We start from the raw sequence: 111,355 nt of genomic DNA, 5'->3' as shown, positions 1-111,355 counted from the left end.
TATTTTTTTTTAATGAAAAGAACATTTTTTATGAAAAGAACTTAAGATAAATAATGCGGCATCTTTTTTCTTTTTTTTTGCGGAGTGAAAAGAATAATGGAGAATGAAACGCAACGGATGCAAAATGCACAGGACAGGATGGTTCTTCTGGAGCAAGCCTTGCCTCAAAACACCACCTAGAAAAATAGAGGTACTGAAAGGAAATCAGCTTACAGAACTGAAGACTGCAAGTTACTTCATTACACCAGAATTGATTTTGGCACTGACACAGAAACATAATCCAACAGTGCAGTACCAAATTCTGTAAGTTCTGTATCAGGTAATTAAGTGAGAATTCATCTTCTGTACAAGAATACAGACGAACAGTTTAAACCTGTCTCTAGCGGCCACCCAAAGGAGATGGAAGAAGTGGTCATTGTACGTAAACAGGTGGCCACTACAGACAGGGTCGTCTACATGGCTTTTCTCTTGGGGGGGGGGGGGGTGTTTAGTGGCCGTATACGGCAGGTGGCCGCTATAGACAGGTGGTTGCTATGGCAGGTTTGACTGTCTGTAGTATGGAGATTCAAGGAACAGATTAGGGTTGATCAGGGAGGTTCTCTCTCAAGCTCTCACATTGCACCTCCCTTGCCTTTCGGCTTTGTGTTGTGGTTGATCAACTAGACCTATAACGGTTAGTCTTTTGATTCTACTCCAGTCACCGTAACATTAAATTAGTCTCTCTTCTTACTCAGGATAGGATTTAGGACTCAGTTTCCCTACCCTTGAAGGGCCTTGATCATCGAGATGTTTTTCTAGGTCACGTTAGACATTATCTAGATCTAATTTACTCACATTTTCTTTAATTCTTATCCAGAACTCATTGTAAATTTAAATTACAGCATGCACTGATGCAGCATACATTGTATTGTGTGTCACTGGTATATCAAATAACGTGCTAGTAAATGTGAATACATCACTCACTGGACTCGGTAAAACAGTAATCAGGAGTAGGCACTATCGACTGTTCGTTCGTTCGTGTGATTTCAGATCCGTTTGCCTTGCTACGACTGATTTAAAGGCCCGGTCCCACTGGCCGACGGACACAAAGCGTATGCAGAAAGGACACAGCGGACGAGCAAAATTTCGGGGATGGCTTCATCCGCTTTCATCCGCTCCAGAAATTGACAAAATTGGCGAAAATTGGCGGTAACAGAACGGAAATAGAACGGACGTGGGTAGTATGTAGTGGGGATGTCAAACGGATGTTCATCGGAAGCCTAGCGGATGAAAGCGGATGGAAGGGGATGACAGCTCCGAATTGGTTACCGAAGATAATTGCGAAACGGACGCATAGCAGAAAAAGCGGATGCAGAGTGGATGCAGAGCGGATGCAGAGCGGATGCACAGGGGATGCTTTCGAAATGCTTTAGATACGAGATGCATACGCTTACATCCTTTCTATTAACGTGCTATTAACGATGTAAAGACGTTCCACGTACCATATCTTTCCTCCCTCTTTCCGTTTTTAGCTGCAGCGGATGTGAGTTGCGAGGATGCCCAGAGGATGCAGAAAGGATGCAGCGGACGTTTAAGGGATGCCGCACGGACATACAACGTTTGTTGCTCGTATGTCGCGGATTTACATCGTACACAGCGGAAAGTTCATCCGTTCTAAAAGTTTTAAGCAGCTTAAAACTTTTTGCGCGGATGAAATCACAGTGGACGGATGCTCGATGGATAGAGCGGATGAAACACGTATGCGATGGGTACACAGCGGATTCGTAGCGTTTTCCAACGGATGGCAAGATTTTTTGTACGCTTTACATCCTCTTTGCATCCGTAAGTGCAGTGGGACCGGGCCTTAACGTGAGTGTGATGTTGTGGTACAGTATTTACTTACTGCTGCTGAGAACGCGGTGAACAGCCGCACAATTTCAGTGGACCGATATCCAGTCGGCCAAACAATGCGCTAAATGTCGACAGAAAAGCAGCAACTTGCTAGCAGGAGAGTTCGAGACAGTAAACAACAAACATTTCATTCATTCTTCGCAGTTTTACAGGCGTGTCTGTCCTGCCAAACCAGGGAGGCCGGATCGACAGCACACCGCAGCAACGTGAGAAGATGCTGGCCCCGTAGATGTAGCCTGCTGGTTTGGTTGCTTGCTGATGAATGAATGAACTCTCGATCGAGCGAGGCGGCCCTCTACTGATCGCGATTGCATGGTTGCGCTGTGCATGCATGCAGCTAGATACGGTGGGATTGTAGAACACAACAAACGCACGTTCACATGCATGTACGCGGATGTACTGCATGCAGTGTACTCGCAAGGCGTTCATCACTGGGAAAAAAAAAATGTACAAACAAATATACTAAATCTTTAGTTTACATCAATTTCGTAATCGATTTCATCAATGGAAACAAATTGTACAAACAAATTTTTGCAGTCTATATATCAATTTCGTAATCCTTACACTATGATGGCTTCTTTTCACGAAACATAAAACACAATCCATGTCCCGCAATACCTCTTTTTTTTTTACTACTTTTTTGACTTCTAATCTAAACACACATTCTCTTTTTTAATTATCATTACTTTACAAATCATATGTATCTAAATCAATACACAAAAACATTTCTTCTCAATATTCATTCTATCCGCCTTTAGATATCAATATCAGTTGATTGAAGTTTATTCCTACATTAAAAAAAAAGAACACCCATGCAGACCACCTTATAGACTAAACTACAGTATCCCTGTCAATGCTTCCTCCCCTACCCCATGCATCCACCTTCAAAATCGCCCAAGACAACAAAACCTCAGGGGCAACTAGGAAATGTATGTCCTGACATTCATTATAATACATAATTCAGTTTGACTGCGTCGAAATGCATTTCCTGGTGGATTGCATGCACTGTAGGCCCTACTTTAGAAAACAAAAGCATTGAACATATTTTCCAATCTTTTTCCAGTTTTCCAACTTTTGCAAATGTATTGAAAACGTATTGCGTATTGCTAACTTTTCTTCTTCTACTTATCTTGTTCTATATACGCAATTTTTATTGAAAATCCATTGGCGGTGTGTTATTCTTCCTTCCAAAAAAAAAAGATAAAAATAAAATAAAGTAAAAAAAAAAATCTTCACCAAAATTATAACGTGATTAACTACGTGGATGTAATTGAGCTTTTCCTTTGTCTGGTAAATGAATATCAAAACAAATTTCTTCCCAACTCAGCTGTTGCAAATCAACATAATTGAAAAAAGTACTACATTTTCCCGAACCTTCCTAGAGAATTCTGTATAAGATAACTGTTTATACGTCTCTTCCTCTTTATGACAAAAGGAACATTAATTATCATTTACAAACTTAAATTGTTAAAGGGACATTCCAGACGATTTTCATAATTTCACATCATGTAGTACATAAATCAACAACTCCACGTATAGATTTGTGGAATTTATTGTGGTGCTTGAGCAGAGAAACAATACTTTTAAAAACCTTACACAAATTACACTGAACAAGGATGATGACATAGGAGGTTCACATATTTCAGAAATGTAGCAGTGTAATTCCATTACAATACTGCTTCCTTACGAGTTCACCTGTGTATAATCTATGCATGCCTTCTTTGTTCTGCTTCCTTGAGCCCCAACTCATGCATTCTAATGGTAACTCTGCCATGTCATCATCCTTGTTCATTGCCATTTGTTCTAAATTTTGAAAATATTCATATTCTTCATCCCAATTATCATGAATTCTGAAAATCTACGCTCAGTATAACTAATTTATAGTTGTTCAAATGTAAAAATCTGAAAATCATCCGGAGGTCTCCTTTAATGATGATTTGTGTACATTACTCCATGCAATAATCTAAATTGAAAATATCTGAAAACGGAGCTCAAAGTGCTACTTCTTATTTTATATCTTTATTAGCAAAAACTCCTGTGTTGAAGATCGATGGGGAGGGGGCGGTGACCCTTAGTAACCCTAACCCAAATTCTAACCCGTAAAACCTACCCTTAGGCCTAATCTTTGCTCTAAATCTTTCACTACTTCACTACCCAAACCCGGGATTTAGCCGGGGGGGGGGGGGGGATATTGTCCGGTTGGGGTTGAGGGCAACTGTCCTGCACACGCCCATCCATGTAGATTACTAATGCGGCTTGGTCTACTTTCTCCAACACAAGTGTCTGAAACTCCTGCTTAATTGAAACTGAATAAAATCATACCGTATTCTTAATAAAATCCTTAACCCTAACTCAAACGCTAATCCATCACCCTGCATTACGGCGTGTATAATCCTGATCACCAGAAGGTAAGTTCGACGCGCAGCTGTTTAAGTTAATTGAAAATCATGGGAGGGCATTCGGAGGGCATTACAATAATTCAGACCATCGTCTTTCGTGGGCCCCGGCAAGACATGTGAATACAGGTGTTAGGTGGAACACATTCCTTGGTAAAAAAGAAAAAAGAAAGGAAAAAATGATTGTAGGGCCTATCCTGGTGGTGCACAATAATGAAATGCGCAGACCAAGTGATATGTTATACAACAACAGAAAAATTACCCTCCATATATACAGGCGCGGTGGAGAACCCCAATTTGCATCTCATTATCGCCCCGTTCTATTTGAATTTCCAACGGGCATCCACGGCTGCCCGAAACTGTGTGCATGAAAAAGTCAAATCTTTACCTTCTCCTTGTGCCGCTATGCGTGCCGCTAGTAAACTCAAACTTCCCACACTATCTAAGTTTTTAAAAACCTTCCTTTTGATGGAAAAAATTATGAAATTTGCTGCACTAGAACTTGAGATATTAAAGCGTTTTGAAAATCACCTCTCGCAAAACATGCTCTCTGTTTTTTTCCGACTGGACTATGGCCGGGCTCCAATGTGTCCGAAACTGGCAACATAAGTTCATCAGGCCTCAATCCATATATGGTGAAAGTTTTCGCTTTGTACCACCTGTACTTTTTGAGAAATCAACTTGTTTCTACAGGGTTTGGAATAGAAAATTGTAGTCGGCGAAACAATTGAAAATGACGTCATTTCTTTTCCCGTAATATTGGGCATGCGTGGTACGTGAGATTCAGGATTTCGTGCTCATTGTTGGTTTGCATGTGACGCAGTCAATTTTGCTGAGTGTCGCACGGCGGTGATTGCTGAGCTGCTGCCGCGCACGCTGCATGCAGCAATGCGTTGTGTGTGCTGTGACATGCAACGCCACAGTGACGCGATTAATTATACATGGGACCGACCTGTACGCTTTGCGTTCGTGTCATTTTTGACATCACCTTCTGTTTTTTTCCGACACAACCATGGCCGGGAATATTATGGTATGAAATTTAAAATGCAAGCAGATAAATAAATTTCGGTGTACTTTGTTTGAATGGCGCTTTTGTTCTGCAATCACACTTCGTGAATTTTAGGATGATTTTCGAGGCATATTTTTGGTAATTTTGCTCGCCAGGTTTTCGCTAAAATTTCACATTTTATCATTGTCAAATCCTTTAATATGTTATATGTGCATATTCGGACATGTTTTCAAATTCAAACTAACTCAATTTTAATCCGAAAATAGGTTTCCTGAAATTGTTATTAGCTTGAGAAGTTGTTTACTTTTTCTCAACTACGCGAGTACATGTTGTTTACTTTATGCAAATGAGGCTCGGCTGCCGATGGATTTCTGCGAGATAATTGGGGTGCTCCACCGCGCCTGTATAGGTTCTATCCGACATTAGTATGGGATTGCAGTGCAATATTACAGAATACTGCAGACGCAAACATGCGCCGACATTAGGCCCTACATTTTTTTAAACATTAAACATTTAAAGTGGATATTCAAGTCCGCATCTATCCATTCGTGGTTGATAGAAGCGAACACAAAATTAAAAATAGATATCACAGATTACGGGAAATATGAAGTATAATGGGTGTTTCGCATGTATTTCTATGGGTTGATACCAGCGCTCACAAAAAAATAATTAACATTTCATAGAACCAGCCCCTCCCCCTCCCCCTCCCCCAACTCTATACAGGCGCTCGCACGCGCAAGCACAAGAAAGAAAATATTGCCGAAGATTACTACAGATAATATGCCATTGATAAGGAAAAAATGTTGCGTTTGTTTTTTCAGCCTGTGCGTTCTTCTCTTCGCCATGAAACGAAAAGTAGATAAAAGTATGCCCTCTGTCGCTCGAAGGATTGAAGTTTGAAAGGTGAAGGGGGAGGGAATTAAGTTACTCCTTGTGTCTTCAGGATAGAAAACATAACTTTTCTTGCATTGGTCATGCTGTGACAAACTGGGCTAGCGTCACGTGTTAAAAAGTGGGGGGGGGGCAGTAATCAATTTCTGGTGCCACTTCCGGGTTTCATAAGCAACTGACAATTCAGCCAAAGAGAGAGAGAGAGAAAAAAAAGACCCTATAATATTTACTGGTGTCACTTCTGGGTTTCTTCAGCTGACAAGAAAACAAAAATCGGCTTCTGTATTCCGATGTATTTTGAAAAAAAAAAAGTGGGGCAAGAAGATACACAATTTGTCGTTTGAAGATATCCAAAAAAAAAAAAAAAAAAAAAGAGGAGCTTATGACGATTTTCCGCCACCGACGGCTTATGAATTACTCAACCCTCAAAGTGTGGAACTCTCGAATCTTGCACACAGGCATATACATGACCTCATCAATTTACAAATGAATAAACACAGAGTACAAGCGCCAGCATGTTGAAGTTTCATAAAAATCGAACACGGTCATAGCAATGACAAACAAATCGCTGATTGCATAACTACTGGTGATCTTCGAATCTTGAGTAATGAAGGAGAATCAGTATTAGTCTTTTCACGTGTAATAATCTCGACTTAACTATTTAATGACAGTTTTATCCTTGCTCAAGGAGCTTATGTTGTATACTAGGGCGCATACAACAACGATCAGGTAATGTCAGATCTGAGACGAACATTTTGCATTTTATTAGACATATTTAATTTCATATTGCACCGATCTATTTGTCTTCCTGTATTCTTTATATTTTTTCTGTTGCTCTTATTTCTAACTCGTGTGTCTATGAAGAATATAGGCCTATTCACATCATGTATTTTACATAGTGAGACCGGCATTGTAGACCTGATAGAGTTGCGACCAGAGAGGCTTCCCACCTCGGCCCTATGGGGGCGACGCGTCGCCGCCGTCGCGACGGCCCATTCTCAGCTAGCTGACAGGTACTGGTATAAATAATTGGCATCGTCAATAGAGGGAGCTGTGTAGATCACCTGCATCTGCGGCAAGAGCAAACAATCACCGCTGTAGCCTTTAAACAAGGCGACTCGCTCTGCGTGCCCCCGTATTGACCGATTCTGTGACGCGCTATGTGTATTTTTAGCATGGGCGCAGCCATAGTGGGTGTATCAGCCGACCCCCCCTCCGCACTCCCCCACCCCTCTCCCTACACTAGCACGCGCGCAGAATGAAAAACTGCTTTAGCCAATAGGCGTCTCGTACTGAGTGCGCGAATGCTTGCTTAGTGCGCGAACCTTTGTTACAAGTGCGTGTAAACATGTTGCCCCTGGGTGGGGGAGAGCAGGGGGGGTCGGCTGATACACCCACTATGGCTGCGCCCTGTGCCGTAAAATGTCTGCTGCCCTCAACGAACCCGAATCGGTCAATAGCGCGTTTACCCCACAAACCTGTTGGCCGGCGAGTGGAGCGAGCAGCTGTCGGTCGCATCAGCCTCTTCGAGTACAGTATGTTGTAATAAATTTGCAATGAGTTACATTAATCTTCTTTTTACCTTCTCAGTCTTCTCTGTCTTTCTTTTCTTCCTTTTCATCCCTTTCCTCTCTATTTTCTAGCAACTGTTAAGTATCCATATCAAAATCTCAATTATCTAAAATCACGGTTAAACTCGACATTGGCCGTTACCATGGTAATACCTGATTTCTCATCGAATAAGTTACGTATGGGACAGGGTAACTGACCAGATGCCGTTGCTGCGACGATCATTTTTAATAATAGTATTTGGAATCGTTCCGTGTATAGGCATTTAATGTGGCACTTCTCAATCACATTTACCCCCAAAATGAAATGAAAAACCCAATTAAAAGGCACTAAAATTCATGGATCTCGACAGTTTTACCCGTCTAACGACCTGATTGATGTGCAAAGTTTAATGACAACATAAGCATGATATGACATTCAATGTGTTACGCGCTAAATTTGATTTCTTTCTTCTTGTTGGTGGTGCCAGGTGGCGGTGGTTTGTTTGGGTTTGTTGTTGTTGTGTTTTTTTTTGGGGGGGGGGTGAAATTTGGATTCGGCTTTTAACTTCTTGAAAGATAATGAGAAATTTCTCATGAAATATGAAAAAGCATAAAATTATTTTAAGATTCAAAGATATTATTGATGAAAATCGGGTTTGAAATGGCTGAGATATCAACAACAACAACAACAAAAAAGGTATACAAAGCAATCCTAATTACTGGATAAGTCACATCCACCTGTATAGGATCGCTTTGTTTTCCGAATATCTCACAATTAAAACCATTTTTCATCAAATAAACTTTGAATTCCTCTTAGAATAATATTGTATGCTCTTTCATATTTCATAACAGGTTTCTCACGATCTCACAAAAATTTGGAAACCTAACGCCCCATCGGAACCAAAACTACTTCATTAATACCATCCCTTTTTATCAAAGTTGTCATGCAGTCTTCGTTGTTTGAGCTGACTTTTTTTTTTTTTTGACTGGTTTCTGTATAGCTCCGAGTTTCTCATTCTCATGGAGTATAGGCCCTCCACTAAAAGTAGCGCCGTCCTTAACTTCGTGTGTATTCCTAGTGCCCAATCACCTGAACTGATAGTCGCTTTGTCAGGTTCAGAAATGTCTTGATAAACGTAAACGCTGCAACAAAATTGATATAAGACCCGGCCATGGCAGCTGCTGTGAACAGGTTGATGAAGTTTTAGATCTTGTCAATTACAATTACATTTTAATATCACATGTAATCTTCATTGATTTATAGGCCTAAGCCAAGCACTACGATACCTATAATAATGTTGCTATAGCGATTGTGTAATATCAGGCACGCCTTTAACCATATAAACAATGTATACAAACACGTACGATCTACATTAAGCGTCTGACGTACAAACTGACGTACGTCTTCTAAATTTAGTCACTAAATTTGTATCATTCTGATATTGTATAATCGGAAATGTATGTTTTTGATAATTCCTTACCGTGGCAACAGAAGACGTCAGAATTCTAACATACTGAAAACTTTCGGTCATCTGCGAAACCGCTCTTCCGCGAGAACGCTGCAACACGTAAAACTGGTCAAAATCGATGCATCTTCCCACAGAATCAGCCATAACTTTTAAACCATTAAAGTGACAAACTTGGGGTGCCCGGATTCTGATAGTGTACACTTCTACAGTGATTATTCATGTGTATTATTATAATCCATCGTTATTGTAAGATCATTGTAGCCGTGACGCACTTTTGATCAGAAAAGTAAATTAAGAGTCGATTTGTCTATAGAGAGGATTCTCAATATCTGAATCTACGTATCAGTCTGCGCGTGTGCCAGATTTAGTGCTCATAGAAAAACAAAATATTGGTCCGATATACTGCCACTGGACTATGAAACAAGATTCACCAAAAAAGTCTTCATTTCTGTTCGTAAGGCCTATACCCGTTCTGTCGTTCCACTCCTCCATCGCTGCCTCATAGGATTAAGAACACAGACAAACAAACAATACTTCGCGAATTTAAAGCTTTGTGAAAAAAAAAATAAATTACTAAGACGGAACGATAAAAGAAGAAATCACTTTCGAGCACCTCAGCTGTCTTTTTCCTACAGACAAAACCTCTTCGGCCACATTGCAAACTCCAATTACGTAACTTTTCGTTTTACGTCAAAGATACCAGAATCCTATTCAGCTTAGATACGTCACCATGACCACTAAGTCCAGAGGATCCGGCTCGCTTTATACAAAAGGTCCTCCTTCATTTGGCTGTTGTTGTTGTTGTTGTTGTTGTTGTTGTTGTTTTGTTTTTGTTTTTTTTGTTTAGGATCTATGGCAATTACTAGTAGTCATTATGATATACACAGGGGCGGATCCAGGAATTCCGTAAAGAGGAGGCACCTTTGCATTTCTTTTAAAATATTAAAGAGGGGCGCGCGCCTGGTGCACCCCTCCCCCCCCCCACCCCCTCGGGATCACTCTCGGGATCACAGAAGAGAGTTCTGTGCTCTGGATCCGCCGCTGGACATGACAATTTTTTGCCACATTTACTTCATTTGGGTTATTATAGACGCTATTTTTATGATAATTATTATGGTAAACCCAAAGTGGGATAGCGCCATCTGCGGAAAGTCATGATCAAGTCCATGCACTGACTTCACTCACCGAACTAAAACATGCGAGGGATCGGGATCAGCGATGTCCTCCATTAGTGTGGTACACGAACGAATGCGTGCCCACTGCCCACTGTACGTAGCTAGCATCCTCTCTGGATCCTTTCGTCGCCCCCGCCGCTGGTTAGGCCCCGTACGCCAAACCATTGCACATATTTAGCAGGTGTCGTTCACTTGTTTGGCCGCCGACGTGAGAAAAACAGAAAAACATTGCGGTCCCGATCCCTATTACTGACCAAAGAAGGTGAGTTGACGATAGCGCTATACGATAAAAATTTCACTTAGGGCCTACCAAATGAAAGAAATCTCTGTGTTAGACAAGTGAGAGTGATTTTGTAATGAGGCTCCTACATACTTCGTCAATTCGCAGCAGCTTATCATGCTGCGACAGAAATGGTCTGAGTTAAAGCCGATAGATGTTTATAGACTAAAGTTAGAATCCAGAGAGAGCTAGATTGTCATATCGTGCCTATCTAGCTTTGGTTACTTTCCGGGAATGCTTTTGGAGGTAGGGCCTATGGCGTCAAATTACTAGTCGAGTAAGAAAGTGAGTTATATAAATTGCCGGTAAGGGCGGTATATTCCTCATCATTTGCGCGATGTCAGCAGCGTGCCAGCGCCAGCCCACGGGGCCGGATCGGGCAAACCGGAAGGCAGACACTCGCTAAGTTGGCTGTTTTCACGCTGGCGCTGATCTCATGACCTGATGACCTGTCGTGAATCGTGTACACCATATTAGTATGATGTGATGCTCTGCACGCTGTCTAATACCTTTAGATGCAATTACGCATTAGATAGCCCTAGATATTAAAGGTGTATGAATAAGGGTCAGTTGTCTAAACCTCTGTTGAGTCTGGATGTCTGCGGATCACCAAATGCAATAATTCTAATGGGCAATGGTTCAATGCATTTTGTCTGTGTAATTTCGTTTATAAATCTAGAATCCCGTCTAATGATATGTGTTCATCACTTCCCTCTGTGTCTGATTATCTGTGATGGTGGTTTTTTTTATTACCTCCGCCAAGGGAGGAGGTTATGTTTTCGTTACCGTTGGTTTGTTTGTTTGTTAGTTAGTTAGTTTGTCTGTGTGCAAAATAACTCAAAAAGTAGTTAAAGGATCGGGATGAAACTTGCAGGAAAGTTTGAAAATGACACAAGTAACAAACGATTAACTTTTGGTAGTGATCCAAAAAATTTTGGGGGAATCTATGAAGGATTTTTGATATTTTGGCAGGTAGGGTCAATGAACTTGGGAGTTAGGCTGCGTGTATTTGAGGTTTGCATGCGCGCACTAAAGTGCATGCTCTAGCTTCTGCTAGGGCAAGGCGCGCCATGCAGCTGAGGGTTTGTGACGTAACAAAGGCCTACTACATGGGGAAATCGGGCAACTTGCAGCACACAATGCTATATTAGGTCAGTACGTATGGTGGAAATCACTGATATCTCTATGGATGAACAAGATCAGTGGTGGAAATGAGCTGCATACTTGGCGGAGGTCTGCGCTCTACTCAGAGTGCTTTTCTAGTTTTTAATTTATTTGAGTATAGAGCCTTGAAGAGGTTCTAGATCTATATTTATCTTTTAAGTCGTAACATCTGGCTCCTGACCTTTGTAATTAAATAGAATACCTGGTTCCACACTGGACCACTCATACAGATCACATACAGATTGGTATTGTAGTGTAAAACTAGGGCATCCGCTCTAGCTAGGCCTCCATGGCTACCATATGGGAGAGATACAGAGGAAGATAGCAACATGTTCACTTTCTGTTTCTTAATTCATTGAATTTTTGCTGCAATCAGTTGTAGGGTCTACAATAATTATGTTACAGGTGTACATTTTATGGCAATGCATGGGGTACCAGGGAATATTGGCCCTAACAAGAGTAATATTCCCTGGTATCCCATGTATAAAAGCCATCCAGTATAATTCTTTGTCATTAATTATACCTATCTCAAGAAGGCATGAACAAAGTATATTGTATGATGTATTCTGATTTGAAATACAATATCATATTTGTATATTTTCCTTTGAATTTCCAGTGTGGCTTCTGCAAGGATTGTGTATTAAAATGTCGAGGCAAGTGTAGTTGCTCGTACCTTCGTTTTCACTGACTTTCAGAGCTGGAAATAGATACAGTGGTATGGGTCATCTGCAATATGAAGTTTGTTGAATACATGATGATTCTGAACAAATACCTCATAACTGACCCATGCAAACCAAATTTGCATGATAGGTGGTTGCATGAGATCTACAGATTATTCTGAGGATTGCTTTTCTAGTGCCAAGTTGTGAAGCCGTTAATCCCCTGTGCAATGCCCCCCATAATAAAACAAGATGAAAACTGTGCACTTTTTTACTCTGCTTGCTATCAACAGACTGCCATTACATTAGGAAGGAGTTAGAGGTGCGATAGTGATAGAGCACCCATCTCCACCATGCTGCTGCTTCTGGCATCTTATGTCCTTCTGGGCCTGCTGGCCTGCGGTCAATCACAGACTGAGGAGACATATCAAGGGTAAGTTCCTCATCTATAGAAGAAAGTTTAAGCCCTGCCAGCCTATAGATGGCTATTTCTGGTCAAAGTGCATATTGATAAATGCAAAATGTGTAGGATTATGTAATTGTGTATTGTAACGGTATATTTTTGTTTTGTAAAAAGCATGTGAGCAAAACAAATGTATCCATATGGACAATAAAAGACTGAAATGAAATGAATTATGTACTACAGCCAGATTTACATGATGTCATACAAAAAGATAATCAAATGCTATTCCTTCTCTTGGGAATGAAAGTTTATTTCTCCTTGGCTAGACTCCTTTGTGGTTCTTTTGAGAACAGTGTGTAGGTTTGCTGTTTGTTTGTTTGTTTGTTTGTTTATCTATTTTAATTTGGTTTGAATCATTTGGTATCTACAGTGTATGTGCCTTTGAATTATCAATCAGATGTTGCATCTTGACTGATGCAGCTGAGTTGAATCTTTCTTTCCTTCCTGTGCTACGTCTTTTGTTTTTTGCCTTCTCATTGACCCCACTGTTTTTAGTCTTGACATCAACTGTGCACTTTCCAGACCAAACCATTATCAAATGCTAACAAATTTGCAATGTGCAAAGCATACTGTGGAAAAAAATTACAGAACTGTTGTTATCATTTCAGTTTTCCAGTTTATACATCAAAAAGTTTAGGTCTGGAGTGTATAGCACATTGAAACTATAATGGAAATGGGTTCTTAACTCACGTTCAGCAAACAATGATATAAAGAGAGGTCCAAGGAACACACCATATCCTTCTATACCCTTCGTTACCCCCTCCTGTAACAAGCGAAATAAACTAATTCCTTCACAATCCCCTCCCATAAAAGAAATAGTGACAGTACATGTACAGAGTTCTCTTGAATTAATGCTGAAGAAGTATAAACATATCATGTTTTCATTCCGTCCTTGCAAATATTCCTTCAGTTTCTATACAAGGAATAAAAATAAGTTGTTGTTGGCAGAGTCATCCTCTGTAGAATCTAATCAGCCTTGATGTAATGCTCATTAAAATTCAGTAGTCTCACTCGTACGTGGGTAACGCTTAATGATAAAACATAATTTTTCTTTTGTAGTTTTAGTTTGTGTTTGTAGAGTTCCCTTGTGAAATATTTTTAGTGTCAGGTGAATCTGAAAATTATTATTATCATTTTTTTTTTCTTTCTGACAGACTTTAATCTTATTTCAATAGCAACAGGAGCATTATATTCCAGAGCTCTAGACTAAAAGCCGCTTGTCTTGTTCTGAAACCGATGATCATTTTTGTCCCTTCAGGATTTCATCCCCTAAAATCAAAGGACTGCCATTCATGCACAAAGTCCCTGTATGTAATCCTGCAAGCCCCATTTGACTTGCATTATCTTGAAATCTTACACTTTCACTTGCAATTACATGTAGCGCAAATGCCATGTTGTACAATGTACCATGCATTTGCCCACCTGTCTCAATGTCATTTGCTATAAAGATACAATTGTATAATTGTGTTCCCCCCCCCTCCCAAAGTTTATAATTATTCATTTTTTTTGTCACTGTAGGAAATGCACTGTTTTGTTTCTGTTTTCTGGATTGATACAGTGTGAAATTGTAACATTTTAAGGTTTGACCACAGAGGAGGTTACAACCTCCTTGGTTTGACAAAGAGGCAGTGTGTATTTTGTAGATCACAACAAAAAACAAAGAATACTATTAAGACATAGTGCATTTAACCATTTCTACTCGTGCAACAAAACAGTATGCGCACCACTTTGCAGTGTGATTAATCTCCAGACCCTGAAGGATACTCTACAAATGGAAAAGGAAGAAGAAGAAGTAGTAGTAGAAGAAGAAAAAGAAGAAGAAGAAGAAGAAGAAGAAGAAGAAGAAGAAGAAGAAGAAGAAGAAGAAGACAAAGAAGAAGAAGAAGAAGAAGAAGAAAAAGAAGAAGAAGAAGAAGACAAAGAAGAAGAAGAAGAAGAAGAAATATCTCATTGTAAGATGGCAGGCACAGCTGTACTTTCTTTCAAACGGCAAATCTGTGCTTGTAAGATTGATTATGATTCAGGTTTTCCAGTTAACTTCACAGATTGCCACCAACTCATGTACATTCGCCAGAAGCATGGCATTAAATGCTGTAATTACCACTACCCCCATTGAATTATGATGTTATATCTAATATAAAGAGCTGTCATTGAATAGTAAATGACAGTGTCATGATCCGACTACCATCACAGAGCAGATGTGATGTACACATGATTTACTGACATTACATACCGTACTAGAGTTGCCATGTAGTTGTGATGTTAACATGTTCCGTTCACCAGTTACAGAGCAACTGACATCCTTTGTTTGTTTGTTTGTTTTTTATTTAAAACAAAGTTATGATTTTATGTATCTTATAAATATTCTACATGTACATAGGATGTTAGTCTTTCTTCTGGTGTATTCTGTGTTATGTTTTGTTATTCCTGTCAGAGGAGAAGAACTGTTTGTTTTTTAAGCCTGCCATTGTGTGCAGTCAGGATTCTGTTCTGCAAACGGCAGCATTCTGTTCCCTGGATCCCTTTTCTTATGCATTAGACCGTATCACGAAACGTTAGAGCTGTGATGTCGTAGTGCGGTATTGATTAGGCAGCGAGAACTGAAACTGGGTCAACTTGGCCTGCATGTTGGTACTGCAAACTTTGTCAACTGCAAAGAAAAAAAAAGACAAAAAACAAAAACAGAAAATATGCAGAGGCCCTACATTTCAAATAGGGTGTTTCTCCTTGTTGTGCTGCTCGGAGTAGGACCAGTTTTGAGCTGTGCGACACATCGCTGATTGGACCATGGATGCATCTATTTGCAAGTGTACAAAATAGTCATTTGTATGATTTCAGAATATAGTGTGCAGAACAGCTTCAGCACGAACAGCAACACAAAATAAGCACTTACTTAAATTGTAAAACAAAGAAATATGCAGGATATCTCTTCATCAATACTTCTTCTGTGAAATCAATGGTCAAACTGTCTGTTTCTCTCCTGAAAAGCTGAGCATTGCTTTCTTAGACCAAGTAACTGTGACAATGATGGTAATGGGCATTTTTGTAACCTTGCAAGCAACAAAACTGGTTAATTGAGAGACATATCACTATTTTGTTGTTGTTTGTTTGTTTGTTTGTTTGTTTTTATTTTTTTTGGGGGGGGGGGACATGCATGGAAGGAGGGGGAGTGAACTGTTGCAAAAAGTCTGTCAGGAACAAACTTGTTGCTCCTTTGTGATACAAGGATTGTGTTTTGTTTGACATGTGCCATTGCCTAGATCATCACAGTAGTGGGCGAGATGCAAGGTCCTTGTTCCCCTCACAAACTTTCCATTTTTAACTCTCTCTTTTTATAAGACAAAATATAGATTCAATGCAGCTACTAGTAACTCATTGTAGACAAGAACGACATACTGTAACGCCCTGGAGTTAGTGATGTGTCCTTGAAAGATGTTTTTGTAACACAGTTGGCACACACATTAGAAAGAAGAAATGGGAGCGACTATCAATATGCATGAAAATGCAGCCAAAAGTGTCATTCTTTGCATTGTATTTCACCTACTTTTTTTGTTCAACAAAAACAACACAGTTTGTTTCCATAACAATTGGAACCAAGTGCACCACCTACAATTGTAATTTCCTTTGTTGTAGTCCCAAGGTGTGCATTTCTCATGCAATTATATGCCAAGTAGCCAGTAATTGGGTATTCTCAATGTTATTACAAGCACGGCATCAATTCATTAAGAAATGTGGGGTGTGCTATAAACCTACTTGCCCACAACTGTAAGGTCTTCTTTGTCCACAGTATCCTTTTCAGTGTTGCCACTGCTCTACCAGATTGCCGTATGCCACTATTATTACCCGTAGTAGCATTGCCGTGTACCCATTTGTACACTTGGGTCGAGAAGGACATGATAGATAAAAACATCTTGTCAACTGATGTAGGCTTTGATGGGATTCAAACTTGGGACAGTCTCCAGTTGAAAGTCAAGAGTCTCATATTCCCCTATGCCACAGTGCCCCAACATCTTTGGTATTTGCTTAAATGAAATGTCTTTCTGAGGCAGCCTATTTTATTCTCATTCTTTGGCAGGACACATCTTCTGTTACTTGCTTTTAAATGTGAAGGGCACTTTTAGATGCACAAATGCCCTTATGGGCAAGTGGAAAAACTATACAGAATCATTGTTGGGCATTACATGTTAAAGATAATAAAAAGTTTTGGTACCTCAAAAATTTCCTTGTCTTAGTTTGTGTTTCAGGTTAAAGTACCTTTCATATAACTAACACTGTGAGACTTACTTGCCCCAAAGTGCTCTCATGTCTTAGTAATCATGCAATTAACTGCGACCAGCAGCCCCATACGCATAGCGACCAGCAGTCCCATACGCATAGCGTAATCGGGCTTTGCATTGTAGCATTCAGGATCATGACTGATGTAGTATCGCGGGATAAATGTTAACTTAAAATCCCAAAAATTCTTCAATTTGAAGACTTACCAATTAAGGTGAAGTATTGAAAACAGGCTTCGGGCAACGTTTGGTTCTGCCTATAGTCCCTTTCTGTTCGAATTGTTGACTGAATGTGACTCGGCCGAGAGGACCTTGGGAGAGCTACATACACCATGTACACTGAATACTACAGCCAGTGCATGCGAACACATCACATGCGCACAAATTTCAAATCCCATATCAACGGATAAGATGTTTGTGTGCGCATGCGCTGGCCGTAGTAGTCAGTGTATGCATCGGTCCATGGTGTATGTAGCTCTCCCAAGGTCCTCTCGACCGAGTCACATTCAGTCATCAATTCGAAAAGAAAGGGACTATTGGCAGAACCGAACAACTGGCAGAACCAAACGTTGTTCGAAGCCTGTTTTCAATACTTCAACTTAATTGGTAAGTCTTCAAAGCGAAGAAATTTTGGGATTTTAAGTTGACATTTACCCGCGATACTAATTCTGTCATGATCCTGAATGTTACAATGCGAAGCCCCATTACGCTATGCGTATGGGGCTGCTGGTCGCAGTTTGCTATGCGTACAATGGGCTGCACGCTGCTGGTCGCAGTCAGTGGTTTCGTACAATATTTATCGACGCTGTACGGCGACGGCTCTGGTACGAAACCATTATTGCATGATTACTAAGACATGAGAGCACTTTGGGGCGAGTAATTCTCACAGACAACGTACTTTAACGTGAAACACAAACCAAGACAAGGAAATTCAGGGAAACTTTTGAGGTACCAAAACTTTTTATTATCTTTAAATGTTTTGGTACCTCATCACTTTTCCAAATGCTCTGTTGGGAAAGTGGGAAAAATGTGAATCACACACATATTTTTGTTTTGTCCATTTGTTTGCTTGTTTGTTTGTTTGTTTTTAGTGCCCCGCTTGTGGTAGATAGTGCTCTCACTCTGTCTCTAAGTGCGTCAGTGGTGACATCAAAGCCTCCATTGTTGAGCAATCTGTTCATTTATTCAAGGTGAAAGTGATTGTGGTACATGTTTGGCACAACTCGTCAAGTGCCTGTACTGTGGAGGGTGTGGTCTTTGCAGTGCCTGTCCTGGGAGATTGCCTTATGAAGAAGACATTTTCTCTTCTGTTTTTTTTTTTTTTTCACCTTTGTTGAATCAGCAGCTTTCACAGATAGCGCAATAGCATCAAATGACAGAGGATGAATAAACCTAGATGACAGAAAGGATTACCAAAATCAATAGAATATAAAAAGGTAACAGCAGTTTCCACAGAAGAAACCTGGATTAGTGGAATATGAATGTGTATTTACAGTGTACTTTCAAGAATTTAAAATGAGATGAAATACATTTGATGATCTAATGTCTAAGGTTTGGTAGTCAGCAAGAAAACTGTGCAGGTGAGATCCCCATTAGCCTGGAGTAGAAGAAAATGAACAGGTCTCATATGAGAATGCAGCTGAATAGTTTGTCAGGGCAAGTGAAATCTTAACTATCAGGGAATATAACTTTATGTGATGTCGTTAATTGTGCCAAAACTACATGTATGTTGGCTCATGCATTGCTAAACTTCCAATATTTGTAACATTCTCTTACACAGACAGTCTTGCAGATTGCATGGAAAAACAGAAATGTAGGCATTTTTCCCCAGTCAGAATGACTTATGCTTGAGCAACTATTATTCAAAGAATTGATAATCCTTGTCCAGTGTTTCCCCAGTTTATTCATTTGTCAAAACATCTTCCATTCCTCTCGGAAGCTGATGACATCACCTTCCGACTTGGATTTCCTGTGCGTGTGTTGTTTTTGGGCTGATTCAGATGAAGTGCATGAATCATCAATTAACGTTGCAATCTGTTGGAAACCCTCTCCTCTCTTGGCAGACTGTCTTGTTTAGTCCTTTTCCGTTCAGTGTTTCATAAGGGTTAACATATACAGACATTCACACTCCTATAACACAGGGCAGTTTCGACTGTTAACCTGTTGAAGATTAGTCCGGAATATACTCAAGACGGGTGTCTATGGGACACGTGTGTTATAGCAAAATCACCTCGTCCTCAGTGGGTTGAAAAGGAGCTAGCAGGATGAGCCCTTCCTTCACATTCAAACAGATTGAACAAAGAAACTAACGATATAGTCTTGGCCAAAGCTGGCTCCATTGATGCTGTGAATATAAGAACATGCAGACTCTTAACCTGTTCCTCCTGCAATTATCAGAGAGCCCTAAATGCCCCCAAACGAGATTCTTTTTGCAATCCCGTCGACAGACAATGGACAAGTAGATTGGTAATCTGCCTGTTGGAAAGCAGTCAAGCGATACATGTATCCTCTTTCCGCGTTCATTCAACTGCATGTGCCTTCGAACAATGCAATCAATCGGACATGAGGTATGAATAGGGTGTGTGCTGAAGATGTTACAGATTCTTTTGTTATACACTATAATTCATTCATTCATTTCCATATCAAAACATAACATTTACAAAAATCAAAACAATTGCCTTGGTACAATTCAAACATTTTGAATGGAGGGATCATAGAAAGCACACAAGAGGGCACCCAAGGGCACCCAAATGGGGTCGGCAAAAATCAAAATCTATATACATGTGAGCTCAGCCTAGATTGCAATGCATGTCTTCATACAAAAATAGCAAAAGAAGTACACTACTTAGTTGGAAAAAATGGTAAAATATGGTATGCAGTTTTGACACAGCAAAAAGAAGAGATACTGATAGAAGAAAATCTAATCTGTTGATCAAAGTCAGTTTTCTGGTTAGCATAACACAAATAAACATGAATTTATGCAACATTTATAATGTAAACACCCTTGTCTGCATTTTTGGAACCTGGTATACCAGGTTCCTGTATACATGTGTGAGTTGACGCCATGGGAACCTGGTATACCAGGTTCCCATAAGGAATGGGTTAATTTGTGGATAGGAATAGGGCCTCGAAGTTCAGCTGTGCCAGATCTGTTAATCCCCGGCTTTAGAGGCTAAGGAAGAATAATGACTGTATTACAAAGCTCTTGGCCAAGACATGACTCGATAGAAAAGCCTGCCACCAGTGGAAAGTTTCCTGTCACTGTGACACAAAGTCAAGCTGTCAATACAAGCTTCTCAATTCCACGAAAATTAGTCAGTGCTTAAAGGCATTACTGGGAATGATAAAGTACCATTGACCGTATATGAACCCTTAAATGTGTGCCCTCAAAAGGATTTGATCTTGATCATGTACTAGATCATAGTTTAATGTCATCATGAGCTGAATCATTGTTTACTATGAATTACAAATTCTCATATTACGAAGGCAAAAGCCACATTAAGACCAGATTTTATGGTATATTCCAACAAACCGTAATTTTTCAGCAGATCCAAGTATCATTCACGGTGTGCTACCTAATTGGCCAAAGTCTATCAATAGGTGCGTTCACATTTATGGTGAAATACTGCACATTACAGCTGTACATTTGTATTTCACACAGTGATTCATAAATTATTGTGAATGCAAGTACACCACAAAATACCGTGGTATTTAGGATGGTATATTTCAAAGTTCCCATGAAATGTACAGGCGAGATTTGATTGGGATTTTTATATATCCACACAGGCTTTAGTCTCAAGATTTTTTTTTTTTTTTTTTTTTTTTTGGGGGGGGGGGTTGTTTCATGATTTTTTTTTTTCCTCCATTCTTCAATCCTTCGCTATCCATGCAGATAACGGTAGTGATGATTTTGAATATTTTTTATTTTGACCAGTCCTCGGTCTTTGAGGGTGAAATCTTTAGAGACAGCTGTATGCTAGACTTTATCATAGTTGATATGTAATCAAAATTTGCATTAATTGGATACACATTTTCACATGAGAAGTAGATGAATGTGAATGGAATTCATACAAAGGGGTTACATTACATCAGAGCAACCATGAAAAGGATAGAGTGATCTAATAAGACATGTACTGAAGAATGAAATTTGAAGAGATCTGGGCCCCATTTCATAAAAGATGTTTATAGGAGAGCAGCTTATGCTGGAGTGTCAACGTTCCATGTAGCAACAGCCAATTGGCAAGCTGGGCTCTTGTTGTTGCCATGACAATTGCCATTCTAGCAAGAGTTGTTATCATATCAACTTTTATAAAATGGAGCCCTGATGACTAACAGATAAATGTTGTCTTCTTTTATGGATATTCATTCATTTTATAATGAGCTCATATTTTGACCCCTATGCCCAGTCATCTGTGTGAATAGCATTAGCAAGTCTCTTAAATCGTGCAAACGATATAAATTGCATTTGACAAAAAGCCTTTAATTAAAGGCATTATGTACCATTTGCAGATGAAACAACCAATGTAAAAATGTTAATCAGTGTAATCAATGTAAAATATACATAATGTGAACAATAGTTATAATAGAATTATTTCTAGAATACACCATTTACAGCTATGGTTTATTCGGAAAAATGGTCATATCTCTTTATACTTTAGGCTTTATTGATGACCTTTTATATGGGAGGGTGTTTTTTGATACAACTGACTTACAAATATGCATCAAATGTGATAATCAAACATTTTGTAATCACTGCTCCTAATGGTAAACAATACCTGTAATGTTTTCTTCTGTCCAGACGATATGTGATTCTGGCCCCGAATACCATACGGCCTGGATTGCCGTACTCTCTCAGCGTGACCATCTACGAGACGGAGGCCGCTAGTCCGGTGTCTGTGGAAGCTTCGATCACCAAGGACGGCAGAGTAGTGACCTCAGGAGAGCTGTCGCAAGGAGTTGGGACCGAAAGACTTACTCTACAGGTTGGTCTCTCATTGTGGTCTTTCGATTGCCATCTTAGAATTCCTTGGCATTTATCACCAATCGGCAACTTCATTAGATATTTGGTACCATAGATGTATCACCTAATGTATGACAACTGCCACATCCTTCATTGTCAAAATAAAAACGTGCAAGACAAGAAAAGTAAGTCTCTTCACTGTATTTAAAGACCTTTTCTTCATCTTCATGTTGTTGAGAGCTTCTATGTATATAAATACAATGCATATCATCTATGCTTATCAGTCAAATCACTTACGATTGTGCTTTTATTTAAAGAGGAAAATGCACCCCAAAACTAGATAAACTCTAAAAGAAAGAGAAAAAACTCCTACAGAATGTTCAAAAAATGACAAAAATCAGATAAGAAATAAAAGGAACATACTATGACATTTTGAAATTACCCTTTTTTTTCGGAAACCATTTCTTGACCTGTCCATGAATATTCAAGTGAGCAGGTTGATGATGTCATGCACTCACAATTTTTAAAGTATCATACATGTATAAAACAAAATTCAGAAAAAAAGAATGTTATTTCTTGCTGATAGAGGTATTCCCATACCAAAATATATGAGATTTAACAATTGTTCCTTTCTATTTTGGGTAATTTTAAGGCAAGTTTTATATTTATACTGCTAGAATATGAGATTGTTGGTTTTTTTTTTCATTTCTGTATGTGAAATCAACAAGAAATTGTGACAGCATGACATCATCAATTTGCTGATTTGATTCAAAGTTCTTGGTCAAGAAGTGTTTTCTGAAAAGTTTTGAAATTTTAGAATGCCACAAGTTCTTATTTCTTATCTGATTTTGATTCTGCAAAGAATGTTTTGTCTTTCTTATGAAATTGATAAAGTTGTGTTTGGAGTGGATTTCTTCTTTAGAGCAATAACTGTGATTATTCTGTTGTTAAGAGTTGGAAGGTACCGGTATTCTGATGTGTGTACATAGTTGTATCTGTTAATTCCCCCCAATCGATGATTCCAGCTTTGACAAAATTTTGTGTTAGTGTTTCATATCAAGGCTCAATATCTACATTTCCATACAGCTTACATTCTCATTGATTATCAAATATGCTGGCATCAAAGACTACTACAAGAGTGTAAAGCTTTGCAATGATCCCATTAACAGGTGGGGTTAACGTTGAGGATGGGTTTGATAATAAATAATTCAAGTGCCACCCAGTTTTCCAAGAATCAATTATTGTCCATCTGCCCACTCTGTGCCGAGTATTTGATGAGTTCGCACCTTGCTTGCTTTGAACTGTCCACTTACACATGTAGGTCTGCTGTGAAACAGACCACATCATTTGTATGCCTGTCAGAGATTTGGGTGTTGCATGTGCAGCTTGGTTGACATGTAGATGCATAAAATGGTATCAGACATATCGTGTCCTGTTTTTGTTCTCCTGATACTGTAAAAGTGGTTTCTTTCGCGGTGGTTTTATTTTCGCGTTTTGAGGTTGAACCGCGAATTTAACATCACGCGAAAATGTTTTGAAAAGTCGCTGTTGCACACACACGAAAATTCCGCGCATTGCAGGTATTGATGGTATTGATGGTCAACACACACACACAGATTTTGCTGACCGCGAATTTAAACACACGCGAAAAAGTCGGCACCAATAGAAACGGCGAAAGTATCTGTACGCGAAAGATACCCTTTTACAGTAACTTGTTTTTGTAAGTGGTTAGTATTCTAAACTCATGCATAGATTTAGCATCTTGTACTTTGTACAATATACACCAGTTAGCTGATAGACTTTCAAGGACTTCAGATCTGTCATGAGCCACTGCCGTGGAAAATTTCTGGAACAGTTTGTGTCAAAATGATAAACCAGTTTACTTGGTGGTATGCCATAACCAAATATATTTCAAATGATTCCAACAAATGTCATTTCCTGGTCTAATATTGGTTGCATCGATGGTGATCAAATTTGATAGGAGTGTGATCTATTGGTCATCTGTTGGCTGAGGATAAACCCTTTAATAGTACCTGATTACAAAGGAACTTGAAGATTGCATCACTTCTACCATCTACTGAAATAAATGCAGCATGGTTCTCACAAATGATCTCTCAAGAGCCATTTTCAAACAGGTCACCAGAGCACAGACTCTTGATACAAGATGTACCTTTACATACATGTATAATTCAACCTTTTTCTGCTCTTAAAATTTTAAAAGGCATTTCTATGAAAAATCACTCTAAGATCCTTCCTCATGCATTTGGTTATTTTTCTCTGTTTAGAAGTCATGTGTAGTCTTAAAGAAACATATTCTACATGTTTGTTGTTCTATATTTCATAGTCCTTTAATGGATAAGAATTTGGGTTTCATCAATTTTTCAATTTACTCGTTTGACGATCAGATTATATCAAATTGAGTTGATCAACCAGTCAGCACAAGAGAAAAACCTGCCTATTTTTCTGTCTTTCCATCTTTTTATCCTTTTAATTTTTTATTTAAATTTTCTTTGATATATCATCACTACACTATAGCTGTGAGAGCTCTTTAAACTTTCCGCATTTGTGAAATACTGTTTTTTTTTCTTTTGCAAATAATAAAGTGATTTTATAAAAAGCAGCTTTGAAGTACAATGCTCATCATTTTCATGTAAAAAAAAAGTGTTCTTGACAATGTAATGAAGTTATTAATTTGCCCAGAGGCACTTCTCATCAAAGCAAACAATTTGTGAACATCCAGTATTGCAATTTAATCAAGAAAATCACAGCTGTACGTCAGAAATGATTTGCATCGCTCATCCAAGGCAAATGGATTATGCTTTGCATGAGCAATTCAGTGGAGAGTAAAACAGACAAAGGAATTCACAGAACACTTTTTGATAGTTTCCCACTTCTTTTCCCATCAGTTGTTTGTGCTAAAAATGATCTTGATAACGTTGATGACTCTAATGACAATAGTGTTAGTAATAATGATACATAAAATGATATCAAAATGATATCTGATACTTACTCTTGATCTAATTTCTATTTTTATTCTTCTTTTGTATTCCAGAGTCTTCAAATTTGGGTATTTTGAGCTAACACAGGCTTTCCAACCATGAATAGCTGTAAATTTTACTTTTGTTATACCTGCCACACAAACTCCCATATTGGCTCTACCGACAAATTAGGGCTTGACCTTAGTGGTGGCCCAGTGGCCCAGGGCCACTGTAAAAAATTTGTCAGGCCACCAAACTTTCCAAAAGCATATAAATCTTTTGGTGGCTGCGATCAACAACTAAGAATAAAAACAGATTCGACTGTGCGTTTACTTTAGATATATGTTTACTGTAATTTCAAGCCGCTACATTTCATTTCCAGGGCACCAAAATTTCAGATATACAGGTTTAAGTGCTCCAAGCAGGCTACCTTGGAAAAAATAATGTTAGCGTTGAGCCCTGCAAAGTTTTATCTTGTCATGCATCGACATTACAATACAATTTATTCCTATCTGTTTGTGCTGATCTATCATGTTCCTGATTAGCCTTGCTGGTGATATTAATGCAGTGAATAAATTAAACATTTTTGAGCTTGGGAACTCTGTAACATTTGAATATTAGCATACGAGGCAGTAGATGGCCTTTAGTCTTCCTCCGTGGATACTCAAAGCACTTCAATCTGCAACGTTCCTCCTGTATTTCAGCATAATTATTCATCAGTTCTAAAGTGTGTTACTAGTCCCTGGTATAAGATTTCTGCTGTATAAATTAACACCAATATGCATTGGTTACAAAACATGGAATTGCATTTGTTCCAAAATGCAGTGATTGTAACACATGCCGGGTGAGGAATTTACGTTTGCTACAACCAATAACCCTTGCGTTCAATGCTATCTTAAATGCATAGAATGCCAGTGGCAATTTACGAAGATAACATGCAAAAAAGACAGTCTGCTCCAATTGCGAAAATTTCACTCGGCGAATATTCTGGTTTTACAGTACATTATATTTGCGTTTTCAATGACTGCACTACAAAAATGTGACTTGTAACTTTAATTCTTCTTCTTTTTTTTTTTTTTTTTTTGGTGGAGATGATTCATAAACAAGAGGGAGCTTGTGTTACCTAATTTTAGGCATACAAGTAAATGTGTAAGGACGCTTCTTGCATGGCATGGGTAAAGTGAATTATGACTGCGGAGAGCCTTCCTCAAGCTCTTGTAGCGTGGAATCAAAAAGAACAAAAATTAATAGAGGAGCTTTATCACTTAGAGGCAAGCAGCCATGTCAAAATAATCTCTCTACACTTCAAAACAAATCCTGTTTTTATATTGATGGCTGTTTGTTTGTTTGTTTGTTTTCTTCATTGCATTCTAGTAACCCAGTGGATCTCAGATGACGACAAGTTTTCTTTATTACTAGGACAAGTTCACCTTTTATGTGTGGATTGAGTGAATGCAGCAATATCAGTAGAACACATCAGTGGCTTTTATTCAAAGAAAATCAGACAATCTGTTCAAAAGTTAACAAATTTAACAGTTCCTGTGCTGCCATTGCTGGATGAGCAGACATCTACAGTTTGTAGTGTCACATGTGTAGGCTGATATAATGTACACTGTAAAGATATATAAAGAAAATTCAACGTGCATGTATATTGCACGTTTTATTTCAACTTTTCTTACATAATAAAAGAGCACTTGACTTGCCTCTTTCAGAAGGCAGGGAGAATGAATACAATCGGCCAGTAACAAGTCGAGGGAATGCATACCTTAAAAAAAAATAACACACACACACACAACAATAATCTGAAAAAAAATTCTCTCTTTATATTTTCTTTATATTGTTCTATGCGTGTCACATCACGAACTGTACACTTTAATACAATTGTAGTCTTCTCATCCAAAACCTTGATACTTCATAATTTTTGGACGGATCAATCGTCCAATTTTCCTCAAACTTTAACAGATGTGTTCTACTAATATTGCTGCATTCACTCAATCCACACACATAAGGTGAATTGTCCTTTCAAAGTGAGTTAGGAGCCTCATCTTGAGATATTTTTAGTTGTCGGACCAGTACATTGTAGATATGATTGACAACTACAGCATACAAAGTGTGCCAATGGTTTGGATCAGTTGCATTCTTGGCTAGAAAGATGTAATGTATACATGTGTGACAAGAGACAGCAGAGTACCATCAGCAAATATTATCATTAAAGAAAAAAAAAGGTTGATTGTGGATTTCTCAACATCAGTGTTCTTGCATGATATCATTTGCACTTACAGTCTGTACCTGCAATGGAATTTGTCCATTATGAAGTACATTGTATTTTAACGGGGCTTGAGGTGGCATATTATACACAGATGGCAGAGCTGCATTTATTGTTCACAAGAATTATTTGATTATTTTGTGGGTAGCTTGAGGTTCTTCGGCAGTAGATATGCAGTGTATTTGTATTGACATTTAAAAACTGAAGACTGCCTGACAGCAAACTTCATATGATGTGATCAAAGTTCATTGCAGGAGTAGGCCTGCAAATTTTGTACACGTGGGACCATATACGGTGTATGACTCATGAAGCTTGGTGCAGCAATATTTGTGTCTCTGAAGACAATGCAAATAGTTCAGTGCCTGTACATCTTGCATACTTACATTGTAGATTCATGCCTACAATTGTATCACTTTTATACAACACCTATTTAGAATGTAGCTATCTGATTGGTCGATTGCCCATCACATGACATTTACCGGTAGTGAAAGGTTCTGGCTGTCTCAGCGTGCAATTTTGGTTCGACCAAAATGTTCGATTGCATGCGCTCTGATGTCAAAATAAACAAACATGTGCCGCGCGCACTCAACAATAACAAGCCCGCTTACAAATGCGTACTTTTGTCACTCATTTTTTGTAAACTTCCTTTCGCATACGTACACATTCACATGTACATACACGATGACTGCGACTGTGAGGCTACTCTTTCTTCTTTCACGGAAAATGGTTGCCATTTCTGTGCTAAATTCAAGAATCTGTGAGTACCAAATCCGTTGACGTTCGAGGTGTTGTATAAAACAAATAGTGTATGGTCTTTACTCGTGCAGTGGAACCAGATTTCACACTCGGTGAAAGATGAGGCGCACTATTCAACTCGGCTTCACCTCGTTGAATAGAGCGCCTCTATCTTTCACCTCGTGCGAAATCTCGTACCATTGCACTCATGACCATTCACTGTTTGTATGATATTGAGTACTTAGAAATCCAGATTACAGTGAATGTACATTCATGAGCTAGGGCCTACTTAAAATAGAAATCCAAATTGCATCCTTTCCCCAAGGATTGCCCTCAGGGGAATACTAAACCAATGAATATAATCTGGATTTATAAGTATTAAGTATATTTCAGTGATAGCCATAAATCTACAATGTACACTTAGAAATCCAAATTGCATTCTTTACTTGTTCAGGCCAACCTCCCCCCCCCCCCCCCGTTTGCCAGCAGCCCTCAAAACAAAAGAAATGACAAGAAAAAAATGAGTAGTGAACCCTGCGAAATACATCACACTTGTGTGTTGGGGGAAAGGGAAACTTGTATTAAAGCAAATTCTTTGAAGTAGTTTTGCCTTTGCACTTTTACTGAGCAGGCTGCAAATAGTCTTTGTTAACCTTTAGGTGCTGATGATAGTGACTCCTAAGGAAATGAAAATTGTTCCCTTGACAGTACGATTGTGAATGTGGAAATATTTGCAGTGTTGAAATTTTCGCGCATTTCCCGCAACCAGAAACTAGCGCGAAAAATAAAAGCGTGCAAATATTTTTGCTTCCCTTAGGCCTATGTTCAAGTAGTTGATGTCTTGATTCCACGGAATTAAAAACACATGAAACTCTTCGTACCCTGCCGAGCACGAAAAAGTAGTCACACGAAAATATCCACTTTTACAGTATTGAGGTTACTTAATATGCAAGCCTGCGGAACTATTGAAGAGAGATCTACATGTAGGAAAGTGCTTTTAGAACACAAACTGTACCAACACATATCTTTCTCTCCATCTCTTGTTTAAAGAGTAATCATTCCTTGCTTTCAAACTGCGAGTCACACACTGAAGTTCACCTTCTGCACTTTAAGAAGAACATCCTGTTATTACAGGATCACTAATGCAATCACAACTTATAACAGATGTTCATTGTGCAGGTGCACTATGTCAGTATAAAGGACTGTCACTTTGTTTGACCCAGTACATATGGAATATATACAGTACACTTCCATTTTTAAATACCCCCAAGTCATCAAAACAGGAATGGGGAAGAATTCAGTAATAAAGGCAGTGTTGTTTTTCATCTACCTTCCTGTTTTGGACCCATAATATTTTCAAATTGATGAAGCAGGAAGGCATTTCAGTGCATGTGTTTACTTATCCCATCTGATTCATATTTTTTTTCATGTTTTTCTGTATTTTGCATCTTTGCCCCTTTGATCAAGTTGGAATGAAAATTACCTTTTAAATATTATTCTTATGGAAGGAAGGAGTTTGTGACTTTCTTTTATTTTATTTTTTTTTTATAGTGGTCAGTCTTATTTCCTTTGAAACTAGAATGAAAACAGTTTGGATATTTTTGCGTACTCCTTGACATTTTAGATAAAGGTCTAGAAAACTGTGTGTAGAGGTCAACTGTATGCAAGTTACAGGTTTATTTCAGGGAGGTGGGATGACGCTTAAATGTGGGAGTGTGGAACAAGTTGGCCACTGTTGACGCATACATGTATGCAATATTAAACATGCCTCTAATTTATTTACTAGCTTTTCACACATGACAGGTACTGTGTGCATAATATGACACTACTCCCCTGGGCAATTTTTCCATGAGACGGATGAACTCGCTAATGTTAGATGCGATATGAGCTACAGTCGCCTCATTTGCTGTAGAATTTTAAGTATCACTTCAGAGCAGTGAGTAAATATCATACTATTTTTCCACAAGTTTACAGCTACAGTAGATCCAAGAGGGAGAAACCTGAGTGATGTAAAATCTGTAGTAAAACTTTGGGTATTTTGTCCTTATTTTTCACATTTCCTACTTTGACTTTCTAATTTTTAGGTAATTCTGGGCCTTTTCAACTCCTGCTCTTCCCAACAATTGAACTTTGGCAGCTGTTGAAATCATTCAATATGTAGAGAGGAAATCACAATTTCCTTGGACCATATTTCAGCTTTATTAATATGCAAGTCATCTTGCATTCATCATGCCTAAAAGATCTTGTAAAATAGAGCAAGTTCTGGTGTGCTGTGGTCTGACTGGATAGAATACTAATACTCTGAGTTTCAGTGAACCTGTCCACTGAATGCATAATTAGTGTTTCCAGTGAAGCATGGATTATGCAGAGCTTTCACCAAAAAGCACTGATTTGTGACTAGGTATACATTTCCAGAACTGCCAAGTCTCTGTAATTCTGCGGAAGTCTCCCTGAAAATGTCAAAATCTGTTTAATGTCTGAATAAGAGAATTATTAAAATCTCCCTGATATGGGAATTATTTTGGCCAATGGCATTGAAATGCATGTAACACACAGATATGTGTATCTCCCTGATTGCTGTGTGGAATTTGGATGTGGGAATGGTGGCAGACCTGCATTACATAAAAGCACAAAACAGATAGTGTACAGCACTACACGACACCATTTTAGTCACATTTGTTACTCACTATTCATGAGAGGGCAGACATGAGGGTGTTTCACACTAGCCGAAAAGCGTGCTATTGATCACATTCCTTAAGTAAATCTGTGAATTAGCAATGTACTGTATAAGTACATTTTCACAGTTTTTCGTGCTCAGTTGGATAAGGTGAATTTCACACGATTTAAATTCTGCGGAATTGGGACATTTATTACTGGAGCATACATGTATGGCAAGCAAAAGTATTTGCGTGTCTTTACTTTTGCGCTAGCTTCTGGTTCATGCGAAATGTGCTACAATTTCCACACTGCAAAAATTTTCACCTTTAAAGTTTTGAGTTTTGAGGATACAGTAGTTCACATTTGAAATTTGCATTGTTTGCTGACTGCTATTTAATAGGCTTCATTCAGACTTTAATACCAAAAAGAAAATCTGGTGTTCAATGTGGCTAAAATAACAATCTGAAAGAGCTGATGATTTCAGCATGTAGGCGGCAGGGGGTCTTTGTCATCACCCATGTATTCTATTGGCCATCGTCCAAACTTTCTACTGATTATTCAGCAGAGGAAAGTGCTGTACATACTATAGCTACATTGTATCAGCGACCTGTGTACAGACTCTTTGTTCTGTATGCATCTTTCAACCATGTTTCAACAGTCATTTAGCCTTCGCTGATGGTAACCCACTAAAACCCCTAGGCTGATGGACATGTATGTGACCCTGCACCACAAAACACACAAAAAGTCGCTGGACATGGATTTTTAGTTAAGAACCGATTCTGAAAGAGCCGACTCTAAGCTTTAAAATGATGTATAACTCAATTGAAATGGATTTCCCTAACCTATATAGATATTGGAAAGAAAGCACACACTCTGGAAAAGTTTGAACTGAGAAAAGAGGCTGTGAAGTACAGGGTCTATTCAAGTGCCTAATCTTAACTATAAAAGCTGTGCTACCCATGCCATGAATGGGACAAAAAACTTGATGTAAGCCATTGTAGCAACAACAATGAAGGGATTATTAGATTAAGCTGAAATTAAGCATGCTTGATTAACATATTCTGTTCATAATAGATGTTAACTTTCAAAGCAGTAGCATCATCTTTCCAAAAGTTATTAGAGTTGAAAGTAAAGAGTGTGTAAAGGATTTTCAAGAAATTAAAAGGGGCCTCTAAGAAAAACCTGATAACACTACTTTTAATACCCAAAAAGGGGTTGTAAAAAAAGTGCTGAAACCCACTTTCTCATTCAATTTATGATCCCAAACTTAGGGATAATGTAGAAGAAGAAAAGCTCTTTCAGAAAATATGGAAAACTCAAAACTGACTAGGTTGACCTGTTTCACCTTTCTTGAGTCCTCACATAAAATCAAGGGGTGCGACTTTTTGTTTGTTTTTTGATGCACAGTCACATATGCCTGGCTTGTGTGATGTACACTGTACACCCTGACTGCACTATGGTCTTTTTAAGCACCAGTGTTACCAATTGCCAGAGCTGATCTTTTTTTTTTTCTTTTTTTTTTAAATTCTAATTAAGTCGAGCTTTCATCAGCAGTTGACCCAAATACAAACATGTACAACTGTACGAGTGGGATATGCACATAAAATCAGTGGCTACCAGTTTGGCATGGTACACCTACTTGTACTGTAGACTTGTTCTATATTTGATGTACAATTTTGTAGGCCCTATGATATGGTCTAAGCATTTGAGAGAGAAGGTTATTGCAAAGTAATGAGACAGAAAGCTTTTAGGTGATTAAAACCATAGTGCAGTCTTGGTAAGCCAGAATATGAAACGAGTTTTGCTTTCTATTCTTTGACTGTGCCAAGGGTGTAATCATATTTCATTGTCATGCATTGTTTAAGCGTCATGCAGACATTTTTACAAGAGAGGCTGTCACAAAAAGAATGCACAGTTATTATTTGGAAAGATTCCCCAAATGCAAACTGTAATGTATACACTACAATAACATACACTTGTAAACAATTGCTCTATTATAGAATACACAAAATATGTACAGCTGTATGTGCCTGTTATAGTATGATAATTGTGTATCTAAGCATGACTGTTTATTTGTAATATGTTTGTATAAATAATGTAAAGGTGGGGTGGTACATTATACATGTATGTAAATGTTCGATTACCAGTATATTTTTAAAACAATAGTATTTTTCCAATTTTCAGATATTTGCATCTTATTAAATTGGGGTGCACTACACACTCAAAATGAAGAGGAATAGGATCATGCTTACCGTGGTACTCAGAATCACAAGGGTATAAAATGTTCACTGTCACCACTTTTACAACCAGACAGTCCCTGACATCAGAAATGAATAAACTGTGTTGTGCATATTAATTCTTCTCCAGATTCCCACAGATTCGGTTCCAGGAGAGGACTACAAGCTCACCATAGTAGGCTCCGGTGGTCTGACCATCAACGAGACCAAACGCATCTTCTTCGACGTGGAACACTTCTCCATCTTTGTGCAGAGTGACAAGGCTATTTACAAGCCAGGGCAGACAGGTTTGTTGAGGTCACTCGTGATTTAAAGGGATGGTATAGTTGTGGTTGAGACGGGATTTCAGGTTTCCAACTTTTCTTTGTGAGATACTGAGAAACCTCTTAAAAAATATGAAAAAGCATGATCTATATAAGTCTAAGAGGAATTCAAAGTTTATTTCATGAAAATAGGTTTTCAAATGGCCGAGATATCCAAACAAAGTGATACCAATAAAAGGTGGGACCACCTTTTATTAGGATCATTTTCTTTTGCTTTGTTTTTAATATCTCAGCTATTCCAAAAACTATGAATTCCTATTCAAATGGTATGTTCTTTAACATTTCATACAGTGGTTTCTAAGTATCTCAGAAAAAAGTTAAAAGCTGAATCCTTATCTCAACCAATACAATACCATCTTTTAAAGGTATGTGGATACAGGATTCAAGAGGGCACTGTTTGATAGTGTGATGATAGCTGCCATCTTCATTACGAAATTCGATGGTATGAAGCGAGTTACTCTCGGTCAAAGTAGATCGGGTGCACGTCACGAGACTGACACCCATGAGTCATACAGCCCATGAGTTCGATGTTGTATCTGTCGAAATCATGGGCTTTTTTTACCTAGTGTCGATCTCATGGGCTTTATTTGCCTAGTGTCAAACTCATGGGCTGTAGGACTTGTGAGCTGTATGATTCACGGGTGTCGGTCTTGTGGAATGACCCCAAGTAGATCATTGCTGCATGTACATAATGTATGCAAGCTTTCGTCTAGTGTACCTAGCAAGCAAACTTTATTTGATGTCGTAGGCAAAACCAGCCAGCAACACCGTCAAAGAGAGGAACTGAAATTGAAGTTATTTCAACCATTTTTGACACACTCACAAAATTCAAATATTCATCTTTCAGACATTTGGAACATGGCAGATGTGTAAGTGTGGGTTCATGCAATGGTGCCCTTTTGAGCCCTAGGTCCATGCACCTTTATGGGGGACTCCACCCCATGCTCAAGTTAACTTTAAAATCTATGAGTACCGTGAGACTATCAAAATTAAAAAAAAAAAAATGTAAACATTGGTGAGAAATGGATTGTTGCATAAGGTTGGGGAAACAATCAAACAAAATGAATAACGCACAAAACACTGAAAATTTTTTTTCCATGTGATTCCTTTGACTTTCTCAGAATTTTTATGATGCCTTTTGTGGCCAGGGGATTATACTCTTGACACAATGAACGTGAAAAAATTGCTGTGTCACAATGAGAAATCAAATGTTGGGATTAAGTTTATCAGCTGGGTCATCATTTTTACAAAATTGGAAGCCAAACTTTTTTCTTTTTTTTTTTTTTGGGGGGGGGGGGAATAACCTAGATAAAACATGCATCCCCATCCTTCGCTGTGATGCTAAGGGATGGTGTAGTTTTGGCTGAAAAGGGGATTCAGGTTTTAATTTTTTGAGAAGATTAGAAACCACTTGCACACCTTGCAGGCTTTGATGACATCAACTGTCCTAACTTGGGCCAGTCAGGTTGTTTACCTGACTGCATTCATTCTTGCACAATGCAGTGAAAGAGAATTAATTGTTTAACCCCAACCCCCCCCCCCCCCGGACCTACCAGCTCAAAATGCCATATTGATATTTTACAAACAAGTTTCTGCTGGTGATGACAGTGTTAATACTTTGCAGGAGACAAAGCGCCTAATAATATGATGATTCCGTATCTCTCCATAGTTTTTGACACCAGTCATATATTTTTGTTATGATGTATATGCTGTGGTAAATATTTCAGATGACCCTTGGTATTAAAGTTTGAGCTTGCTCTGGTTGCTTTTCAGTGCGATTCCGCGTGATGGCCATCTACCCCAACCTTCGACCCTACATTGGGCCCTTCAGCGTCTCCGTCCTGGTAAGAAGGAGATTTTTAATCTCAGTCTTTTCATTCTATTCAACCCTGTTTGTTTAAGCAAGAATTTTTGCTGCAAAGGTTATCACCTTGTTATCATTAACTTTGCATCTCTGAATTTCACTGTGATCATCTCACATCGAGAAAGATTAAATAAAGCTGGTTAGATTTGATAAAGTTCTGCAAAAGCAGTGAGAAATCTGCAAAATGTTGCAAATGTGAGAGAGAAACGGGCACTGTAATCTTCTTAGATGTGTAGCCAAGTTGAGATTCTGATAAGTTAGCAATCCAGTAGCTTTGTGAAATTCTTAAAGTGACACAAACAATTGTGCCAACATCACAAGGCTCAAATGAAAAGTTGAAATCGTGAGTATATATGATACAGCACCAGGTAATAGTAATTTGTGGGCCCTGATTGGAAACCAAATTTGTAGCCTGTTTTAGAATTATGACCTTGTGTAACATGCAGACAACCTTCTAAGTGCACCAACCCTTCTGTAAGAGTGCATGTGGTAGTACAATGTGTAAATGTCCTCTGTTGGAGCTTTGGCCTTGTTCGTGGAAAACTGCCAGTTGAGACGCACCAGATTACACGGCTTAGATTATTGTTTGTAGGATCATTGTGGCCGACTTAATCCTGTGCGTGCACGGAAGAGAAAAAAAAAAAGAGTATTAAAATCATTAAAATGGTATTAAGTGCCGGTTCAGCGATCAAGAGAAATCAGTTGCAGTATACCACAGTACTCGCATGCACATCACTTTTCTCTGCTCTGAAACTGCTGAGTAATGCTTGATAACATTGATATTAATCCTTCAATGTCAATGCTTAATGTCTGCCACATTTTCTCTCACTTTTTCTAGTTCTCCCTCTCCCTCTCTCCCTCTCTCTCTCTCTCTCTCTCTCTCTCCACTTCAACCATCTGTCTGTCTCCCTCTCTCTCTGCATTTCTATTATGCTGATTATCAACATGTGCATTGGTGCATGCCTGCGACATATCCATTGTGTCACAGTTAGCAAAGAGAAAAAAGAAAAAGGTCTGTTGTAAATTGTATTTCAAGTGGTATCAAACTAAAGATCTAAAAAGGGAAATTTCCATTATTTGCTTCCACTGTTCAATCAATCATTTTTTTTTCCCTGTAATTGCCAGGAAAGTCTCTATATTTCCAGACATATGTTCACTGTGTTCATTATGCCTCTGTGAGTTCATTCTCGTGTGCATGGTATTTCAGCATAGAAACATAGCAGAGGCTAAACTTCTGACCCATTGCGTGTGAGAACTTGCTGGCCATGAGAGTGGAGTGAGGGTCATTGGACTGCCTATTACAAACTGTCTTGAACTCAAAATGGGAAGGTGTTACCTCTTTGTCACCTTTTCCACCCCCTCCTCAGAATTGTACAATCTGTATTCTTTTTTTCTTTTCTTTTTTGAACGGTGGGACTTCTTGTTAAAATGGATCACACCTTTTCCCACCCACACTTTGATATCAAAGATATATATGTCATTGTCTTCAGGTTCCTGGCAGGATCTGGTATGAAGTTGTTTTTTTTTTTCTTTTTTCGTCTACAGTAGGGAACAAATTAATAATACATCAACCTGGACAGAGTCTTAGAGGCAGTGTTTACAAGTTTACAGTTTTCACTGATAATACATTTTGTATATGAACTTCGCAAAACAGTTTCAGTACCATTTTGTAACCAAGGGGGTAGTAGGCAAGCTCACCCCCTACCTCCTTGCTCTTACCAAGTGTGACATGAATCATGGGAGTTGGTATCAAGTAGGCCCGTACAGCTGTAATAGTTCATCCTGTAATACAATTACACTGTAAATGTAACTCATCTTGACTTAAAATTGGTATGGTAGAGTGAGAAACGTGATATTTCTGTCACGCCCCCTTGTCTGTAGAATGCATAATGCATGTTGTAGTCACCACAGTTTAATTTGTTTCATCCAGTTTGGAATGCTAACGAATGAGAAACTTGCCCCTGTCCATTATCCCTCCTTGATTTGCAAATGGATCTTTTTTTTTTCTCATCCAAATGTGAAAAAAAAACTTGTAAAATTAAACGAAAACCATCAGAAATAAAGAAGAGAATACAGTCTCATTGAAAAATAAACAGCTAAAATGTCTTGCCATTCAGCTCTTGGTCAGAATTTGCCATCTGCCAAGTCAATATACGGTTGATTTTGCTCTAAATTTAAAGGGATGGTATAGTTTTGGTTGAGATGTGGGATTCAGGTTTCCAACTTTTTGTGATATGGTGTGAAACCTGTTCGGAAATATGAAAGAGCATACAATTCTAAGAGGAATTCCAAATTTCTTTGATGAAATTTGGTTTTTGAAATGGCTGGGTTATCCAAAATCAAAGAGGTCCTTGTAGGAGGTGGGACTCACCTTTTATTAGGACCACTTTGTTTGTGGCATGAAACTTTAATGAATTGCCCCTGGCATTTGATGCACTGCATAGAAAAAAAAAAACAACAACAAACAAACAAACAAACGAACAAACCAAAGCAAAACTTCAAATACACTTTGCTTTCACGGATCTTGGCTCCTCGCAAAATTAACAAAAGTTTCATGTCCATAAAAATGTTGTGGTTTTACAGTACAATATTTGAGTTGATTCATGTCATGTCATTGTTTGGTTTTTTCTTTGGTGGGCAGGATGCCAACAATAACGTCATCCAGCAGTGGTTGGACCGCAACCCCAACAGCAATGGTATTATCTCTGAGGAGATGGTGATGTCAGACTTTCCTGTCCTTGGCGACTGGACCATCAAGGCAGAGGCAGAGGTGAGAAGATTGGAGGGGTGGGGGGACATATTCATGTACATGTATTTACTTTGACTCTCTCAGAGTACTTCTCTAGTTTGTATTTACTTTGACTGGCTCTGTATGAAGGGTTACATTTAGGTATGTCGCCTAGGCCATATTGGACCAGTCTGAGACAATTGCAGTTAACTGTAATAGCGACTGTAATGATCCCAACTACTGTGATTCCAAGGGGCTGGACCATACCTGTGGCAAAAGTAAAAGAGATGGCAAACACTTGTTAGTGATTGGCTGGAACCGCAGGGGAACATTAATGTGTATTGCCTGATCAAGGGCAATATTATTGCAAATGCTGATGCCTGATGCAATATTACTGTCCAAGTGTTACAATGATACATTCTTACTTCATCAATGACCATTTTGCTGTGGAAATCATGAATATCATCAATAGGGAACAAGAATACTGTATCTCCCATGACCCTAAAATCAATACAGACTAAATGCAAAAATTAGGTTTTGAGCTTTTCACATTTTGCTTAAATTCAATTCAAGATTCAATGCAAGAATCAAAATTCTTTATTGTCATGTAAGGTACAGAAATTTGCCTTCCTCTGGTAGATAAAAAAAAAGAGAGAAGAGAGAATTCAAATATCATACTGACAACAACATTGTAGAAATAAGTAGATGATGGTGGTCACATACATACATTAATTTTTATAGATACCAAAATATACCTTTATATATATATGAACCATCTGTATAGAATATGCTGACTGAATATCCCATTGAACTTGAATTCAGTACATGTATTTCATTTCCAAAATTTCGAATTATCAAGTTCAATGCTAAATATGTCAAAAATGTTTGTTCCATGGTAACACTCACTGATTAATCAGTCTTCGCTGATACTCTGAGAGACTTCACAGTAAATATTTCTTAGCCGAAGGTGGTTACTCCCCTTTGTACATGAAACTCAGCTACACTGTGAAGGGACATTGATGATAGTAGTGGCGAATTTCCATAATTGGTAATCAGTGGAGATAATGAAATAATTACGGTTTGCTTGCTCTCAATGTCTGGTATGTCTTCTTCATTTTCAGGGTCAAATGTACGAGTATACCTTCTCCATCGAAGAATACAGTAAGTCTTGTTCTCGAGTCAAACTAACCAATGCCAAAATACTTGTACAAGCTAATTCTTCCTTTTGTGCTGGAATGTTTCGTGATTATTGGCCAGAATTCAGAAAGGCAGTTTAAGTCAAGTCTGTGGATCTTTGTAGTTTGACTGCATAAATGCAAGGGACATCATGTGTGCTAAGAGACCTCCAGTAATGAGTGCATGCTGTTTAAACACATGCGTGTGAAAGGCACTAAGAACTGTATACTCCATATATTTCGTGAGTCTAAATTTTCGCGAATCAGGAATTCCCGACAGTTTCGCGAGTGTTAAATTCCCGATCATGGAGTCCTGTACTGAACAGAGAAATGTACATGCGATCAGAGTCAATATTTTCGTGTGTCTTTAATTTCGTGAATAGCGCCCGACTCGCGAAATTCGAGAAAATAAAAACCTCGAGAAATATTCGGCATATACAGTATATGCCTATCTCTCAGATGTGTAAGTTTACAGACTAAATTTAAACCACAGATTCGATATCATCTACCGTTGTGAATTCTGGCTGTAGTTCATGTTTTGAAAAAGAAAGGACCTTAAAAGCCAAGGGTAAAGCATGAGGACTATTTACAATAATGTAATCTATAATGCTCCTTGCTGTAAATCCTTTTTAACATTATTCACGAAAACTGTGATACAGGTAACCATCTTTTGTACATCCTCTTTTGTTCTTTTATTTTGTGTTTTACATTGCTATTTTGACCTCATTGGTCTTTCGATGCAATTTGATCTTGTCCAGTTCTGCCAAAGTTTGAGGTGACAGTTAATCTACCTGCAGCCATCAACAGTTCCTTTTTGTCAGTTCCTGTCAGCGTCTCTGCAGTGTAAGTCACATAGTTTTTTCTCCAAAATCGTGTACATGTATGATGATGATTGGGATGCTGTATTCCATGGTAACATACATACACATGTGTGCATCATTGCTCTTACGTGGGTGTAGCCTATTTTAAACACACTAATTGTAGCCAGTGGCAATGACCCTGTATATATATTTGCTTCATTTGATGCCTTTTGTTTATCTACCAGTTTTTTTATGTATTTATTTTTTTGTTGGGGGGGGGGTGGCAAAAAGTTTTTGTCTAAGAAGTGGCAGAGACATAGTTATTTCCTGAAACATGCAATTCCACACCTTTGCTCAAGGAGGATATCATATAAAAGAGATAGAATGAAATTGGACAAAGGAATGTAGAGGATATGTCAAACTCCACACATTGCTACGGTGTAATGGAGAAGGAGTAGTGTCATTCACCTCACAGTTTGCCTACTGACTCGCACATTGGTCTTTCTACTTCTTCGGCATGAAACCAACAAAAATATGCTTTTGCGTACCCTTCTTATCAGATCATTGTAGTCTTGTATTAAGGCTTTTCAACAGTTTTTCTTTTTTTTTTGGGGGGGGGGGGGGGGCAGGGAAATGCAGTTGCTAAATTATATGCCCAAAACATGATTTGATATTATTTAAGTGTGCACACCACTTGATATGTTGTGAAGTCTTGACATCAGTACCGCTTAATTTCAAGTTACACAACATGTGGTTGCCACTGAATGTCTATTGTCGATCTCTGTGATGGTGAAAACATGTGAAATGTCAGAATCATGAAACTTTTAAGTACAGTAAAAGCTGTCTTTTTTTTTTTTTTTTTTGAGGGGTTAATTTTAGCAAATTTTATGAATCACTGTTGGCCCGTGAATTTAACAACAATTGAAAATACATGTATAACCTCCTGATCGTGATTGCATTGAATTCATTGGCACACCAATAATGCACTTATGTACGATAGCCTTGATGTCAAATTGGGAAAACAACATTTCACAAAAAATGTCTAGGACCTCCTCATTAGCAAAAATATCTGTATGTGAAAATAACAGCTCTTACAGTATGTCTTCATGTGCAACTGGGTTCAAGACGGGCTTCTTTCCAAAAAGTAGCTTCATTCCAATTCTGTCGTTGTTTCAATGCGTCTTCATGCATGCATGCTTTATGTCAGCAGTAGCAGCTGCATTGATTGGTTCAAGACAGGCTTCATTTCTGTTTGTTTGAGAGTTTTCATTCTCTTTTGTCTCTGTCCTCAGGTACACCTATGGGAAGCCAGTCAAAGGGACGTTATCACTGAGTATGAAACTACAGTGGCAAGAGGAAACCATCACCTTTACATCCACGGTGAGTGATGTTCTGCCATCAAACTGACAAAGCCGTATTCAAACTTTAACTCTTTACAATGTAAACTCCCTGTTTACCATGTAAATGAGCTATTACAAGACAGTGGTGGATCCATAGTGGGTTGTTCCGGGCGCGCGCCTACCCTTAATTTTTTGTAATAACGAAAGAAATAAAAAGGAAAAAATGAAATCATCTTTGGTGTCCCCCACCCCCCCGTCCCCCTTTATATACGGAATTCCTGGAGCCGCCCCCTGCAAGACCATGCTATGAGCTGTGGGATGCAGGAGCCGACCAAACTTGATGGTACAGCGTCCTTTGGTCTTTTAGCATTAATAACTACTTTTGCAAATATGCAACGTGGCAGCTCAGCGGAGCTGCAATTTCCCCAGGTGCAAAAGTGCGTATGATGTCAAAAACAATATATTTCCCTGAGCTGCGTCAGGAATTCTCATATGATGCTGTTTTGGCCGACTACCGTTGTAGATTCGAGAGGATATGGCATTTTGGGGACTGCAGAATTTCAAAATTTTCAAGCTCGCTCGCATTGAATCATTATGCCATTCTCCTAACGTTGCTGCCAGTAATTGCCAGCAGTTGCGCCCGATGCGCCCCCCATTAATTTCCAAAGCGAAAGATATAGTTACAAACGCCAGTTTTGGGACTGTAGAATGTCAAAATTTTCAAGCTCCATTGAATGGTTATGCCATTCTCCTAATGTTGTTGCCAGTAATTGCCAGCAGTTGCGCCCGATGCGCCCCCATTAATTTCCAAAGCGAAAGATATAGCTACAAACGCCAGTTTTGGGACTGTTAAGATGTCAAAATTTTCAAGCTCGCTCGCTTCACTCGCTCGCATTGAATGGTTATGCCATTCTCTTATTGTTGCCGCCAGTAATTGCCAGCAGTTGCGCCCGATGCCCCCCCCCCTTAATTTCCAAAGCGAAAGATATAGCTACACTGTACAAACGGCAGTTTTTGGACTGTAAAATGTCAAAATTTTCAAGCTCTCTCGCTCCGCTCGCTCGCATTTTATTGTTATGCTGCAATTCTCCTGATGTTGCTGACAGTATATAATTTGTCGTTTCACACCGTCATTCCATAATCCATGTAAGGAAAACTTACAATGTTGCTCAATGACTGCGTTGTTGAATGTATCACATTCCGTAATGTATTGTAGTCCCATTATTGCGCACGCACACACGCACAAGCATACACACCGTCAAAATTACTTTTCCACAAGGTGCCCACCCCCAATGTTTCGACCCACCATACGCCACTTTACGTATATATATATATATATATATATATATATATATATATACATAAATATATATATATATATATATATATATATATATATATATATATATATAAAATATATATTATATAGATATAGATATATATATATTATATAGATATAGATATATATATATTATATAGATGTGTGTGTGTGTGTGTGTATGTGTATATTGTGTAACATATGTATAGTCTATCGTGAGCCCCCTCCAATATTTGCCCCCCCAATCCAAAACTGCTTCCGGCGCGCCTGACAGCAATGGCAGCCACACTTGGGTGATAGAAGCACTAGGGGTATCTTCATGTTATGGTGTTGTCAGAGGTCATGTGATGATGTCAAAGGTCATTTGAGGTCATATATTAAAGAGTATGTGCAAGACTCTCTTTTCTATGTTAAAGTTTACCTGCAAGACTCTCTTTTGACAAATAACTTCACATAAGTTGCTTGGATTACAACCTAACTTGGGTCATAGATGCACTGGGGGTAACTTCATGTTATGGTGCCGTTTGAGGTCACAGGATAAGGTCAAAGGTCATTTGAGGTCATACGTTAAAGTTTACTTGCAAGACTCTCTTATCACATGTAACTCAACACATGTTGCTACAATGGCAATCAAACTTGGGTGATGGATGCACTGGGGGTACCTTCATGTTATAGTGCTGTAATAGGTCACATGATAAGGTCAAAGGTCATTTGAGGTCATACGTTAAAGTTTACTTGCAAGACTCTCTTATCACACGTAACTCAGCACATGTTGCTACAATGGCAATCAAACTTGGGTGATGGTAGATGTCTCTTGGGAAATTGAAGGTAACCACAAGGTCAAAGGTTACAGACAGGGGTCAACAAACTTTTAGGGCCCAATGTTATGTTTTTAGGGCGCATTTTGATTGTGGCTCATAACTTTTGATCCCTATGTCCGTTTGTGACCAAACTTGGATGGAAGATGTCCTTTGGGGAGGTGAAGGTCGTCACAAGGTCAAAGGTCACAGACAGGGGTCAACAAACTTTTAGGGCCCAATGTTATGTTTTTAGGGCGCATTTTGATTGTGGCTCATAACTTTTGATCCCTATGTCCGTTTGTGACCAAACTTGGAAGGTAGATGTCCCTTGGGGAGTTAAAGGTCATCAAAAGGTCAAAGGTCACAGAAAGGGGTCAACAAATTTTTAGGGCCCAATGTTAAGTTTTTATGGCGCGTTTCGATTATGGCTCATTACTTTTGATCCCTTTGTCCGTTTGTGACCAAATATGGATGGTAAATATCCCTTAGGGTGTTGAAGGTCACCACAAGGTCAAAGGTCATAAGCAGGTCAATTAACTTCTGGGAGTTATAAAAAATATTAATTCCTTGTATGCGAATGGGCGAGACACAATTTGGCGATTGCCTTGTCTTTTGATGTGTGTGCATTGCATTCAAGAAAATCACATTTAAAGTCAGTTTAAGATTTTGGAGACATGTCAGGCCTTCTGATAGCGCTGAGTAGATGTTTGGTTGGAAATGTCGTCCAGCAATAATAAGGTTATGACTGAAGGTTGTTGGGATTATTTCCCCTAGTACAGACTTGGTGTCTTCACATCACCCAGCTTTGATGGAAATCTGAGCAGTCATAACACTGTCGCCAAATTTGATACTCCATGAGCCGTGTCATCCACTCAAGATCTAGGGCTTCCCATTTTCATGCTAGATGAATATATCTGCGCATACACTTGGTATTCTGTCCGGAAAGAATCTCAGTAATATCCCGTATTAATTCCCTTCTAGACTGGCTGCATCAAAAGTGCTATTTAGATTTTGTAATTGTAATAATGCCTATGATAATGAGGGACCTTTGACTAGTTTGCCCACACTCTGTCCATTTTGTGTCTAGATCGATGGGAACAAAGTGATCAGCTTTCCCCGCTCTGATGTCCTCTCACTGACATATGATGGGAATTTAGGCTCGTACAGCCAGCTGATGTTCACGGCCAATGTCACGGAGACCCTGACAGGGATAACCCAGACGAATTCAGCGGACGTCACATACTACCAGTACCCCGTCAAAGTGGAGTTTACGGGGTCCATCACCAGAGCGAACTACAGACCTGGATTGCCATTTCACGTTCACGTGAGTAGTATTTGATAGATGTGACCTAGAAGCTCACTTTTCAATAGAAGAAAACTGTGTGTACTGTGTGTGTGTGTGTGTGAGTGCATGTTCTGTGCATTTTTTTCCCCTAGGATGTTGCTAGTCTAGTACTTGATATCAACAAAGTTTCTGTGTTTTTATCTTCATTTTAGAATAGTCTGCAGTGTTGCCTATTGCTGTAATCAAGCAGCATTGCATGCAGAAAAATAATGTAAGTGGTAGCTGATCGGGTTTTCAGTGGAGCTGTACACGCTGTATCCTGAATGGAAGATAGAAATCATGTCAAAAGGCTGATGTTGTAAAGGTACATTTAGGTATCATTTTAGTGCTGTTCTACTGTAGTCAATGTCTAGTGTGTAAATGTCAAGTGGACTTATCAAGGATGTAATCTTACACATGACATCGTAGCTACCAACTCTTCACCATGTTTTGTATTTATCAATTTATGCTCGCTTTAGGTTGTTTTTGTCAAACTTCGTCGAGTGAATCCATTTTGTGAAATGAGTTTGTCATATTAAAGCATTGTCTGTTCCCACTGATGCCATCCTATTTGCTTTCCTTGTCCCATCTCTCCTTTAATGTTGTCGTGGAGACAGCTGGTTGTGAGTCATCACGGGGGAAGTCCCCTCACCGCGGAGGAGAAGAATGCTGGCTTGCAGCTGAGAGTATGCCCTGGTTGGTGTGGCTCTTCACAGAGACCGCTTCTAGTGCAGAATTTTCCCATAGCAAGTCAGACGGGCGTTGTGGAGACTTTCCTTTCCACCGAAGGCTGGAGCAGCTCGTTAAATATTGAGGTGAAGAAAACGCTCTCGTTCTCTGTCTTGTTCTTCTCTCCATCATTTTCCTTTCCCTTTATTATCACTTTGTTCTCTTTCTTTTCTCATCCATTTCCTCTGTCCGTGTAATTAATGGCAGTAAATGGAAAATATGCATTTGAATTTGAATCGGACGTATAAAGTTCAAGTTGTTAGTGTGTCAGCAATCACCAAGACTATCAATAAATTGATTAAAAATTTGGATTTGAATTGGAGATTTGAGGTTGAAGCTGCTAATATTTTCTCAATAAGTAGCCCTAAGTTCAAACAACAAATATTTTTGGATTTGCATATTTGGATTTGGATTTGAATCGGACATACAAACGTGAAGTTGTTGGTGTGTCAGTTATCAGTAGCGCTATGAACTAGAATCCACATATTTGAAATTGAATTGGATGTATAAAGTTGGAGTTGTTGGTGTGTCAGTAATCAGCAGCACTATGGATATTATCATATGCTGGAAGCCACCTATTTGAATATGAGTTTTATAAGATTTGAATTTGACATGTTAAAGTTGAATTTTCCAATGTGACAGTAATCAGTAGCATTTTAATTGGAAACCATGCATTTGAATTTGAATTTGGACATGAATTAGAGATGTGAAGTTGAAGTTGCTGGTGTGGCAGTAATCAGTAGCACTAACTGCAAACCTTGCATTGAATTTGAACTTGGATATGACTTGGACATGTTGTTGGATATTGGATATGAATTGGATATATACATTGAACAAGTTTCTGATGTGCCATGTTGTAGGCCACATTCACCCGTGCATTGGATTTGAACTTGGATATGATTTGGACATGTTTTTGGATATTGGATATGAATTGGATATACATTGAACAAGTTTCTGATGTGTCATGTCAAAGGCCGCATTCACCCATGCATTGAATTTGAACTTGGATATGATTTGGACGTGTTGTTGGATACTGGATATGAATTGGATATACATTGAACAAGTTTCTGATGTGTCATGTCAATGGCCGCATTCACCCATGCATTGAATTTGAACCTGGATATGTTTTGGACGTGTTGTTGGATACTGGATCTGAATTGGATATACATTGAATAAGTTTCTGATGTGTCATGTCGTAGGCCTCATTCACCCACACCATCAAAGTGCCAGGGAGGTGGAGGAGGGTTACAACGGAGGAGTACACCGTTCAGGCGACTCATTACCTCTCATCTGCCACCTCGCAGAGTGGCAACTTCCTCCAAGTCAGAGCGGCGGATTCAGCTCCATTAGAGGTGAGTCCGCACCAATGATCCCATCAGATTGTTAATGCACAGAAACATCACACAGAAAGAAAATAGATTATAATATGGGGATTCATAGTTTCTGGACTGCAACTCCTTTCTCCTAAAGAGTGTTTGTTACTGGGTTATTACAACATAACATTATTTCTAGCAAAGACTTTACTTATTCTTCTTTTTTGTATCATGTCAAAAACAAAAAACAAACAAAAAAAGGAAATAAAGTGAAATTTATTGTATATGATAGGTCAATTGGAGACTCGTTAGCAAAGATAGTAGAGATAACTAGATACGAAGGCACGCGGTAATAATGGACGCAAAATGGCTTCCCTACATGACGATATAAAAGAGAGCTACTGGAAGTACAAACTCAGTACACCTAGAAACATTCATTTCCAAAGGTAGTGGTATTTTTATTGTCTTAAAAAGATTTAAAAATTATAGTCATAGCTTTTTTTCGATTAAGGGAATTATTTTGAAGAACAAGATTTTAAAGTAATAAGGATTATTTCGTGGAGGTAAATATTTGGCAAATACATGATCTAAAAATAGAGTTCAGGCTACACTCCTTGATAAACAACGAAACAACTTCAAAGACAGCGCGTCTCAGGCAAAGACGCACATCACCTGAGACGCGCTGTCTTTGAAGTTGTTGTTGTTGTTTATCATGTGGTCTCAGGTGATGTACGTAATTCGCTTGAGGACCGCGCACTGCGTCCAGCAGCCCCATACGCATAGCGTAGTGGGGCTTCGCATTGTAGCATCCAGGATCATGACAGATTTAGTATCGCGGGTAAATATCAACTTAAAATCCAAAAATTTCTTCAATTTGAAGACTTACCAATTAAGTTGAAGTATTGAGAACAGGCTTCGGGCAACGTTTGGTTCTGCCAATAGTCCCTTTCTGTTCAAATTGATGACTGAATGTGACTCCGTCGAGAGGACCTTGGGAGAGCTACATACACTGAATACTATGGCCAGCGCATGCGCACACATCACATGCGCACAAATTTCAAATCCATGAACGTATGGGGCTGCTGGTCGCAGTTAATTGCATGATTACTGAGACATGAGAGCACTGTGGGGCGAGTAAGTCTCACAGTGTCAGTTATATGAAAGGTACTTTAACCTGAAACACAAAAATTCAGGAGCTTTAAAATGATGTATAACTCAATTTAAACGGACTCTCCTAACCTATTCTAAAACCCTCGGAGCAACAACAATGAAGGGATTATCATTTTAAACTGAAATTTAGCATGCTTTATAAATACATTCTGTTCATGATTAATACCAACTTTCAAAGCAGTAACATCATCCTTTCTAAAGTTATTAGAATTGAAAGTGAAGAGTATGTAAAGGGTTTGTAAGAAACGAAAAGGGGACTCTATTAAAGACATGCCTAATAACACGATTTCCCAAAAAAGTGTTCAAGAAAAACTGCTAAAAACACATTTTTCTATTCGTTTTACGATCCCAAACTTTAGCATAATGTAGAAGAAGACTTGTTCTTTCAGAAAATATATACAACTGAAGATTGGTTAGGTTGACCCATTTCACCTTTTTTCAGTTCTCACACAAAATCAGTGTGTTGAACTTTAGTTGGTTTTGTGATGCATGGTCACATTTCATCTCGTGTGGTTGAGATGAATATTGAGGTTTTAGGGTAAACATACAATATGAAGAATTCCATAACATTCCTTTTTGGTTGCAAGATGCCTGCCCGATGATCAGAAGGTTGCAGGTTCAAATCCTACTCGAGTATGTGTGCCCATGATTTATTTTGTCATGGCTGCTACTAAAACACTGATCAATTAGACGCATATTTATGTCAATGTAGGGCAGTTTGTCAATCAGTTGCAATAAAATCAACTCGACGGAAGAATTTCATAAATCTGAATTCTTATTTTGAGTCTGATTGTGATGAATCATGTGATATTGTGTTTATCTGATTCACTTTATTCACTAGGGTCCACATATACATGGTATGTACTTGCATTTTCATTGAACTTCAATTAAAGGGACTGTACAGTACTGGTTGAGATGGGTATTCAGGTTTATAACATTCCTAAGTGAGATAATGAGAAACCTCTTACGAAATATGAGAGAGCATGTAATTTTAAGAAGGATTCAATGTTTATTTGATGAAAATTGGTTTTCAAATGGCTGAGATATCAAAAAAAGTGATAATGATAAAAGGTGACAGGCCACGCCTTTTATTAGGATCTCTGTGTTTCACCTTGTTTTTGGATATCTCAGCCATTTCAAAACCGATTTTCATCAAATACACTTTTGATACCCCTTAGAATTGCATGCTCTTTGACATCTCATAGAGTGGTTTCTGAATATCTCACAAAACATTAAAAGCTAAATCCTCACCTCAACCAGAGCTGTACACACCCTTTAAGCCTTCATATTCCAAACACAATAGATTGACTCTGAACATACCCCACCAAGCAGGTTTTGAATGCAGTATATAGCATTATGGGTGTGGATTGTCAGGGGTAGTGTAGTTTAGTGGTCCGCTGCAAAGGTTTGCAGTGTGGACTACTTCCACAGTCTTTTAGCAATCCAGAGGACTTTTGGTATACATTGTGCATCTCAATGTACCAATGTGCAAGACATGCTCTCTGTCTTTGTCATACAACTGTTGCCGTGGTAACCACATCATGAAATAGGCAAAGTGAACTCCTGTATTGAAACAATTCATTACATTCAGAATTGGCACATGCAGTGATCCTTGGCTGTATTCGTGCAACAATTTATTGCCATGGTGACTGCATTTTGTTATTGGAGAAAAGTAAAGAGGAATTATGGAGCAAACTTGTAGCTGGAATATGTGCATGTGTCACCTCTTTCCTCCCTAGTGTAAAACTTGAAGTTGGAGTGTACTAGTAAATTCACATTTAAGAATAAATCTTAGTGTTTTTTATGCCTCCGCCATGAAGTGGTGCCGGAGGCATTATGTTTTCGGGTTGTCCGTCCGTCCGTACGTCCGTACGTCCGTCCGTCCGTCCGCTTTCGTTTACGCGATAACTTGAGTAATATGTATTGGAATTTTACCAAACTTGGTCCAAGTATGAAGTATGATGGGGCAATTATTTGATTAGATTTTGGAAGAAATCGGCTGAAGGTCAAAGGTCAAAGGTCACGGTCAAATCATGAAATTGCATCCGTTTACGCGATAACGCAAGACTGGATGGAGCAAATTTCACCAAACTTTGTAGGAGGATGATGTATGATGGGAAAATTACTTGATTAGTTTTTCAGTGAAATCAGACAGAGGTCAAAGGTCAAAGATCAAGGTCAAATCCTAAAATTTAACTGTTTACGTGATAACTCAAAACTGGATGAAGCAGCTTTCACCAAACTTGGTCCAAGGATGATGTATAATGGGACAATTAATAGTTGAGTAGATTTTAGTGACATTGGCAAGAGGTCAAAGGTCAAAAGGTCAAGGTCAAATGCTACAAATGTTGCAATTTCCACCATATCTATGCAATGCCCGAAGGTATTTTCTTGAAACTTGGTGTGAACATGTACTACTGCGTAAAGATTCTCCAGAGAGAGTTTCATGTCATAAGGTCAAAGGTCAAAAGGTCAAAGGTTGGGTGAAAATGTTGCAATATCACTTTTCTCGCAAATGGTTCAATGTATCTATTTCGTGGAACTTGGTACACACGCATGTACTGACTGGCAGGGATTATCTAGGGAATTTAGGGGTCATGGGTCAATAGTCAGGGGTCAAAGGTCAAGGTCAACTCCTCAAAATTTTACTATTTCCCTCATATACTAGTATATGCAATGCTTGCATTATTAGTTTCAAAACTTAATACATGCATTACCTAATGGAGATTATCTGGGAAATTTCCAGCCATAATGTCAAAGGTCAAAGGTTAACGGTCAAAGGCCAGGTTTCAATGCCCTCGCCCCCCCCCCCCAAAAAAAAATATATATATATAAATATATATATTAAAAAGTAAAAATTAAAAATCTATTTTGTACCGTCATTACACTCTTTCTTCTTACCTTGGAAATTAATCAATGCATAAACTTATAAAAAGGTCTGTCAGAATTCAAGTAAAAATTCTCAATTCCCCAAATATGTGTACCTGCACTCTTAGAAAATTATAGCAAACCCAGTTCAAGACATTTCTGACAAACCTGTCATTTCAATATTTTGCCAGTTATGTGAAACTGTCATGGATCACACATTGTGAAGACATTGTACTATACGCCTATTGGGAGAATCATGCATTATGGCGGAGGCATCAGTCGCCGTAGCGACATTTCTAGTTTAATCTTATTTTTTGCACTGTTTTGTTGTAATGTTTTCATGCAGGTTGGAACACAGGCGTCATTTCTTGTACAGACCAATCGTGCCCCTGGCACCCTCACGTATCAGGTAAGGACTAATTTTTGTGCTGTACTCTATAGTTCTGAGCAAATCTCAAACCATTATTTCATGTATGGAGACTAGTGAAGCTTCCACCACCATTGTGTATAAGGTGGACTCATGTGGGTTCAGTCTCGTTTAATTTTGTACAGCTCTAGTACTCATTTTCCATGAAAAAACATTTTTCCCCAAAGATCGCAGTATATGCATGGCTGTAGAATTATCATGCTATCAGCTGTAATCAAGAGTTTTTGTAACAAGGTCCTACATGTGTGTGACGCATAAGCAGAAAAATGCATCTCATTTCTGACTGAATGGGAAATATTATTTCATTGCATGAGTGATGGCGAGAGTCTCTTCGTTTTATATGTCTCAAATATCAATGAATGAAATCCATGCCAGTGCCTGAATATACAATGTTCATAGTACAGAAATGGTAACCAATTTTTTTTTTCTTCTTCTTTTTTTTGTCTGAAGGGCAAATATTTGTATTGCGGCACAGTCGTATGGTTGTTTTAAGTAAATGTTGAGAGTAAATAAGTGATTAAGTGTAGACTTCTATCTGACTGAGTGCACACAGCAAAAGTATGTTTGTTGTGACATCAATGGAGTGCTTACAAATGTATAATCATATGCAAAATTTTGAGTTATAAAGGCAGCAAATGCATGCAGGATATCAATATCCAAAAACTGCTCAACAAAAAATGCATGCTGAAGAGCAACAGTATGCAGTTGTACCTCATACTCGAGTGTCATGCAATGAGCAGTAGACCCAATCAGATAGCAAGAATTTTTGTAGGTCTTGTATATTTTCTGTTTGTGTAGTCTCCATGAAATATAATCTTTGGAGATGTTGTATACTTGTATTCTCTGTTTGTTCTAGTCTCCATAAAGCAAGAATCTTTTAAGGTGTTGTATATTCTCTGTATGTGTTAGTCTCCATGAAGCAAGAATTTTTGTAGGTGTTGTATATTCTCTGTGTAGTCTCCATGAAATAGAATCTTTGTAGATGTTGTATATTCTCTGTTTGTTGTAGTCTCCATAAGGCAAGAATCTTTGTACATGTAGGTGTTGTATATTATCTGTTTGTGTTAGTCTCCATGAAGCAAGAATCTTTGTAGGTGTTGTATATTCTCTGTGCAGTCTCCATGATATAGAATCTTTGTAGGTCTTGTATATTCTCTGTTTGTGTAGTCTCCATGAAATAGAATCGTTGTAGGTGTCGCATATTTTCTGTTCGTGCTAGTCTCTGTGAAGCAAGAATCTTTGTACATGTAGGTCTTATATATTTTCTGTTTGTGTAGTCTCCATGAAATAGAATTTTTGTAGATGTTGTATATTCCCTGTTTGTGTTAGTCTCCATGAAGCAAGAATTTTTGTAGGTGTTGTATATTCTCTGTGTAGTCTCCATGAAGCGAGAATCTTTGTAGGTGTTGTTTATTCTCTGTTTGTGTTAGTCTCCATGAAATAGAATCTTTGTAGATGTTGTATATTCTCTGTATGTGTTAGTCTCCATGAAGCAAGAATCTTTGTAGGTGTTGTATTATATTCTCTGTATGTGTTAGTCTCCATGAAGCAAGAATTTTTGTAGGTGTTGTATATTCTCTGTTTGTGTTAGTCTCCATGAAAAAGAATCTTTGTAGGTGTTATATATTCTCTGTTTGTGTTAGTCTCCATGAAATAGAATCTTTGTAGATGTTGTATATTCTCTGTATGTGTTAGTCTCCATGAAGCAAGAATCTTTGTAGGTGTTGTATATTCTCTGTATGTGTTAGTCTCCATGAAGCAAGAATTTTTGTAGGTGTTGTATATTCTCTGTTTGTGTTAGTCTCCATGAAATAGAATCTTTGTAGGTGTTGTATATTCTCTGTTTGTGTTAGTCTCCATGAAGCAAGAATCTTTTTAGGTGTTGTATATTCTCAGTTTGTGGTCTCCATGAAGCAAGAATTTTTGTAGGTGTTGTATATTCTCTGTTTGTGTTAGTCTCCATGAAGCAAGAATCTTTTTAGGTGTTGTATATTCTCAGTTTGTGGTCTCCATGAAGCAAGAATTTTTTGTAGGTGTTGTATATTCTCTGTTTGTGTTAGTCTCCATAAAGCAATAATCTTTTTAGGTGTTGTATTTTCTCTGTTTGTGCTAGTCTCAATGAAGCAAGAAACAAACTTTTGATTCTCGCCCCCTTGTTGTGCAGATTGTCTCCCAGGGCAACATCATCGACACAAAGACAATCAGCGGCGTCACTGGAACCAGCTACACCATCCAGCGCCAGATCACAAGGAACATGTCGCCAAAGAGCAAGCTCATCGTCTACTTTGTTGACTCGACGGGCGAGATCGTCCTTGACAGCCTTGAGTTTGTCGTCAATGTCATTTTTGATAATCAGGTAAGACATCTGATGTAGGCAGGTTGAGCATTGCCTCTTCCACAATCCGTGGTGAAAGCGACGATTGGTTCAGAATGTGTTCAGCTACTGTATATTCAAGCTGTTATTTTCGCGAGGGTTTGATTTTCGTGAATTTAATGAAGCACAGTCGGATTGCGAATTTAACAACATGCAAAAATGTCACATTGTGTTAAGGTAATACTGCATTTATGATGTCGTTTGTGTCAATTCGCGATAACAACATCTCGCGAAAATGTCTCCCACCTCCTCATTCGCAAAAATATATGTACGCGAAAATAACAGCTTATGCAGTATCTTTCATCCATTTGAGTAAAGCACATTTCTCAGCACTGCAATAAATCCAAAGCAGTCTGAGGCAAAAGAAGGAAGACACATACATTGTTTTCTTTGCTATCAAGTGTTGTATTGTGAGGCCAAGGGATACACAGCAAAGGTCAAATGCTAACATTTCACAGTTGGCGAGCAAACTTTTTGTAACAAAATATTCAGTTCAAACACCAGTCAGACAAGCCCTGATGGGACGATTTCTTTAGTTGTTTGGGAGCTTTCATCAAAGCAGAATTCTTCAAAATAACTTTGTTATCTTGTTTAACATTTCATTCTTTTCATAATGAAAGTTTTTGTATATCCATGGCATAAGTCTAACATGTTTCTGTACTGTTGTTTTATAAATGTTAAATTTTCTTAAAAATCAACATCTTTCTTTTCGCTGTTGACATGAGGTATGTGACCACACAGCTCAAAATCCACAAAAAGTAGGCAAATATGAATTTTCACTTTTCTATATCATTTGGAAGAATAATTTATGATATTCATGAGGATATATAACTTGTTAAAATTGGACTCTCCTAACCCATTAAAGATTGATTGAAATAAGAGAGGATTATGAGTTGAAGTTTCATAGAAAAGAGAGAAAAGATAATTTAAAAATTAAACCACTCAGGTGTACTATGCAAAAGTATTAATGAAAATCATACTGAAAGTAGGGCATGTGGTCAGGAAAAACTACTCAATTTCAGTTCTGTTTTAAGTCAGCAAATTTTGACAGTAGGTTGAGAAGAGATTGCTCTTCAAAGTGAGACAAACTTAAAGAATTCAATGAGTCAGTCAACCCAAATAACTCTTTTGATCCATGACAGAGAATCTAAATCTGCGACTTGCTTATTGCTGTAAAAAAAAAGTGAAAAAAAGTATTGAAAAAATTAAAAAAGAAAAGAAGAAAAAGAAAACAACAACCTTGAATTTGAACTTCCTGTAATACCGTAAACATTTCAGGTTTTTTTTTTTCGTAACAAAGAAACACTTGTTATGTACCTAATAAAACAGATAGGAAATCAAACGCTGCTGGGCAATTAGGCTGTTTTTATTTGTTTGCTTGTTTGTGGGTCATCCCCCACATCTTTTTCACTACTTTCCTCTGCTTTCAAAGCTTAGATACCTCCCAATATATATGCCGTGTTTGTAGTATTTCCTCTGCATAGTCAGATTTCTACTTGTTTCACAAGGTGAAATGAATAATGGCATAAAAAAAAATGTGAACATTGATAATCATGATGGTAATAATTATGACAGTGATATCAGGCATAATGATAATGATGATTATGAATATCCATCGATGATGATGATGATGATGGTGATGATGATGATGATGATGATGATGTGGATGATGATGATGATGATGAGGATGTTGATGATATTGATGATATTGATGATGCTCTACGATCCTCTGCTAGGTGACAGTGAGTTTTAGCCATGATGAAAAGGCTAATGATTGATAATGGTGATCATGAATATCAATGATGATGAGGATGATGATGATGTTGATGATGCTCTACCACAATCCTCTACTAGGTGACGGTGAGTTTCAGCCGTGATGAGGCCAAGCCTGGAGACGAGGTGGCCTTTGAGGTGGAGACCACCCCCGAGGCCTTCGTTGGGATTCTCACCGTGGACAAGAGCGTACTCCTCCTCAAGGACGGAAATGACATCACGCATAACCAGGCAAGTCTCTTTTGTTGGCTTATGGAGCACTCCCTCTCTTTGATGGCCCCGTTCACAGTCATCATTTGAGTGGCACAGTTTCTGAAATGATGACACCAAACTATGTGTCTGAATTGGGCCAGCAGAATTCATCATCATTCATGCACAACTAGGCAAGCTGAGACTCTTTCATAGGCTTACAAAGAACTCCCTCCCTTTGGCCCTGTTTACAATTGTCATTTGAGCAACTCAGGGCATATTCGCACAGCCACCGGTAGTCATGATCCATGATAACTTGCATATCGATTTTAATCGCAACTAAAAAAACTGGACTAGTGGTTTTTCATTTATATGGGCATAGTTATTAAGACTACTAGTGAGACTCAAATCACAATCAATGTACCACTACGCGTGTGACATTTCCAAAATAGTGATTATTCATATATGAAAATATGTATTATATATAAATAATTATTTGCAATGCAAAGTGTGTATTTCTGCAAAGTCATACCAATTTTATACAACGCATACTTGTATTCAAGAAAGATGTGTGTTGGACAGTACCAGGCGAAAGCTGGGTCCAACTTTGAGACTTTGAGACACGCGTGCACATACAATTTTGCCTTGTTTGAACCAGTACAAATAGAGTCACACTATTTCTTCATGAACTGTTCTCCTTTTTTGCATGTGTATGTGTAAACAAGAATGTCAAAGCACAATTTTGATCGTGATTGAATCACACTTTCGCAGTGTGTGTAATGAACATACAGTTTCTGTAACAAGTACAATCTCTTTGCCTAAATTAGGCCATGACGGAAGTCAAAAGGGCATTTAAGCTATCTCCTTCATGAGTCAGGAGCACACTATTTGCCATAAACTTCTCAGTATTGGGCCAAAAAACATGCACATTTCACATACACACACACACAAAAAAAATGTTCTTTTCAAACAGGATCACTTGAATTTTTTTATACTTTTGACAATTTTTTGTCCTGCTCAGCAATAAAAATGTAAACACATTATTTCAATCTGTAAAGCGCTAACAACCTAATCAGCTCAAAGACAATTTGATAAAGGTTGGGGGGGGGGGGGAGCGGAGGGAGGGATGAGGCAGGGATGGGGGTGGGGAAAGGGGATGGGTAATGGCGTGATGCTCTTTCCATGGATGACCTGACCACCAGAGACTATGGTGTCTTTCAAGGTTATCATAGAACACTACTCATTAACATGATGAGATCGTTTTCTAAGAGTCGATACTTTTGCTAATTCTCATTCAAACTTCCACTCATGTCATTCAGCTAAAGTCATTTTAAGGAGTCAATCTTTCTTCTGATGACCTGTCCCATCATCTCTTTTTTTTTTCCATTTTTTTTTTTTTCCAACAGGTGCTTGAGTCTATGGGACGCTTTGACACCAGGCAGAATGACTTCTACAATCCCTTCTCTAATTGGGCATTCTGCTTCGTACCGTACTACACCCGTGGAAATAGTGCTGGCTTGCTGCTAAAGGTATGTCTCTGTTTGTTTGGTTTGTTTTATTCTGTGGGGGGGTTTTTTGAGGGGGGTAGCTGAAAATTAGAAGGTGGAAGATAAAAGGAAATATTGCTTGTTCTAAGTATTCCCTTATGTCATTCTATAAATGAAAATAAGAATCTTCTCTGAAAAAAAAAAAATGCTTCTAGAAGATTACTGCCAAGTGCTCTATTGGTTTGGTTTGTCAGCATTTTTTTTTTCAGACTTATGTCATAATATCCATGTAAAACAAAGATATTTGAGTATCTGAAACTATGCCTTCAGTTCAATTTTTAAAGTGCCCTGTGAATTGTTAACAATGATCATCAGAAATTAAGTAGAATGGGAAGTCCAGACAATTTTCATAATTTCACATCATGTAGTACATAAATTGACAGCCCTATGTATAGATTTGTGGAAATCATTGTAGTCCGTGAACAGAGAAACTAATACTCTGAAAAGCGAAAAAAAAAAAAAAAAATACCCTGAACAAGGATGATGACATAGGAGGCTCACATACATCAGAAATGTAGCAAATGCAGTTTCATTACAATACCGCTTGCTTGACAAGTTCACCTGTGCAGAATCTATGCATGTTTTCGTCTTTGGTACTGCTTCCTTGAGCCCCCATTCTTATGATGAGGCTGCAATGTCATCATCTTTGTTCATTGTGCTTTGTTATAAATTTTGAAAACATTCTCATTCTTCATCCCAATCACCACAAATTCTGAAACTCTGTACCCTGTGTTATCAAGTTATTCTTGTTAAAATGTGAAAGTGAGAAAAACATCTGAAAGTCTCCTTTAAATGTAAAGATGAATTCTTTGATTGTTTGCCAATGTCTCTTTCAATGTTTGGTTTGCATTCTGTGTTTTGCATACTAGATCATTTTAAGTGAAATTCACTCACGTGTAATTTTGCAGTCAAACATTGCAGAGGTGGTGTTGTTCTAATGGGAAATAACTTCTTGTATTTTCTTGTTGTTTTGTTCTTTTTTTTTCTCAAACTTTACCATCAAAGGGATTGAATCTTACTCTCTGATTTTAAACATACAACTGTATGTATCATTTGGTAGAATGCAGGGATTGTGTACATAACAGATGGCAATGTCCATTTCGAGGAGGAAATCTACTTCAGGGGAGAAGGCCGTTTCCCTGTCTATGCGGCTGCTGGTGGAGACAGTGAAGTTTCTCTCATTTTTTTGTTTTTGTTTTTGACAAAGCATGTAGCATTTATGCTTGCCCCGCCTGCATAAACAAATTTGACAAGTAATGCCTGCACTACACTTCTCGTTTGCTGCTCTGCTAGCTAGGGCTCGACATTAGAGGGGGCCCATTGGCCCAGGGCCACTTAATATTGATGTCATGCTACCATATGCTTCTTTATGTGGCTCGATCAGGTAGCTAAATTCCAAAATGAATTATATGTTTCGTATTATTTTGGGCTGATGAAATTTAAAATGAAAAAATTTATTAGTGCCCTGATTGGGCCACCGGAGCAAAAAAAGTTAGAGTCGAGCTCTGGTTAGAATTTCATTTCTTATCATTTTATTTTCAAAGTCATATTCTAACCATGCGTGGTCTTCATCATATCATTACCTGCATGTCTGGCATCTGTTCCTCCCCCACCCCCAGAATGCTGGCATTGTGTACATCACGGATGGAAACCCATTGTATGAGGACCGTTGGTATGATTATGGAGTTGACTATTTGGAATTTGGACCAGTAATGTTTGATGGTTAGTGTTCCAATTCCTTTTCACCATAACCACTTGGCAACATAACCCATTTGTGTACTACTGATACACTTGCCTAACCCTTTAATACTGCGCTCTGTTTGTTGGTCAGCACGCAAGCTGGAGTGCTTTCTTTGTCAAATTTGCACATGTGTCAGGAAAGTTATTGCAAGCTTTACACATGGACCTAATATACAAGGACATTCATTGTATCGTCAATTAATTCATGCACCTGTACATCTCAAAAGCGCCACAAAGACATTTTTAACATGCTTCACTGCTTTGATCCCATGATCGTCACCACCAGCAAGCCGTAGAAGAACAAGACGGAGATTCGAGAAATCTAAAACTATATTCGCAGAAGAAAATAACCCACAAAAATCAAGTACATGTAAGGTGAATGTGCAGTTGTGGTGTACAACACGGTGTATGTTAGGAAATAGTCCTCAAACAATTTCGCTTGGGAGAAGTCACTGTCACTGTACAGGCATGCTAACCTGGAAACATTAAACTGCACATTACTTGAATATGAGACCATTCTGAAGCAAATAATTTTCACACAATAGATATATATTGTCCTCTTAAATGAATCCCACAAGAATTGGAACAATCATCCCCCAAGCATTCCCACTGATTCCCACTTATCAGTTACTAGCCATCCCCTTTAACCCTAAAGGGGCCGGGCTTTTTTGGCTATGCTCAGACCGGGGGGGGGGGGGGATCGACCGAGATCTCGGCCATCAGAGGTGCGATCGCGATGAAATTTTGCATGCGTGAGACCCGCGTCATAATCTACAAGATTGTGTCATAAGATTTTTTGAAACAATCAATTTCTAATTTTAATTAATTAATTATGCAAATTAAGCTCAAGGTGATATTTTAGCCTAATTAAAAGCATTGAGAGTCTAATTTTTGATCTGTAAATCTATTTTAGCATATTCAACAATTGTACATCACAAAAACTTCCAAAACTCATTTCAATTCTTATGTATTTTATTGTTTTCAGAATTTCTTATGTATTTCTTTGTTTTTCAACTTTTGTTTTTTCTTTGTTTTTTCATGGGAAATTGTCACTGACCACATTTCTACCATAATTCGCACAAAATTAATCAATGAAAGTGATTAATTGTAAAAATAATCAGGTTTTTATGACTTTCATGACAGAGCACTGTTTTCCATAGGAAATGTACACAAAATCACAAAATTTTGCCCGTTTTGGGGCGACATTCCGTTACAAAAATGGGCGTGGCTTCGTAAAGGTATGCGTGGACGTTGCAAATTTGGTCTCAAAAGTTGCGCGAGACTTGAACGAAGAAAGTCAAAAAGCCTCGCGACAAGGCCTTCTCGCGTTACAGAATTATAGCGCGAAACGTCGAGGGGGGGCGGATTCCGCCCCCCCCCCCCCCCCCGGCCCTTTTAGGGTTAAGGCAAAATATGCTTCTCATAAGGGCTCAAACTTCAATCTTCCACCGTTTTGGAGTTTGTTTGCAATACATATACTGAAATGCTGTACCAAGAAACTAGTCTGGCTGATGCGATTTGCCGGAATAATGAGTTTGTGTATTTCTGGAATATTTTAACATCAAAAGTGTAGAATGATTTTGCTCATGCATCCAGCTTTTATTCCTGAATCGCCTTTCCTGTTCAGAAGTGGTTAGGTAGGATGTTACATGATGTTCAGTCGTGCCCTAGCAGTCGTATTTCCCAACAAGCTGCATGCGATTCACTCGCACATTGAAGATTGACTGATAACTGCTATCCATGGCTCAATTTGTCAGTTCTCAACAATTGATTATTAAGTATAATGTGGCAGCAATGATTGGGTATGTTCTCAGATTGCATTAATGTCGGCGTACCTTTCTGAAAAAACATTTTGCATTTACATTCTTACCCAACCAGAATATTGATATCACTGCTTCATTTCACACACTTCTTAGAAATATGTTTTCATTTAAAAGCAAAAAAAAAAAAAAAAAAAATCAACTGAAGCTTCTGTGGGTGTATGAAAACTACGTTTCTCCTGTATAAAGTAGGAAAGGTTTTGGAATGACCAATCCAGAAAGGGACAGTACTTCACTGCTGCTGGTGTAGAATGAATTCTTTGTGGAGCAATGTTGAAATAAACCAAAACAGATTGCATGAGATCTACCACGTTTTTCGCCAACGACGCGAGTCTCATTCCCAAACAAAGTATCTCAAGCTCACTCATCCGCACCCCCCCCCCAAAAAAAGGTACTGTAAAAGTGGAAATTTTTGCTGTGTTTAAATTTTTTGCGCATTTCGCACAACCCAAAACTAGCGCGAAAATAAAAGCACGCGAATATTTTTGCTAGCCATATGTTCCAGTAGTTGATGTCTTGATTCCGCGGAATTAAAAACACGCGAAACTCTTCTTACCCCGCAGAGGGCGAAAAATTAGTCGCGCGAAAATATCCACTTTTACAGTAGATCAGTGAAAAATGTCGGATTCATACATGTATGTTGGCTACAGATGATATCTAGGCCCTTCATGGACTGTATCTTTAAATACACCTATTTTCATTTTTAATCAATAATCCAAAGAGGTCTCGAACAAGTCTGTCATATACTCAGTCATATCAGCTGTACCTTCAAGACTCATTCACACTTGAGCAAAATTTCGGCAAAAACTGCTGAAAATGATGTCTTATAGGACCATCTCCAAAATAGATGAGAACTAAGCAAGTAAATCTGTATCAAAAGTGTGTGCCAAGGTGCACAATTTTGAATTCCAAAATGAAAAAGCTCAAAATGGGGGATGCACTCCACATCCAGTTCAACACCTCTCCCCCCTTCCTTTTTTAGCAGTTCCTCATTCCCAGTCAGTTTGGAAAACTTGGCATCTCTGACATTGCATTAACAGATTAAACAGCACATTTACATGTACAATTATGTACATGTATATATTTGCCAGTGAATATCATTTATTATTAGCATATGCATGTGGATGTGTGTCACATATGATATAATTATAAAATGCAATGCATTGATAATTTCTTGTGTGTGTTCACAATTCAGTGGCGGATCCAGGGGAGAGCGCACTGAGCGTGTGCCCTCTCTTTATTTTTTGTTAGAAATAAGAAATAAAAAGAAAAAAATGGGGGGGCATGTGGGCCCCCCTTTAATTTTGTTAAGGCCCCCCCCCCTTAACAGAATTCCTGGATCTGCCCCTGCAATTATATGTGCCAATTCGTGGTAATTTGGAAAAGTTTATGCATGTGGATGTGAGTGTTTGCATGTGCATATAAGTACCGGTATGTCATTTTTGTTGTGTGTGTGCGTATGTGTGTGTCAGTTTGAGTATGAAACCAGTTAACTCTATTTTTGTTTATTTGAGACATTTGTGCTTAAAGGTAGGAAATCCCATTTGCACGCCTTAGATGAAGAGTTGTATAAATACAGTGGTATGTTGAAGAGAGTATCATTTTAGAAACTCCCATAAAGTATTGAAAGTGGAAGGTAACATTTAGTAAATTTTTTTGACCGTTAGATTTTGAATTGAATTGTTTTCGGGGCTCACTGTAAATTCCAGTACATTACTAGGCTACCTTTGCAGACCCATGTACTGCATGTGTGTCCATCATGTATATTTTGTGAAGAAAGTTCATCAACACTTACAAACATTTCTATATACATTCTTGCCACACACTCTATATGTTATTACATCAGCTCTTGTACTTTTAGATTTGTGTTTATAGATCACAAGTACAGAAGAATGCAACAAAAAGGCTTAAGTGTGGCTGACACACAGAACTACTGAGTAGTTGAGTTTTGTGCATTATTCAAATTTTAGATAACTGTTGACTTCCAAATTTCTAAGCAGTGGCCTAAGCAAGACCCCTGAGGTTCATATTTAATGTTCTGCTGCATTTTGGGAGGTCTGTAAAAGGTATCCCCTACCTTTAAAGCTGCTAAAGAAACAAGGACAGTAATAAGAAAATGTGAGATAGTTTCTCATCATGACGTAAAGAATATTCCTAGCTATGTAACAAGTGAGGTATCACTGGAAACGTTTTAATTTGCTCATCTGATGATGGGCCTATATAAAATGTTTAACAGTGATGCTTAATCCATTTTGCGATCCAACTCTTCATTTGTTCCTTTCCTGGCACATCTCTATGTCTCTCTCTCTTGTTGTCGTCTGTGACATTACAGCAATGCCAGCTCTAGCTGGGGAAGCCAGACCAGAGAGCCGTCAAGATAGCCCTGTAACGGGCAATGACGTGGCGCCAGCAGCACCGAAGATCAGGAAGGAGTTCCCAGAGACGTGGCTGTGGGTGGACACGACCGCCGAGTAAGATTTCAATTTCCCTTCTGTCGTCTTCAGTGTTTTTAACCTTTCATGTCTCCATTATTTTACTTTTGATATAGCGTAAAGGGATCGTTTAGTTTTGGTTGAGACCTAACTTCAGGTTTCTAACATTTTTGGGTGAGATATTGAGAAACCTCTTAAGAAATATGAAACTATGTAATTCCATGAGAAATCCAAATTTATTTGATGAAAATTGGTTTTGAAATGGCTGAGATAACCAAAACAAGAGTGATCGGAACAAAAACTTTTTATTACGATCACTTTGTTTTATCTCCACCAATACTATACCATCCCTTTAATGTGCAATTTTTGTCATCGGTATTCTGTAACCCATACAAATTTAAGGGCATTATTTACCATTTGCAGATGAAACAAGAATCCAGCTTTAGTGCTTCAAAATAGTTCTAAAATGTGAGTTAAAGGAAGAAACAATTAATGTTAAAATTCTAATCAGTGCACTCAATGTTGAATATTGTTAAATATACCAAATGTTATACAAAAAATTTACAAAATATACAAAATGATAGTTATAATAAGATTGTTTCTGAAATAAACTGTCTGCAGTTATAGTTTATTGAGAAAAATAGTGATATCTCCTTGTATTTTAGGCTTTATTGCAACATTTTTATTTGGTAGAATTTTTGTGATGCAACTGACCTAAATCTGTGCATCAAATGTGATAATTTGAACATTTTTAAATCACTGCTCCCAATGGTAATCAATAACTTTAATCGGGTTGTGCAGTAATAGCAAATCCACCCAGGTGTAGTAGTGTTGCTAAGTCCAAGTGAAAGGCCACGGTGACACAGTAGGGGTTAGGGTGTTGCAATGCCTGATGTACACAAGCTCTAACAGTTCATGCTTTGTACGAGGTGAAAGACAAATTCAGAAGCAGGAAGGGAAGAAAGTGGACAAATACCCCAAAAGAATTCATCAGTGAAATATTTACTGTGTAAACTAATCGATCACACACGCATATATTTATAGATATATACTGTGTATAAATTTCTGTGGTTATGGATGCCTTTGTAGCCCTCACAACAATTTTCCAACCTCTAGCATGGTGTAAAATGAAGAAATGATCACCTACAATTCTTGGATGTTGTGTGACTCGTGACAGCTCTGCAGGGCGCGTTTCGGTCAGGACCCAGTTTCCCGATACAATCACATCTTGGGTGGGCACCGCCATTTCCATGGACAACACAACCGGCATGGGAGTGACTGAGAATGCTGCCACTGTGAGTAGACAATAGCACTCTTGTTTGTTTGTTTGTTTGTTTGTTTATTTATTTACTTATAGATCTATTCATTTATTTATTCATTCATTCATTCATTCATTCATTCATTCATTCATTCAATTATTCATTAAATCATTTCATTCATTCATTCATTCATTCATTCATTCATTCATTCATTCATTCAGTTATTCATTAAATCATTTCATTCATTCATTCATTCATTCGTTCATTCATTCATTCATTCATTCATTCATTCATTCATTCATCCATCCATTCATCCATCCATCCATCCATCCATCCATCCATTCATTCATTCCATCATATTAACATAGGGTAGTCCCCTCAGTTTCTCAACCGCTTTCCAGGGTAGCTGTGTGCACAAATACATGATAAAACACTGGAATACAATAGACTTCATAAAAATCACATGCAATTACAACTCACATACACAAAACAATATATACACTTGAGTACATGTAATTAGTAATCAGTGCCTTCTTAACACATCATATCCTTGGGCCTGTTACGTAAAACTTTTTACCCGAGAAAAGCTTGGCTGGTTAGTACTGGAAATTCAGGTTAATATAATTCTTCCATTGACTCTAACATTTGGAGAAAAAAAAAACACCCCAAAAACGACTCTGTTAAAAAGTAAATTGAGTTTTTTCAGGTAAAAAGTCTAAGTGTTATTTTATTGTTACCTCATTATTATGTCATCATTTAAATGGGCACCTCTGAATTTCACTAACTAATCTTATCCTGTTGTAGGAAAATGCGATTAGAACTGGTTAAATTCATGGAACTCAAGCACAAATTTTTTACAGTCTTTCTCTTTTGGGTAACTTGTCATTGTGATCCTTTAAATGTCCATGCCCATGCAATGCTGTGCCACAGTATTAAAGTTTAACTTAATGGGCTCTGTTGTGCAAACTGGTGAATGATAGCCACCCACCACACACATGTCAGTAGAGCACAAAAAGTCATAAATCTTGAATCCTAGATGAAAATGATTCAATCAACATCAACATTTGCTATTAACCTCCTTGTTGTTGTTCCACTCCCATCTGGATTTCATCTTGTGCAGGCGTTTGTCAGCAAGAACTTCTTTGTCTCGCTCAACCTGCCATACTCGGTGATCCGGGGCGAGAAGTTTGTCCTTGGAGTCTCCGTCTTTAACTACGGCAACCAAAATGTCTCGGTATGTTTATTTGTGAGTTCTTTTTTTTCCCGGCACTGCCATATCCAAGTGTGTACATATAATACAAATTTTTAGCAATTAGAAGGTGATGGTGATGATGATGATAGTCATAGCAGTTATAGTAAGGATGTGCTGGTATTGATTATGATCATGTTTTCAGTGAAGATGGTGATGAAAGTAGTCATGCATGTGAGAGTAGTAATAAAATATTCATGGTAGTCATATTCGCATTGATAATGATATAGATGGTAATAACAGTGACAAAACAATAAGTTTCTCTCTCTCTCTCTGTTGTATATTTGGATGCTACAGTATGTTCTTCCTGTTTGTTCAAGGAAATTAATTGTCCAGTGAGATAAAGGAATCATGAATGGTAATGATCATTTTTCTAGAGATAATGTCAGCAGTGAAGTAGCTACTTCAGACAACTTTGTACTGGAACCTCCATTCTCTGAATATTTTGCATGTGGAGAATGCTGAGACACTGTGTGTATAGTCTTCACTCTCCAAAGAATTTTCTGTTACAATATCTGGACGAATCAATGCTGTACTGGATTCCAGCCTACTGCTAGGTTGAGAGTGGCATTTTTTCGTTTAAAGATATTTTCATTCTGTTCTGCTTTATGTTTACTTTTCCTTGTGTGTGTGTGTGTGTGTGTTTTGTTCTAATGTCATTGATCATGTTCTCCATATTTCTTTACTACAATATCTTCTTGTATCATAAGAATTGAATAAAATTGTAACAATGCACTGAATACTTTCACCACACTAAAACTTTCTGCAGTGTCAGATATTAAATTCTTATAGCCATACTTTTCAAAATAAAGCCTGAAGATATTAAGCCTTTTTTTTTGTCAGCAGCTCTTTTTGTTACTTTTTTTAAAATTTGATTATGTACATGATTATCTCTAATTGCAGGCAACGGTTCGCTTGCAGTCCTCCAAGGATTTCTATGTCTTGAGCTACTCCAATGGCATTTACACAAGCGTTTCAACTGACGAGGTGAGATGTGATGAAGGAGATTATAAGCAGAGACTCCAACTCTCCCGCCGAAATAAGCCAATTTTCACAAAATCTCCCTTTCTCCCTCTTGAGATTTAATTTCTCCCGCCCTGGCTCTGTGTCTCCATCCTAGGATGTATTTCTTCCAGCTTGAAACGATCTTTCTCCCGCCCAAACACCTTTTTTTTTTAATATGAAATGAAGTTTTATCAAGCCAAAATATGTGATTTTTAGTAACATTGTATGTTGAAAAATAAGCCTGAAATAGCATGAGAGAGCATCTAGAACCCTAGGGCTCCCAGGGCCCGGGACTCTGGCCACATTAAGTGACTTTGCGCTTCGCGATCATTTGGAGTCTCCAGTTTGCTAGGGGTTTCAGGCGGGAGAATAGCCAGACCAGAAGATGCTTGGGATTGTTGGAGTGTCTGTATAAGGGTTGGGGAGGATGTCATTGTGCAATTATCAAAGAGTTTGCAGTTTTCATTCCTGGAATATCTTAACCAACTGACCACACCTCATAATATATTTCCAAAGAATCCCAATTGCCATCTGCCTTTGTATGGTGGAGCACACTATTATTTCAACCAAGCACAAAGTATCTATGATTACTTATTTCCGTCATCTGTTATAAGCCCGTGCTGCACTATTGCATCCTCAGTTACGATTCTCTCGGTGCATGCAGCCAACTTTTATTTGTCTTCCCTTTTTTCAGACCAAGAAGGTGTCCATCCCAGCAAACGGGAGTGCATTGGTCAACTTCCCCATCGAACCGGTCAAAGTGGGCATGGTGGAACTCGTGGTCACCGCCTCAACCAACATGGAGCAGGACGGCGTCAGCCGATTTCTCCTCGTGGAGGTCAGTTTGCTTTTTATGTCACTCGGAGTGTTCGCCAGCTTAGCAATGAATGATGGCTGATGTGTCCTGTTTTGTCTTCTTCTGAAATCTACATGGTACATTCCTGACATTTGTATGTAAAATTACAATCATACCTACCGGTGCCGTATATGAAGAGTCTGGACAACTGCTAAATCGGACTCCATGTTGTTACTCAGTGTACAGTGCACTCAAGGGGTTAGCGTTTGTGCTAAGGGGGCTAGCGTGTATGCGCAGACATCACAAAGGCAAGCTACATGTAAGTAGCGCATAATAGGGAAGCTTAATTAACGATGGGCACTGCGTGTGTGGTCTGCTCGCACGCGCCTTACTGAATTTGGTGACGACATGGCGCCTGTAGATCACGGGACCAGCTACTGACCAATCGCAGACTTCAAAACTCACGAGCCAGAAACCGAGTTGGCCAGACTCTCTTTATATACTATACTCATATGTACTAAATTTAATATTCATCAATGTTGATTTCTCATTTTGAGTTCATGTTGTTTTATTCATTGGCTCTGTTTGTATTGTTGACGATCAGGCTGAAGGTGTAGCCCAGGAGTACGTGACCTCTGACCTCGTAGACTTCAGCGACCCGAGCAATTCTGTCTACTCCAAGACTTTCAACATTGACCTTCCCGCAGACGTCGTGCCAGATTCGATAAGAGCTGTTGTCACTGCCACAGGTTTGTTTGCATTGTAAAGCTCTTTGTGCCCATCCTCTTTCCGCCCCGACTTTGCGATGGTATCAACAGGGCTATATTCAAATGGTGAATGGTCACAAGGGAAGTCGTACAGGATTTCGCCTCATGAATTGACAGATGAGGTACTCGAGACAAGGCAAAGCCAAGTTGATTTCAGTACCTCATTTTTCACTGAATGCAAAATCTTCTTCCACTGCGCAAAGTAAAGACGAAAGGCCTACAGTGTTTTATACAACGCCTCAGATGGTAACATATGTTGTCTACATTGAATCTGAATTTTGATAGTGCAGAAGTGACAATCTTTTTTCAGGACAGGCAAATTATTGTATTATGGCACATTCAAAGGAAGAAGCATTGGATCAGAATTTTTGGCAGCAAATAAGTGATGAGCGCATAAGAGAGAGAAAATGAGCTCACTATAGATGTGTTTAAAGGTCCTGTGTACCTTCGGGAGCAGTGATTTAAGAAATGTTCAAGATATCACATTTGATGTATATGTGTACATGTAGGTCAGTTGTACCACAAAACATCCTACCATTTAAACAAATTTGCTATTAATCCTAAAATATAAGGAGATATCACTGTTTTCCTCAATTAACCATAACTGTAGAGAGTTTAGTTTGGTAACATTTTTATTATAACTATTGTTCACATTTTGTGTATTCATCAGTACTTAACATTGATTATACTGATTCAAATTTTTACATTGGTTGTTTCTATCTTTAACTCACATTTTAGAACTACTTTAAATCACTACTGCTGGGTTTTTGTTTCATCTGCAAATGGTAAATTATGCCTTTAATGTCAAAAGTCAACCATGCAGATGTTTTAACCCATTGAGGACAAGTCCCAAGTATACTTGGGCTAGTGTGTATGGGAAATGCATGTTGTAGCAAAATCAGTCCATCCTCAACGGATTAAGAAGGGCTGTGCCAAAGCACTGTATTAGTCTTAAAGACCTGGGATTCACGGGTGCTCCGATTCATTCGCTGCCCACTGGGGTACTTTCAAAAACCAAGAACAACGCTAGTCAGCGAATATGTGCATTGAAGTGTAAGCTCATTGCTAACTGCCGATTCCCAAATGAGATTCTTTGGCTCTGGGTGTGCTTGCACAGAGAGCAGTGATAAAGCTATACACAACTCTTTACGGGGATTCTTGAATGTATCCGAACTGGGACAGCCTTCCCACACCATGGTATCCCGATGCTACTGGATCTTTAAAACTAGCAGTGGAAAGAGTGGACAACCATTGTGGTTGAACCAGGTAAAATCCATTGTCAGCTCAACGATTTCTGATTCTGAACTGTTGAAGATCATTCAGAGGTTTTTTTTTTTTTTTATTGGGGGGGGAGGGATAATTTTTCTCAGTTGCATTCCTGTCATTCCCATGAAATTGTTTCTGATATCTGATTACAAACTGCTTCCCTTTTCCAAGGCGACATCCTTGGGCCCACGATGAGCAACCTGGACAAACTCCTCCGGCTGCCGACGGGATGCGGGGAGCAGACCATGATCGCCTTCGCCCCCGACGTTTTCATCTACAAGTACCTCAAGACCAAAGGCCTGTCCAACCCCGCCATCGAACAGAAGGCTCTCAACTTCATGAAGACAGGTGTGCATCATTGATTATATTTATCCTATTAAACACCAGCATTGAGGTCCTTGGTGTTTTCGAGAGTTTAAGATCATGGGTGCATGGGGGAGGGCAAATTAGACTACTTTAAAATTGGTTTGGCAAAGAATGATAATCATTGTGATGAACTAAATCAATCTGACAGGACTGAGACAGTTGATAGTTTCATTTATATAGTAGAATAATGAAAAAATGTTAAAATATGCCTGTTCTTTCACAAGGAACTGTAAATAATGTTTTCAAGGGTTAAGTTGTGTATTAGTTCTTCTAGGCCAAAAGGATCACTAATTTCAATTATATTTTCTCGATGCAATCATTCCTCTCTCGGTGCAATCATTCCTCTCTAGTGCAATCAATCCTCTCTCGGTGCAATCATTCCTCTCTGGGTGCGAGCATTCCTCTGTAGGTGCGATCATTCCTCTCTCGGTGCAGTCATTCCTCTCTAGGTGCAATCATTCCTCTCAAGGTGCAACCATTCCTCTCGAGGTGCAGTCATTCCTCTCTAGGTGCAGTCATTCCTGTCTAGGAGCAATCATTTCTGTCTAGGTGCAATCATTCCTTTCTAGGTGCAAACATTCCTGTCTAGGTGCATTCATTCTGCTCTAGGTGCAATCATTCCTCTCTAGGTGCAATCATTCCTCTCTAGGTGCAGTCCTTCCTCTCTAGGTGCAATCATTCCTCTCTAGATGCAATCATTCCTTTCTTGGCGCAATCATTCCTGTCTAGGTGCAGTCATTCCTATCTAGGTGCAGTCATTCCTCTCTAGGTGCAGTCATTCCTGTCTAGGAGCAATCATTTCTGTCTAGGTGTAATCATTCCTTTCTAGGTGCAATCATTCCTGTCTAGGTGCATTCATTCTGCTCTAGGTGCAATCATTCCTCTCTAGGTGCAGTCATTCCTCTCTAGGTGCAACCATTCCTCTCTAGGTGCAATCATTCCTCTCTAGGTGCAGTCATTCCTCTCTAGGTGCAACCATTCCTCTCTAGGTGTAGTCCTACCTCTCTAGGTGCAATCATTCCTCTCTAGGTGCAATCATTCCTCTCTAGGTGCAATCATTCCTGTCTTGGTGCAATCATTCCTGTCTACGTGTAGTCATTCCTCTCTAGGTGCAATCATTCCTCTTGAGGTACAATCATTCCTCTCTAGGTGCAATCATTCCTCTCTAGGTGCAATCATTCCTCTTGAGGTACAATCATTCCTCTCTAGGTGCAATCATTCCTCTCAAGGTGCAGTCATTCCTCTCTAGGTGCAATCCCTCTATAGGTGCAATCATTCCTCTCAAGGTGCAATCATTCCTCTCTAGGTGCAGTCATTCCTCAAGGTGCAATCATTTCTCTTGAGGTGCAATCATTCCTCTTTAAGTGCAATCCCTCTCTATGTGCAATCATTCCTCTCGAGGTGCAGTCATTCCTCTCTTCTTATCTGAACCTCCTGTTTCTAAGGTTACCAGCGCGAGCTGAACTACCAACACCGAAATGGCTCCTTCAGTGCCTGGGGAGAGCGGAAGTACGACACCAGCACCGGGCGCTGGGACCACGGTGACAAGGAGGGCAGCACCTGGCTGACGGCCTTTGTGGTGCGATCCTTCCTCCAGGCTGCTCCCTACATCTACATCGACCCCAAGAAGGTGGAGCTGGCTATCAGCTTCCTCCTGTACAGCCAGGAGCGGGATGGCTCCTACCGCTCCATCGGCCGCATCATCGATCATGGCATTGAGGTTAGAGGATCAGGATGTGGTTCTTACGTATCCTCTCGCTGTGGAAAAAGTGGATACAAGAAGAGAAATACTTCATTCTTCAGACTAAGTTGATATGATGGGAGGCCACTGATAATGATAAAAACATGAAGAGAAATCGTACTACAGTGTATCTTCAACATCAAAATCCTGTTCAGAGTGATCATATGATACATCTGATTTGCAAAAGCAATGAGTCAACAGAAAGCAAATAATGATAAATGAAGACCTGGAATCTGAGCAGGTATGCCGTCGACGTACCGCTCATCAGCCATAATCAAACAGTGGGCAAGGCCTTTTCATTGAGTCTTTGTGTTTTCCTTTTTCATGTCTGTCCATTGGCTGTAATTAAACAGGGAGCAAGGCCTTTCTGTAGAGTGCTTGTGTCTTTTCCTTTTCTTGTCTGTCCAGGAGCCTTAATCATTAAACAGAGAGCAAGTCGTTTCCATCGATTATTTCCTTTATTTTTATTTTTCTTGTCTGTCTGTGTGTACAGGGAGGTGTGTCGAGTGGAGCGACGCTAACAGCGTACGTTGCCATAGCAATGCACCAGGCGAGAACATCCGACATCATCTCACACGTGAGTAAACCTACTGTAAAATTTCTTTTGAATTCAAATCTGTGAGGAATCTGTGGAGAGTGTTGGTTGTACACTGTGTACACCTTACATTTAGTGAGTCTAATTTTTCACATATCAATACTATCAACAATTTCACAAGTGGTTAAGGAAGGTACCCTAGAATGCTTGTTTATACATGATAGAAGCAAACAGCAGTGGAGAAATTAATATTTCTTCAAGTGCAGCCAAAACTATGCCATCCCTTTTCATAACACACTCTGCTCTGCCGTTGCGTTGTTGCCACCAGCAAAGCAGAGATGCCGCCCAGACCTCATTGGACCAGGCCATGGGATACCTGGAAGGACAGCTGGCCAGCATCACAGACGACAAGTACGCCATGGCCATCGTGACTTACGCCCTCACTCTGGGAGGCAGCTCCATGGCTGGACAGTTCCGCAGGAGACTGGATGAGCTCCAGACCAGCGATGGTGAACTCTCATCACTCAAATATGAAGAAGGGGGAGGGGAAACAAAAAAAAAAGTTGAAGTGTGCACATAGTAGGCACGGTCAGACTGGCAAAAGATGGAGAAGATTAAGTTCGCGATCTTTAAGATCTTGAAGTTTTGCCCGTGGGACCGCAAACTTCCCATGAAACTTCTCACAAAACTTCTCGCAAAACTTCCCACTCCTACTAGTGATTTTTCCCTCACCCCTGACAAACTTCCCAATTGGTTTGAGGGTGGTGTCTCCGAAGCGCGAGGCCACTGTCATGTACAGATGTGCATTGTTACGGCACAATCACTAGACGTCGGGAGAGCGCTCTTTCTTCTTTCTTGCATGCGCATACCAATGATCCAAACTTCTTGATCCAAGTTTTGCTGCCAGTGTGACCGCACGACAAAAGATCGCGAAGACGTCTTCGCAATCTTAGATTCCTAGTTATTTTGCCAGTCTGACCTCGCCTTGTATGTGCGTGGGCATTTCTAAGGTAAAAGGCGATGTTTCAGGGATGTAAGGTTATTTTCTCTTTCTAATGAGCATTACTTCCTCCCCCCTGCCCCCCAAATCGGCCTACATTATGATCTTTGAAAACTATTTAATGAGAGATAACTTTGCCCCAAAATTGCTTCAAACAAGAAATGTATTAGCATTTATGCCAAAATAAAAAATTGTGAATGAACATACAGAAGGCCAAATCAGAAAAGCTCATTAAAGTTTTTATGCCTCTGCCACGAAGTGGTGCCGGAGGCATTATGTTTTCGGGTTGTCCGTCCGTCCGTCCGTCCTTCCGTCCTTCCGTCCTTCCGTCCGTCCGTAATGAATTTTGTGGACAAGGTAACTATCGAAACCTGTTGAGGTATCCTAATGAAACTTGGCATGTATGTGTATTAGGGGGTGAAGTTGTGCCTATCAACTTTTGGGTGCACATGCTCAAGGTCAAAGGTCAAGGTCAAATACATAAAATTTCACTATTTCCACCATATCTATTGAATGCCTGAAGATATTTTCTTGAAACTTAGTGTATACATGTTTTACCCAATTAAGATTCTCTGGTGAAAGTTTGGGTCATGAGGTCAAAGGTCAAAAGGTCAGGGTCAAATACATAACATTTCACTATTTCCACCATATCTATTGAATGCCTGAAGAGATTTTCTTGAAACTTAGTGTATACATGTATTACCCAATTAAGATTCTCTGGTGAAAGTTTGGGTCATGAGGTCAAAGGTCAAAGGTCAAAAGGTCAAGTAAGAATATTAAAACTTTTTTTTTTTCTCCGTACCTTGGAAAATTGTTCAAGGTATCTTCATGGAACATAGTATATACATGTACTGACTGGAAGTGATTATCTAGAGAATGTAGGGTTAATGGGGTCAAAGGTCAGGGGTCAAAGGTCAAGTGCAAGACTTCAAAATTTTACTATTACCCTCATATTTATGCTATGCCAGCAGGGTTATTTTTTTACACTTGGTGTATGCGTGTGTAACCTAATAGAAATTCTCTGGAAAGTTCTTTTTTTTCTCTTTTTGCCTCAAAGGTCAAAAGGTCAAAGATCAAGTGAAAGTGCTGAACTAACTTTTTCCTCCATATCTCGGAAGTGGCTCAAGTTACCTTGAAACTTAGTACATATTATGCATGTTCTACCTGAAAGTAATTATCTTATGAATTTTAGGGTCAAGGGCCAGATGAAAATGGTAACAATTTACTATTCAATTCAGAAATTGCACTTTTTCTCCACACCTGTACCTTGAAAATTACTCAATGCCTAAATGTATGAATGGGTCAAAGTCAAGTTAAAGTCCTTAAATCCCTAGATACATGCTCTCCTATTCATCCAATTAAACCTACGTCAAGGAAGGTGAACATTCAACACATTTGTGACAAACTTGTCGTTCCAATATTTTGCCAATTTTGTGAAAATGTAATCACACTGTGTCCACATGTACTATCTAGACCTATTGGGAAAATCATGCATTATGGCGGAGGCATACCAGTCGCCAAAGCGACATTTCTAGTTTTTGTTTGTTTTTGTTTGTTTGTTTTTTGTGGTTTTTTTTTTTACTGAACGGCCTGATATAATTAGAAAAGAGGTGCATAGAATGAGAAAGGAAGGAAAACAAAAGAAAGGTAAAGTGTCTTCAGGGGACCGTTTCATGAAACTTTTTGTCAGTGATTTACACTGACAACTGTTAAAAGCGACTGAAATCCTTGCATCTGATTGGCTGATAGCAAATTTGTCGATGAAAACCTCCGACGAACTCGTTGATGAAACGCCCCCCGATGTTTGAGATAGAGAGAGAGATAAAGAAAGATATATTTACAATGATATTGAGAGGGGGCAGAGCGAGAGATGGAAAAGAAGGTGAATTTGAGGACAACCAAATAAGGGAGAAGGAGCAAGAGGAAGCGAGAGAAGGGCTGAAGAGATTATAAGCCATGTAGCCATCTACCGGTAACATTGCAAACTTTGTGCAAATTTCCTGATTTTCGTAGAGTCTTGAAGATAGTACGTACCAGGAGGAGATAAAGTTCCTATCCAGTAAAAAACATTGGTGAGGAATTCATCGCCTTAGCAGTATGTATGGAGGTAGGAGGAAAGTAAAGAAAACCCAAAGTCATCTAAACTCTCCTCCACTCAGCAAAATTCTGAAAGGCTTAATCAATCTTGAAGAAAATTTCAATTGGCTATAAGAGAGAGTTAAGGAGTTGCAGCACTGCTAAAAATTTGTGATCACTTAGAGAATGGAACTCACATGGGGGACAAGTTTGTGAAGGACTCCCTATTGATTTTGCAGGAAAGAATAAGTCATCAAAGTCTTGTTTTCTTACAATCGACTCTATTTCATGATTGACCATCATAAATGTATCAAAGAGAAGTACATTCTTGTGTGCATTATTTTGATCCCCAAGAATGAAGTTTTCTCAGGCATGATGAATGATGAAGAATAAATGATTTCAAGAACAAAACATATGAAAAGTTGTCGTGTGGCACTCAAAACCAAACAAGTGTAATGGTTTTTCTTTCTGTCACATGTCTTTTGATCTTCAAGTTGATTGAAAGAAACCCAGTGCACTTATTTTGTTGTCAACTGATCTGAGTTCAGGAAAACTTTCTTTGTTCTAGTGCCAACCTGGAAGACGTCTAGTATTCTTTTAGCCAGCATTATTTTTTTTTTCTTTTTTTCTTTCTTTGTGTCTGTTTATGTGTTGTCATTGCAAATTACAGGGTATTTTTCCTCTATGTGTAGGGCTGCTAATGGTAATTTGAGCTTAACATTGGCAGGGGTTATTCTCATACCTTTGGTCACATGCAAATTGAGAGCAAATGATGTGCAGTTGTTTGTTTTTTTATGGGGAGTAGGTGAGCTCACTCACTACAGGGTCTCATGCAAGAAAAGACTTGTGCAAAGCGACAGAATTTGATAGCCAATCTACATAGTCTCTTTGACATCAGACATCAAGAAAAGTTTTAATCTCACAAAATGTTTGAACTTTGACCCTCCTCCCCCATCACATCCCAGCACAAGGCAGCCTGCGATACTGGACAGACCAAGATGAGGAGACCACACCCAACAACGAGGATTTCTACTACTGGGCGTGGCGCGGGCCGCCCTCGGCGGCTGTGGAGATGACAGGTTACGGTCTGCTAGTGTACTTGACCCAGAATGATGTCGCCGACAGCGTGCCCGTGGCAAGATGGCTCGGCCAGCAGAGGAACTCAATCGGTGGATATAGCTCCACGCAGGTGGGTGTTACCCTTTTAACATCCAAAAACTGACTACCAGCGCTTTAACCTGTTATGTGCCCAGACACTTGGCTTAACTTGCCAAGCTTCATCATGAGCATTCAGAAATTCTTCCAAACTTGACCGAGTTGTAAAGTTAGTACTGGTAAGCATGTACCTCAGTCCAATAGGAAGACTGGGGTGACATAATAGGGATTAGGGGGATTAGATAATCTCTTCTCATTGACAGTTAGCTTCCCGACATCTGTGAGGATCGGCAAAGAAAGCATTCCCGCATACATACCGATCAGTGAACATAGAAAGGGTTAAGGAAGTATAACACTGAACCCCTTCAGTGAAACCCTTGACTGTGGAAAAGGCCTTTTCCTTTTTTTGTGTGTGTGATTTTGAGATGGATCACAACAAGCTAAATAAGCCATGTAATCATGGAGGACTTTTCATTTAAAAGCATCAAAAATAGTTCTAAGAATAGATTTCCGTTTTTCCAGGAAGTGAGATTCTGTGTTGCCAAACAACCACACGGTCATGCATATACAGCTAACAGCGTGGATGTTAAACATGATAAGAATGACAAATTCATAGATGAAATGCCATTTAGATTATTGAAATCATATTATGACATCATGAAATGGTTTTAATCATTGACCTCAAAGAGAGAACTTGTGAGCCATTTTTTTTTTTTTTTTTTTTTTTTTTTTTTTAAACAAAGATCAGGAGTTTCAAGGCAGGTAGAACGTCAAGTGGTGAGTGGTTTCTTGGTTCACCGTGTATTCTTGTGAGTGTTGTTCTGAAAAGAACCTGCTCCATTTTCGATATTTTCACAAGCATGTTCAAACCATTGTCAAGAGAATGAGGATGGTATAAAAATATTCTCACAAAGACATTCAGAACATGCTTACCGCAACATCAAGATCACATAGGTTCATTTCAGGACCACACTTGCATTAAAAAAAGAAAGAAATAATAATAATAATAATGTTATGATGGTTTAGTTCAGGAGTTGTTAGTTTGATGGATTATGTCCCTGCCTCCTCTCCCCTTAGGACACGGTGGTTGGGCTCTTTGCTCTGACCTCCTACGCAGAAATAGTGAGTAGCACCGCCAAGCAGATCAACATGTCAATCACAACCAGCGCCGACTCCACCTACCAACAGGACTTTGTCATCACCGACGAAAATTCCATCGTCTTACAGCAGTTTGAGGTGAGCGGAAGCCAAAATTAAAAGAAACAATCTGAAAACATTTGAATCTTGATGGAAGAAAATGCTCTGGCAAAATACAAATTGTAATTGTCAAAGCATTGTGTCAATCAAGAGTGAGCTAGTGTGGCCGCATGTTTACGTTTTGATTCGGGGGAGAATGGCTGATTGACTATGAACCATGGCAGGTTTAGCCACCCATCAAAATAGCAATGTTTTGTGGGAAACCACAGCATCCTAGCTTTCACACCTACCAACAGGGCTTAAGTTGAAATCTGATTGTAATGATGCATCACTAGAATTGTGTTTCAAATTAGACATTCTTGCCATGAGAATGTACACTGGTATCGCAGAGGGTGATTTGAATCGTAATTCCAGTCACGTTTCACCAGAAATTAAGCAACGAAATGATGTGTGTGAGCGTAATTGAACTCCAATCAGAGATTGGGTATGCAAGTGACTACTGAAGGGGGGAATGATATGAGCGGTCATTCCACAGCAGGTGTCTCAAAAACCATCAGCTCTTATGAAAAATGTATGCATGGAATGTGCATACAAGCAAGTATTTGTAGGTGTCAGATTGACATATTTTCTAATGTCATATGTGGCTCATTTGCTGATATGGATTCCAGTAGTTAGCCAGTCATATGCAGAATAATATGTGATATCAATATCATGCCTTGTATTTTTGAGGAGTCCTGTCTTGCCTAATCAGAGATTGCAACCACTCCCAGAAGCACAGCTCAAGAGTGATTGATGTGAACTCAGACAAGAAGCCACACCTTCCCTCCTTGCTCTGAAGTTTAAAACCGTAGAATCTGTGAAGCCTTCCTTGGTCGTGTGAACAGAGGAAGATATGAATCGTAATTGCACTCATGTTTGTAATCCAACTTTCAAATTAAGCAGTCTTGTTGCGTGTGGAAGCACAGGATGAGAAATTACTTCTTATTCTTTTTTCCCAGTTTATCTGTTGTCAGTGTTATCATTGTTTTTATTGATGCTACTTTCATTGTTGTAATAATACCTAGTAAGATTGCCTCTGTTTATCTTAATCATTATAACTGTTTGTGGGCATTTAGCTTTAAAAGTGAAATATTCTTTATATTTATTTATGTTTAAGGAACAAAAGAAAACAAGTCCACATCAATCATCAGCTCACTGAAACAGTATACCATTGATAGTACTTCTAGGAATTGCACAGGAGTGTTAGTCTCAATATTTCAATATGCTGGCATTGATCTCGTAGCATGGAATAGCAGCAGCTCACAGCTCTCTTCATCTATGGCTTGCTAATGACACATATTGAATATTTGCATCTCATGCATACAAAATAGACCCAGAAATGTCCTTCATAGTCATAGGCACAGAGATAAATAGATCGTTCATGTAAGTGTGTGTGGGAGATGGAGAACCCATTCAAAAGAGTACGCTGTGTTCTGTCCTTGTGCATGTATTAGATATAAAATGCCAGGAATGAAGAGAGGATAATGTATGTATAAATCTTGGATGATGCGCATAGAAAGGTTACAGAGAAGTGCAGCGAACATGAACATCCCCATATTATGTATATAGTAGTCTGCAGGTCTACCACTTGTGTTGAGACATTCCATGATGCACCACAAACAGCCAGCTCCATAACTACTCTTCTTAATCAGCTCATCCCTTGACTTACATGTTGTGAGAAATCCTTAGTGCAAGGTGTTTGTTTCTTTTTCATTATATACATGCATCATATGTTCATATATCTCTCTCTGTTGAACAAATGTACATGTTCAACCACACATTTCTTGGATATACATTGAATACTATATCTATGATATATGTATATATAATATTCACTATTTTATCCCTCACAAATTACTTCTAATCCTCTAATTGGTCGAGAGCACTGAAAACGACAAAACATATTTCTACCATACAAATCCTTGTCCCGTCCGTGTCTTACTATTCTTTCTAGGGAAATAGTCGAAAAACTACATCACGCTGGTGAAATTCACACTTTTTTCACTTCAATAGCACTATTTTCTTTGGGGCTGTGCCCCTCAGAAAAGAGTGTCATTGAAGTCCCCTCATGCAGATAGTTTCAACCAGAGCCTCTAAGGCGTGGTATATTTGTATAATATTAATTGAATATCTACACATTCATAATTACCGGTATACAGACATACAGTTGCACATTGTGTGTCATACACATAAAGATTTGTTTATGTATATATAGCGATATATATCAGTGTGCACACACAATAAACAAATGTTGGTATGATTCTGTTTTAGCTGCCTGTGGACTCGGGAACCATCACCGTCGCTGGGTCTGGCACAGGCTCCTTCCTCCTCTCCTTCATCCTCCACTACAACATCGAGGAAGTGATGAGCAACCAGGTCTACAACGTCAAAGTGGACGTCTTGGCGGAAAAGAGGAATAGCATCTCCCTCGAGGCTTGCGGGAGGTAGGCAGTCATGTGGGAAATGCAGCGGCATCCAGCTGCAGATCTCTTTCGCGATCATTCTCGCGCTCGATCATGCTCCTGCTTCTTTTTGTGCAATGTGACTTCAGACAGAATGTTTCAATTTTGTGAATTTTTACTGTAGTTTAAAGGGATTGCATGGTATTGGTGGAGATGAGAATAAGGCTTTGAACTCTTTGTGAGATACCAAGAAACCACTTGTGAAATAGTACAGAGATACCATTTTAAGAGGAATTCAAAGTTTATCTAGATAAAAATTGGTTTTGGAATTGCTGAGACGTCCAAAAACAAACTAACACAAAGCGATCCAAATAAAAGATTAAGAATGCGCTTTTTTGGATATCTCAGCTATTTTAAAACCGATTTTCATCAAATAAACGTTGAATCCCTCTTGGAATTACATGCTCTTTCGTATTTCATGACAGGTTTCTCATTAACTCACCAAAAATATTGGAAACCTCAAATTAGGTCTCAACCAAAACTATACACTCCCTTTAATAAAGCATATCAAGTTTATGATACATCACATGTAGTGAGAGATAATGTACTCGCTTGAGAGAGGTAAATATCATCTGTGCCAAAGACCATGAACACTCTGTACGATGTCAAACTTTCTTCCAAACATCACGGTTCCTACTACAGGTACAGTGGCATTGAAGAGGGGACTGGGATGGCTATTATGGATGTGGGTCTACCGTCTGGCTTCTTCGCTCTGGAGGACAAGCTGAGTGGGGCCATCAGCAATCATGCCTTTGCCACCAAGTATGAGACCTCCCAGCATGGAGTTGTCATCTATCTCAGCGAGGTGGGTTGAACCCAGCTGGGCATCACTAGAGGAGGGTGGGGGTGGGGGGGGGGGGGGGGTAGGGCAGTAGGTGAGTGATGAGTCAGAGCATTCATCATCATTATTCAGAATGACTCGCTGCTGCTGTGCAGACTATGGATGTGTTCGATCACTCTCCTAAGGCAAACTATACCGTAATGTACCCACGCCAGAAGAGTGCTCAAACGCTCCTTAAGTGTATCATACCAAGCTGAACCGAGCCAAAAGTGGACTACTTCCCGATGTGCTCCAAAAGGGTACCAAAAGTTCGCATGTGAAGAATGCGGGTAACATGCACACACATCATTATGCAAAGAGTTCATTCTCTTTGTTCGGGACATCTGTAAGTAGTTTAAGCGTGCCAAGTGAATGGCCCTTTTGCTACAAAATACATGACCCCTTCTAAAAATAACTCATGACGTATGCATCCCCAACAGAGCACATGAGCGCTTCAAATCCAGCACAGTTCAGTAAGGTACACTTTAGTTCAGTTCACTTTGGGTCGCTTTAGAGTGCTCGAACACACCCTATTGCATCTCAATGAAGGATTTTTATTGTGTGACATCATGTGTACATGAAGAAGGGTCATTGAAAATGAAACAGGCACATACTTAATGACCATTTCTCAAATTTAGGGCGAGGATGTGTATTCTTAAAGGGAACGCAAACCCAAAGAGCAATGTGGATTGAGTGAAAGCAGTAACATTAGTAGAACGTCATATCAGTGAAAGTTTGAGGAAAATCGGACAATCGATGCAAAAGTTATGAATTTTTAAAGTTTTGGTGTTGGAACCGCTGGATGAGGAAACTATTAGAGGTTATGACGTATGAGTGGACAACAATATAAAGAAAATATAAAGAAAATTCCACAAAAATTCATTTTTTATGAAAGTTACAACTTCCATCAACTTGATACTGACATATGTTAAGGGTAGCAATTATTCCCCCTGCCTTCTGAAAGCGGTTAGTCAAGCGCTCTTTCATAATGCTAGAAAAGTGAATTTTTGTTGAATTTTCTTTATATTTTCTTTGTATTGTTGTCCACTCATACGTCATAACCTCTAGTAGTCTCCTCATCCAGCGGTTCCAACACCAAAATTTTAAAAATTCATAACTTTTGCATCGATTGTCCAATTTTCCTCAAACTTTCACTGATGTGTTCTACTAATGTTGCTGCTTTCACTCAATCCACATTGCTCTTTGGGTTTACGTTCCCTTTAACAGTTCAGTCAAATTCTCAGCACCATAGGAAGTCCTAATGACTTCATATGACTCCACAGAATACCTACAGTTGAGAAATCATTCTACACAGGTTGGTCAGTAATTGCCTGAAGGTGTTAGTCATCTGCAAGGTACCATGGATAGTCAGACAAGGGTCATTGCAAACAAAAATGACTATGCAGGTCAGGTGCCATTTTGCCACTCTAAAAGAGTCTGGTCTTGCATAAAATGCCAGGTTAGTCATGTGCAAAGTGTCATGGCTAGTCAAGCAAGGCTCATTAGAGGCCATTTTGACCAGACATCAATTGACCACTGCCATTCTTTTACGCAATACAGAATGTAGCTATCAATCTTAAAGAGCTAGTGGCTAAAAAAAGACTAATGTTACTGATTTTTAAATGGTCAAGCTTCAAATGGTATGCTGCAGATTAAATGTCAGTAATCATGGAAGTTAGATGCAAATTATTGGGACATGTATGGGGTCCACTTGTATGCTGTGAATGATTGGGTGAACCCTGATTATAGTTGTTAGTCACCCCTGCATCCACAACAAATGTATTTCTCTTCTCTTTTCTCTCTTTTCTTTGACTTGCTCAAACTTTGTCCATTCATAGATTCCATCTACCGAGGAGACTTGCATCACGATTGAGGCTCAACGTGCCTTGGCTATCGCCGGAAACAAGCCGAGTGCCGTCAAGGTGTACAGTTATTACAAACCAGGTATGTGTGCTGTCTCCTGTCACATCTGTCTGTAGAGATACAACTTTTCCCTTTGCCAATTTTTTTTTTTTGCGTTTTTTTTTTTCTGACTCATCATCAAACTACTCCAATAAGTCTTGGATGATACAGTTAGGAATATTGCAAAAGTGATCAATGTTGGCAGAAAAACAAACCAATGAACTTTTGATTATTTTCCAAAGTCTTTAAGTTCAATTTGAAAACTGGACTACCTTCTCTGAGTATGAAGGCATGAGAATGTTCTGAAATTGTAAATATCTAATGAAGTTGTTGTTGTTTTTTTTTTTTTGGGGGGGGGAGGGGGGAGGGAGTATTTTGAAATAGCGTATGAAGACCCTCATTCCCTGCATACTTGACTCTATCTAGACTTCAGGGCTGATTTTCTCCAAAACTTTTTTTACCTGGTGGCCAACTTCCTTTCCATTTCACAAGAAATATGTTTCATCCATCTTAACAGGGGTTGGGTGGGGGTCAAATTGACAACCCCCTCAACATTTTATGTGATGATTCCACAATGCACAAAGATTTTGCCGCTCCATTTCATGACTTTTTTCCTTGAAGTCTCCTTCATGTTGTGAGACCAATTTGTGACATCCAGGTTCACCGATCTGAAGTTCAGTCATGTTTTATACGTAGTGACATGTCAGCCCAAAGACGGCTCAAATTTGTGATATTGTGTGCATATCCAATGCAGATTGTGTGTTGTTGTTGTTGTTGTTTTTTTTTTTTAAATTGATATGAATTAGATTACTTCAACTTTTCATAATTAATTCCCCTTCCCCCTGTAAAAACTTATGTCTCAAATAGCCCAGTTGTAATATGGTTAATGCTTGCTTGAAACAATCTGTTGAATGCTGTGTGAGATTTTTTTTGAAAAAAGGAAAAAAATCATTAATTTTGCTTGCATTTTCCATTCCAGCTGACCAGACGGTCGTGTCCTACTCCGCCTCGGTGCTTGCCGACACGGACATCTGCCAGGTGTGTCCGGACTGTTGCCCGGGTTACTCTGGGACTGCATCACTGACCACGCCCACCTCACCAGTCCTCCTCCTGCTGCTCACCCTGTTCTTACTGTGCTCCACCCTGACTCTGTAAAACAAGAGCAAGTAGCACTTTGACAACAGTTTGTCATACCCTGACTCTGTAAAACAAGAGCAAGTAGCACTTTGACAACAGTTTGTCATGCAAGGCCAAGCTAGCTGGTTCAGCAATTTCTAAATGTTCCTGCAGTATGTCTGTCTTTTGATATACTTTTGCTTTCTGCCATGTTAAAGGTGGTCAGACTTGTCCACCAATATGCTCTGTGTTTATTAAAGTTCTCAGCTAGAATTCTATTTCCTTTTCAAAAATGGACAAACATTTCTTTGTCACCTAGAGGTTAGCAGCCAGCTAAGTTCAACTTCAGGGTAAATGTACAAGGGACCAAAAAAGAGAACGTAGACTTTAATAAAGGTAAAGCAATGTTGTCGGTAGCAACAGCAAATACTGGTATCAAATGTTGAAGATGGATAGATTGTCACTTGAACATATGTTTGTGAGCTGTTATTAGAAGTGAGTAGGCATTATACTAATAGCTGGAAGAAGGGAGAAGTAATGCCTAGACTCTCAGAACAAACAAACAAATTCCTCCACTCCCACTTCTTCTATGAAGGAAACAAACAAAACAAATGCATCATTAAAGTAAAATTAAGAAAAAGAAAAGAAGGTGAAAAGTTTACCCTGGGTTTGGTATATATTCTTATTTGAAAGAAAAGAAAAATAGAGATGGCTTCCTGATGTGGGCAGAATTCTGCCCAGCACAGACAACAAAAGACATTATGAAACCATAGTACAGGGGAACTTAATCAGGGACATGGCATGAATCCCTAATCGTAAGTGGCCACGGCTTCATGTAATGATTATGCTGACGGAGTAAAGGAGAACATGTTGTTGCAGTTAAGGTGGATGGAAATGCAATTAGGATCGCGACTTGTATCCCGGGTTATTAGTGAAGAATGAGGAAGGACATTTGTTGTTGTTTTGACGGTTGTTTTCCATGGAAACAAATGTTAATTGGCCTTGTGTGGGATTCATTCAAGTCCCTTGACATGGAGGATTTCATTGATTAGGATGGCCTTGTGTGACGTCCATGAAGACATACTCTTGAAATAGTTTTTTCGCCGTCATGACTGTCAAAGATCGCTGTGAGATTTTGTCACAGAAGAGAGAAAAATCAAGTGATACCATGGAGCCTCATTTGAAAGAGGTCTGGTGGAAGAAGATCCAGTTATAACAAGGTGAATATGCAGGTCCCAATGTGGTTATACTGTCTTGGTTTAGTACCCAGATATATGTAGTGAGAAACCTGATATAAAAAGGTAATTGTCATGGTTTTGAGGTCCTCATCCAAATCAGTTTCTCTTGTAATACAGTGACAGCTTGTCTCCACTCAAGTGTGAGAGTCTGTCGAAGAAGCTGATGATCACCCCACTGTTAACATAGAGAGAGTGTAGCCATAGCGTATTTCCCCACTATTCATTTCTGATTGAGTATGTCTCATCCAAAAGTTTGCCAAGAATGACATTTTTTAGACAGGTTTCATCCATCTAGATCTGCCCATGTATTGTCAATCACTATGTATCTCTGTCAAGAAATATATCTAAGTGTATATTATGCTGTTCCCCTTTTGCAGTAATGTGGCATTTATTGGACAATTCTTTATGATCATGTTACCATTACAGGAACGGATGTAAGTCCTAGAAAATGGTCCCCCAACAGAAGACAAACAAACAAACAAAGAGTCTGCAAAGGGTGCAGATTTGTTTTTGTGTTTTATTTATTTTTGTTTCTGGTCTTATGGATCCTGTGGCATACCATGTCTTTCTGGGAGTTATGTGGAATATGAATTATTGGATAGCACTCCAGCTTCTGTACATTGATAGTACTTGGATGGTAATTATCTACCAGGATATAATGGATGGATGTGGGGGGTGGGGGGATGGGGGGGGGGGGGGTAGGGGAGCAACACATCATTTTCCCACAGTGCAGCTACATTGTAGATTGAGGGTGGATAGTCTGTATACATTACTTTGAAATCTTTACCAACATGAACTTATCATTTAGTTGCAGTCATGTTTTTCCCTCCCACATGGTGTCAGGGTTTCTATCTCTTTCAGCCAGGGCGTCGGCTTGATGCTAGTTGTTACAAGTGCACCCTAATAGTGTACTCCTTGATTGCCAAATGAAGCACTGCCCGTATTGTAGTGCAGGTGCAAAGTGTGATATCTACTCCAGCTATTGTATTTTTATGGTATACAGTCAACCTCGCCTAAGTCGACCTTGCACAAGTCAAAAATATCGGCGGAGTTGAAGAAAAATTCTACTCTGGATGGATATAAACATATCGTCGCTGGGGTGACAAAACCTCGTATCTCAAAATTGTCAAATGTTCAGGAGAGCGAAAAAACATGGCGGCCAAAGCACTATAGTAAATGGGAAAGCCTTCTCTTTGACATGTCATGGTGGCTTCATTTTTGGAGTAAGACAGTTAGGATTTGGCCAAGACATCACTTGACCCATTATTTGACCATTAAGCTAAAAGAAACAAATTTTGACATTTTTGAGATACAAGGTCTTGTCACCCCAGCGACGATATGCGAATTCCGTCATGCGAGTATAAATTCGCGTAAAAACCGAAGGATTTTCTCTGATCCCTTTGAATTTGACTGAGGCGAGGTTGACTATATTATTATACAAATTTTTGTGCTTCAGAAGATTGGTACAGCCCATTGGTTGTACTTGGAATGTGACATACTGTAAAAGTGGAAATTTTCGCGCATTTGGCGCAACCAGAAGTTAGCACGAAAATAAAAGCACACAAATATTTTTGCTTGCCATATGTTCCAGAAGTTGATGTCTTGATTCCACAGAATTCAAAACACGCGAAACTCTTCTTACCTGGCCAAGCGCGAAAAATTAGTGGCGTGAAAACATTCACTTTTACAGTAGTATGCTGCTGGCATCAGGAACGTGGGGTTCATAAAAGGATGCATTTCATGACAGATCTACAGCTTTCTGCACAATACTGCGCACATTTGTCTCCAGGTATTGTCCTGTAACAGATGGGAAAAAAAAATAGAAAATGAACGAGTATATGTTAACATTCCTACAAGCTCCTTGGTTTGGAAATGAAGAAGAAAGTCAGGTCAGCCGGGTTATTCTGTCATGAAGAGGAGTGCATAACCTTTATTTCTGTACAGAAATGAAAAATAAAGGAGAAAGATAAAGTGTATCTCGCATTCATGCATAACTTTGAGAACCTTTTCAAATATACTTGTATATGTCTTTCATGTATCTTGGGCAACTTGTTTGTAGTCTTTGACTCGTTCAAATGCCCAGTGCTTTTCTACACTGTCCTGTAATGTACATTTCAATAATGCAGAAAAAAAAAATCAAATACATATATTTTTTTTTCTTTGTGCAGCTTATTATCTTCTAAGGTCCTCTGTTGTATGTGTATATATTGAAATGATTGGAATGCGTCAAAGAGTAGATGTACTCACCAATGCTGAGTGAAAAATTGGTCGCACTGCTTCGTTTTGTTGATGATATAACAGAGCTCTATTCATGAGAGGTCATGTAACTGAACATTTTTTAAGAAATAAATCTGATGTAGTAATGTTATACATTGTGTGTATTGCAGTTTGTATTATTGCCTTCATTGCCGCTGGTTTTCATTTCATTTGTGAGTATGTATGCTTATCGCACTTGAGGCTTGCATATAATATTTTCATTCATCCAGATTTGCTGGATGGAACGAGGTAACAAATTGTTTTTGTGTTTTGTTTTGTTTGTTGTTTGTTTGTTTGCTAGTTTGTTTGTTTTTTGAGGGGGAGTCTTTGAAATGAGAAAAGGAGAGTGTTTTTTAAAGAGGGATTGTCGATAGTGCTGTACGATGTGTGAGAGTTTCACCAAATGTCCTTATGGATATCATTTTGGAAAGGACTGTAGCTATGAACCTGATAAAGTGCAGAAACGTTTGATAGGAAACCACTCGATGAAAGTTTGACAAAAATCTGACAATTTGATCTCGCGTTATGAATTAGTGTGCCATTCTCGCTAGGCAGGGAAATTCTACAACAATTATGTACAGTCAAACCTGTCTTTAATAGCGACCACCTGTCTATAGCTGCCACCTGCCGTATATGACCACTAAAAACAATTCCCTCAGAGAGAAAAAGCATGTTAAAGAACTCGTCTATAGTGGCCACCTGTCTATAATGGCAACTTTTTTTCATCTCCCTTGGGTGAATGCTACAGATATGTTTGACTGAAGTCACAGTGAGTTGAAGGATGTATAGAAAATGATTAAAGGACTTCTTTTATTATGGAAAGTACAGTACATTGTTGCTGGATCTATTACCGAATTGCAAATTCATATATTCAACTCCATACCCAAGTATTTTTTTTCAATAGAATTCATTTAATTTGTTTTATTGACTATATCAGACACCTGGTCATGGCTATTTTTTTTATTGCCGGCGTAGTTATGTCAATCGTAAATGTATGTGATATAGCGGGCAATATAAAGTTGTAATAAATATGTTAAGGCTCGGTCACAAATGCCTTTGTGAACTGCTACCAATGCCGTACGAAGACAATTTCGTAAGATCTTCTATTAAGAAGGCCGTACGAAACCAGTGTTCGTAGACCATTCATAAGTTCGTAGCCTGGTCGATGGTCTTGTCAAAGATTTTTTTAAACTTTGTACGAAACCCTCTTCGAAAGGCGGATGTACGAACGATGTATGAACATCGCAAGAACTACACACACGTTGTACGCAAGATTTTGCAGGGTCGGGAGACAATTCTAGAAGCCTTAAATTCTTACGATGATTGTAAGAACACCTTAAGTCATTCATAGAGGGTCTTACGTCTTTCGTAAGAGTGCCGTACGAACAGAGATATGTAAGGCGTTCTTACGAACAACTCTTCGAGTTTGTAAGGTGGTCGTGAGGAAGCTGTAAGGTGTAGGTACACAATTTGTTCAACTGTTGAGTATTAGGGGGTATAAAGCCAAATGCGCGAAGTTCAAATCCTCACTCTGTTCTAGGTGTTCGACCAGAAAGCATCTCTGTTAAACATGAGACCAAAAGGGAAGGCAATCAAAGGGAGAAGAGGGAAGGGGAAGAAAAGAAAGGAGGGAGATGAGGAGGAAGGAGCGAGAGGGGAGAGTTGGAGCAACAACCTCCTCCTTCTCTACTTGTAGATGCAGCTGCAGTTGTAGTCTCCGTGACACTACTGCCATCTTGGAAGTATAAAACTTTGAACTGTTACAGAATTTTCGACAGGACACGGCAGCGTCTTTTTAACAACCCGACAAGATATACAAAAAATTGTAAATCTTCTTACGAATGACTTGAGAGTGCTGTGAGTTGCACGTAAGACCATCGTACGACAAAAAGAAATCATAAGATGGCCGTAAGTCTGACGAAACAATAACTCAAATCATTCTTACGAAAGATGTGCGAATTCTAGGGCCGTAAATCATTTCGTTTCTCTAAAAGGTCTTAAGTTCTTGCAGTTTAAACAGCGTTTGTACGAAATTGTAAGAAGGCCGTATAAGAATCTGTGCCCCATCTATGAATCTCTACGAACTCCAGAATTCGTACGAACAGTGACATTTGTACAAACGCATCGTTTGTATGAACCTTTGCGACCGTAGCTTTGAACATACTATCACGCACTATAGCACATGCTGGAGGGGAAGGGTTCACGCATACTTCGCAAGCGTTCATGCACAATAGCAAGAGATAGCTATTCACGTGCAGCCTGTAATAACAAGGAGCCCTGCAATCTATCTGTTTTTTCCCTCTTTGAAATGCAATTTAAGAATACAGTTGCATATTGCATGTCAATATTTTCAAGTTTTGATATGGATTAATGACTATTTTCGGGGGATAAGACATTATATAAAGGAAAAAAACACAATCTAGTAGTTGCCCGTAATACTAGAATCGTATTGCCCTCATTTTTAACTCGGGCAATACAATTCTAGTTAAGGCAATAAATGTCATATCCCCCTCAAGACCAATCCCTAGACATTAGTCCATGGGCCAAGACCATTGGCGTGGTATTAGCGTTTTCACCGTAGCGTTTTCACCGAAAAATGATAAATAATTGAAAAATATGGTAAAATTCACAAGGAATTGCTTTTAAGTTGTTGTTTTTAGATAAAGGGATATACACTGTATCATAAGCTTTGGATATTCCCTTCGCCGTCTTGAATATTAGACTAAGCGCACCGTGTTTACAACAGAACACCTGTGGACATACAGAAGACAGTGCTCTTCTTTGTATAGCGGTTGGTCTCGATTCAGAAGTATAGGGATATAACAACGAGACCAAATTGGTTTAAAATTCATTTATTATGACTAAGCTATCATAGCTTGATAAGCATATCTACAGTATGCCCGACAAACAAAATGACACCAAAAAGGTATTGCCACCTCAGGTGGTACCAATATCTGGCCTGGCCCATGGACTAATATATGTATGTATACGGACTGGTCTTGAGGGGGATATGACTTTATTACTTTAACTAGAATTGTATTGCCCGAATATACATATAGGCGTGTATATATGTATATACATATATATATATATATATATATATATATATATATATATATATATATATATATATATACAGTATATTTTCTATGTATATATAAAGAGCATATAAAAAAAAGATAATCCAACTTTTGAGGGCTGCCATTTCTTAATTGTCAGTTATGAAGAGCGCAATATTACTTGCAAGGAAAGAGGAACTCTTCTTCTTTCCATTGATACCTAATTATGTTGACAATTGTCACGCATTACTGAGCACATGGACTTTAAAGACAATGACAAATTGCACTTTTTCCAAGTTTGCGTGTTATTGTGAAGGAACAATGCATGTCTCACTGCATGGATGAGATCTGTCAATGAAAGTTGCCATATAGGACAGCCTGTACGAATGCAAGTTTGTGTTTAGAGTTTGTGTTTAGGGTTTCTACTAACATTTTATTGTTCCTTAGCCTTTAACATGGCCTTTTGTCTGAAAACTTGGTCGCTCCCACAGAGGCCAACCAACACAATCCATTTTTCTCTGTTCATATTCAACACTAGCGACATAGCTCCCAGTGGCAAACCGGCCATGTCTTGAATATGAAGACAGTAAAATGGATAATGGTTTCGCCTTAATGGGAAGGACCAAATATCGACAACGTGGCCATGTTGAAGGTTAACCATAAAACGTTAGAAGAAACCCTCAAACACGAATCTGCAGTCGTGCAGGCTGGCCTAATGATTTGACCACTTTCATTCCAGGTCGAAAAACCAGTTGGCAACTGGTACTGGTACCCGTTGATTCCAGTTAATGCAACTGGTTTCAATATGGAAATTGGAATGAGTGACTAGAAATCAACTAGTATCAACTGGTATTCATTCAACTGGTATCAACTGGTATTCGTCCAACTGGAATCAACTGGTACCAGTTGTCAACTGGTATCAACTGGAATCAACTGGGATCCAGTTGACAAGATTAATTTTGTGTTGAATTATCTGATGTATGGGTGTTTTGTGTATGTCAAGACATTGTTGTCCCCGCCGAACGAGTTCGAGCAGGGGACTATGAAACGGGCTCTGTACGTGTGTGTGTCTGTGTGTCTGTCCGTCTGTCCGTCTGTGCGTCCGTGTGTGATCAAAATGTTCAATTTGCTACTTCTCTGTCATTTATGAGCCAATTTTGATTCTGTTTGCTTTATATGATAGCACTGCATGGGAGCTTTGAAACTTCTACACAGAATTTCAGTTATGACCTTTGACCTTGACCTTTGACCTATATTGTACATTTTGCTTCAAAATGCTACTCCTTCGCCATTTCTAACCCGATTTTGATTCTGTTTGCTTTATGTGATAGCACTACATGGGAGCTTTGAAAATTCTACACAGAATTTCAGTTGTGACCTTTGACCTTGACCTTTGACCTGTAGTACATTTTGCTTCAAGATGCTACTCCTTCGCCATTTCTAACCCGATTTTGATTCCGTTTGCTTTATATGACGGCACTAGGTGAGGGCTTCAAAACTTCTACACAGAATTTTGACCTTTGACTTCTTTGACCTTTGACCTTGATTTTTGACCTATATTGTACATTGGCTACAAAATGCTACTCCTTCGCCATTTCTAACCTGATTTCGATTCTGTTTGCTTTATGTGATGGCACTAGGTGAGGGCTTCAAAACTTCTACACAGAATTCTGACATCTGACTTCTTTGACCTTTGACCTTGATTTTTGACCTATATTGTACATTGGCTACAAAATGCTACTCCTTCGCCATTTGCAACCCGATTTCAATTCCGTTTGCTTTAAGTGATGGCACTAGGTGAGGGCTTCAAAACTTCTACACAGAATTTTGACCTTTGACTTCTTTGACCTCTGACCTTGATTTTTGACCTGTATTGTACATTTTGCTATCAAATGCTACTCCTTCGCCATTTCTAACCCGATTTCGATTCCATTTGCTTTATGTGATGGCACTAGGTGAGGGCTTCAAAACTTCTACACAGAATTTTGACCTTTGACTTCTTTTACCTTTGACCTTGATTTTTGACCTGATTGTACATTTTGCTACCAAATGCTACTCCTTTGCCTTTTCTAACCCGATTTCGATTCCGTTTGCTTTATGTGATGGCACTAGGTGAGGGCTTCAAAACTTGTACACAGAATTTTGACCTTTAACTTCTTTGACCTTTGACCTTGATTTTTGACCTATATTGTACATTGGCTACAAAATGCTACTCCTTCGCCATTTCTAACCCGATTTCAATTCCGTTTGCTTTATGTGATGGCACTAGGTGAGGGCTTCAAAACTTCTACACAAAATTTTGACCTTTGACCTTGATCTTTTTACCTACATTGTACATTTTGCTACTAAATGCTACTTCCGGCGGGGACATATATTACGCACCGCGTAATTTCTACTTTTCCTTGTTCAGTTTTAATTGATGAACTAATTGAATTAAAAAACGTAGATTTCAGCTTGTGTCAGCTGGTACACAATGAGACATGAACTGGTGTCAACTGGTACCAGTAGACTTGTACTCGTTTCAACTGGTAAGCAGTGCAACTTCAACTGGTATAAAACTGGTACCATTAAGACTTCAACTGGTACCAGTAGACTTGTGCTGGTTTCAACTGGTATAAACTGGTACCAGTAAGACTTCAACTGGTACCAGTAGACTTGTACTAGTTTCAACTGGTAAGAAGTGCAACTTCAAATAGTATCAACTGGTACCAGTAGACTTGTACTGGTTTCAACTGGTAAGCAGTGCAACTTCAACTGGTATAAACTGGTACCAGTAAGACTTCAACTCGGTACCAGTAGACTTGCACTGGTTTCAACTGATAAGCAGTGCAACTTCAAATGGTATAAACTGGTACCAGTAAGACTTCAGGTACCAGTAGACTTGTACTGGTTTCAACTGGTAAGCAGTGCAACTCCAAATGGTATAAACTGGTACCAATAGACTTGTACTGGTTTCAACTGGTAAGCAGTGCAACTTTAAATGGTATAAACTGGTACCAGTAAGACTTCAACTGGTACCAGTAGACTTGTACTGGTTTCAACTGGTAAGCAGTGCAACTTCAACTGGTATAAACTGGTACCAGTATGATTAAACTGGTGTCAACTGGTACCAGTACATCTTCAACTGGTATCAACTGGTTTCAGTTAGAATTGCTTATTTTGTTACTGGAAATTTGGAGTTGCCTTCTGATTTCAACTGGTACCAGTTGAAACCAGTTAAGACCAATTAAAACCAGTAAAGACCAGTTAAAAATGCTTACTGGTTTCTACTGGTTTCTACTGGTTTTTCGACCTGGGATTGACAGATCTCATCCATACAGTGAGACATGCATTGTTCCTTCACAATAACACGCAAACTTGGAAAAAGTGCAATTTGACATTGTTATGCTCGTTCATGCATGACAATAATTTATTGTCAACATAATTAGGTATCAATGGAAAGAGTTCGAGTTCCTCTTTCCTTACAGCCAACATTGTGCTCTTCATAAATGACAATAAAGAAATGGCAGCCCTCCAAAGTTGGATTACCTTTTTTTTTTTTTTTTGATATGCTCTGTATATTATATTTCACACTTGCACACGATGAATACTTGAATACTTGCAACCATGCTGTCTCTTCTTTTTTCTGTCAACGAAAATATCTTGCCTTTGTGTTGACTTGAGATTCTATGAAGTATTATCTAAATGTCACAAATCACCTAGATCTGTTGTGGTACCGTCGAGCACTGACGTAGCCACTAATGGCCAATGTATTATACCTCAAGGTACGATGGATCAGTCACCATGCAGTTAACCTTTTACAATTTGTTTTTTGTCTCATATATTTTCCATGCCTTATGAAATCTAATGCACAGCATTTTCCATTCTTTGCCTGTCTGTCTGTCTGTCTGTCTGTCAGTCTGTCTATTTGTCCATCTCTCTCTCTCTCTCTCCCCACATGCTTGTGTAACAAATTACATATGCACATACTACATATTGTATAGCATACACTAAGTAAAAAAAAAAAAAAAAGAATGTGATCAGCACTCTTTCCCGTTTATGTTTTTCATAGAAGATTTTGATGAAAGTCAATGTATTGTATATATACCATATTAAAGGTTAATAATTGGCTATCAATCTGGAAGGTCAACACAAAGGGAAACTTTATGCAAGAGTGAACACATTTTTTTTCTCTCCAAGACACAAAAGTAAAAACTGCACATATTGACATGTTGTCATTCGTAGCAAAAATGTTCCTGAAGATAATTATGATAACAAAAGACCAATTGAACACAATGAGAGACATGAATGAAATAGCAAAGGTAAGTTCTCATTCTCTTGTTTGACTTTATAGCCTCACGGTCAATTCCATAGTGACTTATGGGACAAAGTGACAATTTTTGGCAATTTCAAACCAGTATTTTAATAATAATAATGATAATAATACAATGCATTTATAAGGCGTTTAATACCGATGTTTCTAAGCGCACAGTTTACCGGAAAATTAATATCTATACCAGAATAATACAAAAATATACCAAAATACAACTACAAACATACCACAAAAAAAAATAGATACAGTGTATAATTACGATAAATAATGAAAATCAAAACCAGTGAGAAAATAGTTGCATCAAATGCATTTTTCTCAGTTCATGGTTAGATCCATCATATCACAGTTTATGAAAACACCATACAGTGTATCTACTCATTGGTACATTAGCAGGATAGGGAAAACCAGTGTGACTGATGGGACACAAAAACGTGACTTATGGGACGCTATCAACTACCACATTTTGAGATTGAGAGAATAATATTTACTGATGCCGGAACAAGTTCTAGAACATCATCAAACCAATCTATGACCAAAGAACATTCAGGAAGTAAGCCATCTGAGAATTACACAAGCTGTATTATGGTCATAATAGTGTATCAGAAATGATACATAAATTCTGCAAAAATTGGCAATTTTCATGAAAAATGAAGGTTTTTCGGACATGACTCCACTCCACGTTCACCGATGTTCACAAATGAGGTATCAAAATATCCGTTGTGAAAGGCTGCTTTGAGTAAACAATACCAGATCATCTAATTAAGCTTCATTAATCATATATACTCAATAGTTTGATTTTTCATAACCTTTTCGTGGAATTGACCTAAAAACAGTGGGAAACTAGGGAGGTAAATAAAGAATTATCTGTCAACTCCCACTTCAAATAACATAGGGAGTAAAGCCACAAATGTGCTTAAATGGAGAGAATTTCTTTATTTCATTCTTTTAATTTAGGAATATAAGAATTCACGAGACATAGTTTTTAAAAAGCCCAAATATTTTCTATGTTCCTAATTTGAACCCCCCCCCCAAAAAAAAAAAAAAAAATCAAGTTTCTATCATTTTTATTGATATTGCTTCTTCTCTAATGTCATGGGAATTAGGATTGACAGAATATTTCTTCATTTTCCTACATTACTATGTGGTCATGGGAGTCACCAGGGGGGGGGGGGGGGGTGCGTTGGGTGCGAACGCACCCCCTATCAGATCCTAAAAAAAAAAAAAAAAAAAAAAAACAAGCTTCAGTCTGCAAGCGACCTCAACGCCGGACGCTAGATAATTATTATTTTCTATTTTTTTATTTTAATTTTGCACCAGGGACATTAAAAAAAAAAATCGTTGGCAAAAACAATTCACACCCCTGGTTCTGACAGCATTTTATACATACCTACTAGAGTGTTTACTATGTATCGACCGTATATAATACTGTACATCCGTACGGTACGGAGCACGTACACGTTTGCATGTATGTGTGCTACTTAAGTATGTAGGGTCTATGTAGGTTACTTCTGACCAATCCATATTGCCAGCCCAAGAGCGAGCCCTAAATTAGCCTTATTAAAAAAAAAAAAAAGAAGGGGCAAGCATATCATTCTGCCCACCCCCCCCCCCCTCCATAATTCCAGACGAGAAGATTTCTTCCCTCTTTTTTTTGACAGAAAAAAAAGTTGCCCTCATAAAAATATTGGAGGGGCAAGCATAATTATTTTAATTTTGCCCCCCCCCCCATAATTAATAATTCCCGAAATGAGAAGATTTTCTTGCTTTTGAAAGAAAACAAAAATGTTGCCCCCATAAACAATATTGGAAGGCAAGCGCACCATTTGCCCCATTTCACATGATCATAATTCCCGTGATGAAAAGATTTTCTTGCTTTTTTGTTAGAAATCTGTCCAATTATTTCACCCAAAAGCAGTGGCGTAACTACGGAGGGGGAGGGGGGGGGGTAAGAAAATCTTCTAAGGTGAGAAAATCTTCTATGATTTCTTTTAACCATAATAAAAGAGGTGTATAGTGTGAAACATTGTTCAAAAAGCCCGGAGCCGACAAAAGATTGTGATTCAGCGTGATTCCTGGTTGGCATTCTGCATACTATAAGCAGTATGTGCGCAGTGTAAGTCGCTACAATGTTGCACAATGTGATGTAGAATTTACATCTTTGTACCTTACGCTTCGTTATACCAAAGCTAGATCATTGATTTTGCAGTGTTGCTTTACATACTAGTCTATATAAAAATGTCTTGCATTGCCAATAAAAAGACTTGACCTTTATGGGCTAATTCCTAACTTTTCAATGTATATAATACACACACACACAAGCAAACACTCACAATTACGGGATGCTCTAAAGTGCAGATTTTGGACATCCTTCCCCCGCTTGGTCACTTTGACGCCACCTCGCTGGTCATACCTCCCCCAGTCATGAACATAAGTCGACACCCTTGACTACCAGTGGCGGATCCAGGGGGGGGGGGCGCTTCGGGCGCCCCCCCCCCCCTCACAATTTCCAAAGCGAAAAAATATAGCTTCAAACCGCAGTTTTTGGACTGTAAAATGTCAAAATTTTCGCGCTGGCTCGCATTTAATCTTTATGCAATTCTTCTGATGTTACTGGCAGTAACTGTCAGCAGTTGCACCCGGTGCGCCCCCCCCCCCTTAATTTCCAATGCGAGAAAATATGGCTAAAAACGGCAGTTTTTGGACTGTAAAATGTAAGATTGTCAAGCTCGCTCGCATGTAATCGTTATGCTCTCCTGATATTGCTGCCAGTAATTGCCAGCAGTTGCGGCCGATGTGCCCCCTTAAATTCCAAAACGAAAATATATAGCTACAAACGGCATTTTTTTTTTTTTTTACTGTGATATATTAAAATTTTCAAGCTCGCTCGCTACGCTCGCTCGCATTTAATTGTTATGCCATTCTCCTGATGTTGCTGCCAGTAATTGCCGGCAGTTGCGCCCGGTGCGCCCCCCCCCCCCTTATTTCCAAAGCGAAAATAATATGGCTCCAAATGGCAGTTTGGGGACTGTAAAATGTCAACATTTTCAAGCTCGCTCTCTTCGCTCGCCCGTATTTAATTGTTATGCCATTTACCCGATGTTGCTGCCAGTAATTGCCAGCAGTTGCGCCCGGTGCGCCCCCCTTAATTTCCAAAGCAAAAAAAAAAAAAAAAAAAAAAAAATATGGCTACAAACGGCAGTTTTTGGACTGTAAAATGTCAAAATTTTCAAGCTCGCTCTCTTCGCTCGCTCGCATTTATTGTTATGCCATTTTCCCGATGTTGCTGTCAGTAATTGCCAGCAGTTGCGCCCGGTGCGCCCCCCCCCTTAATTTCGAAAGCAAAAAAATATGGCTACAAACGGCAGTTTTTGGACTGTAAAATGTCGAAATTTTCAAGCTCGCTCGCTCCGCTCGCTCGGATGTAATCGCTATGCCATTCTCCTGATATTGCTGCCAGTAATTTGTCGTTTCACACTGTCATTTCATTCCATAATCCATTTATAGGGGGGACAACCCCCTCCCACAACCTCCCCTCTTGCTCGTTCCGCTTGCTCGGGCTCGGTCGCGTTCATGACATCACAATTGCTACTAGAAATTTATTTAAATTATACCATTTAGAGGCAAATTGTTCAATAACAATTTACTTCAAAATGTACTGATACCTTAAACAAGTGGGACTGTTTCAAGTCGATAAAACACGCAAAAACTTGTATCAAATTGCACTATTTACAACATCAAAATGCAAAAAGTGCTCACTGTGGGAGGGGGACACCCACATCCTCCCCCTCGCTCACTCCTCTCGCTCTTGCTTGGCCGCTTTCATGATATTCAGTGTAAATATTAAAACAAGAAGTTTATTTGGATGATACTATTTTACAGGCAAATTGTTCATTGATAATCTACATCAAAATTTACTTTTACCTTAAACAAGTGGGACTGTTTCAAGTCGGTAAAACAAGCAAAACATGCATCAAATAGCACCATTTACAATATCAAAATGCAATTTCAGTTCTAACCGTGGGAGGAGGGGGGGGGGACAACAGGCACTTCTTCATTCTCCCCCCCCCCCCTTGCTCGCTCCCTCGCATACTAACCCCCTCCCCCTCACAAAAAAAAAAAAAAAAAAAAAAAAGATGAAATCCTACCTGCGCCGGTGCCCTTTCCTCGCTTGGTTTCCCTCAAAAAACAGTAAAAGTCTAGGGATTGAGAGCTTCCTATATTCCAAATGTCTGTCCAAAAAATCTCGTTACATTTTAGTGTCAAAACGCACCCCCCTTGAAAAAAAGCTGGTGACGCCCCTGGTGGTCACAATACATTGTTCTACAACAAAATGCAGAACATGCGTAAAATGATCCAAATTTCTCTGTGACCACTTAACCAAATTGAATGGGGTTTTCTGCAAAATTTCTGCTAACTTTTTTTTATTAGGTAGGTCTGTCGGGCCACCAATTTTATCAAATAACATTTTATAGTGGCCCGACAATTAAATCTGGTTGCCCCCCCCCCCCCCCCCCGTAAAAAAAAAAATCATTTAAAAAGACATATACATTATATAATAAACCCATGTGTGAAAATTGACAGGTATGCTAAAGTGCTTCGAATACCACGTACTTACTGTGATTTAAAAGTGAAATAGAAGTAAAATGAAATAATTGAATAAAAGATTTTAAGTAATCGTAAGTAATGATGATTACGGCAAAGAGCTTCAATACACAATGCATACACTGTGATGACGTTCACTTAGTGTAATATATTCCTTGACTTGAAGCATAATTATAAAGAATTTTGCATGACACCACATATTCCTGAAAATGATTATATTCCACACACGGATAATCATTAAACGTACTTCTATTATAAAGATAGATACAATTTGGCCTTGTGGAAATTAGTTTTCGCCGAATTCCGCCGTGAGATACAGACTGACTTTAATTGCGATGAAGACTAGGGTTGATCTGACACAAAGCTAGTTGAAATGCATGCAGTTATCATGCTGCGATTTATTCTCCCCTCTTCTACACGACAAAAAAACAAACAAACATGTAAGCCATGTAAGCCCTACACTCACAAATTTTTAGTGGTCCTATTGGGCCCCTAAGACTGACCAAGGCGTATCATTTTTTTTTTTAATGATTGTGGTTAGTTATGCATTTCTGGTGACCCCTCTGGCTCCTGGCCGCCGCTAATGCCAAGCCTGGTAATAGTCCAGGCTAGAAGGCACCCAACCTTGTTTTTTGATATATACAATGTTTTTTGATGGTTTCCTGTCAATTCGAGGATGATGATTCCAAATCCGATTGATGCCACTCGCGTAACCTTGAGCATTTTCGGCAAAATGCAAAAATCCAAAATGGCCGCCAGATATGCTAATTCGGCCGTGATAAACACAATAATGTGCATTATATGACCAATTATTCCACCAAACTTTGTACATTTCTGTTCCTAGAGTTACTCCATCTGCATTTGCAAGAGAATTTTCATTTCATATAGGTTCATTTAGTATTTAAAGCTCATTTTTGTTCAAAATGGCCGCCATTCCTATGCTTATGTACTATACGAATGGCAAAACATATGCATGGAAAAAGAGAACAAATTTACTGTATTTCCAGTCCCGTACCTACGTTGTCATGAAGTGTTGCATGTGTAATACAAATTAGGTGTCACTTACAATATAGAGGGCCTAAATGTATATTTGAGCATTTGATATTCATAAGCCTTACGATGTTTAACACAATTTCTTATATTTCATTTTGTGTCAACAACGAATATAGGACCCCGTTTACAGTGCGAGGCTCGGCCGCGGCCGAGCCGCGGCCGAGCCCAGCCCCGCTTCAGTGTAAACGCGCAAAAGGCCAAATGCGAGGCCAAAATTGGCCTCGCATTTGGCCTCGCTCTGGAGGTGGTCTCGGCCGCGGCCGAGCCGCGGCCGAGCCCTGCCTCTTCTTGGTGTAAACCAAAGAGATTATACCACAAGAGGGCGTAGTCCAGTGGGGAGGCAGCCGCGCAAGGGAGCTGCCATTTCGCGTTGTGGGAGCCGCCATTGCAAGGATCCTGTCATGCGCTCGCATTCGGCGCAGTGACCTTGCGTTGTTTTATTGTGACGTCACAATGGTCATGTTTAAGCGTCATAATGGTGCTGATGTTGTTTGATTTTATGGCGTGAGTGGGAATGTACGCGAAACAAACGTCATAATGCTCAAGTACTGTCTAGTCTACACCCAAGTTCCCACGGTTTATTTTGCGAACAACAAAAAGGTCTGGACTGTACCAAATGGTTCAAATGATATGATATCATCGTAAAAACTAATATTTAAACAATTAACCACATTGTGATTCTGAAAATGAAAATGTGCAATGAAGAATATCATATCATTCCAATTATGATATGAGAAGATATGACTTGAACGCAGACTTAGATCCAGTGCCAGGAGCTGAGTGTGCGCTCCCTCTTCAAATTTGGACGCACTATTTGTACGCACGCGTATGGCGACTACTTACTCTATTGACCGATTCTGTGACGCGCTATGTGTATTTTTGGCATGGGCGCAGACATAGTGGGTGTATCAGCCGACCCCCCCCCCTCCGCACTCCCCCACCCCTCTCCCTACATTAGCACGCGCGCAGAATGAAAAACTGCTTTAGCCAATAGGCGTCTTGTACTGAGTGCGCGAATGCTTGCTTAGTGCGCGAACCTTTGTTACAAGTGCGTGTAAACATGTTGCCCCGGGGTGGGGGAGAGCAGGGGGGGTCGGCTGATACACCCACTATGGCTGCGCCCTGTGCCGTAAAATGTCTGCTGCCCTCAACGAACCCGAATCGGTCAATAGGTATAATCTCTTTGGTGTAAACGCAAACTGGGCCAAATGCGCGGCCAATTGCGCGGCCAATTTTAGTCTGGCTTCCAAACCCTCTGCCTGTATCTTTCGCTTTTCAGGATATTAACCCCCTCAACGTCGAAAACTAGTATAGTTTAAGGTGGTTTTGTCCTGCAAAGGATTTTTTTTCTTCGGCAAAGGCCTTTGCCCGAACGGCGACTTCGTCGCCACGGAATTCATTTGGCAAAGGGTCTGAAAACTATACCAAATTGCGTTTGTTTACAAGCAGAGCGCCACTACGACAAAATATTGAAAGGTTTGAATCAAAAGCGCGGCCGAGCCCAGCAGTGTAAACGGACAAAATTGCGAGGCTCGGCCGCGCAATTGAGGCCGGACTCGGCCGCGGCCGAGCCAATTTTGGCCTCGCATTTGGCCTTTTGCGCGTTTACACTGAAGCGGGGCTGGACTCGGCCGCGGCCGAGCCGCGGCCGAGCCTCGCACTGTAAACGGGGTCTAGTTCACTAAACGTCTCGCAAGAAATCAATATAAATGTACCATCATATTCTACATGCAAGTTGAATATAAAAATGTAATACTAACACAATATATCAAGAAGCCTAGATGCATGATATTTATCAAATAATGTTGAAAATGGAGGGGGAACTAGAAAGCAAAGCTTCTAATGGTATATGCACTCCCCTAAAACCATATCAACGAAGTACAGAAAAATCCTACACAGTATAGTGGAGAGATACATGGTTGCAGACAAAAACACATCGGACATTAATGACACAACTAAAAACCCTTTACATTGTAGATTTTTTTTTTTTTCCAGCAAGGAGTTGGGGAGGGGGGGGGGGGGGCGGCACTGGCGTAGCCAGGGGGGGGGGGGCGATGGGGGCGGTCGCCCCCCCTAAGATTTGGACCGGGGATTTGGGAGGCGGGAAAAAAAATGCGTGTATACTGTATGCATGCACATGAAGCGGGTCTCCTTTGCAACCTTTCATCAAATAAGATGTTTTTTTTTTTTTAATATTTCACTCAAAGTGTGCACCAGATCGTTGAATTTCAATTCAAAATATGCAAAATCTCTCGTGCTTGGGAGGGGGTATCCCCCTCCCAAACCCTCCCCCTCTGTGCCTCTTTCCCTAGCTTAGTACACTTTTTAGATTTACACACACAAACAAAATATGAATAATTCTGAGTGCACAAGACTTATCACTTATATTCCGAAAACTCAAGGTTCCCTCATGTATAAGGGGAATTTCCCCTTTTAATCGACCCTTTCCTCCATCAGCCCCCCCCCCCCCCATCAGTTTTTTTTTTCTTTTTTTGTGATTTCCCAAATGTTGATTCCATCAAATATGCGTATAGGAGATATCTCAATTTCAGGCAAAAGCTCCATCGGAAGGGAAGGGTGGAGATAACACTCGCCCACGCCTTCTCCCTGCTCGCCCGCCCCTCCCCCCCCCCTTCCGCCATGCATAGAAGTAGACTGTGGCTATACCCAGGTCGCTTTATTTCAATTCTAAAAACGTAAAAGCTCCGCGAGCGGGAGGGGGAATCCCCCTTCCCCTAAGCTCTACCTCACTAGACTTTATACATACACACAGATGGTGCACATTCGGACTAAGAGCTAAATTCCGTGATTTTAACATTCGATGAAAAAGTATTGCACCAAAAATTTGCACCAGATCGCTGAATTTCATTTCTGAAAACGCAAAATCACCTTCGTGTGGGAGGGGATATGCCCCTATCTACACCCTCGTGTGCATGCTTTTTCTGTTTGATTGCTGAACTGCAGACAGCGTTCATGATATTCAGTGTAAGAATTAATACAAGAAGGTTATCTAAATTATATACCATTTTATAGGCAAATTGTTCAATAATAATCTACGCTAAAATATACTGCAACCTTAAACAAGTGGGACTGTTTCAACTCGTTAAAACACGCAAAAACATGCATCAAATTGCACCATTTGCAACATCAAAATGCAAAAAGTTCTCACCGTGGGAGGGGGGACACCCCCCTCCCACACCCTCCCCTCCCCCTTCGCTCGCTCCGCCCGCTCGGGTTCAGTCGCGTTCATGATATTCAGTGAAAAGAATTAACACAAGAAGTGTATTTAAATTGTACCATTTTATAGGCAAATTGTTCAATAATAATCTACATCAAAATATACTGCTACCTTAAACAAGTGGGACTGTTTCTCGTCGATAAAACGCGCAATAACATGCATCAAATTGCACCATTTACAACATCAAAATGCAAAAAGTTCTTACCGTGGGAGGGGGGACACCCCCCTCCCACACCCTCCCCTCCCCCTCTCTCGCTCCGCTCGCTCGGGTTCAGTCGCGTTCATGATATTCAGTGAAAAGAATTAACACAAGAAGTGTATTTAAATTGTACCATTTGATAGGCAAATTGTTCAATAATAATCTACATCAAAATATACTGCTACCTTAAACAAGTGGGACTGTTTCTCGTCGATAAAACGCGCAAAAACATGCATCAAATTGCACCATTTACAACATCAAAATGCAAAAAGTTCTTACCGTGGGAGGGGGGACACCCCCCTCCCACACCCTCCCCTCTCCCCTCGCTCGCTCCGCTCGCTCGGGTTCAGTCGCGTTCATGACATTCAGTGAAAAGAATTAATACAAGAAGTGTATTTAAAATTATACCATTTTATAGGCAAATTGTTCAATAATAATCTACACTAAAATATACTGCTACCTTAAACAAGTGGGACTGTTTCACGTCGATAAAACGCGCAAAAACATGCATCAAATTGCACCATTTACAACATCAAAATGCAAAAAGTTCTTACCGTGGGAGGGGGGACACCCCCCCCCCCCCACACCCTCCCCTCTCCCCTCGCTCGCTCCGCTCGCTCGGGTTCAGTCGCGTTCATGATACTCAGTGAAAAGAATTAATACAAGAAGTGTATTTAAATTAATCCATTTTATAGGCAAATTGTTCAATAATAATCTACACTAAAAATACTGCTACCTTAAACAAGTGGGACTGTTTCACGTCGATAAAACGCGCAAAAACATGCATCAAATTGCACCATTTACAACATCAAAATGCAAAAAGTTCTTACCGTGGGAGGGGGGACACCCCCCTCCCACACCCTCCCCTCTCCCCTCGCTCGCTCCGCTCGCTCGGGTTCAGTCGCGCTCATGATATTTAGTGAAAAGAATTAATACAAGAAGTGTATTTAAAATTATACCATTTTATAGGCAAATTGTTCAATAATAATCTACACTAAAATATACTGCTACCTTAAACAAGTGGGACTGTTTCACGTCGATAAAACGCGCAAAAACATGCATCAAATTGCACCATTTACAACATCAAAATGCAAAAAGTTCTTACCGTGGGAGGGGGGACACCCCCCCTCCCACACCCTCCCCCCCCCCCCCCCCCTCGCTCGCTCCGCTCGCTCGGGCTCGGTCGCTTCGCTCCCTCGCAGACTAACCGCCCCCCCTAAGATCAAATCCTGGCTACGCCGTTGGGGGGGGGGGGGGGGGAGGGAGGAGTCCTGAGGCGAGTTTGAAATGAATCATACATAACCTCCATCACTTTGATATGATATAATTTAAAAGTACCGCCTTGATATTATCGAGCAAACTTGATTTTGTTCTTGAATTAAAGCAACAAAACTGGTGAAGGCATAAACTGTCCTAACGCAATACCGTACAAACAATTCATTAAACATTAACCAAGGAGCAATGTGAGATGCCTCTTTCAGTTTTGTCACAGTTCCCAGGTGTTGATAATACACACACTTTGACATCATGATCTCATTCAGTCTTGTCTTAAAACTAAAACTTTCATTTTTATTGTCTTTAAAGAACCCTCTAATTGGATGTTTGGCAGCAGGCGACATCAGCCCAAAATTCGAAGAATTCTCAGGCTAAAGATGCATATTAGTCCTGCGATTGCTTTAATTGCAACCACATCTGGTGATGTTCTGCACTTCCTCAGGGGTCAGAGGGCGTTTTATTGCCATAGAAACAGAATGAAGACATGAAGACTTGCTTGATCACCACCCGTTGAAGCCCTATGGCTTTGTTGTCAGGCCAGAGACAGTTGTAGCCTTGTAGGTAACTTGGTTGGTATCAGAGATGACATCAGACCAGCATCTGCACCAACCTGTTTTGGGGTCAAAGCTTTCAAGTTACGGGACACGGGAGGGAAGTCTATGCTTGTGGGATTTCAGACGCATTGATGGCAGGTTGTTCACGAGGGCATTTCATGAAGCGTTTTGTCAGATCTTTTCTTTCTGACAAACTGTTATAAGCTACTAAAATCCTTGCATCTGATTGGCTGAGAGCAAATTTGTCAAATTTGTCAGACAAAGCGCTTCATGAAATGCCCCCATGCTATTATGTTTGGAAGGTCAGGGTATGCGTTGACGGCACTGGTGACACTGGCCATCCTTTCCTTCCAGCGTGAGGGAGAGTGATCGAGTGCCGGTGAAGGAGGGTAGACTTCCTTAGCCTATGCTTGGAAGGCTTGCCACAGAGGGCTACCTTGTACATAGCGTTGGCAAGATGGTTACTAAGATGGAAGGCTTGAGTCTGATGAGAATCTTATAAAGGTAGGGGCAAAGTCTCCAGAAGGTGAAGTACTCCTCTACTGTCTTGAGATGGATCAGTACTCGGCTGATGTCATCCAAGGACGTTCTATGAGACGTAAAGGCAAGATCATCTGCAAACTTCCTACGTGAAGTGAATGTTATGTCACCATGTATATGGTAAAAAAGAGCTCTAGTGGAGTAAGTTTACAGCCACCATTAAGGAGACCATCATTCAGAGTCCTAACACAGCTGGTCTGGTTACCTAGAGCAATCCTGAATCTGCAAGTGCTGAAGATTAAAGACAAGCAGTGTGAAGTTGTTATAACACTGCTTTCAAAATGAGGCCGCACTGTACAGATCTCACAGTCTCCCTTGACATTTTTACGCTTACACATTCACTCCGATTAAAAAAAAAATGGTAGTAAAATTTATCTACCATATACAATTCATCTGGGTTAACATGAAAAACTTTTGGGCATTGTTTTCATTTCAGAGATTTGACGACAGGAAGTGAGGTGGTCCCTTTTTTCCACTTTCCCCTGCCTCATGTTCTCTCTCGGATGAGGGGACTGAAAAGTTTGGATAATATCGCTTTTAGATGACGTAGAACAGGGCAGGTAATTGGAAATTTTATTTGTGTCATCATCTACGATTCAGCTTTTTAATTCAGTAAATCAGAGTGAATATTATGATGTTGAACATCTCAAGGTAAGTAAGTATCAAATGTTCATATCTAATAATTCCTGATAAACAATCTTGATGTTGGCGTAAATTCAAGCTTTGGTGAATTTTTCCAAATTCCTAGGGAAAAATTCAGATTGAGGTAGCAAATTTGGATGTTTGCATAAAAAAAAAAACAGCTTTTAACAACCTTCTGATTTATAATCAGCACGCAAATTGATAAACAGTGTACCTGAGTGACAGAAAAAAAAAGAAAATTTGTTTATTTCTATGTACACTTTGCGGTTCATATTGTACAAGGGTATATGAGTGGCATCCATTTTGAAGTTTTGTCTTAAGAAGAATATAATAAGCCTAAAAACAATGAATTTTCTGTTTGTTTGCTTGTTTTGCTAGTAGCACTCATCAGAGTTGCATTGCACATGCAAAACTTGATAAAGGCGTAGGTATGTGACTGAAAATGGCGGCCATTTTGAATTGAAAATAAGCTTAAAATACTAAATGTACCTCTTCAAATGAAAATTTTCTTGCATGTGCAAGTAGAATTACTCAAGGAACAAAGATTAAAAAAAAAACTTTGATGGAATAATTGGTGATAAAATTGATATAATTGGGATTATCATGGCCAAATTAGCATATCTGGCGGCCATTTTGGATTTTTGCATTTTGCCGAAAATGCTCAAGGTTACGCGAGTGGCATCAATCAGATTTGGAATCAGCACCCTCGAATTGACAAGAAACCATCAAAAAACATTGTACACTGTATATGTAAAAAAACAAAAAAACAAAAAAACAAAAAAACAAGGTTAGGTGCACTTTCTATGGAACCTAGCCTGGACTATAATACGAATATACGAATAGCGACATTTCCACAAAAGCATGATAAAACCATTCTGGATATAATCTTCCAGAAATATTACATTTTGTTCATAGCTATACTGATAATGACAATACAATCATCCCCATACGGTTCAGTATTTGTTTCATTCATTTTGATAACAATACACACAACTCAATAAAGTTTGTCACAATTCTATTAGTTGGTCTTTGCTTCTACAACGTATTTGATTTCTAAACCTCGGCCGGCATTTTTTTCAAGAGGCAAAAAGATGAGAAAAATGTCAACGTACACATGTACGTATTGCAAGGGGTATAGTTTGTCACGAGACAGGGACTGATTCCGCTATTTAAATGTCTTGGCAGAAATTTGAGCCTACTGGAGAAGTAAATTTGACAGTAACAAAGAGATAAAGGCAACGAAAGATGGCTTGTGGAGTTCTGACCTCCCAGGCGGCCCAGTCACATGGATGCCCAAAGGCGAATCAGTAACACGTTTTAGCTTTATAACACGATCAAAACGCTGCGAAGCTTCGCAAATTAACGACGCGTTCCGAAACTTTTGTCTTCCCATCTTTTCAGATGATAACTCTACAGACAATGCGATATCCACTACAAGGGCTTGGTGGATGCTCTTTACGCCACATGATAAGACGATTTCTTGATTGACGAAGTTATTCATATCGATTTCCACGTGACCTTTCTCAACCGGTTTACCGAGTTGGGTGAAGAGGATATCATTTAGCAGCAGGCTAGAGGAGAACCACGTGATGTTAGGCTCTGGTTGTGATGTCACCGGACACGTAACAGACACAATTAAACTGTCATTGATATATGCACAAACCTGCGAAGCCGTAATAAATGGTGGACAAGGGAACGATTCTTGAATAAGGTCTGTAACGAGGCGCCCTTCATTTATCCCTGGAGCAGCGCAGACACCATTTTCAAAAGTCAATTGATCATCAAGGCCGAGAATCCATCGTTGCTCGCAATCACAGACGAGTGGGTTATCGTCTGCGTTCAATGTAAGATATAACAATGGCATATTCATGGCACTTGTGGGCACTAGGTTCTTACTCAAAAAACGTACGTTGTTACTTGCCAAGTCCAAATAGGTAAGGCCCGAAAATATGCTAAAGTGCGCATAATCATCATGGACCCTTATTAAACTGATTTCATTACCCTTCAGTATAAGTGTTGCAAGCGGATGACTGTTGACCAGTCTGGAACATTTGGAAATGAAAGAAATGCGATTGTAGGATAAGTCAAGCGCTCGAAGGTGTCGGTAAAAATACAAGATCCGGTCGCAGTCAAAGTTCGTCAGCAAATTCCCGTTGAGGTCCAGAGTGGAAACTTCTGGAGCAAAGACAGGCGGGATATTCTTCAGTCTGCTTGATGAGTACTCTAGGTGTGTGAGGTTCGGTGCATGTAAAAATCTGTCCTCGTCTGGAAATGAGAAGTCTGAAGTCAATGTTATTGTTTTCAAGGTGACAAATTTGACAAGTCCGCCGGCAAATACTTGTTTAATTATGCTGTCCGTTACGATCACTTCTGTCAATGAAAGCTGGATCAACAGAGGCATCCTACAGTGAGTTTCATTGGAGTCTTTGACAGACCCTCTCGTAATACTAAGGGATGCCCTTGGCGCTAAGGCAGTGACGTCACTGCATGTGAGCTCCATAGACGGCGGCAGCGAGAGCTCTACGGACCTTGCCCGTTTCAGGAAATGAAAATATTTTGATGAAAGGTGGGCTGCGCCGTTAATTTCGAGGCACACTTCTGTTAACGGAAGTGGTTCTACAACGCCTAAGTCAATATCAACAATGTGGTAACGACATAAGTTAAAATGACGAAGTTCTGGACAAAGTTGAGGAAGATTTCGGGGGATCTCCTTTAGCTTGCTACCACTCAGATCAAGCGTTGTCAATACAGGAAGCCTAAACTCGAATTCTGTAATACGGGTGTTCTGGAGGTTCAGTTCTCTAAGTCGTACAGTTGTCAAGAAGGCCGAGGGATCGATATAGATGAGGGGATTATCGCTGAGATCTATAAGTCCTAGTCGGGGTGAGAAGGGGAATGCGTAAACTGCTGCAATACGGTTGTAAGCTAGGAACAATGCTTCCAGTCTATACACTATACCAAAGGTGTTCCAATCAACAAACGTCAATTTATTCTGACTTACATCCAATATCAGGAGGTGTTGCGTATCTGCAGACGGGAAACAACGTTCTAAATTATTGTTGGAGAGATGAAGGACCTCTACCCTAAGAGGAAAAATTATTTCTGCATCAGTGGACGATATTCTGTTGTGCTGTAATTCAACAGTATTCAAATTCGGAGCCTGAAATTGCCCAGTTAGATATGATATTCTGTTTTCCGCTAAGCTTATATATTCGAGACTTGGGAGGTTTTCAAACATCGAGGCTTGAACTGATGTAATTTCGTTTCCTGCCAGATCGATAGTTCTGAGCATTTTCAGTCCGGCGACAAGAGGCACACTGCCAAGTTTGCTGCCCGTTACGCTAAGAACAGACAATGCCGATAACTTTGTGACGTGTTGGAGTCTTTCCACCTTCGACGAGAACATGGAGAAGGCACCAAGAAAGGAGTGGTTGGTAAACGAAATCATTTTCTCAACACTACCTATGACAAATAGCGTTTCAAGTGTGTTGACGTTTTCTAGAGTTGACCCAACTTTGAAATCTTCGTTTTCCCCATTAACAGAAAGATAATCAAGTCTTTCAAGACCTGACGAGATCCTGCGTATGCTTGGTAAATACAATGCTTGCAAGTTAGGAAATCCATCGACAGAGTAGAGTTCAGTCAATCTATTTCCTATGAGAGATAAGTATGTCAAGTTGCTTGAGAAGGCATCAGGAGAAATCCAGGAAATTTGATTATCTAGTAAACGCACTATACTCAGGGACGGTAGTGAAAACGTTCCAGAAACTATGCCTTTCAGTCGGTTCGCACCAAGATCGATCCTTTGTAGTTGAAGCAGACCATTGAAGGACGATATGTTAATCTCTTCTATCAAATTCGCACTTAAATCTAGGGAACGAAGACTAATTGGAAATTGATCTGCGGTAAAATACTTGATCCGGTTAAATGAAAGGACAAGCTGCTCAAGTTTAGGGGCATCTTCATTCAAGTGTTTTCCAACATCCGAAATAGCGTTTCTTGACAACGTGAGGAATCTTAGGGAGGTACTGTTGCCGAACAAAGGAATTGCTGTCAACAAGTTCCCGGCAAGCATTACATTTTGGAGCTCTCTCATATCAATAAACATATTTGTGGGAACATTCCGCAGAGAATTCTTGTTCAGGTTGATCGATTTCGCCGTCGTGAATCCTTCAAATAGGTCAGGGGAAAGTCTCTCCTGTATTTGATCAATAATGACAGAAGTTCTTGAACTCCTATCTTCAAGACAAGATGAACACTTCGGGACGTTGAATACACTCTCGCACCACAAATTTTGCCAATCACCGAAATGGCAATTGCACTTGTCACAGATGCTCCGCTGCGCAGGTACAGATGACAAAAGGCCAGATAGCACAAACAGAGTCAGAAGTAACGTGGTAGAACACGGCTTGGTCTGCATCCTGTTCTTACGAGTCATCAACATTTTTATTCCTTGAAAAGTAATCGAGAGATAGTTATGAATGTTTACAATCAGTGAAAGGAAAAGTGATAGTGTGACAAACAATGT

At 39.3% G+C, this 111,355-nt stretch overlaps 1 protein-coding gene across 1 annotated transcript; it reads left to right on the top strand.

The window, feature by feature from the left end:
• Positions 1-10,626: 10,626 nt before the first annotated feature.
• Positions 10,627-83,929, top strand: LOC140232326 (CD109 antigen-like). Its single transcript, XM_072312455.1, has 33 exons — positions 10,627-10,642; positions 12,777-12,916; positions 22,019-22,202; positions 33,185-33,341; positions 35,151-35,221; positions 37,883-38,011; positions 39,091-39,130; positions 39,903-39,987; positions 41,237-41,324; positions 44,490-44,726; positions 45,344-45,541; positions 46,655-46,807; positions 51,153-51,215; positions 53,398-53,589; positions 55,462-55,611; positions 56,976-57,098; positions 58,177-58,282; positions 63,024-63,147; positions 64,286-64,403; positions 65,488-65,601; positions 66,520-66,603; positions 67,316-67,459; positions 68,022-68,166; positions 69,622-69,798; positions 71,262-71,536; positions 72,051-72,134; positions 72,421-72,601; positions 76,134-76,357; positions 77,401-77,559; positions 79,831-80,003; positions 80,664-80,826; positions 82,680-82,785; positions 83,723-83,929. The coding sequence occupies exons 2-33, from the start codon at positions 12,837-12,839 to the stop codon at positions 83,896-83,898; spliced, it is 4,503 nt and encodes a 1,500-aa protein (XP_072168556.1). The 5' UTR covers positions 10,627-10,642; positions 12,777-12,836; the 3' UTR covers positions 83,899-83,929.
• Positions 83,930-111,355: the final 27,426 nt, after the last annotated feature.

Source organism: Diadema setosum, chromosome 8, assembly GCF_964275005.1.
Source record: "Diadema setosum chromosome 8, eeDiaSeto1, whole genome shotgun sequence".
Lineage (NCBI taxonomy): Eukaryota > Metazoa > Echinodermata > Echinoidea > Diadematoida > Diadematidae > Diadema > Diadema setosum.
The sequence above is the reverse complement of the archived record's forward strand: the minus strand, read 5'-3'. Positions and strand labels throughout refer to the sequence as shown.

Bases quoted from the DNA above. Each gene is read 5' to 3' on its own strand.
- LOC140232326 (XM_072312455.1), top strand. From the start codon at position 12,837: ATGCTGCTGCTTCTGGCATCTTATGTCCTTCTGGGCCTGCTGGCCTGC. The intron at 46,808-51,152 runs GTGAGTCCGCAC...GTTTTCATGCAG, and splicing joins CGGATTCAGCTCCATTAGAG to GTTGGAACACAGGCGTCATT. The intron at 53,590-55,461 runs GTAAGACATCTG...ATCCTCTACTAG, and splicing joins ATGTCATTTTTGATAATCAG to GTGACGGTGAGTTTCAGCCG.